Below are 144179 nucleotides of genomic sequence, written 5' to 3'. Positions count from 1 at the left end.
GACTGCTGCTGAGTGGTCCAAAGTTATGTTCTCTGATGAAAGTAAATTTTGTATTTCCTTTGGAAATCAAGGTCCCAGAGTCTGGAGGAAGAGAGGAGAGGCACAGAATCCACGTTGCTTGAAGTCCAGTGTAAAGTTTCCACAGTCAGTGATGGTTTGGGGTGCCATGTCATCTGCTGGTGTTGGTCCACTGTATTTTCTGAGGTCCAGGGTCAACGCAGCCGTCTACGAGGAAGTTTTAGAGCACTTCATGCTTCCTGCTGCTGACCAACTTTATGGTGATGCAGATTTCATTTTCCAACAGGACTTGGCACCTGCACACAGTGCCAAAGCTACCAGTACCTGGTTTAAGGATCATGGTATTAATTGGCTGTTCTTAATTGGCCAGCAATCTCGCCTGACCTTAACCCTATAGAAAATCTATGGGGTATTGTGAAGAGGAAGATGCGATATGCCAGACTCAACAATGCATAAGAGCTGAAGGCCACTATCAGAGCAACCTGGGCTCTCCTAACACCCGAGCAGTGCCACAGACTGATCGACTCCATGCCACGCCGCATTGCTGCAGTAATTCAGGCAAAAGGAGCCCCAACTAGTATTGAGGGCTGTACATGCTCATACTTTTCATGTTCATACTTTTCAGTTTCAGTTGGATTCTAAAAATCCTTTTTTGTATTGGTCTTAAGAAATATTCTAATTTTCGGAGATACTGAATTTGGGATTTTCATTGTCAATTATAATCATCACAATTAAAAGAAATGAACATTTGAAACATATCAGTCTGTGTGTGATGAATGAATATAATATACAAATTTCACTTTTTGAATGGAATTACTGAAATCAACTTTTTCATGATATTCTAATTATATGGTGTGTGTGTGTGTGTGTATATATATATATATATATATATATAGTGTGTGTGTATATATATGTGTGTATATATATATATATATGTGTGTATATATGTATAATTTGTTTGTTTTTTACAAAGTTTTAATTGCTTTTAATATGCTTGTTTTGTGTTGGTTTTATTGCTGTATCTGTTTTTATGTGCTAAATGTGCTGGTTGTACTGTAAAGTGTCTTTGAGTAGCCTGTAAAGCACTATATAAATAAAATGTTTTATTATTTAGCCTACTTTGCCTTAAAAGTGAGCAGAGGGAATTCATGTTCCTCGGGTAATTTACCCTAAGGACTAGGCTTATTTTCAAACCCTTATTCATAATGAGAGAATATGTTTTACAACCATATCCACAAATCTCTATAAGCTATAATTCTAAATATCTTTCTACAATTAATGTTCACACAGAACAAACATGACTGGACAAAAACTAGAAAAAGAAGTAAGTGACTTCAATACACACTGTAAGCATATCTGTAAAACAATATAGCCTATTATTCATGTTTTCTTCTCACTCCCAAGCTCCAAGATGCGTGACGGCACCAAAATAAAAAGATTAAGAAGCTTTGTGGCATTCCAACAGATTCTCACTCCCATCTCGAAAAATACGGACGTTTGGTCAGGTGCCATTGTCGTCTTTATTGACACTAAAAGTCTCCTTTAGAGTCCGCTGCACGGTGTGGGAGGATCCCCCTGCCTTCCTCCGCCTCTCCATGTTGCAAGGGGCATATTCACAGGGAGAGCAGTGGAGGAAAAGCCCATTTCCTCCGCATTGTCCCACTTTATCTCCGGTGCATGTGCAACAATTTCTTACCATCCAAACAACTGCAATAGTAGGATTTAAATCAATAATAATAATAATATTACTGTTAAACACATTTATTTCGGATCAGAGCAGCAGCTGATTTAACACATAGACTCCAGGATTAATCTTAGCCTGGCTGTTAGCCTGCTCTGGAGCAGGCTAGCTGCAAAGAATAAATCTCCATGGTTACTTGGCTGAGTTTAATTCAACCTGCTTTTGTGCAACCAAGTCAAAGCTAAATTCATCCAGGATAACTTGAATATCCCGGCTTAATCCCTTATCCTGGTTTTGTGCAACAGGCCCCGGTTCCTTATAATATAACCTTTAGAGTGTAACAAAATTTAATTTATGGAGTGCGAGAGCGAAAAACCTATCTGGCAGCTTTCTTTCCAAATAACCATCAATCAATCAAGATAGGAAAACTCTCTCACGGCCCCTCTGCCCTAGGCGACCACCTTCAGTACTCCAGATCAATTAGAAAATAAATCTTTATCAGTTCATGTAAAGATATGGTTTACGCAAATACATATGAAAACCTCAGAAAATGAAATAAAAATCAAAACAATGTCCAAATTCAGGCTAGTCAACCCATCGGAGCTGAAAAAGGTCTTCTCGCCCTGCCTAGATCCCATATCCCTAAGCGTATAGAAAAAAAGAAAAACATCTGAGGTCTCCATATATTCACTCCATGACAGAAAACATAATTCTTCAAACAATTAATGCAAAAAGTATATGATACAAAGTATGTGTTACTCATGCAAACATGTATATATATCAGACAAACAGAGGAATGTAGTCCACTACACTGCAGTTTCTCAGCAGTGTTGATTATCAATGCAGTATTGGTGTGATGAAATCTGAACGTTTCCACACTGTCCTGGTTCAGAGTTCTCAGTCCATTCATATTGTCCATATTTGCATCAGTATCCCCTCTGCACATTCTCCCATATGCTCTGGAAGAAAAGAAAACACTGACCAGTATCGATTGCAAAACAACACATGAAAATTAAAACATCAAATAAAAATAAAAATGAATGTCAAATAAGAATAAAAATGAATAATAAATGAATAATATCAAAAATAATATGAATCACATTCCATTTCCCTCCGTTTGATTAAGAAGAAGACATTTAACAACACAACAACACTCGAGAATGTGAAAATCATAGCACAATCAGATATTCAAAAAGGATATGCTTCTATCAATACTCCATCTAGTATCGCTTCATCTCCATCCAAATCAGTCACATTTAACAAAGGCATCTGAGTGCTATCTCCGGGCAGTACCACTCCAACCCATCTCAATATCATAGCCTTCGCTAAAGTCAGCAACAAAGTACAAAAGAAAAACATCACACATAGCGCTAAGAGAGCCGCTACTAAAATCTGAACCACTACTGCTCCCACTGGTCCTAATTGATCTTGCAGCCAAACATTTGCAGACCATCCAGCCCCTTCTGATCTACCAAATGCATCCCTTATACTTTTCAATGCTATCAGGAATGAAAGTATAGCAATCATCTCCCGTCAAGTTCAAAGCCACACATAAGCCACCCTGTTTGACTAAAATATAATAAAGATGTCATGTTTCAACAGTCTGTGACTTCTTTGAGTATTTGACACAAAGTTAAAACCTCGTATAGTCTCATTCGCAAAGCCTTGCAAAGTGCAAGTAGTATTATCCACAAAACCCATTCAAAAATGTGAGGGAGATTCACAAAGAGTGGACTGCAGTTGGAGTTGCTTCAAGAACCACCACGCGCTTCAGGCAAAAGGTACATGCTCATACTTTTCATGTTCATAATTTTCAGTTGGCCAACATTTCTAAAAATCCTTTTTTTGTATATTCTAATTTTCTGAGATACTGAATTTGGGGTTTTCATTAGTTGTCAGTGATAATCATCAAAATTAAAAGAAATAAACACTTGAAATATATCATTCTGTGTGGAATGAATGAAAGTTTCACTTTTTGAATGGAATTACTGAAATAAATCAACTTTTTCATGATATTCTAATTATATGACCAGCATGTGTGTGTGTGTGTGTGTGTGTGTGTGTGTGTGTGTGTGTGTGTGTGTGTGCGTGTGTATATACATACACAATCTAATATAGGATATCCTCATGACATAAATCACGCATGTACAGCCTATCGCCCCCTAATCAAACACATCAAAAATACCGCTGTTCACACAAACTCTCTCATACACACAAAAAGTCGACATCATTCATTCTACAATTCATAAAAAGAGCATGCTTTCCGCTGTATTCTTTGTTCCTTATTCCTTTTTCCCTTTATCTTTCCTAAATGTTTGCTACCTTTGAGATGTAGATTCCAATAAGAGGCCACTGACATGATTCGTCAATCATGTGAGTGCATACACTGAATATAATCCTACAAACTCCCAGCGTCTTGGAAGCTACAAATTCCAAGCGCGGACCCCGAAATCGCACCTAGTGAATTTCCCAGGATTTACGGCACATCTAAAATGGCCTTAAGGGCTTTTATTCCTAATTTACGGCGTCCTAAGTAGGCCTAATCCTTATTTCTTTATTCCTTTTATTTTCTCTTATTTCCTCTTATTTCTTTAACTTCCTTAATCCTTTGCTTTATTTTCCTTTTCCTCTATTTCTCATATGTTAACTCAGTCCCCCCTTTTTATTTTTTATCACATTGCAAAGAAATTTGAAACAAAGTCCCAGTCCCCACAGCAACACACACAGCAGCTGCGCACACACAAGTTCTTTTACAGAGCGATCAGACAGCACACACAGCAGCAACAAACAAACCAGCCCCAAAGTAGTGAGAAAATGCTCACCCGTAATATCTGGCCAGATGCGCTGAAGCAGCCGGGATGCAGTCAAATCACAGCCCGTCCGCAATTCGTGACGCCAGGTTTGTTGTATATTTAGTTGCAGCACTTCCTTGCCGATGTGTGGAGAAGGAACTTCGTTGGCACTGTTCTTGATTATAAAAAGGTTTATTACATCAGAGATTCCAGCATCAATTTACAGACTCCATGGACATCTGGAGAGACGACCGACCCAATCTTCAAAATTTGTCGCTCTGCCTTTTCTTTGTGTGAATCCAGTATATATCCTGTACATTGTATTAACATAAGGCGTGATATGTGTAAGTATATGATTGGAGCAGGGAACTGACCAATCGATGCCCTTTATCTGGCATAACTCCAAAAAAGGACTCTTCTGTCTTGGGGGGGCCCTCTGTTCATGTTAACAGTTTCCAGATGTTTTCAATAAAAGTGGGGTAAAGTTCATGCATCTCCTTATACCAATTCTTAAGTCAAAGTGTAAATCATCAGATACTACATCTTCTTACCTCTCATTTCTGTTTCCTGTGTGATGAGTTCTGCTGTTTACATCAACAAAAAAGTTAAGTTACTCTCAAGTTCCTTGTCATGAAATTGAATTGAATTGGAAATGGAAAAAAATCAAAGCCACTGTACCTTCAACCGGGTCCCAAGATGAAGTGGCAAGCCGAGCTTGCGTTATAATAGACCCATCTAGCTTGGGCGACCGGCTGGTTTCCTGTGTGGTGTTGACTCATCTAAAAAGAAATTAGATATGAATATTGGTCAGTTCATTTATGGTAGGTTTCTTGCACATGCCATTGCAAAAGATGAACCTATGCTGTTACATTAGACAATTGCAAAAAAAATTTAAAAATTGTACATGCAGGTGGTGGAGGCAGTGATGTCTACTGACCTGAAATACAGGCAGGAAGAGAGAAACACATCAGAACAGTCATATGATATGCACCAGGTTGAGTGTCAGTAGTTCCATGGTAGGAAATATGAATCTGGTTTCTTAAATGCATGCATAAATGTTAACTTACGGACAGGGCTTCCAGACACACGCTCCGTCCTGGAATGCTTTCTTGCTTGTGGAACGGCGTCATCTGAAATAAAAGACCATACAATTTGTACTGATTGCAAAAAAAAATCCTGAGAAATCCTGTCACATACAATGTTTACATACATATGTAAACATTGTATGTGACGGGATTTCTCAGGATTTTTTCATTGTAGCCCAGAGACTTTCTAATGGGGAGACACAGCATCCATAGAAATGCATGGGGTTAGTTTGTAAAGCCAGTAGGCAGCTGTGTAGCCTACACATATTCCGTCCATTCCTGTATGCTTCCCCATTCACTTAAATAGGAAAATAGCTTGCCGATAACTGCCCAAAGTGCATTGCAAGATGGCCGCCGAGCACACGTGGTGCACAGCAGCACAGCAAACAAAGACTTAAACAAAGCAAAGCGCTATATATATATATGCAGTCCATTTAAAGCGTAACTCTCGCCAAAATGCAACCTATGGTCTTTTTGTGAATGTACCCGAGTCAAACTTTCGTTTAAAAGCATAAGACGGAAGCGCCACTTTTAAGATTTAACGTATTCTCGTTTTTGGGTCAAATGGCCTTTTGAATGGGAGAGCTAGGGGCTACTACGATCGCATCAAAATCACTATTTTTAAAACACTAAGAAGGCTCGGCACAACATGAAACTTTGCTCGAAGTCTCACCAGGGTCTCTACACATGAACTCATTGGCAAGATGGCGACGAGGGGGAAAACAAAGCTAAAGGGAGTTGTTCAAAACCTTTCTTTTTGGTCAACCTGATCAAAAAGGGGAATATAACAAACCCCTACGAGGGAAAGGACTTAAGGTTAAACCCCAAACCCTTGCATTACAACCACAACATGATGAAACTGTAACGTATTTCACTTACTTTTCCGTGAGGTCGTGAAGCTCCGCATAGGTCCGAAAGACAGTTAAAGAAAGTAGGTCATCCAACACAGAAGTCAGGACAGGACTTGAATCGGTCACCTGAGAGCAGAGGCACTGTCTTCCCCCTACTGGCGTGGGGGTGTAACGGTTGGATTTGTACACTGAACGGAGTCACTTGAAGTGAAATGAAAGAAGTGAATTTTCTTAATTGTGAAAATCGTTCTATTGATAGATTCTTGTTTGAAGTATTTTCACCTAATACAGTTAAAAAACGAAATCAAGCACAAAAGTATTGTTTTTAGCAAAATTGATATTAGCCTAAAAATAAATATATTCTCTTGCTATGCTGTTTATCTTACTTCACCAATAAGACCAATCATTTTTGAGTGAATCTAAATCAAGTGACCTTTTATATGCTACTTCAAAAACGGAGCTAGTTTAAATAAACATTTCAAAACCGCACTCAGAACAACCAAAAACAAATGGTAACGTTGTGTGGAGGTACAGTGCAACCACAGGAGAATGTTTGAGTTGGTTGGTGTACCTTAATGTTTAGGGAACGTTATAACCCTGAGGGAACGTTCCCTAAACGTTAGTTTTTGGTTTGGTTCGAACTAACCTTTAGGGAACCAGAAACTAATGTTCCCCAACGTTCCCTAAACGTTCCCTAAACGTTCTGTGTTAGTGGGCTTACCACCTTAAGAATGTATCAAGGGTTAAAGGACTTATGTCTCAGCAGGATTTGGAAAACTTGTCCATGCTTTTATCTTCAGTAGACTTGACTACTGTAACGGTGTCTTTACAGGTCTCCCTAAAAAATCACTCAGACAGCTGCAGCTGATTCAGAACGCTGTCCTCACTAAGACCAAGAAAGTGAATCACATCACTCCAGTTCTGAAGTCTTTACACTGGCTTCCAGTGCCTCAAAGAATGGATTTCAAAATACATTTGCTGGTTTATAAATCACTAAACGGTTTAGGGCCAAAATACATTTCTGATCTGCTAATACATTACGAACCACCCAGACCTCTCAGATCGTCTGGGACAGGTCTGCTTTCCCCAGAGTCAGAACTAAACAGGGGCAAGCAGCGGTCAGTTTTTATGCTCCACATATCTGGAACAAACTCCCAGAAAACTGCATAAGTCCTCTGGGAGGCCCGAGTTGGACTCGGTTTACTTGTTCTTATAATGCACTGAAATTTTTATTTTCGTCTTTTATCTGTTTTTAATTTTCTTCATAGTTTTTAACTGCTCTATAATGTTTTAATTTTTTTAAATCGTTTTTATCTGCTCTTTAATGTTTTACATAAAGCACTTTGAATTGCCCTGTTGCTGAAATGTGCTATACAAATAAAGCTGCCTTGCCTGCCTACAGGGAAATAACAGTGATGAGGGCCTCATCAAGCGTGGCTGAAGTATTGTGGGTTTTTTTCAGCCTCATCAGCCACTGCTCCTTCCCTCCATCCAGCTGCTGCAATCTTTTTGCCAGCCTCTGTTTTTGGGGCTGGACTGCCCCACAAGCCATGCAGACTTTTTTGGCACAAGGCATGACCTGGGGGCAGCTGTGGCACTTTTTTTCATTAGAACTCATCTGATGAAAAAAAATAGAACATAATAGAAGTTATGTAGCTTTACTGTTTTACTGTTGTCAGCCAGAAAGATTAGAAGCTGAAGAAAAGAAATCCAACAATATCAGTAATAACTGGAGATGTAATATCATTATTGGCAGTATCGGTATTGGCTCCAATATTGGCCAAAATCCTGGTATCGGTATCAGATTGGAAGAAAATGTTCTCATCTGATACAATTCAGCCCAAGACAGAAAACATTAGCAATGGGTTTCTCATACATAATGGTTGCAAGACTAAGACTAAATTTATATTGTTAGACTAATGTAATAACTCTATACTATGATATGTTATCCCATACTGTAATGGACCAACTTTGCAGGACTCCCTTATGTGATCACTGAATGTTCAGCTCATTTGGAATGTTCATAAATTCAGTTATAAAACTGACTATAAATATTGTTTCATTGTATTTAAAGAAGCTATTTCAAGAAAAAAATTCCCCATCATTTATCAAAAGTAGTTAACCTGAGCTATGCACTTTAACGCCTTTTGAGAAAGTTGAACTCAACCAACATTTCCTTTCAAACATGAAGTCACTAAGAATTTGGGGGTTAAGGTGGTATTGGATTAATATCGGTATTGGTAGATTCTCAAAAATGTAATATCGGTATCGTATCAGCCATGAAAAAGTGATATTGGGCCAACCAAAACTTAAAGAAAATTGCATTAATGCTAAATGGATTAGATGTAAATTGGGCCATTGTCATTCTGAATGGTTAAACGGCAACACTGGCACTTACTTTGGTGGCAGGTGTCTTGATGTCATCCCAGGGTTAAATAAAAATCTCAACACAACCATCGTTATCCATGATGTTATGCACCTGAACAATGTACTTGATGCCTCAGGCAACAATACAGCCCCTCAGCATCATGGCCTGACTACAATGGTCAACTTTATAGATAGTGTTTTAGGGGTTGAACACTTCTCAATCATTTCAATAATCACCTATTATGATTGAAATGAAGATGTAGGCACCTACATTTAAAGTTTGTGCTACCTATGAAAGTATGTCCATTGGTCTGAAGACACAAAACTGAGCCTATTTTGGGCTCATAAACATTACACTGAACATTACGCTACATGTTCTTGGTGAAGAGTCCAAAGTTAACCATGATTAGAATAGCATGATGCAGAGAGGCTATATTTCTACTTAATTAATTAGGTGCTTAGTTTCATGGAGAAAGACAATTAGGTTGACTGTCAAGGATGGTGTAAAGACACCTGCTACCTTGATTGATTAAGAATGCATTTTCCCCTCCAATTAGTCATCACACATTTTAAGCATTCTAAAGTATGCTTAGAGGGCAGCTTGGCGCTCGGTGCCACCAGAAAGGGTCACCTGGGTAAAAGCTGTGACTGTTTAATGATTTTTGACCAGCTTCTGACTGTGTGCAACAATAAGGGAAACAGGTACGCAGACACACAGCTAGAGGCATAGGAAAGAAATAGTGTAATTTTGTGCTGTGGTGGGATGCCGAACCCGGGATGTGGTTGGCCAGCTTTTCTGCCAACACCAAGGCATTCACAATAGTGGGGTTCTGTGTATAGGCAATTTTTAATTTTTATTTCAAATGAATGCAAAAGTTTCGTTTTCACTTCTAAATTGTAGATAAAGGTGGGGAACAGTCGTCAGAGTATGGCTACTTTCAACCACTGAAAAGGTATGTCTAATGGAGTGAAAATTAAATCTAATCAAATGAACACACCTGTAGCCTACTTAACGTGTTCAATGAACAAGGTGAAAAGGTGTAGTATTTGTGGATCCAATCTGTGATTCCCTGATCACAATGATGGCAATTATATCTGAATTAGCTTATCTTATTCATCACGGAGTCCAATTTTGTTGTGCAACGTTAGACAAAATTACTAACTGTAGGCAAATGTAGCTTAGGAGTAGCCTACAACGAGTTTTTAAAGTGTGTTATTAATAGCCTGCCGTAATGGCTTGAGCACCGCTAAAAATAGCCTAGCACTGTCGCTGCCGCTGCAGTTACCTCCCTACCAGACACTTTCTTATTTTTTAGTCATAAATATATATATACTCTAAATAAGTCAATGCCAATGAAAAATAAATAATTTGACCTGACGGATCATCAGACTCATTCATATCAGAACTGAAACACTGGAACAACAAACCCTGACTCATAGTCTGTTTCCCCATAGATGGATATACGTTTCTTTTTTTGAAAGAAAATAGCCAGGTTCAGGTGAGAAAGTATAAGATAAGCCTTTAACATTATCCCACTGCACTGAACAGCAACCCCATATTCACATATGTTATAAATAGGTGAATTTATAACCTTTGGTAGCCTACACATACATTCTCTGTTGATTAGTTGATTACATTTGCCTTCTGGTTGACAGCACAAAGGAGTGAGGAGAATAGAGAGGGAGAAGGGCAGAGAGAGCAAGATGAACAAGGTGAGAAAATGGCTATATATATATATATATATATATATATATATATATATATATATATATATATATATATATATATGACTACTGTGTTTTGTTTTCCCTTTTATTTGAAGATTATTTTCTAGTTGATTACAAAATGTTTTGTATGTGATTGTCAGTGATACGACAGAGGGAGGGGGATAGAGGGAGAGAGCAGGATGGAGAGAGAGAGAGCAGGATGGAGAGAGAGTGGACAAAGAGAGGGACCTGGAAGAACCAGATGAGAAAGTGGACATATATTGTACGGGCAAAAACACTTAAAACACTTAAAATATTTCATTCACATTATATTTACATATGCATTTCATGGAGGACTAGGCTCTTAAGAAAAAGAGATGTTGTATTTTCCCCATCTGGTTCAGAGGCATTATTAGATTAGATTATTCATAATTTAGCTCTATAACCATATCAGTTTATATCAATGATGTAAATGAAAAAGTTGAAAATTAACAGCAGAAAAAAACATGAATAATCCTGTCTAAGAATATGTTAAGGTTTATTTTACCAGTTCAAGGTATGTGCAGGGGCGTATCTCAAAATTCTGGGCCCTGTAGAAAGGCATTGTCTATGGGCCCCTCCCTGCATCCACAGCTATTCATTGTAGAGTATACTGTGGGAGGTGCTGCGGGAGTACGGGGTGAGGGGGTCCCTTCTCAGGGCCATCCAATCTCTGTACGACCAAAGCGAGAGCTGTGTCCGGGTTCTCGGCAGTAAGTCGGACTCGTTTCAGGTGAGAGTTGGCCTCCGCCAGGGCTGCGCTTTGTCACCAATCCTGTTTGTAGTATTTATGGACAGGATATCGAGGCGTAGTCGGGGTGGAGAGGGGTTGCAGTTCGGTGGGCTGGGGATCTCATCGCTGCTTTTTGCAGATGATGTGGTCCTGATGGCATCATCGGCCTGTGACCTTCAGCACTCACTGGATCGGTTCGCAGCCGAGTGTGAAGCGGCTGGGATGAGGATCAGCACCTCTAAATCGGAGGCCATGGTTCTCAGCAGGAAACCGATGGAGTGCCTTCTCCAGGTAGGGAATGAGTCCTTACCCCAAGTGAAGGAGTTCAAGTACCTTGGGGTCTTGTTCGCGAGTGAGGGGACAATGGAGCGGGAGATTGGTCGGAGAATCGGCACAGCAGGTGCGGTATTACATTCAATTTATCGCACCGTTGTGACGAAAAAAGAGCTGAGCCAGAAGGCAAAGCTCTCAATCTACCGGTCAGTTTTTGTTCCTACTCTCACCTATGGTCATGAAGGCTGGGTCATGACCGAAAGAACAAGATACAGGGTACAAGCGGCCGAAATGGGTTTCCTCAGGAGGGTAGCTGGCGTCTCCCTTAGAGATAGGGTGAGAAGCTCAGTTATCCGTGAGGAGCATATTTTTGGGCCCTCCTCACATGAGGAACTCAGTCCCCTTTTCCCCCCCAGTCCAACACCCCTGGGTATGTGTGCTGCAATAATCATGCTTTGTAGTTGCCATCTTTTTTTTTTACAGCAGATGCCTTGAATCTGTTGATAGTTTGTCGTAATTGCACATCTCAATCTGTCTATTTCTTTCCCCAAAACTCACCAGAAGTCATGATTTAAGGGTTTAAAAAAAGTCTTAGGGGGGCATGCCCCCGGACCCCTCTCCTAGCTTAACTGCTATCAACTTTTCATTAGGGGCTGAGCACCCCCAAAGGTCAGATCCTAGAATCGCCCCTGCCCGGCAGGTCGGAGACCGTGTAGGCATGGATGTTAAATTATGGGAAAAACTAAGCAAATAGTACGGTTGATGGTGACAACATCACTCGTTAAATATATAAATTGAAGCTATATTGACGTAGAGGCAGAGCTGGAGGATGAGGGGGGATTGGCATCAATTTCCCTGGTGGAGGTTGCTGAGGTAGTTAAACAACTCCACAGTGGCAAAGCCCCAGGAATTGATGAGATCCGTCCAGAAATGCTTAAAGCTCTGGGTGTGGAGGGGTTGTCTTGGTTGACACGCCTCTTCAACATTGCGTGGAAGTCTGGGACGGTGCCTAAGGAGTGGCAGACCGGGGTGGTGGTTCCCCTTTTTAAAAAGGGGGACCAGAGGGTGTGTGCCAATTACAGGGGTATCACACTTCTCAGCCTCCCCGGTAAAGTCTACTCCAAGGTGCTGGAAAGGAGGGTTCGGTCGATAGTCGAATCTCAGGTTGAAGAGGAACAATGCGGATTCCGTCCCTGGTCGTGGAACAACGGACCAGATCTTTACTCTCGCAAGGATCCTGGAGGGAGCCTGGGAGTATGCCCAACCAGTCTACATGTGTTTTGTGGATCTGGAGAAGGCGTGATGACCGGGTGCCCCGGGAGATACTGTGGGAGGTGCTGCGGGAGTACGGGGTGAGGGGGTCCCTTCTCAGGGCCATCCAATCTCTGTACGACCAAAGCGAGAGCTGTGTCCGGGCTCTCGGCAGTAAGTCGGACTCGTTTCAGGTGAGAGTTGGCCTCCGCCAGGGCTGCGCTTTGTCACCAATCCTGTTTGTAGTATTTATGGACAGGATATCGAGGCATAGTCGGGGTGGAGAGGGGTTGCAGTTCGGTGGGCTGGGGATCTCATCGCTGCTTTTTGCAGATGATGTGGTCCTGATGGCATCATCGGCCTGTGACCTTCAGCACTCACTGGATCGGTTCGCAGCCGAGTGTGAAGCGGCTGGGATGAGGATCAGCACCTCTAAATCGGAGGCCATGGTTCTCAGCAGGAAACCGATGGAGTGCCTTCTCCAGGTAGGGAATGAGTCCTTACCCCAAGTGAAGGAGTTCAAGTACCTTGGGGTCTTGTTCGCGAGTGAGGGGACAATGGAGCGGGAGATTGGTCGGAGAATCGGCACAGCAGGTGCGGTATCACATTCAATTTATCGCACCGTTGTGACGAAAAAAGAGCTGAGCCAGAAGGCAAAGCTCTCAATCTACCGGTCAGTTTTTGTTCCTACTCTCATCTATGGTCATGAAGGCTGGGTCATGACCGAAAGAACAAAATCCTGGGTACAAGCGGCCGAAATGGGTTTCCTCAGGAGGGTAGCTGGCGTCTCCCTTGGAGATAGGGTGAGAAGCTCAGTTATCCGTGAGGAGCTCGGAGTAGAGCCGCTGCTCCTTCGCGTTGAAAGGAGCCAGTTGAGGTGGTTCGGGCATCTGGTAAGGATGCCCCCTGGGCGCCTCCCTAGGGAGGTGTTCCAGGCACGTCCAGCTGGGAGGAGGCCTCGGGGGAGACCCAGGACTAGGTGGAGGGATTATATCTCTAACCTGGCCTGGGAACGCCTCGGGATCCCCCAGTCGGAGCTGGTTAATGTGGCCCGGGAAAGGGAAGTTTGGGGTCCCCTGCTGGAGCTGCTACCCCCGCGAACCGACCCCGGATGAAGATGGATGGATGGATGGATATATTGACGTTACAGAGCTGCCTGGTCGCTGTCTGATTATCTGATATGAATGACCGCATTGCATTGTGGGATATACACTGTGAATGCGCTCCGGTTATAGGGTCCTGTAATATAATATACTGTAATAATTCTATGGAAATTAGATGGCCATAATAACATTAAAATAAGTAAATAAAAACCATGATAGCATTTCGTGAATAAATGTTGATTAAAACGTTCCTAAAATAGCAATAAGAACAATAAAGCAATAGGCCTACAGCTTCCTTGGTATTAACACGGACACATGTAATAACAATAGAATAAATAGATAAACCCATGAAAACATCTCGTAAATAAATTCTGAATAAAGTAGCAGTTGTAGTTTGAAAAATATAAATCATAACAAAGCAATGTGGCTTCAGCCCTGACTGACAGACTGAGAAAAAACGTTGTGGAAACACGAAATATATAGTTAAAAAAAACATGCTCTTGTCACAAAGATGCTTCCAATTCTTCTCCCATTAGTTTGGAAAGGCTGACCAGCTTTGCAAACAAAAACTATAAGGAATCAACCCATTATTATTATACTTATAGAGGGAAATGTGTAGTAGGCATATATTTTCACAATATTGCATAAAAGTGCTCATTCTCTCCTACTTCTGTCCCTCAGTCACCAGTTAGCACCGATAGGGGCGGTGTTACGCACTATCCATTAAAATACATAGGGTAGAGAAGCGTTCTCCTAGCATGAAAAAAAGGCCTGAATTGTAATCACAGCACGTTGACAGGTCATGCCTTCGCGACGAAAACTTGAAGTTTATTTCCCCCTCAAAAATAGGTAATTGAGCACTGTAGTGGTTATGACCATATCAGTGACTATGTAACTACATGGAAACGGTCCAAATGATGTCTGTGGCTTGCACAGTGATCGAACGTTGAACGATTGAACGTTAGAGAAAGCTAGCTGTAGTCTCACGCTGAAGTCCCGTGGGAATTCAGTTGTAGCAGGAAAAGGTAAACAGTAGTGTGCAGATCGGAGCGTAGTGTGTGAAGAGTGAAGATCGGAGGTGTTCACAAGGTAAGAAGCTTGGAGTAAGAATAACGAGACTACAGCTAGCCTTCTCTAACACTATTACTGTACAAGGCACAGACGTAATTTGGCCCGTTTCAATGTAGTTACATAGTCACTGATATGGTCATAACCACTACAGTACTCAATGACCTATTTTTGAGGGGGAAATAAACTTAAATATTTTGCCGCGAAGGCATGACCTGTCCTCTGGAGGACATCCACCAGACCACCGGGCGCTTGGTGGATTGTTGTCGGCCACAACAGGCGACGAAGGCGTGGAGAAAGCAGAAGCAAGGATGCCGGTCGGGCCTGCTAGCCCGGCTAAGGGAACTACCACACAGATCGCCACTGCCAAGACTCACCAATGCCAGCACACAAAATGGATGAGCTACAAATATACACAGAACTGCTGCGTGATGATTATCACTGAAGCCTGGCTGAACACACTCATCCTAGACGGCAGCTATAGCAGCTAGCAGGGCGAGCTAGTTACCTGCAGGATGTCTGAGTTGAAAACACATCTTGTTGTCACGTTCATGTTGCACAGACATTTCAATTGCATTTTGTGTCTGTTAAGGCACAAAGGCACTCTTTAGAATATGCCCCCACAACTGCCGTTTTAGCTAACTAGGAGCTCTGGGCAATAGCTGCAGCAACTCCAGTTTGCTAAGACCGATGCTGGTCGTTTTTTTTTTTTCCTATCGACAGTACTCGCATATTTATAGTTCTCCTTTAACACTCAGTAAGGCCACTTCAAATCAAACTGTAATAGGAATAAAATTATAGGAATAAAAGTTATCAGCACATGCTTTATTTTAACAAGTTTGGAATTTTTTGGGATTTTTTGATATATATATATATATATATATATATATATATATATATATATATTCTGCTGGTGTATGTTTGATATGCATTATAATTAGGCTGTACATATAACAATATTTAATAAATCGTAGCAAAAAATGTACTCCAAGGAACTCTCTTAAAAAAGGGAGTGAGATAAGTGTCAAATGCTGACCGCCTGCAAAGTGGATGGCAAAGATAATATTTTTCCACCAAATGGAGGGCTTTCCAATTATCCCACTCAACATTTGGTCTGACCCAGGACTACTAGCACTGATTTGCTAAATTTTCTTAACAGATAGTAATCAAGAAGGATTACATTTCAATTAACTGGTTAAAATGTGGCCGTTCAGCGCAGCGTACTGTCTAATGTCTACAAAATACACAAAAAAGGTAATGTTCATTATTCACCATTTCCTGGTTTGACTGATGCATGTTGATGGCCTCAGTCAGTTTCCTGCAATAAGAAAGAAAAAAATGTCCTTATTTTAATGAATATCTATTGACAGAGGCTGTCCAGAGCGTATGACATGTATGTAACACTATGAGTCTATATAAACTTAATGATGGAAATAAAATGTATTTGTATGAAGCTATTTTGATAATATATTTTTACATTTTGTGTCAGTTTTGTAGTTGGGTTGCATGTTAGTTTAATTGATGACTCTAAATTGCCCATAGGTGCTTGTGTGGCTGTATATGTTAGCGCTGCTGGGTACAACGTTCCTGGCAACTTGAACTGGCAAATTTAAACAGTCTAGCCATGGAACCTATTCAATGATTCATTGTAATCAATTTTTGTTTTCATTTTCTTAACTCTTGTGTGTATTGTTCATAATTGATTTGATCATCATCATACCCAACAGAAAAACTACAGACTCAGAGCTGCAAGACAGTCTGAATTAGAGGTTCTTTCCCAACAAGAACCTAACCTCAGCCTAGTGGGGACTGCTTTAGAGGCACTTGAGGAGGAGATCAGGGCCCTCAGGGAAAAGAATGAAAGACTGCAGGACCAGTAGAGTGCAGCCAGTAAAGATCTTCAGACCCAAGTCAAGGCTTTACATAAGGAGAACACCATACTGCGCAAAATGGCAGTTGAAGGCAACTATCTCATATACTGTAGATTAAAATAGGGATTCTTTTAGATTGAATAAATCACTGTCTCCTTATTTTTGGTGTTATTCTTAAAGATATATCTGTGTCTACATTCTTAGGGGATATCTACAGATGTAGTATAGGGTTTCATGTAGGAAAAGAAGTTAGCCTAGGGCTAAACACTGGAGCTGGATTTGCCTAGTAGGACACTGAGACAAAATTGGTCTGGCAGAAACGCTGTAATGCCTTCAGAACCCCTCACCAACACATTTTGCTACACTTTGAGACACCAAAAAATGAGCAGAGGTGTATTTAGTTTTTTATGTTATGTATTTACAACTTGTTTGGAGTCCATTTGTGGTCAATTCAGTGGGCCATATTTTCCAGAAATTCCAACACTCTTAGCAGCAGTGAGAACCTTCATTTCGGATAAGATCACAGAGAGCTCAAGCTATGAAGGTGAAAGCAAATATGAGGCCAGTGTTGCTCTACCATCACCTCCTTAACCCATATCTCCCAAACCAACACCAGTAAGTATATTTTTGTAATGGTCAATTAAAAACCTAAAACATTCTGTCACTGGTGATTTTCTTTGTTTTTATTCCTGTTTGTCTTTCCTTCTTACAATTAATTAGGTGCAACTAGGGAATGATGACTCCACCAGAGTGTCTGCCCATTGTTGGGAGACTGCAAAAGCACAACCTACAGCGAAAGGAATGGCCTGCACCCTCCTGCTGGGCCTGTACTTCCTACTGAAGTCCAACCTGACGGGAGGGGTCAACAAGGTCGATCCATCTGCAGAGAGACGCCAGCCTCTGGACCCCAAGAAGCTTACGGCTTTACTCAGTAAGACAATAAGAATTTATTTTTAATGGATTAATATATTTTGCAAAGTTATTGTAAATGGTAAAGGGTAACAAACACTTTAGGACTAAAATGTACACAACTATTAGCGAAACAGATGGACGAATAAAAAGCTTTAACAGCTTTGATATTATTTTAAATATAAAGCAATTTCTCTATCTAGTCATAATACATCTAACATTTTATCCCCATTAAAATGGATCCCCTGTAGCTTAAAATCCCAGCACCAATTCAGCTCCCATAGGCAGACGCTACGGCAAAGTACAGTTGCTTTCACTGACCACAATACTTCCTGGATAACAAAGTGGATACAGTAGTATAACCTACTCTAAAAGCCCCTTGGAGAACCTTCCTAACTCCTTCCTTGGTTCCTTGAGAAGCCAATTCTGATTTCAGACTGAACTATTTACAGATAACCCACTGAAGAGTGAGGACTAGGCATACAAGAAAAATATTACCAGTAATCATCTTTTGCAACTATCAGAGGCTAACGTGGATGTCTTTCTTATTTTATTATCTTTTACAGATGCAGTTGTTCAGCAACACCCAGAGGCAAAGATTCCAGACATATGAATGGCCATAAACAAAAGGATCTGTGAAAGACACCAGGAGAAGAAAAAGTCCATGGAACTGTAGAACTGACCAAGGCTGGCCAATCAGAGTGGGTCTTGATAAGTTAGCATGCGGGATCCATAACACTGAACTAAAGGATTGTTGTCCTGTTTTTTCCATTGATGGATTGGTTTGTTTTTGTTGCACTGAAGACTTTTTTTATTTTATTACAATGAAGGACAGTTTTCCTTTTGGAAATGTTTTATTTATGTTTTGAAGTATTTTTGTTCATTAGGGCCCGAGCGCCGACAGCGGCGAAGGCCCTATTGGAACTGAAGGAATTATTATTATTCTTTTTCCTGGCAAATGAATTGCCTTTTCGAGGGGCTTAACATATTCAAAAACTCACCAAATTTGGCGGTCGCATCAAGTCTGGTGAAGATTTACGTATTTTAAGGGTTTTGGGAATAGGCGCGCAAAATTGCTAGCGCCCCCTAAAGAATTAAAAAAATTGAGCCCCTGCAGTGGATTTAACGTAGACTCACGAAACTTGGTACATATATGTATAATGTCAAGACGCACAGAAAACGTCATTTCAGCCATATGCTAAACCCAACAGGAAGTCCGCCATTTTGAATTGAAAGTTCGAAATTAGTGCGATTTTGGCTATTTCCACATGTCGTACTTTAACGAACTCCTCCTAGAGATTTCATCCGATCAACTTCAAATTTGGTCTGTGCCATCTTAAGACCTTAAAGATGAAGAGTTGTTAAAAGAAAACATTTTCGTCATAGGGCGTGGCTGTGGCGGGGCGGCCATTTTGTGCATTTCGCCATCGAAACAGGAAGTGGGTGTAACTTGAGTACATTGTCCAATTGGCTCAAAACTTTTCAGGATTCATAAGACTCCAACTCTGAGGACATTTACGGGACAAAATTGACTCAAAGTCATAGCGCCCCCTAGTGGCAACAGGAAGTAGGCCTAAAAGTCAATGTGCTTTACTTTAACGAACTCCTCCTAGAGATTTCATCCGATGGACTTCAAATTTGGTCTGTACCGTCTGAACACCTTAAAGATGAAAAGTTATTTAAAGAAAAACTTTTCGTCAAACGGTGTGGGCGTGGCGTGGCGGCCCTTTTGAGTGTTTAGCGATGAACAAGAAAGTGGCTGTAACTACAGTGTACATTGTCATATCTACTTGAAATTTCCCACAATCAACAAGAGTCCAGGCCTGAGGACATATACAGGCCAATATTGACTTTTGGTCATAGCGCCCCCCCCCCCCCCGCTGGCAACAGGAAATCAGCCTTATATGACAAACATCAACCGATTTACATGAAACTTAGAATGCGTAGTCTACATTTGATACTGAGCCGCCCCCTATACTTTAACCACGCCCACATACGCAGGCCACGCCCCTTTCATAACATTTGAACCATTTAAGGTAGTCTTGTGTGAGGTGTCATTGAACTCAGCAGAGAGTTCCTTCTTCATTGGTGATGGTTTGACCCGCCCCTTATGCTTTAGCCACGCCCCATTTCACAGCTAATGAACTGTATGGCGTACAGTCTAGTTTGAGTTATCGTTGAACTCAGCAGAGTTTCTTTTTGATTGTGATGGTTTGACCCGCCCCCTATGCGTTAACCACGCCGCTTTTCATAACTATTGACCCGTTTGACGTAGAGTCTTGTGTGAGGTATCATTTAACTCACCATAGAGTTCCCTTTTCATTGGTGACGATTTGCCCCTCCCCATATGCTTAAGCCACACCCCCTTTCATAATAAATGACCCGTTTCTTGTACATTATTGTGTGAGGTATCATTGAACTCGAACAGAGAGTTCCGTTTTCATTGGTCATGGTTTGGCCCACCATGATTTAGCCGATTACAGACATTGTACATTATATTATTTCATATTTAACATGTATACAATATATAAAATGATATATATTATTTAATATAAATCAATATATTTAAGACATATATGTTCCCATATCAATCTGATTATATTATCTTGAACATTGAAGTATATTATCTCATATAATCTTACATATATATTTACATATATACAATGCCTCTTCCAATATATAATCTCATATAATGTGGGACATATTTCATATACATAACAATATATTAAATAATATAACAATATGTATTTATTCAATATATGAAAACAGCAATAATTGCAGTATTTTCCCATATATTGCAATATATAACTTACATATATATATTATTATATAATATATCATATATTATGTAAATGTAAAAAATATGAAGACACATGAAATATATTGTCACGTCATATATTGAGAAATATATTTTTTGCGTAAGAGGTATGCAATAAATAGGCCCAACACCACAGTATGAGAAACATCCCCATAACATGATTTTTGCACCACCATGCTTTACTGTCTTCACAGTGTACTGTGGCTTGAATTCAGTGCATGGGGGTCGTCGGTCAAACTGTCTGCGGCCCCTAGACCCAAAAAGAACAGAATGTTGCCCCATTTCTCCTTTGGCCAGTCAATGTGTCCTTTGGCAAATTTCAACCTATTCAGTACGTCTTTTTTTCAGCAATGGGTCTTTGCGGGGTCTTCTAGCTGATAGCTTTGTTTCACATAGCCTTCGTTTGATCGTAACAGTACTCACAGGCAACTTTAAGTCTTCTTTGATTTTCCTGGAGCTGATCATTGGTTGAGCCTTTGCCATTTTGGCTATTCTAATATGGGCCATAATTGACACCTGTTTCTTCACAGAATCAATCACATCACTAATTGAACACAACACTGTTATTATTTTGAACATGCCCCTTTCAATTACAGATTCAATTACACAGAATGAGCAGCATACATGTCATGACTGTTGGGTCTGTTGGTTTTCTATGACTCTACAACACTTAATAGTAAATTATTTGCCATGTAGAAATATCACTTCTACCAAAAAATTTGATTTATGAGGTTAGTGATGTTGGACTGCTATTATTTTGAACACAACTGTACATATATTTCCATGGGAGCCAAGCATGTTTGATGGTGGGAGTAATCCATCTGCATGCATGAGCTGGTGAACGCTGGCACTGCCGGCTCACACCGGACATCTCCCTGAAACAAAAGCAGAGACAAATAAAGTTGGAGAAAGCTGACACCAATGTTTAAGAAGCAAGCATGATTGTCTGCGTAGTTGCTGCTCTGCAGTTTGTCACACTGAGTCACGCCAATACTGGTAAAGCGTCGCAGTGTGGTTGCAATTTTCAAAACTTAGCACAGACAGCATTTGCTGCAATATAATATACTGTAATGGCGGGATCGCTGTGCAGTTCATTTGTTACACTTCCGAGACAGACAGGCAGCACAGTGTTCTCTATGCCCTCGTGACAGACTGACAGGCTGGAGGTTGTAGCCAGGGAAAGGCAAGGCAACTTTATTTTCTATAGCACATATTAGCAACAAGGCAATTTAAAGTGCTTTACATAAAACATTAAAAAGCAATTAAAAATGGTCATGAAAATAAAACAGGCTCAAAATAAAATAAGAAACAAATACAAGAATAAATGTTACAATGCAGTGTAAGAAATGAATAATTGATTGAAAAGGTTGTAGGGACTGGTTTGTATGGTGGCCCTGTAGTGCAAACCATGTCAGCAAATGCCACAACACGACAGCAAATGCCACAACGTGACAGCAAATCCCACAACGCGACAGCAAATCCCACAACGCGACAGCAAATGCCACAACGCGACAGCAAATGCCACAACGCGACAGCAAATCCCACAACGTGACAGCAAATCCCACAACGCGACAGCATTCGCTACAACACGACAGCATTTCACCTAGGGATGCAGCAATTAACCAATTTCACTATTAACCGTGCTTTAATACGTCACAGTTAAAATCGTAAGGCTCTGCTACAACAAGTGTTAACTGACTGCAAGTTATGTGTAGTAGTGTGTGCAGTTCTTATTAAACCTCCTTGATAACATAACCATTCGTGTTTGCGCACACACGGTATCATCTGTTTATTTACTGTATCCACATTTGTAGTTGTAGAACACCTGACCTGGGATTTTCCATACTTATCTAATTATCAATTGTCATTCGTTGCTAAATAAGACATTGCAAAGTGTATTTTTTTTTAACAACTTCTGAATCAAGGGTGTATTTTTAAAGAAAACAATACAAATATAAATACAAAAATTACTTTTGCAGACAATACAGGCAAAGGCATCTCTAACAGCTAATGCTTGGGCCTCAGGGACAGTGTTGTTCTGCGGTTGGAATTTGCAAACTCCATCAGCTCCTTCATTGTAGTGGACACTTCTTGCAGTCCCTGGGCTGCCAGGACCACCTCTTCAATTCTATCAAAAACGCCATCGAGGCCTGTATCTTCTCGTTGACTGAAAAACAAGCACAATATACAAAAAGCTAATTATATCCAATAAATGCAACAATTTTAACCCTGTCAATAGTTACTATGGTCATTATAGACCTAGTATTTAATAGCCAAATTGTTTTATGCACAATGTTACCTGCTGTTACTTCCATTAATCTGGGATTCTAATTCTAATTCAGAATTATTTTTGATTAACGCATTAATCAAAATCAAAGTCCATAAATAATATCGACCCTAAATCTCATGCAGTCCTAGAAACTGGACAGAAAAAGAATTGCAACATCTACACCAAAATCAGTCAAGTAAATAGTTGAGATTGTATGAGTGTATGAGATTCTCTATAAAGTCTTTCCCTGGAACAATTTGTGACTATTTGTAATGGGGCCTATATTGGCAAGACATCTTACAGTTACTCCTCACCTATGAATTTACGAGAACATACAAATATGCGACCATAATAATGTGCATTTTCCAAATGAAGTACCTCACCACACAGCAAATACTTTCCTTGCATTTTGCTTCCAAAATGCTGATCCTGTATAGAAAATAGTCCATTAATTGTGCAAATGGCATGACATGTCTCAGGAGATGGGCAATAACTCCTACTACAAATAAGTTAATTTGAAGCATACATAAAAAGTATGCCGGATTTATATGTACTATTTCATATTTCCTTCATATAAACAATATGCTATACCTCCAGTTCCTTCCGAGTCCAAGATTTTGTTTCCCTGGCTGTCAGTGAGGATGCGTGAATCCTCTTGTTCAAGGGCATCATTGACTTTGTTTTGGATGCTCATAACAGAAGCCTCAAATTCCGAGAAACGCACAGTCAATGTTGTGCTAGTCTCCAACTTGCCATCCACAAGTTCAGCGATGAAGATGTTCCTGTATATTGATAATAGAACACATTTATTTTACTCATTGTTTAGGCCTTATTTGTATAATACAGCCATATTCATAATACAGCCTATCAAATGCATCCAGGTGAATTATGCAAATATAGTAGAGTGACTTGATATGAATGTAGCCATTTCATTGAAAGCGCATTCTTCTGCAGATATATTATCAGTGTCAAATATGCTAAAGTCACACTTGTGAATAAATGTTATAAGTCTGTATGTAGTTATGGCTAACATAAGCCTTGGACACAACTGTAATCGTATAACTTACTCTTAACATTGGTGTGATGGTGAAAATTTTATTTGGTTACCTTTGGAATGTTTTTGTCAGAGTAGCTCTTGGATTTGCTAAAACCCTTGCAGCAGAACCTGCAGCAGCGCTGGGTGGGCGGTGGAAAGAAAAGCGGGTAGGGTTGTGTGTTACTGGCACACTGCCGACACCGGTAGATGAGTCCTCCACGCTGCTCCCGCTGTGCACCTGAGGTCTAAAGTGCTACAATGGCCATCAGGCCCAGGAAATAGTGCTACATTACTGTCATCAGTAATGTAGAGATTGGGGCCATGTACCTTTTCAAATGTAAACAGTGAAGGAAGGCGTTCAGTACAACGTTAGTAACGTTAGTTATACTTAGCTAACAGTTAACGTTACGTCAATGGAATTTTACAGAATAAATAAGACTTATCAGATGAAACTACAATAAGTTACCTGGAAGATCCTGGCGATTTTTTCTGTAGTCATGTCGTTTTCCTTGACAGTCACCCGTTTACTTCCTCTGAACAAGATGAAACTGTCCATGATGGTTTTGAAGGCTAACGTTTGGTTAAACCCTAATATTTACAGTCTATGGGTTAAACGAGAAAAGAAATTAATCAAGCTAACGAGACATTAACTTCCGGTTCACACAAATCGAACAAATTAAATATCAAAATCAAAATTGGTCCGTGGCCCGTTATTTCATTTCCTTTTTTTGATCTGAGCATTAAATCGAAAGTACGAAAAATGACCCGTTATTCGTTTTATGGTATCAGATTCATGAACGAATAACAAAATAACGAACCATTTTTTCATTTTCCGATTTTGGAATCTCAATTGAATATGAAAAGAACGAATGATACACGGATCTACTAGGACGGTCCGTGTACGTTTTGATAGTTTGTTTTTTCGTTTGAACCACAAAACAAAATAACGAGAAACCACCTGTTTTTCGTTTGTTGTTTCAAACCAAAAACAAAAAAAAACGGTAAAAAAAAGAGCCGTTCTCCCGTTTTTGGTTTCTGAATCCAGAAACGAAAAACGACTAAACCAAATTCAAATAACGGTCCGATTTTGGTTTTTTGAAATTCCTTTTTTCATTTTTCCGTTTGAATATCTACATTAAAAGAAAGACAGGTTGGCAAAGTGACCCGGAAGTAATAGTAAATATAGCCTATAAAAATAAAAGCCAAGCTTTCATAACGGTCATAATATGCAGAACTAACGTTATACCAGAGTAACGTTAGAAGAAAAAAAATCAATCAATAAATAGGCTTATATAAACCTGGACCGAAAGAAATAGTTTATTACAGTGATTTAATATCGTGCCTATCCATGTACCAGTCACGTTTAATGAGCCTATTGTTTGGTTCAATACAGTTGGTAATAGTTAACCTAAGAACTTATTGTGTGTGCAGAGTTGTTACTGTTAGCACTATATTATATAATTAAATTAATATTTAATGTGGTTTCCACCGTAATGGACCAAACTGTTCCCCCTTTCTAACAGCAGGTGGCAGTATTTAAATGACTGTTATTGTGTGTTTGGTACTGTTTTAAATCAAGATTACTGATACAGATGTATTTATTGTTGTTCATTTCATTTGGTTTTTGATTTTGATTTTATTCACCACCTAGTTATCATCATCATCATTCACCCCCAGCCCAAAGTTAAACCTGCATGCCCTTCTGTTTTAACCTGATTCTAACACTGCTATCAGCTTCTTAGCAGCTCAGACAACAAACTCACATCAGAAATGTCCTAATGTAGGCCATCTGGCCAAAAGAATGATTTACCAGTATGCTATAGTGTGAATCTTTCTTCTCTATACACATTCCAGTGTGTATAACATACAACACTCCCATTGTGTCATGCAAGTGAAGAGAATCCATACAAGTCTTAAGCATTTATTCAACATATAATAGCACATACATGCTTTCAAAGGCATTGCATGTACAATCTATGGCTGCAGAACATTTACTGTGAAGCCCTAAGGTAAGGACATTTTACAAGATCCTCAAAAGAAAGTCCAAAAACATAATTACATTACTAAAAACAGGCTGTCAACGCTGAGTACATCAGCAATAACTGCAACAAAACTTTTCCAGCAACTTTTGAACAGTCCTGCTTATTGACTTGGACAAATCTTTGTCCATTCCTCTGTACAGAACAGCTTCAACTCTTGGATGTTGGTGGGTTTCCTCACATGAGCTGCTTGCTTCCTCATCCTTCCACAACATTTCAGTCATTTTAAGGTCAGAACTTTTGACTTGGCCTTTCCAAAACATTCACTTTATTCTTCTTTAAGGTAGGTGGGTAGATTTATTTTGTCACAATATAATAGGTTATATAGTATAAAGTATAAATTGAGTTTGTAACTCCCTTCTGCTACATAGCAGACAATATACATTAATATAGAAGCAATTATAAAAAAACAGAAACAAACAGAAATAAACTATAATCAGTGGAGCAGTGCTGAGGATGAACTAGAGTTTAAGAGTCTGATAGCTTGGGGAAAAAGCTGCTCTGCAGTCTGGTGGTGCAGCAGCAGAAACTTCTATATCTCTTCCCAGAAGGCAGCAGGGTGAACAGGCTGTGGCTGGGTGGGTACTGTCCTTTAGTATCCTTTGGGCTCTGCATAGGCACCTCACCTCACCGACATCACTGATGCTCGGGAGATAGGTACCAATGATCTTCTGAGCAGTTTTAATCTCCCTGGACCGTGCACATCCCATGCCAATTTTGTGTGTGTAGACCTACTACAACAGCTAAATCCTGACTGGGTTTCCCCAGTGAATGCGGAATGTTGTTAAAACCCAACTTTTTTTAAATGTTTAACACCAACACTTAAAAAAAGAGAAAAACCCTAAAATGTAAGTGGTTTGGGTCTCTAAGGGAGAGTCTTGTCCTCTGTGGTGCAACCATCAGATATTTTGTCATGGTCTCCATTACTCTCGGGACCACCTCAGTCGTGAGAAGTTGTGGGTCTCTCGCATCAGATATTGTGCTCCGTGTATGATGATAGTACCTGCAGAGCAGGAGTGAGAATATGGGGGGAAAATGGATAATGATGTGGAATTGAAAACAGGGGGAAAAATGTTGTCATATTTCAGACCTGTGAATGAAATGTATGAGTGTATTTTATCATTTGGCTGTCTTCTCTGGTCCAGTAGACTTTCCTCCTTCACATCGCCCAAACATGAATTAAAATTGTATAATGTAAGGAAGCTAATACAAAAGGGTGTTTTTGCTTGCACTAACTGCTCTCACAAATAGCACACGTTGTACCTTAATAGCCATGTCTGAGAGTCCTGATCTGTAAAGAAGGACTTGCTATTTATGTTCGGGGTAACGGGGATCAGCCAATCAGCGCCTTTGTTTTGGGGTCACAGAGAGGACACCTGTTTGCGCTGACTGATAAGTTTCGTTTTGAGTTAGTAGTGAGAGTTGCCGGAAAAGCACATCGTAGATATTTCTAGTTGGGAATAAGTGACCACTGCGGTGCATCGGTAAGAATGCAATTGAATGCTCTAATGCTCTTCAATGGATTTTATTGGCAGCCAGCAGATGATTGTCTGTCTTCTTGAGTGTACAGTATGTGTGATTATGTCTCTGGACGCACACATGCACTACTGAGTGGCTCTCATAGACGACAACTATGCACTTCAGAAATATCTACGATACACATTCACAGGTCTGAAATATGACAACATTTTTCCCCCTGTTTTCAGTTACACATCATTATCCATTTTCCCCCCATATTCTCACTCCTGCTCTGCAGGTACTATCATCATACATGGAGCACCAGACTATTCTCTTTCCAGTGTGTCACCTGAAACCAGTACAGACATCAAGAAGTTATTAATAAACATGTGATGCGAGAGACCCACAACTTCTCACGACTGAGGTGGTCCCGAGAGTAATGGAGACCATGACAAACTAACTGTTGTGTTTCCCTTTTTGCTGTTGTGTTTTCATTTTTGCTGTCGTATTTTTCTATTTGCCGTTGTGTTTTATGATTGGTTGAAGTGTTTTCATATTTTCTGTTTTGTTTTCCTATTTGCCGTTGTGTTTTATGATTTGTTGTTGTGTTTTTCTAATTGCTGTTGTGATTTGCACTTCAGGGCCACCATACTTTTCCCTTTATTTGATAGTGACAGTGAATAGACAGGAAAGGTGGGAGAGAGATGGGGGATGACATGCAGAAAAGTGCCGCAGGCCAGACTTGAACAAGCCATTACTCCTTAATTTTATTAATCTTTAATTTCAGACCGCTTGGAGTTCATGGAGCAAATTCACTTCACTGGACCTTGTAGTTAAGGTTCATTTTGCACTGTTTTTTGTGAATATTTTTGCAAGACATTTCTGTATTAATCTGGCCATTGTGGAATATTCCCTATTGATGCTGTTTTTTGGCATTTGGAAGGGGTTTTAAGGTCCAACACGGTTACCTGAGGTTGTAGCAATCATGAATGTTTACTACGCACTCTTGATAACTTGGGAAGCAAGTGTTCTTTGAAAGAAAAAGGTGCTTTACTATACTATAGGTGAGATTTGTTTATATGTATGCTTATGTTTGTGTATGCATTAAAATTGAACATACTGTATTATTACTCTATTCTATGACAATACAGTTTTAAAAGAAATGTTTGTTCATGCCTCATTTGTTTAGAAAATGTTAAGTATTATATTAAGTAGAAATCAGCTTACAGAAATAATGTTAGCATGTAGAATTTATACGCAAAGTACGGGTGGGCGATATGGACAAAAAATAATATCTCAATATTTTTGGCAATTTTGACGAAAACAATAATTAGACGATATATTTTAAAAATGTGTTTTTAAAAGTCTGAGTTACTTAATCACTGATGATAATAATGGGCACAATGTTGAATGAAAACAGTTCTTATTTTCTTTAAAATGTAAGTATTCAAGTAAAAACAATTCAAATACATACAAAATACTAATTGAAGTGTAGGAACATTGAACTCTGAGTAAATATTCAGTTGTACACCTCTGCTGTAATGTAAATTGTGCAGCATACAAGCAAGATGAAATCATAATAATAAACAAAGGGCTCTGTTCTGTAACATATTGCACACAACCATGTCCTTATTGGAAGCAGTCCTGGAGCTGGGATAGGGCAGTGTCAGGCCAGGTTTTGATAGTCCTTCTACTTGGCTGTATAGTCCTTCTGACCAGGATGTATGCTGGGATCAGGAATAGTTGGATGTGATCTGACTGGCCCAGGTGAGGGAGAGGCGCAGTTCTGTATGCTTTCTTGATGTTAGAGTATAAATGGTCTAGTGTGTTCTTCCCTCTAGTAGCACAATCTACATGCTGGAAAAAGCTGGGGAGTATAGACGTTAAGGACGCCTTGTTCTTAAAGTCCCCTGCTACAATATGTATCCCGGGTAATCGCGCTGCAGTTTGTTGACTATGGTTAGCAGGTGACCCAAACTTGTGCTAATGTTAGCATTTGGGGCTATGTAGACAGCAGTAACAGTCACTACAGTGTGCTCTCTTGGTAAATAAAATGGTCTGCATATTACCGACAGGGCTTCCAGGTCAGGTGAGCAGTGCTGGGCAACGATCCTGCTGTTGGTACTCCATTCATTATGCACAAAAATACACAGTCCTCCTCTTCTGGTCTTGCCGGAGTTCTTGTCTCGATCCTGCCAGTAGTTAGCTCGGCCTGCTAGCTGCACAGCGACTGGAAGTCATCGTAACAGCTGTGTTGTATCGTAATTCTATATTGATTAGTTTAGTGTGGCTGTACTTGTTAGTAAGACTTCGACAAGGGAACATTATGAAAAACACAAACAAAAAACATAAATATACACTGACAGGAGAGCTAGGAGCCGCTGCACAATCACGCGTTGCCATCTTTGTCGCCCCTTCTACCACTCTAGGTGAATGTGTAGAGTTGTATGCGTGTTTTGATAATTTAAATACTCGATCATGTAATTTAAATACTCGATAATGTCAATTTGCACATCGTTGACACAACAATCACGATATTATCGTAGACGATATATATCACCCACCCCTAACGCAAAGTATACAGAATCTTTATGACTTTATAGTGTGAGACTAACTAGAGTTGTCACGGAGCACAGTGGACCCAAAAGCACAACTCAAAGCAGTAACAGGTAATGGAGTTTATTGTACAAAGGTACAATGCAGGCGAAGGTACAAAAACAGCAGGCAAAAATATGGTCAAAAGCAGGCAAGAGGTCATACAAAAACACAGGGAAGAGACACTAGGAATAAGAGCTGGAGCGTGAGACACAAGGTGCAACAACAATCTAGCAACAGACAAAGGACACAAGGTAAGTATATATACACTGAGGTGGGTGGAGACAATTACACACAGGTGGCACACATTACGGAAGGGAGGGTAATCACACAAGTCAAGACAAATCAAGACAAGTGACCTGTAACAGAAACAGACGGTGAGTATTTCAAAATAAAACAGGAAGTCAACACAAACCAAACAAACATGAATTAAGATCGGGAGCTGGACCTGACAGAGCAGGTTAGGTTGATGCAACATAATTTTTATGTAAAGTATATACTTTACATAAAAATGATGTTGCTTTAATACGTGATACTTGAATACACTAAACATTAAAGGAAAACATTAAATTTACACAAATAAATTATGTTGGGTTATCACAGAATAATTGAATAAATTTAACATTAAAGAAAAACTTTGAATTAACATAATAAAATCCTATTGGTTTTACAAATAAGTATTCAGTATATTAAATATAAAATTAATAATTTTGACTAAACATAACTATAATATGTGCTACCGATGTACATGATTTTTTAAATGTAATTTCAACAGACTTTTGGGAGGCCGCACACAACACTGTGAGAGCGACCCAGCTCAAATACACTCAGTTAGAAGCGGGTGAACAAGGATGATAGCGATAGCAGCTTACATTTATAGGGACTCTAATAAAAAGTTGCTATTCCTCCTCCTTTATCGCACCGTTGTGACGAAAAGAGAGCTGAGCCAGAAGGCAAAGCTCTCAATCTACCGGTCAGTTTTTGTTCCTACCCTCACCTATGGTCATGAAGGCTGGGTCATGACCGAAAGAACAAGATCCAGGGTACAAGCGGCCGAAATGGGTTTCCTCAGGAGGGTAGCTGGCGTCTCCCTTAGAGATAGGGTGAGAAGCTCAGTTATCCGTGAGGAGCTCGGAGTAGAGCCGCTGCTCCTTTGCGTCAAAAGGAGCCAGTTGAGGTGGTTCGGGCATCTGGTAAGGCTGCCCCCTGGGCGCCTCCCTAGGGAGGTGTTCCAGGCACGTCCAGCTGGGAGGAGGCCTCGGGGGAGACCCAGGACTAGGTGGAGGGATTATATCTCTAACCTGGCCTGGGAACGCCTCGGGATCCCCCAGTCGGAGCTGGTTAATGTGGCCCGGGAAAGGGAAGTTTGGGGTCCCCTGCTGGAGCTGCTACCCCCGCGACCCGACCCCGGATAAGCGGATGAAGATGGATGGATGGATGGATATTCCTCCTCCTCAGAATAGCAGCAATCATGCGGTAAGAGTTCAGAGAAAGCACTGGACTCGCCAACATTAAGCCAACATTGAGCAACATTCAGCCTCGGGACGTGAAGGATCCATTTAGGATAAAAGTTTTGTTCACTAACGATCTAGCGTTTACCAGGCAAATCCTGGCAGGATGCTGACTCCCCGAGGAACCCGACACATAAGCAGCAGGTTTCTCAGATTCACCTGAGAGAGCAGGAGCTGCGGGGCTGGAACACATCATCTGGGCCGACGACATACCAGCCAGGCGTCGACAGGGTTCAGTGAGAAATAAAATGTCGAGGCACCGCTCGGTACTCGGTTCAAGAAGCCGTAGAAAAGCGTGCCAAGTAGGCCTTCATTCTTTATGAAAAAATAGACAAGATCATACATATTAAAACATAGTACACAAACACTTTTTCAGTATTTCAAATTCTTCAAATGCAAACATACATCAGCGAGCATGTAAATTTGCCTTTTATTCTTACTGCATATTTTAGGAGAATACAAACACTATTTACTTCAACTGCTTTTAGTGCTTACACCTAAGCTGACACACTTGAGCTGACAGACACCTTTCAGTTTATTCACTTAAACTGGTATTTATTTCTTACAGGACCTCCACTTTCACTGACACTTGCAATGCAATGTATCACACTTTCATGACTTTAACTGCTTTCAGTGCTTGAACTTCATTTTAACTGACATTTAACTTCTTTCAGTTATTGTTTTTCGACTGCCAATTCAACTTTAACCTCAACTTCTTTTCAGTATTTTGGCAGTGAGCACACGTAAATTTAGACTTTTCTTGTTCTTGTTCTTTTAGGAGAATACTTACCTTCCTGTTTGTATATTTCTCTTACACACATGCACTTTTTAGGTATTCTGCTACTGAGGCTCATAATGCTCACAGGCTGTTGGGTAAACACTTGCTGCATTGTAGCTTTTTTCTCTTTACTCATAACAGCATTTCCCCTGTGGATGTAGATATAAGGCTTATAGACACAGGTAGACACAGGCTCTTTAGATGCTATACATGCCAAACAGCTCAGAACACCAGGGTGTGGTATAATCATTAGAGAGATGCATCGCAGAACAAGGAAAGCTGGCACAAAATGATAACCTTTATAAGGAGACGTAGGTTTGACTTGTAAGTGACATCTAAAATGTTAAAAATGTCTGACAAGAGTATCAATCTCATGAGGTGACTTCTTGTCCGAACACAGTGGTGTGGCGTGTAACGTGAGTCAGGTAAAAAGCGTTCTGGTAGTTTCTTGTTTTGGAGTGCAGAAATAATAGGCTTGTATTATCTAAAAGATTTTCAGTGCCGTAATATTTAGGCTAAATGATTTCGACAATGGGGATTAGGTTTTTATAATTTGAAGACCGCCAGCATTCATTTGAGCCAGAGTATATGGACAAAGAGAGAGACAGCAGGCGGAGAAGGGTAAAGCAGCGGCTGGAGGCTTTGATGCTCGGGATATTGGTGGTGCTCCCGTGGGTGCTGTGCCCCTATATGCCCAAAGAATGTTGTCAGGAGTGTGACCTGTTACTGCCAGATATACAGTATGTGGTCTTGATGTATCCAGTGTTAGCCTATCTCGGACACAACGCTGTGTCACCACGTCAGAGGATTTCCTCCCTCTAATCAAAAGGGCTGTGCTAGAGACATGAGCAAATACGAACAATTGTTTTATTGAAAATATTTTAGATGAAACGAAACCATGGATGTGTTATAGCCTATTGACCGCAGGAAACATTCTGCAGCTGCTAACTCTCTCTTTCGTTTCCACTCTCTCTCTTCGTCCATACATATACTCTGGCTTAAATGAATACGGGTGGCTATCGAATTATAATGACCTCATCCACATTGTCGAAATCATTTTCATATTGAGCCACGGCACTGAAAATCTTTTAAATAACACAAGCCTATAATTTCTGTACCCGAAAACAACAAACTACTGGAACGCCTTTTACCCGACTCATGTTCCATGCGCCACACCACTGTCTTTGGACAAGAAGTCACCTCGTGGGATCGATAATTTTGTCAGATACTTTTAATAACAATCTGAGCCTGTCAGTGGCAAAAACAGTTACTTTTAGTGGATTTCAATCGAGGATGCACAATTGCCCCCATTAAGTTACATTGCAGCTTGGTTCGCACCGGCCGGTCACTGCAATCGTAAAATCTTCCTGGCCCCAATACAATGGAGGAGAATAGAGCACAACCATTACTCTGGATAATCCACAGACCTCGCTGTAAAATCCCTGAAAACGGTCCAGTGAGTTCTGAGATGTATCCAAAGTTACCTGGACAGTGTTTCTAAAAAGGGATGCTGCTGTGTTCAATACAATGTGTTTTTTTCTTTTATTTATTACTAAATTCTTCTAATTTCTATAAATGTGCTTGTTTAGCATGTGGTTAAAAACAACCTAACCTGCATCAGTTCAAACATAATTCAAATGTTTAAATGATTCAAAGTCCTTGTCATATATGATTAAAAAATAAGACCACACTATGCAAATCACCACACATACCTTCTACATCTGGTCAACAACACCTGTATAAACTTTCAGCTTTTTTACCTCCAGGCCTAACCTTATGGGAGCTAGGCCTTTTTTTTATTTTTGGTGTCACTGGTGTCTCTGAAGTAGAGCTTAGATCGGGCCCAAAAAATCAAGCCCGACCCTACCTGAGCCTGTGCACGTTGCGTCCAAGCCCGGCCTGGCCCGACACATTAACTGTAATTATGAGCCCGAGTCAATTTAAACCCGACAATTTTTTTAATACCTGGGCCGTTATAACTGACGTTCTCAACTACAATTCCGAGTTGTTTGAATTACAGAAATCTGTTTAGAACAACCTGATCTCACAGAATTCCATGAAATGAACACGGCCCCTTAACTAAAAAATCTGTGACAGTTTCACGGAATCGCCGAAAATTCCGTGGCGGGCCCACGGATGCGATGCCTATGTAAGTCAATGACAGACATCATCCATGGTCTACGCACGGATTCCCTGATCACAGCACGTTTCTTTCTGCCAGTTGGGCTGCGGCGGAGAAGCTGTATAGCTTTGCTATTATTGGGATTTTTAGCCCAATAACCGCTGTTTAAATCAACATTTATTCACCAGATATTATCATGGTTTATTTGTATTTCTTTTAATGTTATTATTTTGGTCTATTTCGGCCAGGGAAGCTGGTTTGCTTTGTTGTTTATTTATATTTTTAAAACTATAACGCTACATCTAGCAACATATATTTAGATGTTATCATAGTATACATTTCTTTATTTTAATAATATTATTATTTTTATTACTATTATTTTACTACCGGTCTTATTACCGGTAGTAAACTACTTACAAAGAGAAGCATTTTTTATTTTATTTTCCATGCATCATTATTTAAAAACGCAATTTTCTAATTTTGTGGTTGATGAATGTTAATAACAAAGACTAAAGGGGGAAAAAAAACATGAGCATATGTATGTGTGGGACTTACTTCGATTTAACATCACACTGCATTATTAGTTGTTTTAAATAAATGACTTTTTTTTAGTTACATTTTTTTATTAGCACCATTTATCATTCAGACATACAGAACAGATTCCACAATATGAACCTGGTAATATTGGATGGTGCACAGAACAGAGAAACACAAAATGAGCAAATAACTTGAAATATCAATTTATGGTAGGCCTAACATATTAATTATTATATTCAGAAGAGTATCAATCACCGTCGTTACAGCTTGTAGCCATATAGCCTTCAAAATTAAGAAGGGACGAGTTTTAGGAAGCATTTCAGGAAATTAAAAGGATAAGCAGATTGTTGCTGAGGTTTTTGTTTACAGAGATGTAGCTTTGTTTGTGTACATATACAAAGTGTTTTGGCATTTTTTTCACAAACTGAGCAGTTGGTTGTGACGTTGTGACATGGGTCAGAGGGTATCAGAGGTATCATATACCATATACATATAACCAACCGATTATTGGTTCATCATATAAATGGTGAACCAATAATCGGCTCTAATCCTATAGGCACCTTGGTGTTCATGTGGACAACACCTGGCTGGAAGGCCCGTGTTCAAAGTGTGTGTTATCATTTAGAGGAGACACTCACGGTGAATCAGAGGGTTTATGTTATACAAGGCTGCATTACAGAGCATATTCATATGTCAGAAAGCATGACAATATCTAATTTAAATTTAAAGTTTGGTTGTCAGGTGACTGTCATGAAGGTTGTGGAGAGGAATAGAAACCAGTCTCTCCAGGCAAGCACAGAGAATATGGTCTGATCTTTATTCTCCATGCCAAGTAGCTCTTATCCTCTGCTGGCACCCCAATGTAAACTAAATATTTCTAAACTATAGGCCTTATTTGGACATACCTCAATTAAAACTTTAAATAATGTTGCTTAAGGCTGGTTGTGGAATAGCTTCATGATATAATGCATATGGTTGTGTGTAGGTCTTGTCACTGTTTGTGAAAGATGAGCAATAGATTATGGCTGATAATGTGCTTCAGTCTGGCTGCATATCACTTTGTTGTTTTATGTTTTTTATTGTAATTATATGTCAGCTGTATGATAAAACAATATGTCAAGTGTTATGTGTGAAGCATTTGAACTCAAGGCAGATATCCCTCTGGGGACAATAAAGTATCACCTGCAAAGTGGTCTCCATGATATGTAAAAATTAAAATGTTGCCGTAGGACTATAGCAAAGACATCGTTGGAAACTTCTCAACCTGGACAGTAACATATGTCAGTCTGAAGAGGATACATTACTCCTGCTTTGAAATATTGACCTCTGAACCTTGAACCCAGTCCATCTTTGAAGGCTTGTCATTTAGCAACAGAAGGTGCTACACATATAGGACCAGCTGTTATAGGAAGCTCTGGACCTCAGCTCTCATGTAGATATGGTCACCAAAGTTTACCCACTGTAAGCACTGTCAAATATGGTTATTTTCACCTATTCAACGATTATATTTTTAAAATCTGATGACACCAGTGTGTTCCCCATCCCAAAACACCCCAGGGTGTATCCAAAATTCTACACTACCAACTTCTAATTATGAGAAATATACCAATATATTTAAAAACTACAACTTCCACTATAGAGGGGCCCCAGAACCTGTTACAAAGCTTGTGCACTTGTAGTGCACAAGCTGCAAATGTATTCCATTTCAGATTGCCGCCGCCCGCCGGCCGGCTGTGCAAACAGAACATGAGACAAATACATGAAACTGTATTTTATTATTATTAATATCTTCATTGTTTACATCCTCAAATACAACGTTAGACAAAAACATCAATATTACGAATATTATGTATTTTTTATCTTCTTATCCGACGAGCGGCAAGTACCACGTCACTTCCAGAGTATTGCGTGGATTTTTTAAAACGTTATTACGGTGCATAACTTACTAGAACAAAGCTGAGCAACGTGTTGCTAGTGACTAAAGCACTGATTATATATATGTATATTGAAGCGGTACTGGCGTTAAAGACTCCTGTCTCATGCCATCCCGTCTCATGCCTCCCGTCTCATGCCTGTGCGTGTCCAACGGTAAATTCAGATGTTCAGAATACGAAATCACGAATTATTTTCTAAATTAAGTCACGGTTAAGTTAGTGAGCATGATGCAATTAAGTGAACGCCTTTTAAAAATTAACGATAGCCATACATAGCCTATAGTTGGCAGATTTGTGGATGTTAATGTTGTCTCCCTGATGTTTGTTGTTTATTTGATGATACCTGCGATGACTTTACATTTTTTTTAATTAATGCTTTATTTGCAAATTCATAACAGTAAAAAAAAAGGACAAGCGTAACATAAAAACGTATGCCAAGTGAAAAACTATAGCTCAACAATGAAGCCATCCACATAATACTAAAATGAATACACTTTTACAATTATAACATATGAGACCACAGAAGAGTAGGCTACAATAAAAAGGTTTTCATGCCTCCCATTAGAAGAGGCTCTGATATCTAAAATTTAGATAAGAGGAGGTTAACCAATATTTTATTATAGGCTAAATCTTTTTAATCTTCTATAATTTTGAAAGCTGCATTTATGGATATGAAATTTGACAACACAAATTAGGATTAATATAAAATATTGGTTAACCTCCTCCTTTCTGAAATCATAAAACATTTACAACTGCATCAGTGTTTAACGTTAATGTTTGTTTAAGCCATATTACATGAGAGGGTTTAATTTCGAAGTCCGAAAGGTGCATCACTGAAGTGTAGGCCTCTTCAAGTGTAATACTGTGATTATACAGCAACGGTTACCAACAAAATACGTGATAATCAATCTATATTCATATTGTGGAGCAATTTGCTCTTGAAATACAAAAAAAAACAGACAGGATTTCTAGTCGCTCCCTGTTTAGTCACTAGTCAGCCAGCCAATTTGAGCTATAGCTTTGTAGAGACCGTGGGATTTCCCAAACTGAATAAATCCCGCCCGCACATGTAAACACAAAACTGCTTTGCTAGCTCCATTGTGTTGTAACTAAGACATCTGCTGAAAAAAATAATTGTATTCATTAGCATGATTGCCGTACTGTTTAGTTAAAAAACATCCAAAACACCAAGTACGAAGACATAGCGGACCAGACACAAGCTTTTATTTTGAAAAGTCAAAGCCCAGGGACTGCACCAGCCAGGATTGCATGAGACGGGAGGTCTCCAGGCTGCAGCCATACCCGACTCTGATACACACGCATCTGCAGTGTGCAGTTCACTGTGGCGCTGTCTCAAGCAGACCACTCGCTTTCTCTGTCCTTTTTAAAATGAGTCGGGAGAAAGACAAATCTTCTCCCTTCGGTTGTGGCTCAGGTGGTAAGAGCTGTCGCCTACCAATTGGAAGGTTGGTGGTTTGATCCCTGGCCCTGCAGTTCCATGTCAAAGTTGCCATTGACATTACATACAATCCATTTACATTTAGATTTGATAAATGCTCTCAAATTGAAAGAATGCACTCTTGAATAAAGATAGGAATAAAACTCCATAAGGTGTTTTTTTGTAATTTGGGTGAACTAACCCTTTAGGACACCACCTGAGGAACATGCGGAGGTATGTGTTACTAAATAGTAATTTGTGCTGTATAGCTTTGCTCTGTACATCCATGTCTCTGTTTCATCATGTCATAATTAATGCAGGAGTTCATGCAAGAGCAATAAAAAAGCAGCAATTAAACACAACTATGCATGACGACTATGACAGGATAACATGAGCGGCTATATGCACTATATAAAAACAAACAAATTCACACATACTTTTTATTGTCAAGCATAGTGAAATGTTTGCATACCTAGAGGTAAACCTTCAACTACACATAAAAATGCTCTCAGACATGCCAGTCATGGCAAATAAAGCCACACTACAAGCCAAATAGGTTTCGCTCTTTATTTCAACACTACCCAGTCATGTGTAATAATGAAGCAGCCACAGTGCAAATTACTCTTGCTGTAGCCTCAGATTTGCTTATCTAGAGCCAGGCTGAATGTCATGGAGTAAAAGGCCCAAACAGTTCCTTATCAAGCAAATATTTAACATAAATTAGCTAAACACAGGTCATTTGGGTATTTGGCTACAGCCTACTCTACAGATTCAGCAGTCTCTTCTATGCGTTACAAGGTTATTTATTCTCACCATTTTACATTTAGACAAAGTCTAAGATTTTACCTCACAACAGCCAGACAAAAATACAGAGATTTAGTTGAAGGATGATCTTAAAATAAGGTATTCAGGTACCTTCGGTTTTATTTTGTGCTTGTACTTACATATTGACTCAAATGTACAGCACTGGCAACATTGTTAAGCCTTAGATAAAAGAATGTGTATTAAATAATATTTTTGTTACACTGGACATTGGTTTAACTGCATCATCAAGTGAGTTAAGTATGAAAAGTCAAGGAGGCCAAAACCTGTGGCTTCCGATGTAAATTTTGTGTGTTGTTAGACACCCTGGGTTGAATATTATTGAATACATTTGGTAAGTAGACAAGAAACATATAATCTGAACCATAATCTACTAAACTGTAGATATCTAATTTAAAGGCTCACATTTGGGAGTAAATTATAGTAAATGACCCAGTTCTAACATATTGTTAAATAAATATTACGTTTTGTGCTTTAAAGACTACTTATACTGAGGACAATATCAAGTGATCTACTCTGCTTAGCCAGCAGGAAAGGGATCCGTGTTTTAAATCCAATCCACAAAGTCTGCAGTTTTCATTTTTTTTAAAGTTAGTTTCTCGTGGAAGACTACAGATTATAAGTAGCTTATTATGATACTCCTCTAGACTCTCAAACGTCAGCCAAAGAGCCTATAAAACCTCTCTAAGCATGCCGTCCCTCCTAGCTTATTGTGCAACTACATATAGTAAGTATTGCTATAGAATACGTTAAGTGCATTTTGGGTAGAGAAGAACATTATTGCCAACACTGATTCTCTGTCTTTAGGTTTATGGCTTTGAATTGCATAAAAGTCCAACAGCTTCCTAACAAAGTGAGTCTATACCAATGACTCACACACAGGTGGGTTGTCAGAGTCCAGACTGTGCATGGAGCTCAGGCCTGTGTCCGAGTCCTCATCGTTTGTATTGCAGGTCTTGGACAGACCTCTGGCCTGCTCCACCCAGACACTACTCTTTTCTGCTGATGCAGGCTCAGCCTTAGTGCTCACTGCACCCAGCTCTGCCTTACCATCATCAGTCAGTTTGTTGTTTACCTGCTCTATCTCCATGGTCTCAACTTTGGCCAGAAGGTCCAAAAGTTCACTCTCCCTGATTTCCCAGAGCGCCAAACTCAGGTCCAAGTCCTCCCTGATGGCGTCTAGGTCTGTCTTCAGACGCATGCCAATGTACAGACTGGTGTCCAGCTGCGTTTTGATCCTCACCTCATCTAATACAAACTCGTTCTCAGACAAACGTTCCACATCTTGTTCCACAGCTGGAGCGGCAGACGCTGTCAGGCACATCTCGTTCACGACGCTGTCGGTATCCTTCGTCGCTTCCGCTACTCTATCCTCACGCCGCCGCTTAATCCACCGCCGGTTGAGCTCCTCCTGGATCTCCCCGGTGATGCTCTCCATGAGCGCCTCGCGCACCGTCAGCTCCTCCTGCAGCCGCACCACCTCCTCACACCGGCGCGCATATTCCTCGAACTGGACGACCGCCTCCGCTGTGCACCACGCGTCCTGTCGCTCCGCTTTGAGCTTGCAGTCAGTAGGAGCGGGAGCCTCCGAGGAGCAGTCCACCATGTATGTGTCCTGCACATAGTTCACCCCATGTCTCTTAATGCGGTCGAAGTGCACTTTGGCCTCGTACCGCTCGATTAACCGGTCCAGCTCCTTAATCCTCTGGATCTGCTGGCGGATTGTGTGATCCTGGGAGATCACTAGGTGAACCAGCGTCTCCATCTTCTCCACGGAGCCCTTATCTTTAGAAACAGCCTGTCCTTTCTTTTTGTTAATCTTATCCAACTTCCTGAAAGCCTTCCTGACTATTCGTCTCTGTTTCTCCTGGGACATGTTAGCGGCAGCGGCCGCGGCGGTCAAGCAAGTCCTGGCGGTGCCTATTAGCACCCCGCTCGGACCTCCGCTCTCCCGGCTCTGGACCACCCGGGCCTCGGCGCTGCGGGGCCCGTTGTTGAGCAGCAAAGCCTCGTTCTTCACCAGGACGAAGCGGACATTCTCTTGCTCGGCCCCCCAGGCGCTCCACAGCCGGAGGATTTTGGTCTTATTGGGTAAAATCCTCTCGAAGCCTCTCCATTTCTCCACAACGCAATAGGACTGCGGAGAACCGGACAGCATATCCGCCGAGGTGCCCTGCTGCAGGTTCTGGTCCTCCAGCAGGACTTTGACCACGTCGGCGCAGGTTGTTCGCTTCGTCAGCCTGGAGACCAGCTTCTCCTCCCGGCAGACCCACACAGAGATCTTTCCCTCTTCCGGCTCCATCTCAGATTCAACTCAACAAGATAAAAAGGTTTCCGCAACGTATAGCCAATACTCTTTTTTGTCTGTTTGTAAGTGAGACGAAAGTAGTCTTTAGATTTCTCAGTACATTTGAAGTTGACTTAAAACACAATTAGGCATAGGCCTATACGGAAGAAACTGAAGCAAAACATTAATCCAGAAACAAATCATCTGCGCGTTCGTCGCTGCGTATCCGTTCCCACTTTAAATACGCTTAGTCCGAACATATAACCTTGTCACACCTTGAGTCGTCTGTTCCTGGGCTGCCTGCCGGGACATCGTCTCTCTCTCCGCGGCAGATTGATCTGTGCCGTGCGCACTGCTCCGGAGAGGAGAGGAGCGTCCTTGTGTCAGGACAAGCTGCTCTGCTGTGTGCGGGACAAACCAGGAAAGTGCTGTAACGCCTGGGACACGCCTCCCTGCCCCACGACCCCGCCCCTTTAGAACTCTACACTACATTTCATGGGCATATATTGTACTTTTTAGTCTCCAACATTTTGTCTGTAGGCTATAGTAACTCTGGATATTGTAATTTTTAATGCAGGATTTAGGATCAACTTATACAATACGATGCATTTATATAGATATATTTATATATAGTATAGTTAAAATCAGCTCCATCTACTACATTATGCTTATACGGCATCAATAATAACTGGCTTATTCAATAATAAAACATGCTGTAAACTGTTGTAACAATTGCAGACACAACTGTGTGTTCATTTGGGACTCCATCACTCATAGTAAAAAGCTGATTAAGAAAGTAGGTTTTAGGGCCTTTAAGTGTAAGCTTTCCACCTTTGTATATAAACCATAATTTAGTTAGCACAAGAGGTAGGACACTGTGCCTTGATATAGAAAGAGTTAAACTCAAAATCCCAAGCTGGTGTCGTGTGGTATATTTGTGATTTTCACCCTGAATTTTTTAACTAAATCACAAATCTCACATCCTCAGTAGTCATCTTATTTTACAGAATTGAGCAAATTTGTTGTTGCTGCAGTTTTGTGGATGTATGTAATAGCATTATTCCATGATGTCCCACATAAAGTTGAACTAATGAGTCCAGGTTGCAAGCCAAGAAGAACCACATACTATAGCTAAAACTCAAATAAAGCTTTACTCAGCATTGCAGTATGCAACCTCTGGCCTGCTCCATACAGTTGTATCTTCATAATCCCCACACAGCTGAAGGTCTCAGTATGATAAAGCTCAGCTGGATTTATCATAAAGCAGAAAGAAAGCCACCTATTACACCCTGCCGGGTTCTAATATGGTGTCTGACCCCATAATGTGCTCTTTCAACTGTTTCAGGCTAGAGTATGGTTGCTAATACTCATAAAAGGATTTATCTGCATAAAGAGTGTTTTGGTGTATGTGAGTATTACATTAATGACAAGTGTTCATCCCCACCAGCCACCATTAGTATGTTTGTGTACTCTAACCTTAGCTCAGAGTAATGCATTAGGCCAGGTTTGTTGGTAAACTAACTGCTTAGAAATCCATCTGGGAATGTGAACACACACTAATGCATGTGTGTACACATATCGGACACAATCACACAGTATTACTTACAGCAGCATGTGCACTCATGTTCAGAGCATGCATTACAAATACACTAGATTTGGACAAAGAGGATTGTCAGTGCTGTGTTTGGGATGTGAGATAAAAGAACGTTTTTCTTATCTTTGATCTCAGTTTCTGTGAGGTCATAACGTCTGTCTGGCCTGCAGACTTATTATTTGTTGTCAAAGGTTTGGAACTTCCAGTGTTTCCACGTGACCACAAGGCAAGTCTGACTAAAGCAAACATCTACTGTAACAAAAAAAGTCGGTCGTAAATATAAGTGTTAGGTGAGCCTGGTTAGGTGTTTCTTTTGCCCCTTTCTGATTGAAAACAATATTAAGTGTTATGCAAAGGTCCATTAAATATACTGAGGTGTGGTAATACTTTCATTATAATAATAGCAAATGAATATAAATGATTGGGGCTGCTCATGCAAATGTGTGCATGAAAGTGATGCTTTAAGTTTATTGAGCTGTGGGTTAAATTCTTTGTATATGGCTCCCTCTGGTGTTCATAAAGAAAACTACACCATTGGAGTCACATTCACCTGCTTGAGGTCCCTTTTTTCATTTGATTTAGCAATTTCAAAATTATACATATAATTACGTTCAGTTGACTAAGTGATGCATTTAGGATAGTCTTAATGGTTAAAATGGGTTACATTGCTTCTTTAACAAACTGTTTAACAAAAATGTCACATATTTTCAGTAATATGGTGTCATAATGCCACAGATTCAATTAGCAACTCGTTCATCCTCAGTAGTGTATTTTGTAACACATGTTACTCACATGTCAAATTCTGCACACATTTAAATGCACAGAGGGGGGTAGATACAAAGTTGCTGAACATGAATTCAATGATTTCAATGAAATGGTGTGACCAGAAAAGCAAACATCTTTAGATAGTGAATTCTACTAAATTTCACCAGGATAATTCACTCAGTACCAACACTGCTTTCTTAGGTAAAAGCATAAACAAACTACAAGACAACAAAACTATAAGACACCGTGATTTTTGTGGCAAGTGTTGAAGCCCACATCAACAGTTCTGTTAGGTGTAGATGGGCAAAGTAACACACAGATTCAAAGACCACTGTCAATACCAGCCATCTGTAGGAGCTCTTTAATCTCTATGCAATACATGTCATGAGAGGTGCAGCTCTGTTAATCATTTGTTGAATCTGGTATAACCCTGTTCTAATACGCTGCAGTAGTGTTGGGAGCGAGGCTTTGCCACACTCAAAGTTACTTTAGCTTGAAATAAATCACCTTTTCCTCTGTATTTTCTGTCACATTATGACTGTCTCTGGTAAGCAGGTGATAGATAATGTCCAGGTCATATTGCAAAATCAGCCCCTCTGAGGCTGTGTGTTAGGTTATCATGTACACGTTAGATGTTAGTACTCTGCTGTGAAGGTCTAGTCTGCCTGCAAACAACAAACCACTCTGTGAGACAAAACTCTGAAAAGTTAAAGGCAGGGAAAGTTTGAAAGGGTTTTTTTTCTGACAGAATGATTCACCAAAGATTTGCATTTTGTTAGACATGGATCTGTAACCTGAGAGAGACCCACAGTGATTAGGTAAAGACATTATAAACAGACAAAAAAACTATAAGACACCATGATACTAGAGGTTGCTCTTGCTGCATTTTTGTGGAGCTCACCTCTCAGAATCCTTTACAGCTGTCCTTGTGTGACCATAAGACTTGGCATGTGTTGAAGCCCACATTCACACAGTTCTGTTAGGTGTAATGGGGCAATGTAACACACAGATTTATCGTTGATCACTAGTTGAATCTGGTCTAACCCTGTTCTGAACTGAGTGAACTGATCATTTATTTTACTTGTGAAGAGCGTTGGACGGTTTTTGTTTGAATTGGTTTGATTTAGAAACTTTTTGAAAATGGGTCAAATTTGACCCAAGGACAACAGGAGGGTTAAGCAACTGCCTTTCTTTCGAGTGCCATTAGTTGCATCTCACGGTATTAATCAACAGATTGGACTTTGCTCAGTTGTCATGAAGATGGCTCAGTTGTAATCATGTGACATGTAGAACTTTGGTCACATGGTAATTGTTTACACATTATCATCTCCCTCATTTAACTTCACTACAATATGAGAACAAAAATGCTTCCAGTTGACAGTGGATTCAGAGTTCAAACTCTGGACACTATTGTTAATCTGGACCCCAGATCACAGATCACAAAACCCCAGATCACAGTTTAGAACTGAACATTTATTTAAACTTAATAGCATATGCGTACAAAGTCTCTACAAAGCTAGAAAATATCTAACATACCTATAGCCATGAGGGGAAAAAAGTTACAAAGCAAAGATCAGACCCTGTGCAGTACCAATAGACATACATTACTAGCTCTTGGATTTTCCTAAATGTACTCTCTTCTTTGCAAAATAGGATAAACATTAGAATATCAAAGATATACACAACATTTGTAATAAACATTATTGTCACCTTTATATAAAGCACCTTATCAAAAACCCTCAGTGCACATACTGCACATGCACCGGAGCTAAAAGATTCAAGGCCATTTTGGAATTGATTACAGACAGTATTTCTGTGCCACATGTAGTTCGGAAAAGATAAATATCCAACTTGCACATTTGAGACAACACTAACAACACAGACGACGACTCAGAAACGGACAGTTTTGAACTTTGAAACCTTTTGAAAAGTCTGGCTCAACGGATGTACATTGCTAGGAGAAAGCCTATGGGCTGAAATATGTGCCACCAGAAACTGAATTTGAATCATTTATATTTGAATTTGAATTGCTAAACTTGAATAATTGCATTGAAAAACTGAATTTAAATCACGTAATTTGAAATTGTACTGTTTAATTTGAATCATTGCATTGAAAAACTGAATCTGATTAGTATAATTTGAAATTTAATTTATTTGTTTAGAACTGAAGTCCAATAAAATGTGATCCTCACTGAAAATTCAACTCTCTATATAGCTTCACATTCAGTTCTCACAATTCAAATTCAGTTCTCAAAATTCAATTTCAAGTTACTGTGACAGACAGGTCAAGGCATGGCATGCACTTCTTCCTCGTTTCATGGCGGGTGCTGATTGGCCAAAGATGAGTCCTGTATCTGAGCCACTGAACTCTATCGATCTGCGCTCGATTGCTCTTCCTTCATCCTTCAACTACCCGGATGTCTGTCACAGTAACTTGAAATTGAATTTTGAGAACTGAATTTGAATTGTGAAAACTGAATGTGAAGATATATAGAGAGTTGAATTTTCAGTGAGGATCAAATTTTATTGGACTTCAGTTCCAAACGAATAAATTCAATTTCAAATAATACTATTCAGATTTTCAATGCAATGATTCAAATTAAACAATACAATTTCAAATTATGTGATTCAAAGTTTTTCAATGCAATTATTCAAGTTTAGCAATTCAAATTCAAATATAAATGATTCAAATTCAGTTTCTGGTGGCACATATTTCAGCCCATAAAAGCCTGACATCCGGAACGTGATGTTCCTCCCCTTTCGCTATCTCCACTATCTTCGCTACCGTTGGCCCAGGATGGTTGTAATTGGTGAAAAGAAATACAAACAAGCCAGAGCGTTTTTTCCCCTATCCCAGAATAGACAGGTGGTGTAGCAAGACCATACTGCAGCACTGAGACAGCGGTTTGGCAATGTGACTACCTTTTGAATAACTTTTAGGCAACATGTCGTTATTGTGGAGCGGACATTTAACAGTACAGTCCTACAGATGAGCCCTTGTAAAGTTTAACAGAGACATTTTGGGCATTTTGATGAATCACAGTTTCCTGCATCCTTCTCATATAGGGCTTCTGAAGTGGTCTGCCAACCAATATGATAAGAGGTGTCCATATTTGATAAGGTCAAATTAAAGTCTTTAAAAGACAAAAACAAGGTAATGTACACCTTTCTAAACCCCATTGTTTTTAAACTTATTTCCATTACTTTTGTTTATTTTGTTGTACTTTGTTTTTACATACAGTACAGTTTTACAGTGTAGCCCATGAGCTACATATGTTTGGAGGTTGATAGACATTTTCCTAATATTTATTTTGGCAGATGTGCAAAGTTACTCTAGCTTGTAATGAATTTATTTTCCTCTGTATTTTGTGTCGCATGATGACTGTCTTTGGTAAGCTGTGGTTGATAATATCCAGACAGAGGGTCATTATTGCAAAATCAGCCCCTCTGAGGCTGTGTGTTAGGTTATCTTGTATATGTTACAAGTTAGTACTCTGCTGTGAAGGTCTAGTCTGCCTGCAAACAACAAACCACTACAAATAAAGTTGAAGGCAGGGGTATTTTGAAAGGGGTTTTCCTGACAGAATGATTCACCAAAGATGGCATTTTGTTGGACAGCTGTCTGTACCCTGAGAGACACCCACAGGAGTCTTTAGACAAATAGAGTCAAAATATAGTGGTTTTGGACAATGGCAAATCTTAACATTTTTCAGCACAATGGTACAAGACTGATAGTCGTATCATCAATCTTCTACCTGATCATACAATATGAGTCATTGTTAACGCCAAAGATTTAACAGCTGGCTAGTTCTAAAGAAAGATGGCTCATTTCAGGTCTGGTAAAATGGTAAAAGTTGCCCTAAACACATAATAAATTTGCAGTGTTTTCTCTGCAAATTACTGGGTATTCTGGACACCACGTCTTGACACTGTGTTAATCAGCATACCGTATTCTTCATTGTTGAATACAGCATGCTGGTTCATTGTACTTGTTATTCAGTTTTTTTTTTTCAATTATTTTACAGAAAGCATGTGAAGATACCCAAATCAGAATTGGTCTTCTTTAGTAGTAACAAGTCCAAGTTGTATATTATAAATGAGGCACCATATAATACCTAGTGTGCAAGCGGTTTCAACATGAATCTGTCACACATACATGTAACAAATACATGTAAATGCTGTCATAAAATTAAGTAAACAAGAATGGGTCTCATAAATATCCTGTGGGAACAAAGTTAAGATTATTTAGTATGGTTCACTGCATACTGTCTACAAATTACAACAAGAAACAGTCATTAAAGGAGCTGTACTAGGAATACTAGATAAAAATAGCGGGCTGGGAATGCCTCCACACGGCTCTCACATACCATTCCCCAATTTGTGAAATACCTACGTTTTTTCACATGGACTAACATGCACGCGCAACCGTACCAGCTCACAAAACAAAGAACATAGAAACTTGGCTAACACACACACACACACACAGAGTGTGACTTCATTCTTTTGCTAAGGACACCATTACTCCACATTACGAGCAAATGTTTGTTTCGTTGCTATATTAATGTTCTGAATGTTGAGTACTGTTGTGTATTTTGGGCTCCATAGTGTGATACACCTGATGGATTGTGGGTAACTTTAGCTCCCGTTGTTGGTGTTAGCCATGCTGCTGTGAACACATGCTGTGGTTAAATGGTTAATAGTCCGTCATAGTCCGGGTTATTATTGTTATATCAAGTAACATGAAAGAGTGAAGAATATAACAAGTACAGCCCCTTTAAATATGGAATTTGGATAATTAACCGTAAGACAGTGAAAACTGGACCATGTGATACCTTATTATGTATTTATATTCACTAAAATGACTTTCTATAGACCATTAACAACACCAAAGTATCAGGACTTTCATGAAACAGATTAGAAATGTATACTGCTGTTACCAACCAAAGGCACTTCATGCTGCTGGGTATGACGCATACAAACCACCAATCATCACTTGCTATAGTACACCATCACAATTCTGAAATAATATCATCTGACTGGAGGAAACAAGTCCTGGACTAATTAAAGGGAACTGTGTGTCATTCCCTTTTTTCAAAATGAAAAGCATGTGCCATGGCTTCTGGTCAGGATAATCTTCCATTTAAATATGGATATAACAACATTTCAGGCTTGAACACATTTGTCAGTATGGACATGTTAAAGCTTAATTCAGCTGGTGCAAGCATATTGAACTAAGCTAAATTTAATTCGTAAGTAAAACCTGATCAGAATGACCTGACTTTTTTAACAGTTTGAAAAGTTTCCTTACCTTGTACACCATGAATTATGTTGTTTTAAAGATTCACAGTGCTTCCCAATAGATTGACCACAATATATTTGATATTTTAATTATAATCCTTAAGCTGTTCATGAAATCAAACCTGCCAGTACTAACCCAACATTTCCTACTGATGCCGCTTCATATTAAAAGCCCTCAACTGACAAAACACGTAGTGCCTTTTATTGTGAAGCACTGACAGGAAGCGTACTGCATTTGTCTTTAGGGCCAAAACAGCCAGAACTGAAATATTAAGGATTATAGCTTTAACATGCTTATTTATTTATTCAATCTTGATGAAGAGTCACTTGTTGCACAAAAGGTACCTGTATTGTTTAATTTCAATTATACTTTCTTATTAACATACATTTTAGATAGTGTTCCTGGAATTAAAATATAGTCTATATGCTACTATCAATAAACAATTTCCCAAAGTTTCGAAGCTATTCTTCTTCTTTTTTTAAAGAGTACATACAAAAAGGTAAAACTTTGATTTATTTTCTTTGGGAACAAACCTCTTTTTTGTGCAAGATTGTAGCTCACAATTTGCAGTGGCTATCTGTACAAAACCACCTCTATACTGTACTATATGATAATTCAGTAGTGTTATTTTCTTCTCTGGTTATTAATGATACACAGGGTCTGACCTTTATCTTGGCAGATAACACACACGTTTGTCACATGGGGGCGGAAATTGTTAGATTTGTTTTTCGGCCCTGGGTTGACTTTCCCAAAAGCACCTGACAGAAGTACTACTTTCATTTCCATCTACAGAACAGCAAAATACAAATGTACTGGGAGAAAGAGGGGAATAAACCAATTAACAGGAGACATGACATCTCCAGGTGATATCAGAGTCGGGATGTTTTTCGAAAAACCACCCAGGTCGATTCTGATGTGTTGGATCACTGTGGTTTTTACAGCTAAACAACAACAGATATTCAGGCTGGAGTTAAGATGTATATGTGGGGATGCTCCTACTGATGAGGATTCTGCAGCATACTGCATCATATCCGATGTTAAATAATAATGACCAAATTCTTGTTGTGGTGTGTTGTGAGCAGCAGTGCAAATGCAGCCATTTCCTTACTCACTAAGTCGAGTTGTTTGGCTGAAAGACACTTTTGTAGGATTCCGTTTGACATTTTACCTCCAATGTCACCATTAATCACCAATAAAAAGGCTATATGTGTGCGTGTGTATAAGTGTCTGTGTTATTCCTTGATGAGTCGATAGATGTGGTGCTGGGCTCCGTGCTCACTGTTGGACACCTCAAATACACACGCCATACACAGCAAGGTCTCCTGAGTGTCTCTGTTGCTCACAACCTGGAGACACACACACACACACAAAAACAAAGAGGAAAGAAAGGATAAAAAAGTTATGTGTTAAAAATGCATCTACACACACACACACACACACACACACACACACACACACACACAAAACAAAGGGTATTTTCTGTATTTTTTTTAACCTCCCTATGCATTTGTGTCTAAGTGACTAATGTGAGCCGAAATCTTTGAAAATGGTCCAGTATTGAGTAAGAACACTGTAATCAGCAGCCGCGAACCGGGCTGCAATAACACTCTATCGGACAAATGCACATCGTCAATGTAAATCCACTAAAAGTGCTTGATTTTGCCACTGACAGGCTCAGATTGTTATAATAAGTGTCTTTCCTGCGTAACTTACTGATGCCAGGTCAGTAACTCACAGTTACTTCCTTACCTCCGCCCCACCTGCAGCTCTCTACTTTTGGAACAGCATTTTTCTTCAGGAAAATGAGCTTTGGTTTAGAATTTCTTCTCCTCTTCGGCTGGCAGTAGTCATCCCAGCAAAAAATGGTTACTACAGACCCGGTGGTCTGCAAGGCCCAGTGTATGGACTGGAGTGTTAGGATCCATTTGTAGCTGTAGCATAACTAGCTACAACTTCAGCCTGTCTGTATCCAAAGGTAACGTCTATGAAAGCTGCGTGAAGTGTGGCTCGACATTTAGTTGGCATTTTGGAAATGCGCAATTCAATTCAATTCAAATCATAACAAGAGTTATCTCAAGACACTTTACAGATAGAGTAGGTCTAGACCACACTGTATAATTTACAAAGACCCAACAATTCCAGTAATTCCCCAAAGAGCAAGCATTAAGTGCGACAGTGGCGAGGAAAAACTTCCTATTAGGGAGAAACCTCGGGTGGTGAGGAAAACCTCCTTTTAGGCAAAACTCTCGGACAGACCCAGGCGGTGTCTGACGGTGCTGGTTGGGGGTGTGATGAACAGTAGCAATTATAGTCACAATAAAGATAATGTAACAATGACTAGAAATAGTAGTTGTAGTAGTTCATGGCATAGCAGGGCACTGCAGGGCATTACAGGGTGTAGCAGGGCACTGCAGGGCATAGCAGGACATAGCAGTGCACTGCAGGGCATAGCAGGGCATTGCAGGGCATTGCAGGGCATTGCAGGGCATAGCAGAGCATAGCTGGACGTAGCAGGGCGTAGCAGGGCACTGCAGAGCATAGCAGGACGTGGCAGGGAGTAGCAGGGTACTGCAGGACGTAGCAGGGCGTAGCAGGACATAGCAGGGCGTTGCAGGGCACTATAGAGCGTAGCAGGGTGTAGCAGGCATAGCAACAGCTGCAACCATGATTTAGGTGCCACCCTAATCCAAGGAAAACTTCTGGGTGAAAAAAAACATAAGGACTCCGGGGAAAAAGCTCCCCAGAATTGAAAACACAAAGCTTTGAAAACAAGAATTGAAAACACAAAGCTACGCTGTCTGTACTCCAAAACAACAAACTCCCCAGAACTCCTCTATCCCCACTCGCGTTTCAAACTGAAAACATACATGGTTTGACACTGCTTGCATTTGGCAAGATTTTAGAATGACACTTCATCATCTTCCCATAATTTCATAATCAGACACTTATAATATCGTCAGTGGCAAGCACTTTTAGTGGACGTACAATGACATCTCTATATGATTACATTGCAGCCTGGTTTGTGGCTGCCGATTACAGTGTTCTCACTCAATACTGGACCAAATTCACTTAGACACAAATGCATGGGAAAATAGGGTTAGGTCTAGGTTAAAAAAAAAAATCTAAATTACCCTTTAACCTCTTAACATTCCGACGGCCTGACCGACATTTTGTCTCTCAGAGACTGTACAGGGCTTAGTTTTAAAGAATGCTCCAAAGCTAGGCTACATTTTGAAGAGGAAGAAACTGAGATGGCCATTTTGAAAGGGGTCCCTTGACCTCTCACCCCAAGATATCTAAATAAAAAAGGGTTCTATGGGTACACAAAAGTCTCCCCTTTACATGCCGCTTCATGCTAATCCCATGCAGTTTGGGGAACAAACCATGCCATTTTTCTCATGCAGTACAAGTAATTTTGGAATAAATTGGGTATGACTGCAAAGCTGACACTCTTGTGGATTCAATGAGCACAATTGTATTCATGTTTGAGGATGTCGTCCCCATAGTAGCCATTTCTTTGTTTGAGACCAGTATTAAATTACCTGTTGTGACCTCTACAATAATCACAGCCTCATGACACTTTACAAACACTAGAGACCTAGGGCATTTAGAAGGTGTCTGGCTTTCCTCAGTATATTGACAATAAAGAGATTTCTCAGCAGCTTCCAGAACAAAAGTGTCATCCAATCGCTGAAAAATGCAATTCTTACAGAAATGTCCAAATGAGAAAGGTTTTTGATACAAAATCAAAGCATGTGTTTTTTAAGGTGTTCCTTAAGGTCTTGAGGTCTTGGTGGTCTTAATGTGGTATTTTAGAGGGATTTTTGACCATTTTTGATCAATTCATGAGTGGTAGAAAATGGTTAAATTTAGCACCAAATCTGTGTAACAAATGTTATCAACCTAAAAATTGCTGCAACATCCTATGAGACATAAGTGAGCATGAGAATGGCCATCATATACTTTTATCATAATGTTCCAAGCCCTTATACACTTTCACAATTTATTTTAATTATTTAATCAATAAATTAATCAATTTCTATTTCTGATTTACGACTAAATCAACTTGAAACACCGTGTTGAGGTGCATCTCAAATTAAACTTCAGGTTCCAAGTTTTCAGATGATATACAGTACACCACTTCTATGTTGCATCTACTGTTGACCTGCTGTCTCCCCCTAAAGATCCTCTGTACCCCACCCCTACCCATCTAAAAAAAGGGGGCGGAATGCTAACAGGTTCATTTTTTAATACCATAACACACACAGACAGCCACACGGACTGATGTCCTCACCAGCAGAATAGTGAAGTTCTCCAGCACACTGTTCATCATGTATTTCTCAGGCAGATGTTTGAGCTTGTGGATGAAGTTGATCATGTATTCACACATCGGAGAGCGACTGATTCTGTAGATGAAGCGCCCGTTTTCAAACCTTGCATACTCCGTCTGAGAGAGAGAAAAATCAGTTACCATTACTAAAAAAAAATTGATAATTGACCACTAAAGGGGAACGCCACCAATTTTCTTTTAGTACACAGATCACTTTAATAGTCATGAGCTGATCTTGTAAAAACAGTTGTATAATGTCTTCCAGGCAGGAAGGGTCAGGAAGCATCAAGTTGCATTATGAGATGTATAGGTTTATAGGTTTTGGAGCTTGGCTCACATGAGGGACTAAAAGTCAGTATATACTAAATTACTAATTATCTTATTGTTTAATTCTAGTGATTATGTACATCACATCAGACATTAATGTCCATGAAAAGATCCTGGATTACCAAGGTGCACCACAAAGATTTGAATCCATCCTCACCTCCACCTTCTCGACCACCTGCTTGCCAAAGGAGCAGACCTTGGTGGAGCAGGTGATGGTCATGTTCTCCGAGCTGTCATATTGGCTGGTGACGCCGTAGAAGGCCGCTGGGTCGTCCTGTACATTATAACTCAGATCCGCCTGATAACCAATGAAAAAAAACATTACCACCTACACCTTTAACGACAGTATACATTTCACTGATCAAAATCTAAATCCATCTACACTTCTAATAAAAAAATCGAACTTCTCGGGGGCGGGGCTGGGGGCGAGGGGACAAGCTCTGAAAAGAGCATCAGATTGGTGAGGTTTGTATTACTCAGAGAATTTACAGTATCATTTTAGTTTTAATCCCTTTTTGTGTGCTGAATCCATGTTCACGACATGACGTTATGAAACATTGGCTGGTAAAAGGTGCAGCGCTGTACATTTTACACATCAAGCAGCTCATTTCACCGTTAACTAAGTTAAGTTAGCCTTACACACACGCACATCATTTCACTGTTGTTAATGTAGTTAAGTTAGCCTTACAAACACTGATTCAAATGACATGATTCCGCACCTGTGCAAACGTTGGCTGAACATTAGAAGTACTAGATTTGCTAGAATCTATGAAATTATGTGCAATACCCGCAATGAAATTCAGGCCTTGTGTCTGAAACCTGGCATGCACAGTCACCATCACTTACTATTGAGTTCACGGTCATATTTGAGTTTGTCATTGTCATTCAAAATCGCACACAATATGCATTAATAACTTGTAATGTTTGTAATTTATTTTTTGTTGGTTCACCCAAATTACAAATAAATATTTCATTTACACCTACAAGTGGTGAGATTAGAAATATATAGTCTTTTATTTTATGTGTCCAGGTTTTGAGGCATCATCCTTTGATATTTCTAACTCCACCCCATACAATGGTGGACAGTTTTCATTGGAATTACTTTCCACTGGAGAACTTCTCAAAGACAGGTCTGTGGATTATCAAAAAAGGGATACTGATTTTGGAAAATAGTCATTTTTTCTCCACATTATAATTTTACTAACGTTATTTCTGTCTGCTTTAAACACACAACATCTATTCAATGTCCGTCAATCCTGGAGGAGGAACTCTCTTCTGTTGCTCTGCCTTTACTGTAAAGAATTGTTTTGGGGAAGTTTTTTCCTTATCCAAACTGAATGCAAAATTTACAATAAACAGCTTGAGTTGGTACTGACTGACTTCCTGGTGGACAGCTACTTGTGAAAGGGTTAAACTTACTTTTCAGTTGCTGTAAGCACCACCAATAAAATTCTGTTTCCCTTCATTGTATTGACGAGGAGGCAGAAATCTTAAAGACTGAGCGAATACGTTTTCTTTTAATTTGTGTGAACTGACCCTAAAATAGTTGTATTTTTATCCAAATCTTAAAGAGCTTTGTTTATGCTTAATGTAACCTTTGCAAAAATATACAAATAGTGGGATACTCATCTACTACTATTTGTACTAGTATTAGTTCTCTAAGGCAGTGTGGGCCAGATGTACTAACGCTTTTGCGCCCACTTCAGGCATACTTGTTTTGCAACGTGCACGTAAAAGCATGGCGAGGTATGTACAAACAGGCTGCATACTGCCTGTGGCGGGAACTGAAAATGGCAAATTGCGCTTTTCCGTGTCATGCATATGCATTCACTGGAGGGTCAAGGGGAAAGTGGGAGTTTCCCATAAAGAGATGGGAGGGGAAGCGTAAAGTGCACCTAATTATGTATTCCGTATGTACAAAAACCGCCCGTGACAGCCCGCCTCTATTTTGCAGTAAAAATTCTCTGCCTCTTAAAAGCAGGTGTAAACCAGCCGCAAACGGGTTTCCTCGCATATGCCTCCTGGTGAAATGGCAGCAGTAATCCGAGTAAGATGGAGACATAGGCCAAGGAGACGAGCTGAAAGGATTTTTGCCACAAGGATCACACTTTTTCAGTTGAGTGAACACGAAATCATTAAGCGTTACAGATTAAGCAGCCATGCAATATTACAGTTACTGGAAGAAATCAAAGATGACATTGAATCTCAGACTCAGCGTTCACATTCCATTCCAGCAGTTGTTAAACTCCTCGCTACATTACAAATATTGGCATCAGGACCATTTCAAACAGTCATAGCATCAGCAGTGGGAATATCGCAGTCTGCACTCAGCCGTATCATAGCACAAGTACTTAACGCTTTGCTACAGCGCAATTTACGGTATAGTGGGCGGAGAAAGGCGCTGATTACCCGATGAACTACAGGTTTAGTAAATACAACATAAGCTGAAGTATCACAGCATGGGCTTTCTGCGGGTTGGACATGGCGCTGATAACGCTACATTTGCAAATGTACGTACATCTGGCCCTGTGTGTCTTAAGGCTGAGAACAAACACACACACTCATATGCTAAATAACCCACTCATTCACAAACACAAACATCAAACAGCAGATTATCCGAAACATGCTCAATGCAGTGTTCCCACTTTTTTTTTTACAATGACTTACAAAGATACATAACAGCTACAAGTGTATGCACTATACAGGATTTACCCCTTTTATACTTTATCGACAGGAACAGCCACCCACAAATAGATAAACAAAGCATCAGGCTGAACAACTGTTAAATTTACTCAGGCTACCTGCCTGCGTGGCGTGAGCGTGGCATTTCTGTTGCGTATCAGTTGCGTGGCGGCTGCGTGGCATTTTCTATGTCTTTGCACAACAGAAACGTGTCTGACGCGGCAATGCTGCTGCTAGCCTGATCTGTTCACATGTATGTTTCCCATAAACATAAATATATACTTATTTGATTACAGCAAAGACAACGTCTGCAGTATTGACGGCAAAATAGGCTACAGAATATTTCGTTCTGTATTGACAGGTGCAATATTTGAAAATCGCTAATTATTTATTATTATTATTATTATTATTATTATTATTATTATAAATTACATTTATATCTACATTTATGTCAAAACCTAGAGACTTTCAAACATCAAAATGTCATTCATTAAATGTATTCGTGTCGGTCCCATTTCTAGCATGCACGCGTTTTCGGCGCCTGAGACGTGCGCGTCACGCAGGCAGTGTGCAAGCTACCTGCACCTGTTAACATGGGAGCCGAAATAAAAACACGGACACACCACGAAGCTGACACGTTCACGCCATGCAGGCAGTGTGCAGGAGGCCTAACAAACAGCCATGTTGTTAGTCCCTCTCGCTCTTCCAGTCTCTCCACTGCTGGCTGTTCCAATTTAACAGGAGAGAGGAGCGAGAGGGGTTAGGATCGTGACCGACCTCTGGTGAGCTGTTACCACCACCATCTTCAGCCAGAGAGGACATTATTTCTTCAGCTTCTTCTTGCGTTGTCACCCTGGCGGGAGGTGTGCTAACAGGGCTTGCAGCAGGTGAATCGGTTGTGCTATTAACGTCATCGCTACAAAATTTCTTAGTAAAACCAAAATGAATTAAACTGCTTTGTTTTCTTTTTGCCATGGCTATATGATGCTAACTTGCAGAACTGATTTCAAGAACTTTGCGCGCCGATTAATGGCCTCCGTTTTTTTTTTCTTTTTTTCCTACGTATCTTTGAGTTAACATGTACTAAACATGAGTTGAATTTGCACCGGAGCGCCGCCACGCCTTGATGCTCATGACAAGAATAGCATTTATAGTTATCTTTATTAAAGTGAATTAGGTTTAAATCCCCGTCATACATGAATGAATGATATTTTTGCAATTTTACACATAATAATCCACGATGATCACATTACACAAAACTGAAATTGCACATCAAAATGACACATTGTCAATGAGACCCCCCAAAATTTCACAAATCACGTTTTCAGGGGAGCTTATTCAGCTCCCCCTAGCTCCCCCGTAGTTTGCACCCTGGCTCAATAGTGGTATATCAGAGAGCTTTTAAATAGGGAGATGGCTCTCTACATGACTCTCTCTCTCTCTCTCTCGCTCTCTCTGTTTGTTGTCATGCTACAAGCATCTCTTCGACATTTATTGTATACTGACACTTCACTGGCCTACAGGCTTCTGTCCTCCCCTGCATGATTCTACTGTCAAACACGCTCATCCCAGTTACTTCCAAAGCTAATGAGCATCTAATACACTATTAAGTGGGGTTACAGGTTACACAAAAAGCCATTAGAAAAGGCATATCTACTGTGTAGTATTTTCCCTCTGCTCTTTATTAGATTTGGGGAAATTTACACTCCAGCAACCCCAGCCAATAAAGTCTTAGAGTTAACATTCAAAAAGCCTTCTCGCTTGTTACATTAAAAGCGAACGATACTGTTTAAAAATATGAACAATAAAGCATAACTTGCTAACCTTTGTCTTGTTTGTCCAGGTATGTCAGCTAAGCAGCCAAACAGTGTAGTATGAGATTGACTACTGATCTTTTTTTCTTATCATACTTATAATGCTCAGACTAACTACTTCTACACTGCAATACTAGAACTGTGTCTTTATTTCCATTTCTTATAAAAAGATAAATAAATGCTCGTTAAGCACCAAATCATGAATGTATCAACTTTCTTTTTAAGATGGTTTTACAGGGATCTTGTTTTAAAACAAGGAAACATTAACAAGACTAGGTTGAAACCTAGTATATGGTAGAGGTGTTGAAATTAATCAAATAATCGATGCATCGGGATGCGGACATGGACGATGCTGCATCGATGCAGTGGCCCACCATAATCTATTATAATGCAATGACGTTGCTCGTTAATTTTCCGGCCGCGGCATAAACATTCAAATGAAAAATAACATTCTCTAACCCATTTCACACACACACACACACACACACACACACACACACACACACACACACACACACACACACACACACACACACACACACACAGACGAGACCGGCAGACACACAAACAAACAAACACAGACACACACGCAAAACGGCTGAGCAGATACACGGGAGAGTGGAGAAGATCGCAAATTTGAAGAAATATTGCAGTTAGCATATTTGAAGGGTGTGATTTGTGTTTTTTTTTGTTATTCAATCTGGCGGCTACAAACGGCTAAATATTATTTGTACATTTAAGTTATTGTTCAGTAAACAGTACCTTTTTTGTTAAAGAGTTGTCTAGGGTCAGTTATTCCAATACAGCACAATAGATTTGCTGGCTAAAAGTAGGGTGGTATATGACTAATCCAAAATAGGTAAACTTTCGTGGTAGCTACCTTAAAGAAATGAACCCAAACACTTCATCATTCCAGTCTGAAGTTACGTATTGCAGCTTGGGCATTGCACTTGACAATGCAAGGTTGTCAAGTCAAATATCCTATATGGCTTTAATAGAAAAATGTATTTTGAAGCATCGTGATGCATTGTGATGCATCAAGATATCGAATCGAATTGCTGACCTGATAATCGTAATCAAATCGAAAGATCCAGAAGTAAAGAAAAGCAGGTTGCCTGGCAACAGTAGTAAACACATCCATGTTAAACACCCACGTACCACGAAACATTACAAGTATCTACTCTAATCATTAACAGGACTGTTGTTTATCTCCAAATCGAAACGACTGCCTGTAACACTGGTAAGAATACTTTCCATGAAGCCGTTAGCTTTGACAAAACGATCTCTCATGCATTTCCACACTCTCCAGAAAAATGTTTCTTCTTTTCCCAGTGTGGTGTCTCTCTCTGACCACATATTTAAGGCTGTTTGACTCCCTGTGGTCTGTACATGAAGAATCATACAGATGTTTGTAGAGGCGAACCTGCTCTTTCCCAGCCGACCGTGTTTAATTGAAAGTGCAGCACACGCAGTGGGCACATAGTTACAAAAATTCAGAGGTGCACGACCACGCGCTGCAACAGCTTGCGGAACTTTTGCGCTGGAAACGACAGCCGTGGTGACGTAATTTTATGGCATGCATACCTCGCGCTGGGAACACTGCGGCTACCATAAACTAAGCTTTAAACCTGCATTCTATCTAATTTCCAGCAGGGGTGACTCCACTGGTTGCAAAAAGAAGTCTGTTTCTTTAGAAGTCTATGGGAAAATGACCGTTCTTCTCTCTTGATTTATTATTACCTCAGTAAACATTTATTTTTATAATTATGGCCTCAATCGCTACTTTCAAGTCTTCTTCAATAAAACATGTTTATTTTGTAAATGATGGTATGATTTATTTTATAATAAATGTTTATTTTATTATTATTTTTTTTTAAATTACATACATTGTATGCTAATGCACTTTTAAACTTTAACTCTTAATGGATGGGTTGGCTGTAAAACTGAATTGCCCCTTGGACTAATAAAGTTATCTGAATCTGAATCATGGCACTGTGTACATTAAACCCCTGTGAACTTCTTGTTGGGCTTTGTCCATGTTTTTATCTTAAACCTTGACCCTCTCACTGTGTGTTTTCACTTCATCAAAGTTAATTTGAACATTTTGGTTGCCTGAAAATGTCTTGTTTAGCATTCTGTCAACCAACCAAGCTAGCTAGCTACCGCTAGCTGGCAACTTAAGAAGAAGTTGTTAAATTTGTTGTACTGCCATACATGAGGATGAATTGCGGCAGTACCCATAGGTTCGCGTTTACCCACTACAGAAGGGTTGAAAATTGGCAACTTTCTCGGTTTAGTTTTTAGCTTAGCTTAACGCATTGCAACCCTAAACACCACTGCCTTGGTTGCGTCATCCTCCCCAGCACAAAAATTGGCTTCTGCAGTGATATGACTTGGGCGTGGCCAGCGGGCTCTATAGCACCCCCAAACACACGACATGGTTCAGATAAAGTTCCTTTGATGCTTTCATCACATTGTTCATTGTTCTCATCTTTAGGGACATATATAACTGCGAGCATTGCGAGACTATACAGCGATTTGGACATAGTTGCTCCGATATTCACAAAAGTTGGTACCCTCATCATTTCGGACATATTTCCAATTTGCTTTAATTAGTCAGCCATTTTGAATTGTATGTGTTTTTCATGTATTTTATGCACATTCCATCGCAGTCCTTCTAGGGGGTTTATCAAATTTGTCTCATTTTTGGTTGGTATAATCATCCAACCAGTGATGTGTCGCTGTTTTTTTTTCCCTTTGCTACCAAACTTAAATCCCCGACTGTCTGGAGCTCTATGTGGTTGCCTGGAAAAGGCAGCCGCTGGTATACAACCTTTTTTGTTTGTTTCATTAAACATGCCCAAATTCACGAGTATGTTGAAAATTACTACAGACATCCCTGCTCTTACGTCGTCTCCATTTAATATTAGTAGTCTTGCATTGCCAGACCTATCAACACAGCGATGTGGTAGCGCTGGAGTGAGTGAGTGGTGGAGTAAGTGAGTGGTCAAAGTAGAGGCTGTAGAGCGGTTTAATTTCCTATGAATTCTTCACAATAAAAGTCCCCTGTTATTTTATTATAAAGCAGCAAAATCAAGAAATGTTGGGTCTTCATCAGCAGTAACCTAACATGACTCCTATAAGGGAACATGAATCGGACATAGAAATTTCAAACCACAGAGATTCAGTGAGAAGCTACAAACGTACTGAGAGCTGAACACACTAAGACTTTTAAAAGGTCTTTCTCTCCTGCACAGGTCCCGGCACCCATCACTAGATATCCTTATGTGGGCAGTGCTTTTTCATTAACATTAGTCATCGCATGTTTCTAATGTATGATTTATGTCAGAGTAACAACTGATATTTACACACACACACACACACACACACACACACACACACACACACACACACACACAAGCAGCCTATATGCAAACGGAAATGATGTACGTGTTTATTTGCATATAGAGCGGGGAAGTGAGATTTAATCACAAGTATTCACTCAGGATGCATTTGAGGACACAAATGTACTTATACAGTCAATGGTTGGGCAGCAACAACAACCAACAACAACCGCGTATGTATTTAAGAAGTAGATCAGATAATTGATCGCGGAGGCAAAGACGTCACTAGGAATTTGGGAGGAACAACTTTAGTTACTAGCAATTGTCAAAGATATTTTATCGATATGAATAAAGTTATAAATATTGATACAATTATTTATATTAATACATAATAATGGGGAACCACCCTGGACTCAGGGACCAATAACTGGGGTGTTTACCTAAAAATGCAGATATTTACTGGATCTCACATTTATTAGGTGAACAGCGAAGGAGTGAATCCGAGTACTGACTGTGATGTTCTCATTTGGTGTTTGAAATGACCAGACGTTGGTTAGTAATTAATATGCTTTACTGTGATAACATGTTCAGGCAGGTCACATACATACAGCCGTCGACTACTGATAACTGACCAGCTCCCCCCCGCAGGCTTAGTGCCAACATTCTATATCCAACGTATAACGGCAGTCGTACCACAAAACGTCACTGTCGTAAACATCATACTAATGTTGTTATGGAATGTGCATCTTTGGTCGCTGTGATCATGGAGCCTTTGACTTCTGAAACAGCGTATGGCTTGCTGTTGAATGGGGTAGTGAGTTTGTTGTGCTTGGGTTGTTGGTGAAGTACTTTGTCACCAGGGGTGAATGTGCTTGGCTTAGCCCGCCGGCGCGCATCTGAGTTGGACTTCATCTTTGCTTTTGCAGTCGTGTCCCGCTCTCTGATGGTGTGATCCGTGTTGTCTTCGCAGGTTGTGGTGATTAACGGGATCTTTGTTTGGATCTTGCGCTGGAACAACAATTCTGCAGGTGACGCTTCTGTGGTGCTGTGTGGTGTGGCGTGGTACTCACGGAGAAACGTGTTGAGTCTCTGTTTCCATGGGGTACTCTGTGTTTCTGCCACACGGGTTGCTTTTCCAAGTGTACGCATGAAGCGTTCTGCTGTTGCATTTGCTTGAGGCAAGAGAGGTGTTCCGTGTTTTCGATGGTGAAAACCTAGATGGTCTTCAAACTTGGAAAACTGAAACTCACAATTTCAACAACTGGGTAGTGGGAGTATTCATCTATGATGAATAACAGATACACTCCAGTTGGAAGTGGGCCATAAAAATCTGCACTGATGTTGTGCCAGGGGGCTTCTGGCAACTCTGACATTTTCAGAGGTTCTGACTGTGTAATAGGTGTGTTGGCTTGACGTGCTAAACAGTTCTTAACAGTCAGTTCTGCTTTCTGGTCTATATTGGGAAACCAGACCTTTGACCTGAGCAATGTCTTAGTCTTTACAATTCACTGGTGTCCTTCGTGGGCTAGCTGTAGTACTCTGTGCTCAAGGGATGCAGGAATGACGATTCTTGTACCTCGCAGGATGATGTCATCGGTGTGGGACACAGTGAGCTCCTCACTGATCTGTCAGTACTTTTTCAGTGTTGCAGCATGTTGGGTGTCGCCTGTGGTTCTGTGCCATGTGTTGTCTCTGATGTGGGTACTAACCTTTTGCAGGATTGGGTCTCTTAGTGTTTCATCTTTTATCTCAGTGAGAGTCATAGCTTTGGGTGTGGCATACTCAGTCACAAAGTTTACATACTCCTCTGCTACTTTCATCGCTCTTGTGCTATGCTTTTCTGCATCAGGATGGGATGACGGGAGATGTAGTCAGCAGGGTTGTCTGCGCCTTTCCTGAATTCTACCTTGAAGTTGTAGAGCTGTAGTCTCAGTCCCCACCTCTCGATCCTTGCATGTTGTTTTGAACGCAGGTTGTTCCATATGACCTCTAGGGCTTTGTGGTCAGTGACAAAGATGAAAGGGTTGCCATACAGGTACAGGTGGAAGTGTTCACAACTCCACACAATGGCCAATGCTTCTCTTTCAGTTTGTGAGTAGCGTCTTTCTACGTCGCTGAGAGCACGGCTGGCATATGCTTTGGTGTGCCTCTCTCCTTTTTCATTCTTTTGGTAGAGAATGGCACCTAGGCCGACTGGACTAGCATCTACCACAAGCTCTGTCTTTGGCTGGATCAAAGTATGACATTACTGTGTTGCTGGTCAGGCTGTCTTTGATCGTGCTCAGGGTTCCAGTGCCACGGTGTGTCTTTCTGGTCAGCTCACGTAGTGGTGCAGAGATGGAGGCAAAGTCTTTGATAAAGCGAGCACAGTAGTTCGCCATGCCAAGCAGACTCCTGACTTCGGTCGGGTCTTGTGGATCACTAGCCTGCTGAATGGCAGCAACTTTTTTGGGGTCAGCTGACCCAGCTGAGAAAATTAACCCAAAGAATTTGAGTTTAGCTTTGTTGAACTCACATTTCTTTCTGTTGAGTGTGAGCCCCCTGTCCTTCAGTCTCTGGAACACCGCTCTGAGGCTGTCGTCATGGTCTTTCTGTGTTCTACCATACACGATGATGTCATCACTCAGATTTTTTACTCCTTTGATGCCTTGCAGAGTCTGGTGGATTGCATTCTGGAACACCTCCGCCGCTGAAGATATCCCAAAATTCAGGTGCTTGTAGCGTCTCAAGCCAAGGTGTGTGGTGAATGTTGTGATGAACCTGCTGTCTGGGTGGAGTTCTAGCTGATGGTAACCGGCAGTCAGGTCAAGCTTGGAGAAGACTGTAGCTCCATTCAACTCGTGGATTACGTCGTCCATGGTGGGAGTGATGTGGCGTTCACGTTGAATGGCAGTGTTGGCCTGTCTCATGTCGACACAGACTCTAACCTTGTCCGGATCCTTTGGCTTGGGTGGTGTCACAATGGGGGAGACCCATGGCGTAGGGCCTGTGACTGTCTCGATGACGTCATCATCCTCAAGCCGTTTCAGCTCCTCTTCGACTTTCTGTCGGATGTGAAAAGGCACCCGCCTATGTGGCTGACAGGTTGGCTGGATGTCAGTGTTAATGTGAAGCTTTACTTGAAAGTCTTTCAGCAAGCCAATGCCTTCAAACAGCTCTGGGTATTTCTGTACTAGCTCATCTGCTACTGTTTGGCTGGTTGGAGCAGATACAGTGTTGATAATCTTGATGAGGCCTAGCTCTTTAGCTGTGTCGTAGCCTAGCAGAGAGCAGCTATCACCCTTCATTACATAGAATTCGGCCATGGTTTTTCTATTGTCTGTCTCTGTGCTACATGTGAATGCACCGGTTATGGGCAGTGGTTTGGTGTTGCCATATGGAAATATCTTAATATCAGCTGGGCTAAGCTGTGGGCATGGTCTCAGTGTACTGAGGACCGATTCACTAAAATCAATCATTGCTGCAATTTTCACACCATTGAGCCTAATGTGTGTGCGTGGTTGAGTAGTATTCCTGTTGCTACTGGCAGCAAATACATAAGCCTCATCACTACTAGACGAGTCCTGTGTGGTACTATGTGTTGTGTTGGTGATGTTATACCCTTTCTTGTGCATTCTGTGTTGCTTACTGTTGTCTCTGTGTTTTGTATCATAGTCCTTTCCAGGTGTTCTTTGCTTTGATCTGCACTGCTTGGCGAAATGGTTTAGCTTCCCACATGCTTTACAGTCTTTTCCTTTTGCTGGGCAGTCTCCGTCGTGCGGATACCTTCCTCCGCAATTCCTGCATTGGACGTTGGGCTTGGCTCTCCCGGCGCGTCGGCTGGTAGCTGTTCGCCCGTTCTGATGCACCGCATTCACTGATGCAGCTACACCCTGTTCCATGCCGGCTGCTTGTTGCTCTGACAGTTCCAACGTTCTCCCGTATTCGAGAAAGTCATCCAGGCTGTCGTCGGGCTCTCTGAGTGCTCTTCTGCGCAGCCTGGTTGAACTGCAGCTTTGGATCAACTGTGCTTTAATTTCGTGGCTGACGTCTGTAAATTCACAGTTCTTTGCTAGCATGCGTAGTCTGGTACAGTATGTGTCTAGATTTTCGCCCGGCTGTTGCACTGCTTTTCGGAACATATATACTTGATACTGGATGTTCTTTTTAGGCGCGAAATACGTGCCTAGCTTCTGCTTAACATCTGCAAATTTATCTTGCTCTGCTGCTAACGTGTCATAGATATCATGCACACGCTCTCCTGCCAAATGCAGTAGCAATGCTTTTTGCCTAGCATCTCCGGTAATGTTCACTGCCGTAATATAGTTCTCAAACCTTTGTATCCATTTTGTCCAGCGCGGTCCTACTGAGCTCGGATCCGTTTCGGTATCAAAAGTTGGCAGAGCAACAGTATTCCCAAGTGACTTTTTTTTTTTTTTCTTCTCTGTCTGTTTTAGCAACTCGATGTCCTCCTCAGGTTAATGTTCAAACTAGCCACTTGTGGTCCTCCTGCTTCAGTGAGCAAAGTCCCTTTCTTCGTCTTCTTTTTTTTATTTTTTATCCTCGTCGCCAATGTGATGTTCTCGTTTGGTGTTTGAAATGACCAGACGTTGGTTGAGTAATTAATATGCTTTACTGTGATAACATGTTCAGGCAGGTCACATACATACAGCCGTCGACTACTGATAACTGACCAGCTCCCCCCCACGGGCTTAGTGCGAACATTCTATATCCAACGTATGACGGCAGTCGTACCACAAAACGTCACCGTTGTAAACATCATACTAATGTTGTAAACCTTAAACGTTACACTGACCTACCGTAACTAGCTGTTATTACAACACATATACACAAATAATAATCACAGACAACTTTTTTTTAATTTTAAATTTTTTTTAAATTTTATTTAACTTTAGCGATAACGATTAGTAATCAATGCTAACATGCTATCTGTGAATTTAAAGAGTGCCGTTAATTGCCAGTAAGGGCGTGTAGATATGTGTGCGAGTGTATGTGTGTGCATGTGGTTATGAAAAGGGAAAGAGAGAAGCAAACAAAGCAGGCAAAGCAAAGAAGATAAAATTTAATTTGCCGGTTGGGAGACAATTAACAATCCTTTCATCAACTCAGAACTTCGTTTTGTATCGCCGGAGCTCTGATTGACAAAAGAACTTATTTACTGTATCCACAATAGCATGTAACTTAACGCGAATAGGTCCCAGCAGTGTAAGACACAAATAACACAGTGATTAAGGCACTTTAACGCAGCACTAAATAGGGACTCAGTGGTCCAAATGTCACAATAATACAGTAAGACTTATAGGCTTTCAAACCAAATGCGGTTTGCACTCTTCTTGCCACTCGGTTCAGCGCATCTACAGCTCGCTGCACCCAAAGTTTAACCAGTTTGAACATTGAACATCAATCTTTCGCTGCCCACCCTTGCCCACCTTATTAGCATTACCACGCTTGATGGGTTTGAACTAGAAAATGTGGCGGTGTACAAATACCTAGGTGTCTGGTTAGACAGTTCCCTCTCCTTCCAGCAACACATAAACCACCTTAAATCTAAAGTTAAGTCTAGGATTGGTTTCCTATTCCGCAACAGGGCCTCTTTCACTCATGCTGCCAAACTCGCCTTGGTGAAAATGACCAATTCTCGATTTTAGTGATGTCATTTACAGAACTGCCTCAAACTTTCTCCTGAAAAAACTGGATGTTGTCTACCATAGTGTCATTTGTTTTGTGACCGGAGCCCCCTATAACACCCACCACTGCAACCTCTATGCATTAGTTGGCTGGCCCATGGTCATCGCTTAACTCACTGGTACCAACTCATTTACAAATCCTTGCTAGGCAAAGCCCCGCTGTACCTACGCTCACTGGTCACTATAGCCTTACCCACCCGTAACCTGAACTCAAACAGTTACATCTCCTTGGTCACGCAAAAAGTCCACACCTCCTTTGGCCGCCACTCCTTCCAGTTCTCAGCTGCAAATGACTGGAATGCACTCAAAAAACCCTGAAACTCAAAACCCTTATCTCACTAACTGCCTTCAAAGTACGTCTGTCTGAGCTCCTGTCCGATCACTGTACGTGCTAACTGTTTTCCATCATTCATGCTCTGTTTTCGCACCCCCTTATTGCATTATTGCATTCCATTATCCGTTGCCACTGTCTGAAAGGCCTTTTACACAGCAATAGAGCTTACAGAGAGAACACATTAATTAATTGTTCTTTGCCCAGAACTACGTCTCTTGGAAAACCGCTTTCTGTAGCAATTTAGGTGTGTTTTAATCTGTCCGATTCTTCCAGACGGTTCCCCAAGTTGGACAATGACAGGCCATTGGGTTGCTTGTCAGCCAGTTTAACAGCAAGCTGGTCCTTCACTGGCAGCAAAGGAAACAGCTGAGTTGACTTGACTGAAGAATGAGCAAGGGGCTTAGGAGATATCCAATTCTTTTGTGAAGAAGACAGCGGTCCGTCTCTCATTTCTGCAGGCGAGATGAAATGGCTGATTGCACAGCCAAAAATGAGTTGCAGTGAATACAAAGACTGAAAGTCTGTTACTCGTCCAGCGAGGTGAAGTAGGTCGAGCAGCTTCTGCAACTGCAATAGAAATAGTCGGCTTTTATCCCCTGGGTGACGTCACAGTGACTCCCCTGAGGTTAGATGAAATGGCTGATTGCACAGTGATTCCCTGCGATGTACAGCCAAAAAGTAAGCCAGTGATGCTGTTTTCAACCAACTCATGGAGCCAATGTTTGATGAGCTAGTTAGCTACTGCTAATAAAAACGGCTAGTGACAGTTGTCATTCCATTTGGGAAATGAGAAATCAGCATTACTCAGACGGAAAAAAAAAGTGGAAAAGTGTTCTGTTGCCGGGAATTTTTGAAAGTCACTCCGAGAAGGAACAGTCAAGTAACACACACACACACACACACACACACACACACACACACACACACACACACACACACAGTGCGTGGCACTATCTTTGGGGGGACCCATCATTGACATAATGCATTCCCTAGCCCCTTACCCTAACCATCACAACTAAATGCCTAACCTTAACCCTTACCCTAACCCCAACCATAACCTAATTCTAACCCTAATCCTAAAACCAAGTCTTAACCCTCAAAAAGCCCTTTAAAGTTGTGGGGTCCAGCATTTTGGCCCCACAAAGCTGTCCGGACCCCACAAGTATACTGTATTCCTGGTTTTTGGACTCCACAAATATAGTTAAACAAGAACACACACAAACACACAGGGGGAGGGAGAGCAACTTGTGAGTCAGGAGGTGAACAGATGTTCAAATACAGTGACTGTGCTTTCATCAACCCACTACCTCCATATCCCAGGTGGAAAGACAGAACACACACACACCCCAAGACATTGCACAGGGTGGAAAAATACAGAAAGAATAGCAGGGGGTACGTGCTAAAATGAAAAACTTATGTAAACAGGAAGTAAGTAAGTAAGTGTTCGTCTGCTCACCCAGAATTTGATCAGGTAGAAAGCGTTTTGCGGGCCCTTGCCAAACAGCTCCTTGAGGCCGCCCTTCTTCTCGGGGAACTTGTCGTATATTTGCCTGATGTCCACACACTCCAGCAGGGGGTCGCTGTAGCTCGGGCTGCTCTGGCTGATGTTCACAAACAGGTGCTTGTTATACTGAGGGGAGGGAAAACTTTGAATGAGGCAAGAATGGAGAAAGAAAAAGTGTACAAACGTGAGCTGATCTCACCCTGGGTAAAACAACAGCAAAAGAAAAACTGACAGAAGCAACACAGCATAGATGGATAAACAGATCAGAGGGGAATTCCTTAATTCATTCAGTATGTTCCGTTTGGTATTTTGCCCACTACTACAAATCAAATCTTCCCTCGAGAGACAATAAAGTGCTGTACTGAACTGGTTTCTTGCTCTTATTGACAGAATCAAACAGGACAAGAAACATGAGTAGTCAAGAGACCACACAGGTTGTAGCAACATCACGGTGTCCCCACATCTCAGAAATGAAAGGTATCCCATAAAGGTTTTGACCACTACTGGCACTATGGAGCACTGTGACTGTGATTATGCTGCTCTTGGAACATCAGCAGCAGGAACCAAAGTTTTACTCCTGGCTGAGAGAAGCAGCTTCCAGCCAGGTGAAGAGCTCCACTGCGCTCTGCCTTACACTGTGACAGTCATGGATGTCTCTGGTGACAGCAGGCTCTCTGATTTATGATTTGCCATACAGGCTAATGCTAGACTAGGCGAATTGTGTGAAATGGTGGGTTTAAAGAAGTCACATTTCAGCATGATTCCAGAAATAATCTAGATGTTGCAATGTTAGTTTACCTTGAGTTGGGTCGAGGCTACACGGTAACGTGAAATTTGACAGCAAACAAACCTATACTTCATTATTTATATTATTAGCCTATTCCCATAGAGGCAGCAGATTAGACTATTAGGCCTATTACTTACTAGCTGAAGTAATTTGATTATGACCTGTTGAACATTGAAGTCATTTAAGTTGTATTGTTTGCATGTACTTTTTGTGTGTGTTTTTTTAAATAGATGAAAAAAAAAATTAATTTGCTCTTGCTGATGCTCTTGCTGCAGGGGGTAAAAATGATTATAAGGTTGATCCATGCCACAGAGACAGAGAGAGAGAGAGAGAGAGAGAGAGAGAGAGAGAGAGAGAGAGAGGCCTATAGCAGAATTTTAGAATATTATGTTAAAATTACACAGACCGATCACTAAATTAGTAAAATAAAAAAAAACTGTGTCACAGCGTAGGACAGCACAGTGTTCCCGCCAAATGACTGACAACTTGTTTGGCTCATTATAACGTTATCTGTAACCAGTGTCGGGTGGAAAGTAAGCTAACTTCGTTAGCTAACTAACAATAACGTTAGCCAGGGGCCACAGTGGGGGCTGCTTGGTCCCTCCACTTTTGTGCCGAGACACAGCGTTGACAGCCCTGGAGATGGACGGTTTAGCCATTTTCCAAACGCTGTTTTGTTGTATGGTGTCATAGCAATGACTACGACTCACGGCCATTGATGTATTAAGAGAACACCGCGCGCTGACGGAGTATGTCCAGTTCAAAAACCACAGACGCTTAAACCGATATTAGCCCGGTTAAGGTATACATGGAGTAATACACCAGTTACTGGAAGAGTTCTCTACCTGCCTCGGTTAACCGAGTTATGAGAACTCCAATTTTAACCGGGGTAAGGTGTTTGAGAATAGAATCGCTTTTCTAAACTGCATGTAAACGACGGCATCTCAGATGCTTTGCATAATAGAAATGTGGCATGGGAGAAAGCTAGGACATCTAGGTCAATCTCTAACTGGGAAACCTTTAGACTAACTAACTAAGAAACCATTGCATTAAGCTTATACATAAGGCTAAATCAGATTTTGGAAGGTGGAGAAAACCCTGAAGAGCAGTACTGTCTTTGCATTACTAAAACAAATATCATTGGACACAGGGCCCATTACTGATAAAAACACAATTGTTGATGCTTTTAATCTCTACTTTATTGAGGCTGGCTCTCTTTTTGAAAGAACCACTACTACTGCTAACCATTGTGCAAATACTGTATAGATGGAGCGAGTGACAACCAAGCATTTATGCAAGACAACTTCGATGTTAATGTGCAGGGTTTTTCAATGACTTCTTTCACTGTGAATGAGGTCCTTGATGCTTTGTTGATCCTTGATACTAAGCAGGCAACAGGGGCTGATGGGCTGGACCCAGGTCTGTTGGTTATTGCTGCTCCATTGATCTCTGAAGCGTTAACATATTTTTTATTTAACAATAACAACGGGGATTATCCCAAAGGTATGGAAAACTGCCTGTGTGCCGCTTTTACATAAGGGCGGAGACACTAGTTATCTTGATAACTATTGGCAACCTACCACTATCACTGGTATATAGACAGTATATATGAAAATTGCATTCTGAATATCAATCTGGATTCAGACCTTGTCACAATACTATTACAGCTACTACATTACTTGTTAACAATATTGTCAAAGCACTGGATGAAAAATCATGTTGTGTGGCTTTGTTTATTGACCTATCGAAAGCTTTTGATAGGGTTAATCATGCTATTTTGTTGAGGAAATTGTTATCATTGGGTCTGGCTAGGGACACTTGCTTGTGGTTTAAAAATAATCTGAGTGACAGAACCCAGGCAATTGTGACGGATGGTATAAAGTCAAATTTCCTAGCAGTTCAAAAGGGAGCTACTTAAGGTTCGATTTTGGGTCCGTTGTTGTTCACTCTCTATATTAATGACATTTGTAACACTGGAAAAACGTAAATATAATTTTTATGCTGATGACACAGTTATTTAAGAGAGGGCTGTTGTTCACCAAGGTGGCGCCAGTGTATGTGGCCGTCTGGTGCAGGGCAAACTGTTTGTGATTTTACTGTTTGTGTCACTGTTTATGCAATGTATTGACTCTCTGCTGGTTTATGATCGCCAAACGCTGCTTGACTACCGTCTCGCATTGTAGAAATTGCCCAAGTGTGATTGGGGTGGTCAGAAAACTTCTTCTCCCTCTATTCCTGCTGAACATACCTGCTCACCTCATATGCAATCTGGCTTCCCTTGTCCGGAGAAGTCGCTCTAGACACTGTGTGAAACGCAGCGGCCAGCTGGTGAAGCTAAAAGCCTAACTAGCGGATTATCCTGCCCCTGGAACTCGTCGTCACTTTTGTTCGCTTAAAGATCGCTATGTTTACTGGCGTGCCTTGGATCCTGCCAGGCCTTGGCCTTGGATCCTGCCAGCATCTGGATGGTGCCGACGTTCACCTCGTCCTCGTACAGGCGGCATTAACCATTGACATCTTCGGTTGTTGAGTCATGTAACCCGCACGGCCAGTTCCCCTGCTCCTGTCAGAGCTGCCCTGGTCAATGCTAGATCGCTGGCGAATAAGACCTTTATTTTAAAGGACCTCTTTTCCCGGGATAACTTGGATTTCCTATTCGTGACTGAAACTTGGTTGAATGTTGGTGAGTCAAGCTCTTTTTCTGAAATGTTATCACTTGACTGCACATATTTTAACTCCCTGAGGACTACTGGTCGAGGAGGAGGACTTGCCGTTATTTTTAAGGATAAGTACAACTGCAGGCAGTTGTCAATGTCTACCTTTTCGAGTTTTGAATTAACAATGTTTGAATTGGGCAAATCTCAGCCCGTTCTGTGTGCACTTATCAATAGACCTCCTAAATACAACAAGAACTTCATCGGAGATTTTTCTGAATTATTGTCTGAAATTATGCCGAAATATGACCGGATCTTAATTGTAGGAGATATGAACATTCATGTATGCTGTCCTACGAATCTGCTGGCTAAAGATTTTTTAAATCTTATCGAGGCTTTTAACCTTACAGTTTGTAAGTGGTCTGACACAGATCCATGGCCACACATTAGACCTTGTTTTGTCATACAGTTTGCCTATTTTAAATATCGAAATACACGAAGCTGTCTTTTCTGACCATGCACCTGTTTTATTTGACGTTTCCCTTCCCAGCAATACTGTTAAGCAATGTGCTCCGCCTCGTCTCTGCAGGATGATTAAACCTGCCACTGCTGCCCAATTCTTCAAAACGTTTGTTATTATGGAGACTATAGGTTCCACCGCTTGTCCTTGAACCTTGGATGAATGACTTAACTCGAGCTGTTAGGCAGAAGTATAGGAAAGCTGAGCACCAATGGAAAAACATAAATTGCAGGTATTTTACAATATCCTAAAGGATAGCTGGCGTAATTATCAGAGAACTGTTAAAGCTGAAAAGGCTAAATACCTCTCTGATGTTATTGAAAAAAATTGCCATAAACCTCATGTTCTTTTTAGCACAATCAACTCTGCTCTTCATACAGCCAATCCACAAAGAAGGAAGACCCTTCCGTTTCCACAGTGTGTGCAGCAGTCTTCATTAAGTTTGAGCCTGTATCCCTCTCGGCCCTTAATGATATTGTTACACATTTAAAACCTTCAATTTGTCCTACTGATATTGTCCCACTTCGTCTTTTTAAAGAGGTGTGGCACACTATTGGACCAAACATCCAAGCAATCATTAATAGCAGTCTTACTTCTGGTTATGTGCCACCTTGTTTTAAAGAGGCAGTGGTGCAGCCCCTTATCAAAAGCCAAATCTGGACACCTTAGTTCTTGTAAATTATCATCCGATCTCTAAACTTCCTTTTATGTCTAAGATTTTAGAGAAGGCAGTTCTCGTGCAGTTACAATCTTTTTTAGATCTGCATGGTATCCTTGAGGTGTTCCAGTCTGGCTTTAAAGCATTTCATAGCACAGAGTCTCCACTTATAAAAGTTTTTAATGATCTTTTAATCTCAACAGACTCTGGAGATTCTGCAATCCTTATGCTTTTAGATCTCACAGCAGTGAGCAATGGTTTAGATCAAATTTACAGAGATAGTGTTCAAAGTTAGTTTTGGTGGCTCTACTTCACCCACATGTGGAGTTCCTCAGAGTTCTATTTTGGGGCCGATTCTCTTCTCCCTTTATTTGCTTCCCTTTGGATCCATCTTAAAGAAGCTCACTATAAGCGTATATATATATAAGCGTTCACCATACCTAGAGATTGGCATGGGGTACTTTCCATAAAATCATCTCTCAATGCAATCAAACCAGCTATTAGGCTAACTGGAATAAAACCATGCCAATCTCTAGGTATGGTGAAGGGTATGTGATGATGTGGGGCTATTTTAATTCCAAAGGCCAAGGGAACTTTATCAGGATGCATAGTATCCTGGAACCATGAATAACTGGCCTTTAAAAATAAAAATCTGCCTGCCTCTATGGGAATTTAACATAGGGGTGTACTTACTTATGCCCCCTGTAGTTTAAGGAAGAACATTTATTTATTTACGATACATTATTCATTCACAAAGAAAATTGGTGTCCTTAAAGATTGATTTTTCCATTTTTTTTTTAATTAAGGCATTAAGATCAATTTCCTAAAGATGATTTTTATATTATTCTTTTTAGTCAACTTTAGCATGGGTGTCCTAATTTGTTCACATGACTGTAGATGATTTTAAGATAAGTACCATAGATGGTTCTGTAATTGAACGTGGTACCTCTTACAAATACCTTGGTATCTGGTTAAATGGATATCTTTCCTTCAAAACACATATTGCTGACGTGGTAAAGAGGCTAAGAATTAAAATTAGTTTCTTTTACCAGCATAGAATTGACATTGTTAAAAGTACTTTTATGTCAGTGCTGGACAACAGTGATTTACTGTATATGCATGCACCAGCCTCTGTGTTAAAACCTTTAGATGCAGTCTATCATGCAGCATTGTGTTTTATTACTGGTTCCAATTTTCGTGTTCTGTACACTACACTAGTGGGCTGAGACTCGTTGGTCTATAGGAGGACCAGGCTTTGGTCGATGTTTGTCTATAAGGCTATAATGCATAAGCTTCCTGACTACCTTAGCGGACAATTAAATAGGAAAATTGGCGGTTACCAAACTCGTTCCAAAGATTTGTTGGTACTGGAGGTTCCTTGGGCTCATTCAGAGTTGGGAAAAACTCCATTTGTAAACAATGCCTCTTTTACTTGGAATGAGTTTCAAAAGGAACTGAAGCTAGATTTCTTGGTTTCCACTTTGCAATTTAAAGCCATGCTTAACGAACAAATTGTTGTTGAATGTAATTGTTATTTCTGTATTTTTTTTTAAGATTATTTTTTGGGCTTTACCGCCTTTATTTGACAGGACAGCTAGGTGAGAAAGGGGAGAGAGAGAGAGAGAGGGGGGAAGACATGCAGGAAATCGTCACAGGTCGGACTCGAACCCTGGACCTCTGCATCGAGGCATAAACCTCCAAGTATATGTGCGCATGCTCTACCCACTGACTACCTGACCCAACCTGGCCACATGTTTCTGTATTTTTTTTAAATGATGCTGTACATAGGGCTCAGCTGTGAAAGAGACCTGTGTCTCAGTCTGATCTTTCTCTGTATAAATAAAGGCGGAAAAAAAAAATTTAGAAACATTTGGCTATTCATTCATAATGGTTAAATGGGAATAGGCTATACAGAACGTAGGCTACACAAACAGAGAGAGAGAGAGAGAGATCAACAACCCCTCCCACAGTCTTCCTCAGTTCTAATATGATATCCCCGTGAGATTCCGAAAGTTAACATTAACACATTATAAACTACTTCAAGGGTGTTTATTAAACTGTCTTGGTCCACAAATGCTCCCAAATAGCCAAGTTTAAGGTGCTTTTTGGTAGATATAAGGCTGGAATGTCAGTTCCCTCGGACATTTTTTACAGCTCTTCTTCTCAGTGCTTCAGTTGAGTGGCCCTTATGACAACAGAGTCTATTTTAAAATCAACATTGAACAGTTCGAGGTTTTTAACTGTCCAAACAGTTGCAACATGATGAATGCCAGCTGTCTGTGAGCCCAAGGAAGAAAAACGACAGTAAGTCCACATTGTGGCAGGATGACAGATAGACTGAGCAGAGAGAGAGATAGAGCTTTACAAAGGTTATTCATACTAGGATACACACAAAGGGCTTTAATGCTGTTCTCTGCTGTGGGGTTATCTGTCATCTCTGTTTATGACACAAAAGGGAGCGCTTATTGTAGACTGGTGCTGTGTGTGTGTGTGTGTGTGTGTGTGTGTGTGTGTTACTCACTGCCTCCTGGTCCCTCTGTGTCTCTAGGAAAGATGCAAACTCTACCAGTCGTAGTTTGGTGGTGCCAATGGAGCGACCCTGCCACGCTGGTTCTCTGTGTGTTTGGGCTGCATTGGGAGGCTCATAGCCTAGACAACACACACACATAAAATCATGCTATTTAACAGGGTTAGCAGTAATGCTAGCATTATTCTTTGCTACAAAAGTGTAAAATGTATGTCATTACTGGAATTGAATGGACAAAGCCTGACTGAGGTCAGGGTGCAGCACAAAAAGTTAACAAAACTAGACGTAAGGGGAACAATTAGGGATGCACAGATGTATTGGCAGAACATTTTATCGACCGATATTTGTCTCATTGACTGCCATTGGACTATTGGCAAATAAGATGGCATTCACCTATGGCAGTGGCCGATGTTTATGTGTTGTTTTTTTGGTCTGACTCGGATGACAGTCTACTAGCATATGCTGCTACTGCAGCTGCTGACTCAAAGAAGAAGCCAATGATTGGATACGATGCTGGCATGATGTATGATGTAAAAGGGTCAAAGGGTGCCCTGCGCACGTGTGGTTTGGCGAAAGAAAATGTCGGCCACATCGGAGAAAGATCAGCGATATAAACCGGCACCAGCAAGACTCAGTCCTTGATAACCACAGCATTTAAGAAAGGGAGAAAATACCCCACGGACAGTCCCAAAGTTAAAGGAATTACTAACAAGGTAATAGAGTTCCTGGCATTACATGACCAGCCGTCCTGAAGAATACACACAGCCCAGTAGTCGTGATTTAGCTGAGAGCAGTGTTGCACTCTAAGGATAATATATTGCTTTTGTAATGGCTTTTACATTTACATTTAATTTATGTTTACCACATTTTCTCTTTGTCTATGTAGCCTAAGTACTGAAAGATTATTGTCAGAGTAGATAACATTAAGTGCATATCATGCTAAAGGGGCTTTTGAAGCAGTTATTTTTCATGTGAAAGAATTATATATTAAAGTTGTTTCATAAATTTGTATGATTGAATTTGTGCACAAAGGTGGTGTAATGAAGGGATGAATGACTTTAAAACAGTTCAGTTATTTTTTATAATAAAGATTTATTTGTTTCCCTGTCACAAAAGGGAAAAACAACTTTGTTTTTTGTAATTGTTATTTTAAACATTTTTGGTTTATCCCTAGTAACAATGAAACAGTGATACAGTGAATTCTCTTGGGTGCTGACTCAAAACTTCATGCACATACTTGTGTCGTGATTTGTATCACTAGGTAATGAGTAAGGGGTCAGAAAGTAATACGTACAGAGTTCTATATCACAGATGGGACTAAGCAACATTTATCAAAGTCTATCCCAGTGCTGGTTAACTGCCTGACTGTGTGTCCAATGTAGGTAAAGTGAAATTCTAAACAATTTTTGGTGCCCACCCACCAATCAAATGACAGTACCGACTTTGTCACTCAAAATTCACACGTTAGGACGTTATCACACATGTACAAAATCTGTTTTGTTAATTACAATTTTGACCAAGTAAACAAAAGGATATAAATGCTAATTTATTAGCGAAAATAGTTAATTTTAAGTTAAACTTTAATGGGTTTAGAGTAGATACTGTAAGAAGTAAGGCAAAGTAATTCACTAGTGATGTAAGAAAAGTCAGAGTGACACCTTTTCTGTTTTGTCCTCTTCACAATCAACCCTCAGGGGCACTGGAGACCCGCCTGCCCAGAAAGAGTCAAATACCACCCAGTAGAGAGCCAGTGGCCTAAATGGCAGCAGAGAGGACCACCTGTTTGCTTTACGGAAAGGAGATAATAGTACAACAGTCTCTCTCACCTGAGATTGTGGGGGTCCCTGCTGTCTGCACATTGTAGGCTTGCTGAGAGAACGGCTTAATACTGAGAGAAACAGAGACACAGACAGACAGACAGAAATTTACTACCATTATCATCACCAACACATGGTCATGTAACAGCAGCTGGCAGAAACAGAAAGGGTTTGAATTTGTAACACAATGATCCCCACTAGCCACGTGAACAGTAACTAATGTAAGATAATAAAACTGCAGGCAGGGCTCAACACAAACTTTTATAAGTGGTTGAAGGCTGGCAAACAGGCATCAGCTTTAGTTGCCAAAACTGAATCTATGGTTGCCATTCTTAATCACCTTATCTTTTGAGTAATTAAGATATTATGCAGTTATACGTCAGCTTAACAACAAAAATGGGAAAATTCTTTAATAAAAGAATAAAAGCTTTATTGGAGTAACCAAACTAAATAATTTTTTATGTTGTTTCCAGGGTCAAACCAGTTAATTTGCTTCTCCATTGTCTCTAAAACAGCCTGTGCACACGCAAGTAAAAAGTACAGCATTGTCTGGTTCCGGTTCAGCAATATTTAAATATCACTAAAGCAACCCAAATACTAAAAATGTATTTATTGCTATCGCTATTTTTATATATTAAAAAGTAGCGTCATGACGATACTGGATTTTCTAACTTCAATGGAATACCTAAAAAAATATCAATATTCTATACCATAGGGAAAAAATGTAACACACGTTGAGGGCAAATGTTTTTAGATATTTATTTAAAGATCAATATATCAAGGCCATAATTTTGAGGGTTTTTTTTAACCTTTGAGGATGCTGTAGCTGGTCAGTTTGGAGTGTTGAAGCAGCAGAGTAGCAATGTGAATTCAGCAGCTATTAGTTTATTTCCACAAAGCATAGGTAATATATACTGTACCTGTAATTATAAGCACACGTGTCATTCTTTGTTAAGCATGCAAAGTCAAATGGATTTGTTTGTTAAGATAACGTTGTTGATATTATAGTGATGGTAATTTCCATTTTGTATTAGCATTGAGCTAACGGACTAAGGCCTAGTTATTTACCACATGGTTGTAGCAGTTATGCTGTTAGAAGTTATTTCAGCATTATGCTGCCAAACCACATACCAACGTTCAGGGCGGGCGGAATAGCCATAACAAAACACCCAAATTATTATATTCAACTGGAGCAAAGGAGAGAAGTGACAAGCAGAGAGTAGACGGCACCGTGAGGGAGAGGAGGTAGGGTGGGCACCGCACTGCAATCAATCAATTTTATTTGTCACATGAAATCTTACAAGGTACAATTCCAGTGAAATGTTATCCCATCAACTCCTTAAACTTGTGCATGATTTATCATAAAGCAGAATGTAGCTGTCAAATCGTCACCCGGTTAAATGGTGCCATTGGCACTCCAGAATCCAGCTAATGTTAAGTTAAGAAGTTAGCAGAGTCGGCAGGATACTGGCAAGTTTAATTCACGATCCTGATGAGTGACTCATAGCCACATGCCATCACCGTCCAACATCAACTACATAAAGCACAACTAATATTTGTAAAAGAGACAAATCAGCATAAATTCTGCAGAACTGATTCTGATTCTGCGCCTTCTATTAATTGCAGCGGTGTATGTGTCAACCATAGACTGTAGGGGTCAACCATAGACTGAAGGTGTCAGCCCCCAGGAAGTGCGCCAGGCTTTGAGGCAAGTGGCCAAACAGTGGAATTACAACACCCGTTACATGATGCCCACTGGCCCAAAAATACTTTTTCCCATAGACTTATATGGCGAAAGTACAGAGCCCCGGAAGGGGCACGGCGAGATTTTTTCAGGGGACTACTTTTGCATTCCCTCGCAATATGTGTTGCATTCCAGCAGCCCACAGTGAGAGATACACTCACGTTGGATACTGGACTAAGCGCTGTATGTGGGGGCCTGGTTGGATATATAGCCTACAGTCCATCAACAAATACTGTCGTAGTAGTGATACAAAGAAAGAACGTTAGTTCAGGGACGGAAACATGAAAATATAGCCTGCTTGTGGTTACAATCCATGACAAGTCTATGGCTTCAATCCTTTCAGTCGCTTATGTTCTTTTTTTTTACCTATAATAGTCTACATTCCTGTACTGTGTGGGACAAATCCGTTTCATCACATCAGATTTACCTCAACAATATATATCACGGTCTGGTATTAACTATTGTGTTATTATGTAAGGAACGTGTGATTTAGCGATCAGATGTGACCTGATTTTGTCTTAGTTTATGGTAGTTTTCTTCTAATGAGCAACACATGACACATTTAAACTTAGAAAAAGGCCAAATAAATGTATTGTCTTCGGAGCTCTCAGGGTTTTGTCTGACTAGAGGCTTTGCCCGATATGGCATTACATTCTTATAATAACAGCCTGCTGTCTAATGAAGCTATATGCCCAGGTTGGTAGCATGGCGTCTACTGTAACACATTTGGGATCTCACAGCATAGTATTTTGATTTCAACTTAGATACATTGGTGTCTAATAATAATGTACAAGTATAAGGATCTCCTATTGGCAAGTATAAGGATCTCCTATTGGCTTTCAAATATGGTATAACAGTGTCTAATAGCCCAAATGTTGGGTCTATTGTGGCCAGTGTTGGGTGTAACGCGTTACAAAGTTACAGTAACGTAACTACTTTTTCGGGTAAGAAGTAGTGTAAAGCTGACAACCTCACAGATGAATGCGGAGATGGCCTCATACATACACGCAGCGGACCGCTGTGGAAATGTGCCGGTTGCACGGACACGCAAGGATTTCCAGAAAAGAGGCTGCATGTGTCTACGACAATGCACAGACCATCGTGGCTGCGCGACCGGTACAAGTCGATACAGACATTACATAGTATACACTAACACCGTGTAACGCCGATGACCTGCCGATGTGCATTCAACCTGCGCTGGACTCATTCATAATGAATCAGCCGTCACTCTGTGAGTAGAGAATCCAGCCTGCAGTGTAGTTCAGACACTTCACTGATAAACCATAGATTGGCTTTATGGTCAAAGATAGTTTTTGTATAATTAACTTCAGTCTCTGCCAGAGATGCCTGCTTTTAAAAGTAACGTAAAAGTAACGAGTAAAGTAAAAAGTTACTTTCCATAGGGGGTAACTAAGTAAAGTAACAGATTACTTTTTTAAAAGTAACTTCCCCAACACTGATTGCGGCATATTATGCGGTTTCTAATTTAGGTGTATGTCTAAATAGGTTGTATCTGTTTGTTTACAGTCTAAAAAAGGACATATTACTTTTTGTCTAATTTGATACAACCATAGAAATCAAATGGACACAAGCTACGACTTGTTAGTAAAACGTGAGCAGAGCCTCTATAAAGCTCCGTAAAGCAGAGGGGAGCTGCAGATTCTCTGATAATTCAGTGTTGGTTCATCGCCACATGCAACACAAGCACTTTATCTTTTCATTCATTTAAGAAATAGGTATTGATTATATAACGGATATGAATGTGCTCATTGAGCAGTATATCAGCATTCTCGGCTCAAAGTAAAATTCAACAAGCTGATTGCCATGACCCTACTGTTGCGTTGCGCTGGGTATGCTGAGTAGACCCATATGTCTCGGGAATGGAAGAAGAAAAGTATTGCGAGGTAACGCAAAACACATTGCGAGGAAATGCAATGTATTGCGAGAGACCGCAAAAAATCTTGCCGTGACCCTTGCAGGGCTCGGTACGAAAGAGATGTCTGTAAATCAGTGGATACATTTTTTGAGCGTCACAACTCGTTGACTCGGTTTACTATCAGAATTTGATGCATTCAGTCCAATAACATTTGGAAAGTCTATAAGAGCTGCAGAGAGCTAAACCGGAAGTAGCCAGCTGGGCCAGCGGAGGTCTCTAGTGCACCTGCTTTATGGGCTGCACAGTGCAAAAGGGTTTTGGCTCTATCACGCCACTGAGCAATTCTCATAGCAGCGAACAGGGCCCCGCCTCACACGTTGTATTCAGTTCTTATTATACATACATGGTGTCAACTCGCTGTCGAAGAGAAGAGAGAGCAGAAAGTGCAGCTGGTACCCATGCATTAATACTGTAGAAAATGAGTATTAAAACTGTTTAGAAAAACACTAATAATATAGTTAAAAAACTATTTACAAAAGCCATGTATTAGTTGCCAATTTCTCAAACTGGTTGCCAATGGCAACCTAGCAACTGTTACTGTTTAAACTCTGCATATGGTATTAATATAGTCCACAAAATCAGGCAGTATTTGGCAGGATGAGGAAAGACAGATTCTGACATCAATTATGTGAATCAGCAAAAAATCCCATCAATGATTGAGGATCGTGTCTGGTGATGTAGGATAATTGTGGTATTTATATCTACTACAAACAAGACAATCCATATCAAAGTTTAAAAAACAAAGTTAGATATGTGTGCACGAGGTAAGTGCGACTTACTCTTCTGTGTTGGAGGTAGACTGTCCTCCAGGAATCATCCCCTGCCACAGCTGAAAAGAAACACACACCCATAATAACACTGTACTGAGAGAGCAAACTATGAATGAATGAATGTGTGTGTGTGTGTGTGTGTGTGTGTGTGTGTGTGTGTGTGTGTGTGTGTGTGTGTGTGTGTGTGTGTGTGTAGTTTGATGTCAAAATGTGAACAGGTTGGCAGGATTGCACAGAAAATAGCTTTATTATTATTTGTGTCCTTGTGTTTCCTATATCTATTTGAAGAGAATAAAATCCAGTGTGTGTGTGTTACCTGTGCGTTGCTGGGGAAGCTGGCCCGTACTATTCCAGGCAGGAGTTTGCTGTGTATGGCGGTGGCTGAGACAATCTGAGCCGAGGACATGGAGGAGATGCTTTGCATTGCCTTTTCCTTGGCATTCTGGTCCTGCACAGCAACAAAAACACACATTATCACCTTCATCATCATTGAATCAATGAACACACTTTACATTTTGGCCCTACACAATCCAAACCCAAAGTGAGAGCAAACATCAGGGCACCAACTAATAATAAGTATAGAAATTCTAAAAAATTAGGAAGAAGAATTGAAATTATCATAAGTAATGAAATTTAAAATCTGAACCTGAATTCTTTCTAATGCCCAGCAGAGGGCAACTCCACTAGCTCCCAAGAGTAAGTGCAATTAAGAAAATGACCATACTTCTCATTTGCTTTATTACATTGTCCTAATAGGTTTATGGACTCAATCGCTAATTTTAACATCTTGTTCAATACAATATTTAGTAAATTATGGTCCCATTCAGAGTAAAATACATGATAAAGCAAGGAAATGCTTTAGGGTGGGGCTACCCTGTTATTGACCTGTCGCCGTGGTAACAACAGGATAGAGGCCTAGAAATGCTAACTATGGGGTACATTAAGATAGCCCTATACGTGTTTTTGGGTGTTGTCTGTGTTTCCGTCTTAAACTTTGACCATTCCACTGTGTGTTTTCACTTCATTAAAGTTAGTTGTGACATTTTGGTCGCCTAAAAGGGTCCTGTCCTACAGTAAACATTCTCAGTTAACAACATGCAAAGTGCATGTAATAACATAAACCTTTGGTAACAATTGGGACCTGAGCCTCATTCACATCACAATATTACCCCTGCATGGAATGCTCCTCAACTTCACCAGTGACCCTAAGTTTGCCTGTTATTCTATGTCCATCTTCCAAATTGGTGAAAAAAAGGAGAAATTCCAGTGTGCCGCTTCATTTAGAGCATGTTTTGAAAATTATATATATGCATATATAAAATATATACTGCATGCCTAAGGTATATTTCTCATATGTAAAGTGTACGTTAAAGGACAATAGTTAATAGTTAGTAGTAAATTGTAAAAGTTATAAACATGGCCACAACTCTTATGGGGAAACAAACTAAAGCCAGTTTCAACCAATTTTCTGTTACTTAACTTCAGTCAATAATGCCAGTAACACTTAAGTAAAGGGTGTGCATAAGACATGACCAGTCATAACTTAGACATGACACCTGTCATGAAATGAAGGAGTGTTTTTGAATGTTCATTACTTTTGTCATTTAGTGTCCTTCGGTAAATTATAACACATTTAATGCAAAGTTAGCATCTGTGTGTTTTGTTGATTTGAAGAAATTCTGAGGGCCAAAATGTTGTCAGAATAAATAGAGATATGTATATGGAGCCAGAGTGTCCAACACTTATTGATATTAATAAATTGTCTTTGAATTTAAATGAAACTAAGTTCATGATATTTGGAAATTAAAAAAAACAATCAACCATGAAGTAAATATCATGATAGAAAATGTGGAAATAGAAAGAGTCTATGAAAGCAAATTCAGATTAGAGAGAGCAAGTATGAACTGAGGGGAATGTGCATGTTCACAAAGATAAAAATAAAACTGTGTTACACACTACAAAGATTTAAAAAAAAATATTTTTTTTAAATCTTTGTAGTGTGTAACAGTTTTATTTTTACAAGAAGTAGGATGATTAACAAATATAAAAGCGAGGCATGTATGGCAATGTGTATATGAATGGGAATGTTTTGTTTATTTTATTTTTTTTACCTCTGCACATATGTGTGATAATATGTATACAAAATACAGAAATTAATATACATTTTATAAAATGGATAATATCCTGAGTTACTTAAGAACAAAATAAGAATAAAATAGAATGCAAAAAGGGTAGGTGTAATAAGCAAATGCTTCAACCTACACCTTTTCGATCAGTATTGATTATAAACGAGTTAAGATGACACTGCATGAACTAAGGTGACACTTTGTTTTTTGGTTGTTTTTTGTTGTTGTTTTTATTACCATTTATGTTATGTAAGTGATGTTGTGTATTTATGTGATTGATTGACTGATTGAAATAAACTAAACTATTTCTTATTTTCAAGTCTACCTCCAATCAGCACCTCACTACAACCCTTAGTTATCTTTTCAATATTGTAATTGTGACGGTGTCATGACAGTCTTATGCACACCCCTTCAAATAAAGTGTTACCATAATGCCTACTGGCCTAAAATATTTGCATATTTTTGTCACTAAATAATTTATATGAGACTAATTATTCCCCTTTGATTACATTATTTTTTTAAACCAAAGAATCAACACTATAAAAATAAACATCCTCCCTCGGTTAAACTACTTATTTCAAAATCTTCCATGCTATTTGAACCCAGCATTTTTATAAGTCGCTTAACTCTTATATCTCTCAATATATTTGGAATAACAAACATCAGAGTTCGGTTCTCTAAACTTACTAAACCGAAGGTTAAGTAGTAACTAGAAGGCTTACCCTTTCCCAATCTACAACTCTACTATAGGTGGGCTCAACCTAAAATGATGACGACTTGGTTTCTAAATAGGAACGATTCTTTATGGATTGGTCTGGAGTCTCTGGCATGTTATCATAGAAGGCTTCAATCCCTCCCCTTTATTAACAATATAGACAAGCTGAAATCTCGCAACAATGATATAATTATTTACAACACAATACAGGTCTAGAGGGATGTGAGAAAACATTAAAATATTCTCTCTGCTATATCTGCTTGGTCTCCCCTGGCAATAAATCCTGACCTTCCGGCGTAGATCAGGAGTATTGCTCTATTGGAGTGGGCTTCCAAGGGTCTATCAGATGCCACAGGCCTATTGATATCCAACTCTGTAAAGTCGTTTGAGCAAATTAGAACCAATTTTGACATTCTCCATAAGCACTTTTCCAAATATCTCCAAATTTACTATTTCGTGGAATCTCTTTTAAGGAAGAACGGGATCTGCTCAAAACTGCCAGAGTTAAAAAAATGTCATGGTCTTGGCCAAATCTCGGGAATAATCTCAAAGATTCATGCTTTACTGCTATACTCCAACTCTTCAGCTTATGATTACCTGAAGCAATTGTTGGAACATAATCTGGAGGACACATTTAGTTCTGCAGATGGACCAAGATAGAATCTTAAGAAATGTACTGTGATTTCTATACATGAACAACATTTACATTTTTCCATAGGACCTATTCACCTCCAGAAAATGTGTGTGTGTGAATATATATATATATATATATATTCACACTTTTTTCTGTTGTTGATGTGTCTGTTGCATTCAAAAAACAATTTGAAAAAACAAAGCCTACTATACACTAGAACACTCTGTCCAACAGTCCCTCCAGGTATTCGCAATGTCGTGATCCCTAACAATTCACACAAATTCAACCAATCTCAGTGAATTCAACCTCACAAATTTGTCCAATCATGACAACTTTACCGCAAATTTGACCAATCACCAGAGCAACCCGCGACTTCCAACAATCACAGCAATGCCCTGTGCCAGACCTTTGCGTCAGTATCTAACACTAACTCCCAATTTCCACCAACTGTGGAACGTCTGCGGATCTGCTCCGGAATGGCGGTGGAGTCAATAGGTTTCCATTAAAATCAATGTGTGTATTTTCACTGACTGCGGAACGGCTGCGGAACGGCTGCGGAACGGCTGTTGGTTTTGTGGTTCTCTTCTACGTGAATTTGCGAGATCTCGTGGGTCCTCGTGACTACAGCTGTCAGTCATGGCCGCAGCCGTTCCGCAACAAATACGGACCTGGTGGGTATTGAAGGATGGGGGAGCACGGAGCCGACACACAGCGGAGCCGATCCACAGCCGTACCGCATTTGGTGGAAATGAGGGGTTAGAGCGACTGACCAAGCGGCAGTATTTGACGAGTTGGGAGTGAGAACTGGTTGACGTAACAAATGTACGTCTCCAAATTTATTTCCTTGTTTCTGGTATGAAGATGAGACATGTGTGACTCGAACATCTCACATTTACCAACAAAACGTACAGCAAAAGGCCGTGCAAAACATTTCAGACCATCCAGCCAACCTGTTCACATTTTGACAACCACACACACACACACACACACACACACACACACACACACACACACACACACACACAAGATGCAAGAGAAACAGGAGTTGAGACCCTAAAAAGACCATGACTTGAATTTAGGACAGCCACGCTCGTTATCGTTAGTTCAATAAAAAGTTAAAGGCCAATAAGTACTTATGTGAGCGCTAAGACAACCGCTCAATGGTGTTTTAAGCCCCCCAACGTCGACTTCTAGGCAGCGCTGCAACCGTCGACTTCAAGACACCTAACCCTAACCATTGCCTAATCCAAGTGCCTTCCAGGCAGCGCTGCCTGGATGGCGACGTTGGGGGCTTAAAACACCAAACACCAAGACAACCACTAATAACCAGTATTCTTTTTTTGACTGTTTATTAATCGCAGACTTCTTTAAACCAAAAGTGACATACATTTTCTGGTTTTTGCCTCTCAAATGTAAAGACTTCCTGCTTTTCTCTGTTTTATATCATTGGAAATGTCTTGGGCTTTTGGACTGTTGGTTGGACAAAATGAGCAATGTTAAAATTCAAGCTTGGGCTGTAAGAAATTGAAATAATGAAAATAATCCATAGGTTGATTGATAATAGGAATATTAATTAGCTGCAGGCATAACGATATATCTATAATAAAAAGCTGTGATAATCATTGTCTTTAGAGGAGTCAACACTAGGTGCCTTGAAGCATATCACTCATATTATGTTTCCTTTTTACATAAAAGTCCAATATTAACATGCCCAAATGTAAATGTCCTTAATTTGGGTTGTGGTCCCTATTTTTATCTAGTTCCGAATTTGTCAGTTATACAATAATATCTTTGAATACCATAAGAAGCTAGGTCTTAAATATGTTATATATGTATAATGCATATAATTTTCATTCAATTCATTTAGCTACATTGCACTAATTCTAGCCATTTCCTATTTTTATAGAAAGTGTTTTCCAATTTAATTTTAAAGTTAACGGCATACACTGTAACATCAATAACATGTTAGTATTTAAATCTACTTCCTAACTAACAAAAAGTTAGGAAATTTGTGTTTGGTAGATTATTTCTCTGTGGTAACAATGCTTTTTGGCAAATAGTGCCCCATTTGTAAGGAACATGCATTTGTGGGATGAGCAGCAGCGCTGAGTACGTGGGTTGCGCCCATGAAATATTTGCCAAATCTTCTCTGCCATTGACTCGTTTAGTGTTTGGTGGATTGGACGATTCTGCCTATGGCAGTTGGATCGTAGGGTCAAAGTGTGGAGAAGACGCGGAGAACAATATGCGGATTGCTGCACCGATAGAGTAACACCTTTTGGTGGAGGCAGTGTGATGGTGTGGGGCGGCATCTCCCTCACTGGAAAAACGAGGCTTGTCATCATTAGAGGCAATCTCAATGCAGAGAGATATAGAGATGAGATTCTGCAACCAGTGGCAATCCCATATCTCCACAGTCTGGGACCGAACTCTATCCTCCAAGATGACAACGCTCGCCCCCACAGGGCAGGGTGTATTAGAGACTACCTCCAGAATGTGGGAGTGGAGAGGATGGAATGGCCTGCCAGCAGTCCTGACCTCAACCCCATTGAACACTTGTGGGATCAGCTTGGGCGTGCTGTTCGTGCCAGAGTGACCAACACAACCACGTTGGCTGACTTGCAACAAATGCTGGTTGAAGAATGGGATGCCATCCCACAGCAGTGTGTGACCAGGCTGGTGACCAGCATGAGGAGGAGGTGCCAGGCTGTTGTGGCTATGTATGGTTCTTCCACACGCTACTGAGGCTCCTGTTTGTGAAATGAATAAATTGTTAAATTGGTAATATGTCTTGTTTCTTCAAACTTCAATCATCCAATCCACCAAACGAGTCAATGGCAGAATAAGCTGTTTGGCATTGGCACATTTTTCATGGGCGCAACTCACATACTCAGCGCTGCTGCTCATCCCACAAATGCATGGGCACCAATTGAAAGGGAACTAAACAGGCTTTCCAATGGTATAAGATTTATTGCCTAAAAGTACTGTTACCACAGAGAAATAATCTACCAAACACAAATTTCCTTACTTTTTGTGCTAAATTTATATTGATTCAAAAACCCTTACTATAAATTTTAATCAACCATTTACAATTTATTTTATTACAGCAAACAATCAATCAATTCAGGCCCTGTTTACACAAATACGCTCGCGGGTGAAAACAACAAAATATTTTATCAGATGTGCCTTTTGTTTAGACGGCGACGGCATTTTTGGGGCTTAAAAACGTAAAAAAGTGAAACCACCCTCCAGAGTGGAAATCTTAAAAACGCTCCACCGTCGCGTTCCCGTCTAAAGGGTAAAAACGCACTGTGCGAGGGTGTGGGTGTGTGCGTGTGTGTGCCGTGTGTGTGCACCACGTGTGTGTGTGTGTGTGTGTGTGCATGTGCGTGTGTGTGCGCCATGTGTGTGAGCCGCATGTGTGTGTTTGCGCCGTGTGTGTGTGTGTGCCACGTGTGTGTCTCTGTGTGCACTGTTTGAAGCAATAACTCCACCTCCTTGTCTGTCCAGACAAAATTGTCAGCTTTTGTTTTTCGCTTCGCGCTACTAGGGAGAGGAGAGGGCGATAGGAGGAGGAGAGGGAGACAAGTAGAAGGAAGGTTCTACGCAGGCGTGCGTACTTGGTGCATCGCATTTGACACACTTTTGTGTCACCCCCCCCCCCATAACGCTGGTCTAAACGCGGAATAAAAAGTGAGAACGCAACGCCACTTTCGCGTTTTCTCTTCAGATCGTTTCCGTCTAAACACAGCTTCAGTCCGGCTCGTTTCTATTCGAATCCTGTGTGTAAATATGTTAATATTACTTCACCCCTTACCTTCAGTTTTGATTGAAACTCCCTGGATTTTCTTCTGGCTAAAACCTGGATATGACTGGATACCTGGAGAGAGGAACAGAAAAGAGAGGGGTTGGAGGGTAGAAAAGAGAGGAGAAAGGACCAAATAGTGAGTTGCCATGGTTATGAAAGGACTATTGCCACACAGAAAGGGTACACACACACACACACACACACACACACACACACACACACACACACCTCTGCTGGCAACAGTGAAAAGACCCATCTTTGCACATCTTTTGAGAGAGCGAAAAGACACCTGGAACCACAGGCCAAGAACTGAGATACTAATACCGTATTTCCACTGCATGGTACGGGAAGGCTCAAATTAACTCGACACACTCGTTTTTGGTTTTCCATTAGCAAAAGTTGTGGATAGTACCTGGGGGTAGATAGTACAGCATGATTGGATTTAGTGCACAATCCCATTATTACCTGTTTCCTTGTCCGCGTCTTGCCTGTTCGAAGCTTGATGTATCTGGCTATCAGCTCATTTCGACCTGGAGAGAAAAGACACAGAACATACTGGTAAAACATTTGCCTCTTTTATAGATTCTGCAATACTGCCGTAAAAAGATCCGCCATTATGCCGGCTTTGCTTTTTTACACTGAACCAAACAACACCTGCATAATGCAGCCCCAGTGTGTAATTTTAGATAGTATGCCAGCATTCCGAAAGCAAAATAGGGGTGATGTGTAACACAACAGCGTAGGTATCTAGTGTGTGTAGTCCCACCATGCTGGCTGTCACTTTTACACAGACGTCGATTCAGCTCCGTTACTACCGCCGCTGTCGGCCTAACAGCAAAACAACTCTGTCCCCTGAATCCGCGCAACATTACCAACTTGAACAGGCTGTGTGAAAAGCGCTATTGACACACACACACACACACACACACACACACACACACACAACCCTATTTAAACTATCCTAATCACAATCAGAAATCATATGACCCTAACAACAACTTAGTGCCTGATTTAGCACTGTTGACCCAGCAACCCTGTGACATGCATTTTCACATAGTGGCCTTTTAATCACTGATACCCCTGTTGAGACACACACACACACACACACACACACACACACACAGAAGCCCTGAATACACATGCCCCAACAATACAGGTATTCATGCTGACCGGCCGTCCCTTGATTAAAGGAACCAGCAGGACAGCTGTACCCATGCACATACGCACACAGACACGCGCTTACAATGCTGAATAATTCAACCCATTCAATAGGCAGCATAGCAGGCTCAGCATGACCTGGCTAGTATAGATTAGTGGGGGAGAGGGAGACAGAGAGAGAAAAGGAGCAGAAAACCACAGCGTTACATCCAGAAAACCTGTGACAGAGAAGTGTTTGTGTTCATGTGTTAGGGCTGCACAATCCATTGAATATTAATTCCCAATCACGATTTTGGCTTCTTGCAATTAAATTAACGACTGTGATATTGTTGAACTCTGCTCTGCAATTTGCTCTGCATATCCTATCTAGCACTTCCTAAAGTAATATCACAACTCAGGAAGGACTAAGTCAGCCAGTGGCATTACACACTGCCATTTACCGTTTACATCAAACAACACCAGGCTGCTACAGTATAACCAATCATATATCCATACACATCAGACTCAGCCAGATATTTCACTGGTGGAGAAAAAGATAGATGGGATAGCCTGCAGTGTTTACACTGTATAAATTAATTTATTATTATTCATTATTATTTATAAATTATCGGCTAGAGGACTAGCTTAATCTTGACAGAACACCAGGATGAATTTCAGCTCGCATGCACATTTTTGTAGGCTTAACATTGTTGAAACACAGCAGCTAATATTGTTACAGTAGTGAGGGAAACAAGTTGCTGTAGAGTTGTCACTGCACTGCATCTCTGTCATAATCGTGTAGCCCTATTATATATAAACACATTAGTTGATAGTGTTTGCATTACAGTGGCCTCCAAAGTCTGACCAGGGGCCTGTTGCACAAAAGTAGAATGAAGAAATCCAGGATAACTGAAAAAGCGCAGCTTGACTTAGTGTGGTCCACTCATCGCAGCTTAATCGGTTGCACGTTTGCCGAGCCAGGATGAGAAGGTGAAGCTATGTCAAGCCAGGTGTAGATAGCTGGGATAAGTGCTCGTTCACAGCTTTCTTAAATAGACCACGGTATCGATCACAGATGTACTGATGCAGAAATGTGGAAGACGTGTGCGGCATATGTTTCACCTGCTGAGCAGCAGCTTCTAATGGAAAGTTACGAGGAGGTGAAGCATATAATATGCAAAAAGGGAAATACGGCCTGTTGTTATCAGACAAAGAGAAAAAGCCCGACAGACAATAGCGGACCGACTGAATGCGTAAGGATTTAAAAAGATCTACTTAGGGCCTACTAGTCACTCCACATTTTTACAAAGTTGTACACTCGGTTTTAATTGCTTTTAATATGCTTGTTTTAAGTGTTGGTTTTATTGCTGTATCTGTTTGTATGTGCTAGTTTTACTGTAAAGTGTCTTTGAGTAGCCTGTAAAGCACTATATAAATAAAATGTATTATTATTTAACCTACTATGCCTCAAAAGTGAGAAGAGGGAATTCATGTTCCTCGGGAAATTTACCCTAAGGACTAGGCTTACTTTCAAACCCTTATTCATAATGCGAGAATATGTTTTACAACCATATGCACCAATCTCTATAAGCTATGACTAATTCTAAATATCTTTCTACAAATAATGTTCATACAGAATAAACATGACTGGACAAAAACTAGAGAGTGACTTCAATACACACTGTAAGCATATCTGTAAAACAATGTAGCCTATTATTCATGTTTTTTTCTCACTCCCAAGCTTCAAGATGCGTGACAGCACCAAAATAAAAAGATTAAGAAGCTTTGTAGCATTATAAAACATTCCCACTCTCATCTCGTAAAATACGGACGTTTGGTCAGGTGCCATTGTCGTCGTTATTGACGCTAAAAGTCTCCTTTAGAGTCCGCTGCACGGTGTGGGAGGATCCCCCTGCCTCCCCCGTCTCTCCACGTTGCACGGGGAAAATTTCACGGGGAGAGCAGCGGAGGACAAGTCTCTTTCCTCCGCATTGTCCCTTTTGTCACTTTATCTCCGGTGCCAGTGCAACTATTTCTTACCATCTAAACAACTGCAATTCAATCAGGAGAGACTCCGTTGCAGATATGCAAACATTTATTAATAAGATATAACCAGTAAGTACAAACATAATTATTTGGAGATTATACTCCATTGTAAAGGGGTATCTATACAAATCTAATGTTTAGGAAAACCAAACACATCCCCCAATGGAATCTAGACACTGGTGGTGGTGAGAAAAATCCGAAGACGTAAAAACGAGTTGTCAGCCGGGAGAAGACCAAGAACACCGTCAAAAATGCCTGGTCGCACTCTCGTCTGAAAATACAACTGACAGAAGCAGGAGAGAGAACAGATTTAAAACATGGTAGTATGCTGTGATTGGTTAGAACATAAGTGCCCGATTCTAATTGGTATACAGAACCGTAACACCCACTGCCCAGCTGATCAGTTAAAGAGAAGAGAGACAACGTAATAGAAGTCTCCCAGACAGAATTTACGCTGAGCTACATTAGTAGGATTTAAATCAAACTTGTGACAGCAATAGTGACAAGTAATGCATGTTAATAAAAATAAAGCAGAACACATTCAGAAGACAACAGAATAACTGTTAAACACGTTTATTTCGGATCAGAGCGGCAGCTGATTTAACAAGACTCAGGATTAATCTTAGCCCAGCTGTTAGCCTGCTCTGGAGCAGGCTAGCTGCAAAGAATAAATCTCCATGGTTACTTGGCTGGGTTTAATTCAACCTGCTTTTGTGCAACCAAGTCAAAGCTAAATTCATCCAGGATAACTTGAATATCCCGGCTTAATCCCTTATCCTGGTTTTGTGCAACAGGCCCCAGGTTACAACTTCAGAGTCCTCAAAATTCAAAGACGACATTTATTTTTTATTTTATGAAATGATGTGTTATATTATATTTATATATATATATATATATTATATATATATATATATATATATATATATATATATGTATATATATATATATATATATATATATATATATATATATATATATATATATATATATATATATATATATATTATATATATATATATAAAATATGTTATTTAATTTGCTAACAAGCATGTCTGTTGCTCTGTGGCTTAGCTTGGCTTGTCTCCTGGTCAGTTTTCTTTTCCGACCAAGTGGAAAACCAATATCAGGCCAGCTGGCCAACTGATGGTCAAGATCAGCACAAAGCCAAACCTCTCTACACACTACCCTGGCTCACAACAATAGCCCTAACTAACTAGCAGATGGTGTGTGTGCATGTGTGTGTCTTCTGACCAATCCCATTCTCACTGGGTTAGGGAGCTTAGACTGATAACATCTACAGCTACCCATTCAGGTGTTTTCCTTCTAGCAGACAAAAAAGCTGCAGCTGACGACAGCACTCACACAAACACACGCACACCACTGCCAACACACTCACACTCCTGGCTGCTGAGGCTGACATCTGACTCCAGAGGGGCCAGCTGGTCTTTCTAGGAGGCTTAACGGTAAATTATCATCCTTCACTAACTCTGCGGCACACACCCTCGCCCTCCCTCTTTCTGAAAAACCCACACACCCCCCCCCCCACACACACACACACACACACACACACACACACACACACACACACACACACAGCTCTGGCTGCTGTCCTTCTCCCCTCCTCTGTCCCTCTTGTAGTGAATGAGCTTCCCTTCTGCTCCCTCCCACTTCTTCTCTCTGTCGCTCTCTCTCTTGCTTTCTCTCTACTTGGCCTGTGAAAGACTTCAAGGCCAAAGTCAGATGTTCATTAACTGTGACAAACAGAAGCAACCCCCGACTTAATCTACAGGCTGAAGCCACTCGGTGCAAGCAGATATTGAGGAAGACAATACAATTGAAAAAACACAGAATTCCCAAGTTCCATTATTTTGGACCATTCAGTTAAGATTTGAGAACAGAAAAAAAAACAAGCAACAAGAAGCAGAGCTGTTATAATTTGATAAAATCAAAAAAGTGACTGAATCTACCGTAGATGTGAATAAGTCCAAGTGAGGTGATGAGCAGGCCATTCCCAAATTCAGATAAAATGATTGAAATGCAATACTTTCCACAAGGTCACAACCATGTAAACACCACACTAGAAACAAAATATTGACTAATTTGTCATTGAGAGAGCACAGAAATACCTGTGAGAATGAGTAAGCGATCTATCAAACTCTGCAGCTTCCTTCTTTTCTGGTCTTCTTAAAAAATAATTACAGCAGTAGTTTACGTTACCACAGCTCCCCACGCTTAGTTAGCAGAGTGATTAAGAGCTTCAGCTGTTTTATAGAATAGCTTGAAAACCCTTTCAGAGTAAGTTCCAAGCCTCACTGACCGCGCTCACTAACAAGGCTGCAGTGGAGTAGTGTATATTGTTGTGCACCCTCGGAAGACCAGAAAGACCACAGGGGCTAACGCCGAGTGGAAGTTTGTGCTTGTTACGACATCCACGGGACAATGTGTTTTTAAGTGACAAGCCTAATTTGTTGGTATAGTGCTGCACCTCGCAAAGACCCCCTGACAATTATACAGCATTCAGCCATGAGACAGCTTTTGTGGATTCATTTGAGTTTTTTTTAGGTGTCACTCTTAATGTCTTTTTAGGCACAATGGCTCAACCCATCATTGCTCCTGCTAACCACAGTTAATTTTTCATTTATCACAAAGAAGCTGCTAGCTCCTTTAAACAGTAACTTGACCCTGGACATTTTTTGCTGCTGGGTGACATCACCTGCAGGGTTCAACAGGTGGTGACATCATACAAGACCAAAGATCAGCCAGCAGCAGTTTGCAGTTCTATTTCGTATAGGCTTCGCCCTCTGTTGTTATTGGGTTTATACCTTCGCGCATGCGCAGTTGTTAAGATTTCTTTCACGCCCTTGTGCCCTGCACAGGCCTCTCTTACGTCCACAGTTACTATATATTACAGTTGCGTGACCAGAGATCTGCTCCCTATTTTTCTTCAGCGATAAGCAGTTTGAAGACTTTAAAAAACACTGGTGTCTGCCGGCGTACCGACTCAAGGACCGCCAGCAGTTCTGCGCCCGCTTACCAAGCGTCCGTCCGTCCGTCTACCAAAATTCTCGGGAATCGTTCGTCTGACATCTACTTCACACTTGCCTGTTTGTCTCTGTCTCTTTCTCTAACTGGGAATGTTGGTATTAGCAGTGGTAGAGGAAGTAAACATATCTTAAGTAAAACTATTTATATTGCACTGTAAAAGTCCTGCATTCAAATGTTTACCTAAAGAGTGGTGTTTTCCATACATGTGCTGTCTTGGCTTGACTCGGTTTGAATCTGCTCTTCAGCCCAGCAGGGCAGGATTTGCATTTTTATTAGAACAGGGCTACCCGTTTGAAGCTGTGTCTTCAGTGGCATGGCATGACCTTTGGGTGCTATGGCTCTATGCCAGCTCTTTGTGTATTTTGACTGGTTTATTTTCAAACATAAGCATTTGAAAGTATTTTTAGTCACAAAAACCACTGAGGGCAAATCTTGTGTTTTGGATGTTATAATCATACTGTTGTGTGTCTGTGTTTTTGTTCTGGTGTTCTGCACAGATCTGACACCCGCCTGCTCTCATACACAGCTCTCTGAACAGTGAACAGTTAACTTCATTCTATATTATATGCAGGGCTCAACGCTAACATTTTGCCAGGCTTGGAAACCAGGCAACAGCGTTTTGTTGCCTAAATTGACAATATGGTTGCCGTGTTTTTAATTGCCTATATTTGGAGCAATCCATTTCATATGTAACTATACCATACAAAATGTAATAATGAAACAATGAGAGAATGGCTTGCAATATTATTTCCCATCCCTCTCAAATAGGGGTGCAACGGATCACAAAACTCATGGTTCGGATTACGTTTTTTAGTCACGGATTGGAATAAATTTTTGGATAGCACAAAAAAGGGTGAATGATTATTAAAAATGTAATAACAATAACCTTTAACAATAATTACTACTTTCACCAGTAAGACGCTGTTAAACGTCAAAAACAGATGAGAGAAGGGTATTTTCAAAAACTTTGAATGCACCACGAGGTTTACCAGTTTAAAGTAAATGCAACCTTTATTCACATTTGTGTTGTTTTTCCTACAACAGCAGTGACCAGTGCTAGTTTGTGTCTTTTAACGTGAACAGAAAATTTCGTTGCCTGTATCTTTTCACAGCAAACGCGTGTGTGGAAAGCGGTCGCACAACAGCTGAAATGTTGTGTTGCGTATGAATGTAGCTAGTGTTTAAACTTTACGGAGACAACCAAATAAAATATTTATTTCTTTTGAAATAAGATTTTCCAGTTTTGTAGGTTTTGATTTGTTTTTATATTTTTTTTAAACACAAATATTGACCAGGTGGTTGCCAAAGGGGGCAACCAGAGTCCATGAAATGGTTGCCAATTGACTCAAGCTGGTTGCCAAAGGCAATCGGGCAAATGTTACTGCAAAGCCCTGATTCCTGAAGTAGAAGTACGCAGTAACAGTTGAGTTGCATGTTTTCATTTGCTTTGGGGGCCTTGTTATTATTTTGGGGTGTACTGAGTTATAATAGTACCATCATTTAATATTTTTAATAACTAAACATCATAATAAACTCCTCTGGTCTCTATGCCAAACAGAGACTCAATTAGCTCAGTAATCAATATAATATATTATAATAATCAATAACTCAATTAGGCAACAGCGATAAACAAGTCAACAACTTGGACACAAAGTCAAAAGGGTAAACAAATAGAACTGAACATGCCACTCAGGCAGAGAACAGAGTGAGACTGATTGATTTTTGGCTGATCAATAATACAAAGGAGCTTTTGTGGCCAAAAGTAGGTGGACACCTGTTTCTATAAAATACTGTTATGTACTTTTGGTCTGGACTGTTTCTCCTGATTTCGATGCGAGACCTGTGAACAATCTTTATTTTTAGGAAACGTCTGATGAGCTGAATGTTATTCCCCTCCCTGCGTAACCTATAACCTCGTTCACTAGATGTTATGAAAAGATAAATGAGTTTGTTTGTTTGCCAAACTTGTGGTAGTCGATTTACGTATTCATTAACCCCGCTGGCTGCCACCATGTTATTTATTAACGTTGGCTGCAAACAGATTACAGATTTGTTGTTCAAGTAACGTTAGTTTTATTTAGCAGCAGGTGATACAACACTTATTATAAATTATGCGGCTTAAAACTGTGATAAAACGGGATAAAAGTCGATTTCAGACAGAGCAGGAGGGCACACATACACAAGCAGCGTGTGTTTAAATTCATCAAGGTCCAGAGGCAAGACTTCATCAAGTGTGCGTGGGAAAAAGTATCTAATATCTGGGATTTAATTTGATACTCACAAGCCTAGAACTCAAGTAGAATCAAGGAAATCACTAAAGTGCACTTTGAATAAGGAGAGAGAGAGAGAGAGAGAGAGAGAGAGAGAGAGCGAGAGCAAGAGCGAGAGAGAGGGTGGGAGGCACAGCTGGTGGCAGCCAGAGGACCATCTGTTCATCACTCTATTAGTTCGCACACACAATATACATATACTCTCTCAGTGGTAGCTCATTCTCAAACGCGCACACATACACATAATGCCCCCCTTTTTTTCTTTTTTTACAGTGTCTTTCTTTCCTGTCTCTGACACTCAAGGCCCTATGAGACAGCCCTCACACACAGCCATCTACCTAGTAATTCTTAATCTTACAACACCACAGCGAACAACTCGCCCAAACGTGTTTATAACACTGTGCAGAGTTATACAAAGTATCTACACTCAATATATACACGCACCACTGTATCAAACACAATTATGTGTCCTCCGATACTTATTCCAAATCTTGCTCCTTATTATTAGCAACCAGGGATATTTTAAACACATACTGTATAGTAGCCTACATCACACTTGGTCCTTTACTAATTTATTGATCTATAGAAAATGAATCATACTATTAATTCAGGACTTTCTGTGAGTCACTCACTCACTCTTGGACTCTGAGTCACTCACCAGGCTGTATTCTCAACCATCTACTACATACTACCGACGAACGTAGTATGCAGTGTTCATCAGTAGTATGCAGTATGAAACTTTTGCAGTATGCTAGGCCAGGCTTGGCCTATAAACAAGCTCTTAAAGCACAGGACAAAAAAACTCATATCACTATTGCAATTGAAAAATACAACTTATTGAGCTTTGAATTTTTTTGTTTATAGAACATGTTTGCTTACTTTATAATAAACTGCATGGTTGAGCTCCCCCACCCCTTAAAGGAACACGCCGACTTATTGGGATTCATTCACCGTATCCCCCAGAGTTAGATAAGTCCATACATACCCTTCTCATCTCCGTGCGTGTCTGTCTGAAGCCCCCACCACTAGCCTCGCTTAGCACATATCCTGGAGGTAACCAGCTCCAACTAGCCTACTGCTCCTAATAAGTGACAAAATAACGCCAACATTTTCCTATTTACATGTTGTGATTTGTATAGTCACAGCGTGTACAAATAAGCACTGCTACTCTCTGCTCCTCACCACGGCACTTCTCAGGTGCTGCAAGCAAATCACTCCGCCCAAGTAGCAGAAGTAGCAGTGCTTCACCTTTCTGAGAATATAGTTCCCAGTATATATACGGTTAGAAGATGGCTGTGTCTCATGTGACGTTTGTACACGCTGTGACTATACAAATCACAACATGTAAATGAATAAGCTAAAGTCCCAATAAGTCAGCGTGTTCCTTTAAACAAATTATTATAACAGCTATGTAATGTTTGTAATGTACTGAATGTTTTATGTGCACTGTATACACACCCAGGGACAACAGATCGCACAGCCTTTAATGGATAGGACAGCAACATATGAAAGGGCAGAGAGAGGGGGAAGACATGCAGGAAATCATCACAGGTCAGAACTGAACCCTGGACCTTCTGCGTCAAGGCATACACCTTTATATATGTGCGCCTGCTCTACCAACTGAGGTAACCCAGCCACTGTGTTGTGTTATTTAAACAAACGATCCATCAGCAGTGAAATAAAAGCCTCTTGTCTACCAGCTCACAGTGGGGTCTTTGAGCACTGACTGGCCAGCTAGCTAGCAAACCCAGGAGGCACTAGCTGGCGTCAGTTTGTGGAGCTTCTCAACTCTGAAAACGTCAAGCAAATTTGGGATTACACATCAATGTCTGTGGAACAGCCCATAATCTATATCTACACAGTTGATTTCTTGACCAAATATATTTTAGAAGTTAATTTAGTGATGAAAAAGATTTAGGCAAATTCTAAAAGGCTTCCAGTTGTTGGCAACAGTGGCAAAACCACAGTTGTGGTCAACGCAAAAGCGTCACAAGCAGCACGCTGTTGTATGAATGCATGCACATGTGCGAAAGACATCACACGCAGCACACTGTTGTACAGATTTAAACTTAAAAGGAAGGCTTTTGATAAAGTAAAGCCAAGTTAGCCCTCTGAGCTAATGCTTGCTAACTACTAGGGCTGGATCTCAAAATTTGAATATTGAAATATTCATTCGATGGGTAGGTATTCGATTTTCAATTTTGGGATTTGAATATTAGTCTTATGAAATTGATAGTGGTGTTTTTGTCAGGATAAAGCTGCTAGCTAAATGTCCACTATCCACTTACTAATTTATGCAGCGCTATGTCAGTCCATATCAGCCAAAAACAGAGAAATGTTGAGTTACAAGCAAGAAGTCTGATGTTTGTAGAGGTCTGCATGGTTATACCGTGGCAGCCTGGTGTTCAGGCGATTTGATAAAGGTAAAGATAGTATGGCCGTGCATAATGCCAATACAGTGAGGCACTGGCTGGCTGAGCATTCATTCACAAACACTGCATTGGTTGTCACTCGTCAGACATTGTGGCAAAAATGCAGATCTTTCCGTTTGTTTTGAATGGCTGCAGCAAAAAAGTTGAGTCAGATTCAACTTTTGGAGAAAAAGCAATCCGACATCAACCTGCGGTGGACAATCATGTAACGTTAACGTTAACCCTATGGCATCAGGATTATGTCATATCTCGCGGCGCGATAAAACATGCTCACACGCAAATTATATAATTTCATATGCAAAGATATTACTCTTCACTAGGGTTGGGTATCGTTTTTCTCGATACTGGTGCTAACACGATACTTTTAAAACGGTGTCAGTGCCTAAACGGTGCCTGAACCGACCTTTTGTAAGGATTTAATTTTTTTTTCTATATTAAAAAAAAATTAAAATAGGAGCACAAAACGACAGTCGGTGACATTTAAGAAGGGCTTGTTTATTGCTAAGGCCATGTGGTCAAAATTAAATGATTTATTAAAAATGTAATAACAATAACTTATAACAATAACTTATTTCACCAGTAAATCGCTGGTAAACAACAAAAACAACCACTAGATGGAAAAAGGGTATTTTTAGAATAACTATGAATGCACCACGAGGCTGGCGAGGCGAGTTTCAAGTGTGTTGTTTTTCCAACAACGGCAGCTGCAGACTACGTCTCTGTGTTGGAATCCTCTACAGTTAAACAGTCACACCACGTTAGCTGTCAGCATTTTAACCGTTCTCTTAATACATCCATGGTTTAATCCAGCTGCTAGCTAACGGTAGGCTAACGTTACCTGCTGCCAAGTGTATTATGCTAACTAGCGTCACATGCAGCTAATTTTTGGTTGCCTCTAACGTCCGTTTCGGAGCATCAGAGGGCAGCGCTGGCATTTCAGTGGCACCGAAATGAGGCACTGAAATCTGCATTACTATTCAGTCCGGTAGAGACAGGTTGTTAAAGTCCCGGTGCCGTATTAGCACCGGATGTCGGTATCCAACCCTACTCTTCGCGCACCAATTCAACAATCGAGAGTTGTACAGGCAGCTGCAAGCATGAAACAAAACATAGGGAGAGGGAAAGAATGGCACCTGCGTGTATAAAACTAAGCAGCACACACACAGAGCAGCCACAATACGCCCACGAGTGTCTGCTTTGCGAGCGCTGAGGGCATACGCACTCTCGCAGGTAAACTCTGCTCTGGAAGTAGATTTCTGCTTGCCCGAATGAAACTGACTTTTGACATTTTGAGGGCAGAAACCAAGGGAGGCAATGGCTCTCTTATGATTGGTCACTTTCAAGGGGATCTCACCAAAGATGGCAAAAGTACTCACTTCCCGTACTAAAGTAGAAGTACAGATACTTGTGTTAAAAAAATACTCTGGTAAAAGTAGAAGTACTGATTTAACTTCTTTACTCAAGTAAAAGTAACAAAGTACAGGCTTGAAAATTTACTTAAAAGTAAAAGTAGCCTTGCGAATGACCATTTTTTTATGCAAAGCTACCCGGACCACATATACGTTACTAGAGTGCAAGCTGAGAAACTTCAGTGGACATGGAAAAAAGGCTCTTAATATGCCATTGCCTACATTTTAAAATGGATGTCTGCCAATAGGCCTAAAACATCACATATATGATTATTGTGACAGAGACTGGGACTCCAGGTTAATAAGATTCTGACTGAGTAGCAAGATATGAATTCAATTGTGATTCTGTGAGAATTCACAGATCCAGTTTCTCTTTTTTTAATCTTCCCCTTAACATTTAAAGGAATCTACATGTCTGTGTGTGTGCTCAAATATGGCATCTGGAAAGAAAAGAAAGGATTAAATATGAATTACTAAACAGACATTAATTAAGAAGTTCCCCATACTTTTAAAGTTCATTCGCCAGGAGTAATTCTTGATGCCTACTATCTCAAACATCTCTCTCAGATAAGGCCAAGGATGATTGGGAATGTCTTGCTGCTAGTCTGCCCAATCTCTGGGATCTCCGTTTTCTTCATTTTCAATCATGTCGTCAGTCCATACTACTATGTGCTAACGTTACCGCCATCATGCCGCAATGATTTGCCACGAATGAATGCCGCCGAATCTGTCGCGTCGTCTTGTAATGGTGCATCAAGTGCAACATATATTCCCATAATTAGATTGAATTTGGTATTGATGACGCGAAAAATAACGGTAACTCCAATGAAATTATTTGAAACTAAAGTAACGAGCCAATTTTGTAAATAAAATGTAAGGAGTAGAAAGTACCGATATTCGTGTTAAAATGTAAGGAGTTAAAGTAAAAAAGTCGGCACAAAAATAAATAGGAAAGTAAAAATCTGAAAAATCTACTTGAGTACAGTAACTAAGTATTTGTACTTCATTACTTCCCATCTCTGGATCTCACCCACACAGAGCAGTGTACCTTGATTGACAGCTAACATTAGCCGCAAAACTGTCTTTATTAACGATGTTGCACAAGACAGCACCATAAATAAAGGAATGTATAAGTGTCTCTCATCCGTTCTGTTGTTATATGGGATATGTGCGATGCTTTTGAAATGTAGCCTACCCTTATCTCCAACATTACAGCTAGCCTAAGCTCAGATGGCTATTGTTTAGCCTGGCCAGCCAGTCTTATTAATTTATAAAAGAAATTTAGAGCCAACTAACCAAATACTTATTATTTTTGGCATGTTTAACTTATTAGTAGAATGTGTTACCTTTACATCATACACCACGCCATGAAACATTATTTCTGTTTCTGGATTAATCAGACTGGCTGGCCAGGCTAACAACAGCCATGTTAGCTAAGGCTAACGTTAGCTCTAGCGTTAATGTTAGAGTTTAGGGTACATATATTGGCAAAGATTTACAGACATTTCAAAAGCATTGCACATATCCCAACAACAGAATGGATAAGAGACACTTACATTATACATTCCTTTATTTATGGTGCTATCTTGCGTTACATCGTTAATCTTCGACCGGTACACCTTACAACTTTGGGCTTCCTGAATGATAATGTTTGCTGTCAATTAAGGTAGACTAGGAGGTCTGCGGGTGAGATCGCCTTGAAAGTGACCAATCAAAGGAGGGCCAGTGCCTCCCTTGGTTACCGCCCCCAAAGTGTCAAAAGTCAGTTTAATTCAGGCAAGCAGAAATCAACTTTGAGAGCAAAGTTTACCTATGAGAGCGTGTATGCCCTCAGGCGCTCGCAAAGTAGACACTTGTGGGCGCGTTGTTGCTGTCACCATGAGTTCTCACTGCACAAACAGACCGCTCACAGACAAAAGCACTTTTTTATCTCACATCTTTAGCTTCACCGTGCGCTTCTGGTTGCCCAGCTTCTCTATCTATGTCACGCTGCTCCAAAACTCCCACAGTTTAGCAAACAGTTTAGCAAACAGTTCAATAGTAAACGAAATCTAAAAGCCAGTATGGCTGCCTCTGGTGTGTGCCAGACATCCCTGGTTCCAGCACACTACTGCATTTGAAGGGAGTATAATTAGTCCATGAGCACCAGCTGTGTCAATCAACTCAGCTGGCAGTGCTCATGAGCTATCCCCACACCTCTCTCCTCTGCCGCTGAACGCAAACTATGCTAACATCCACAAATAGACTAGCCTGGCTCCGCGCTCCTACTTACTTCCGCTCAATTTTAATTTCCCTTCAGTACTCCGTCTGGGTTTGCGGTATATTCTTGGGTTTTCTCCGGTCAAATATTTGTAGGTCCAATCAGCGAACAGAGGGAGTGGCTGAGAACGATGACGTTGAGGACGTGCACTAGAAAGATGTGAGCGAAGCCATTCAGCCCGTTGTGGCAGCAATGCTGCCGAATATCCAGAAGTTAAAGCCCGAGCAAGAACAATCTTTGCTGAGTTTTGTTGGTGGCCATGATGTTGTGGCCCTCCTGGGCAAATCCAATAGTTTTAAACTTTAACAGAGTACCCGCCTTCAAGGAAGTTAACACTTGTCAATGGAGAAAGGCCAGACTCTCTGTACAAATGAAATGTACGAGAGTCTGGTAGGACCATGCTACAAATAGGCTACCTTCACTAATGACTCGGAGTAACTGTATTTCATGAACTGCATTCATAATCATTCCACCAGGGGTTAAAGTGGGTCGGAACGATCCAGAAGTGCTCCTGCACCTTTTATTAATAAGTGAATTAATCTAATCCTACATCAGTATTTCATTTGCGCACCACTGTTATTCCATGAACGTGGCAAATGTCTGTGATTAGTTCCCCTGTCTATCTGTTTAACAGCAGGGCAGTTCGGTGTCTGTTATCTAAACAGCTAAAGTCAGTATGAAATTGTGCTGCTTTCTCTATTTTATATAATTTAAATTGAATATTTTCAACAAAACAAAAAAGAATCTGAAAAAGCCATTTTGGCTTTGCTTATTTCTTAAAGTGGCCATATTATGCTCATTTTCAGGTTCATAATTGTAATTTGAGATTGTATCAGAATAGGTTTACATGGTTTAATTTTCTAAAACCACCATATTTTTGTTGTACTCTGTGTCAGGTCTCTGTTTTAGCTACAGAGTGATACCTCGCAACTTCTGTAACATCTTTGTTGACAGTCGCACATGCGCAGTAGCTAGGTAAGGATTACATGAGCTAGCTAGCTGTTTCTGCAACTTCGGCCTGTACAAGGCAGGATTAACTGGGAGACTTCTTCTAAATGAGGGCGCACTTCCAACTTTGTGTGGAATACCTGCAGAACATAGACATGCAAGTAGTTCTATACAATTTATTTTATAGATTAGGGTGGATTTGTGTGTGTTGTAGCAGTGTTTTGCCATTGAGAACAAGCTAGCATGCTAACGGTTAGCCCCCTAGGCCCCTCATCTCGGCTAGTTACGTAGAAAGCCGTGCAGATTTTGAACAACTCACCCGGAGACTGAAGGCAGGACACGTTCAGAAACCTGTATCTCACTCAAAACAGCATGGATGGGTTTTTTTCAAAGTTTGTATGCGTGTGGAAGCACCAGAGGCACAAAATAACACACCAAATCCCAGAAAAAGTGTTTTTTTCATAATATGGGCACTTACATATTTTCTGACAACACAAGTAAAGCTTTCCTTCTTCAGTGACTCAGAGCACTTTACACCTAACCTCCTTCCATCTCCCATTACTCACCGTACATCTTTCCTTCATCTGACAGTATAATCTTCCTCCTTCCACAAGGTGGGTAGATGGCCAGGGCCTCCTGGAAGCTCTGCTCAATGTCGGGGCTCCAGACTCCCTCAGGGTCCCCGTCCATGGTCTTATCTCCTCCTGAGTCACTTAATCGTTCCATGTCGTCGCCTGGGCTCTCACTGCCGCTCCAGTTACTGCGTTCCATACTGCTGCTTCGAGGGTAATCCCAAATGCTACCAATAATTAAACTACCAATAATAATACTAAACGTTGCTGGTAGACTAGACAACTCAGCAGGCTGGTCCAAATTCAACTTCAGACAGCAGGAACCCTGAAATGAAAAAAGGCAGACACAAAAAGTGCTGTATAAGCTACAAATTAAAGTTGTGCACAGCAGCGCATCCTACAGAAGAGTGGTTACAGGGCATACCACATTACTGCAATGTCCTGGGTTCGATTCCAGCATTGGGACCTTTGTTGCATGGCATACCCTCTCTCCCACAATTTCCATATAAAGGCGAAAATGGCTAAAAAAAATCTAAAGTTTTGCACAGCAACTTTTCATTGGTGGCTCCTATATAAACTCAACGTCACATGGTTCCTAACTAATGCTCCTACCTAGCACAATCGTCTTGGGCAAGGCTAAGCTCTGGACGCAGCGATGGTGGCTCTGCATTAGGGCTGCAGCTATCGATTATTTTAGTAATTGAGTATTCTACCAATTATTCCACCGATTAATCCAGTAATCAGATAAGAAATACTTTTGTTTTATTGAAGAGCAATAACATACAATAGTTTGGTTTAATTTTCGGAAAAAGCAACATTTGTATTGCCTACATTGCTTACAATATCATCGCTCAAAAAACTAAACCTATTAAGTGCATTTAAGTGCCATATTACATTGTTTTTAAAGAAAAAAAATCTGAAATGCAATAACAACCTCAAACTAAGGCATACATTAAACATACATAAACATTACCTTAAGTTGTGTAACTTAACTTTCAGAACTACAAGTTTCAACCTGAGACTGATCTGTATAAAGGCCTATATGTAAATATTAGTTATACTCAACCCATTTTTATTTATATATTTGATTACAATGCTACACAGCTCTGTTACACTTCTGCTAGTAGATCGTTGATCAGCTGTTTCTCCGTGAAGAGAGAGAGTGAGAAAAAACAATCAGCTGTTTTTCCGAAGGGATAGTCAACAAGTCGGCTCTTTAGATCAAATTGTGGTCACCACTACGTATTTTTCTTTCATTTTGGTAGTTGTTGTGTTTGGTGTAGTTTCATCGTCCATACAACTCTGATGTCGGGTCCGCTTCGTGGATTGGATGATTAAGTTAGACTTGATGTTTTCTGTTGAGATGCTGAAGCACTGACGTCGTGCTATTATTGTGGTAAGCTAGTTTGATTTTGCAGTAAACACACTGTACAGAGTTTTCATTTTAATTACGTTTGAACTGATTACAAACTTTGGACACTTTCTGTCGTTTCATGGCATGTCTTCATGGCATGTGTCGCCAGCAGCATCAGCCCGGTGTGCTGATGCGGAAACACCGTGAGCGATACAACGTTGGTAGCATTAATTAAACAAACCTTCAAGGCAAATCATTTTGCATCAAGGATTTTTAGTAATCGAATTATTCGAGTTACTCGAGGAATCGTTTTCAATCCTACTCTGCATAATGGTCTCGTGAAGGAACTTGTTTTGGTGGAACATTTGCACCCCGCAAAAGAAAACGGCAATACAGTAACGTGTGCTATTTAAATTAGCTGGATACATGGTGAAACGTAATTGCTCCTACCAGTGTATCACCGTGTGTACTTCGTCCATAATCCCCCCAATCGGTCCCAAAACATCCCAGTTAGAGAGTAAATGCCGTAAACATATTCTTTGTCAATCTTTACTATAATTTCAAAAAGTACCAAGTAGGCCTGCCTTGTAGCACAATCCAAATTGTCTTCAAAACTTGCCTTTAGTGTGTAGCTAGCTAGCTCAAAGTTTGTTGTTTCCTGAAACAAACAGAGTTTGAGAATCACACTGCGAGCGGAAGGTGAGGGACATCCGGCACGTGGATGTCAGGCAATTATCCTGGAAATGTACTTCCGTTGATCCAGACTAGCTGACGTCAGGCCTTGCCAAGACAGTGACACCCGCTCCGGCATGAGCCACCCACTTTGTGCTTCATTTTGGCTCTTCAGAAACCTATGGATTACATCACGGAAACAACGTCCATGTTTTATACAGTCTATGGCTAAATGACTCAAGTGCAAAGTTGTGGAAACGCTCTTCGTCCAATGCAAAACTAGCACCTAGCTGGAAAATGAACAAGGTTTGAGCGCTTTGAGAAATTTGGTAATGATATTTACATGTAAAATGTTGAGTGTATTTACTTACTCGAGTGTCTATACTAGTATACTAGAGCTTCATTTTGGCTACTAGCTTACCCTAGCCCTCTGTCCATGATGCTGATGATAACAGCTTTTATATGAACGTAAGCTGATGCAAATCTCTGAATGTATTTGTGGATAATTTGCACTTTGTGTATGGTTTGTTGCATTTTTTTTGTGTTTTACAGTATTAAAAATTTGCAGAATTATAAGGGCTTTTTGTTTGTTTTTCCACTCAGCTCTTGTTGTGTGTTCGTGAATATGATAGTGTATGTATTTTAAATAAAATCTTCATGGACCATCAGTGTGAGAGTTGGCCATTGCTTCTGCAGGGGATGCTACAGTAGGCCTTTATCCCAGCTGCCAGAGAAAAAGTATTGCTTCTTATCATGTAGAAAATAGCCTATTTTGTCAAACCGCTGTGGTAGCCCAACATCAAATCCACATGCACATACTGTAAGTGGAGTTGAGGGACAGACAGACAGACAGTGACCACTACTACACACAGCTACTAGCAAATTTAGGAAGGAAAAAACTGTAAAACTGAAAGGGGCTTGCCAGCTGCCTAAAATTCTTCTTAAATCCCCCACAGCAAACAGCAGGGTTGGCGTAGTACACACTACACACACACACACACACACACACACACACAATTACAGTGTCAGCTCCTTGGGCGAACACGTCATTTTGTGTGGTCTTCAACTGTTCACACTTCCCATGCATTGTCCCTTGCCACAGCCTGCAGTTTGAAGTGTATGTCAGTGTGTGTGTATGTGTGTCTAACTAATTTTAATACAATTACACTTGACAGTGTGCACGTATGCAGCAGGAAACATTTTGGAGACATTTTAACCCCGTACACTTGAGCCAAGCGCAATGCTTTTTAACACCTGGGACAAAGCACTGCAAGGCCGCAAAAAAAAACATCTACTGGCTTAGACTCCCAGCCATGTGTAATGAATGAGATCTGCTGGTTTTACTAGAGTTTATCCTCTGGTTCTCGCTTCATGTTTATTCTATTCATCCTCATTTCCGTTTCCTCTCCAACTTCCCACCCTTGCTTTCCTCCCCTCCTGCCCTCCCCCAGCAGTTTACCATTCAAACAAGGATTCATTCATCCAGCAGGCTTTATGGTTGAGCACCAGCAGCAAGATTAGTTTCCTCTACCCCAAGTGTGATTGTGTTTGTACAAATGTGTATGCTAAAGTGAAGTAACCCTCTTTACAAGTAACAGAGGCTGTGATCATCTTAGATTCATGTTACAATGACTCCACTGATGACAAGCTTTAATGGAGGAAATAAAGGATCGCAACATTCATAGAAACTTTTCAAACCACTCCTACAGTTTAGTGTGTTCAGTATGTTGTCAATAATCAACATTTAACATTTGGCTTTGTTGGTTAAAAGGAGGGTGATAGTATGGCATGGTCATAGAGCCGAAACAATTCAACTTTTCAACTGTCAACTTTTAAAAGACTACTGGGGTGAGTGTTTGATTGTGCTAACTCATCACATTGAGCTTTAAAAAGGTCCACTCATGAATATTTCATATAAACAATGGATCAAATATATGTGTAATGTGAAAGGGGTTGCCTTTTAGCTCATTGTTTTGTTAGTTCTCATGTTAGTTTTGTTAGCAGAGACAGTAAAAGAAAGTAAATATTGGAGTTCTGTTCACTTCAGCCAAATGGGGCCAAAAGCATAATAATGAATCAATGACACTGTCCTATGGTGCTATATAAATAAACTTATTATTATTATTATTATATTATTATTACTACTACTACTACTACTACTACTACATTTGTCACTGACAAAGCAGATTCAAGAGAGACTGTGTGAGTCTTGATGTACTCCCTGGTTGAGTCAGCTATTGTCTGTAAATCACTAAAACAATCACTTTGCGCACAAAAGCAGTACTGCACATTCAAATAATCTTTTAAGGATTCCCTCTAAAAAAAAAAAACTTGGAAGAAAAGATAATTACTTGATCTGAACATTTCTGCATTTTACTACAGAAGCATTCACAAAACGTGATCACTTTGAAGGCATATGCTGAGGCAATGGCAATGAACGCTCGGTTACGTTGTAACCTTAGTTCTCTGAGTGAAAAGAGGTACGGGGATACTTCTTTAAGACACACCGGCTTGCCCGGCCACGCCCTATGGTTATCTATAAAACACCTGTGCTGGCGTGGAACCGTCTCCGTCAACCTGCAGCTGGAAAGATAGTCTCTTCACTTAGAGAACCAAGGTTACAACGTAATTGAGCGTTCTATATCACATCAAGACTATCTCTCCATTGTTACATATTCCATATTCAAAAACAATTTCAAAACAGACCATAATGGCGGCTCGTTCGGAATACGATCTCATATTTTACGAAAATAGTTCACCCAAACGTCTTTCTGAAAACATTTTAAGTGAGAAATAGGCCATGCAGTTGCTGAATCTGTTTTCATTTCAGATTGACAAAGGTCAGTTTAAAAGATTTTCGGCAGATTTTGAGAGGCGTTCGTCACGCTCATCCTGCTCGTCATTTCCTGTAATTGGTCATTGAGTCCAACTGCCCACTGGCCGATTCAACGAGTCAAATCGGCCCAACTGAACGCCGACGGCTCCTCCGACTGACGACGGCATGGAACACACCAAACAGACTTGGGTCACCAACCTTGCCAGACAGTCCGACGGCCGATAATCGGGTTGGTGTGTCAGCACCTTAAATGAAATGGCCATGCTTCTGCGTCAACTCCACACCGTAGCTCCTACGGCGTGTCCGTTTCGGAGTTCTGCGTCGGGGTTGAGCGAGTTTCGTTGCATCGCGGTGCATTTCACCGCCAGAACGCTAGGGGGTGTGGGGTTTCCGGTGGGTCAATCGCGAAACTCTTTGTTTACTTGTGTATTGGTGTGAAGCCAAACCTCAGGAAAGCCAGTGATCCTGTCTCATGCCAGAACCTCCGGTGTCGGCTGAGGTTCAGAGATTTTCACCCTTCAGAGCCCCTGGCACCCCTGGAGGAGCCACCAGAAATCTATTGTGCACAACGAAGGTCCTCCCTCCAGAGATTCACAATATTATATAATAAAAACTGTCGTAGAACATTTAAATATGCAGCATGCCCATGGATCACAAAGGGCTTACAAAATGATTGTAAAAAGGCAAATAGACTGTACCAAGATGTCATATGGCTGAAAACTAAAGAGGCTGAGAATAGATATAAAAAATATAAAAATAAGTTAACTAATATTATAAGGACTAGCAAAAAGAATACTATAAGAATATGTTAGAAAATAACATATTAAAAATATTAAAAGGAATATGGAGCATATTGATCAGTGTTATAAAAAATGGGTCTGGATAATGAAAAGATGGATGTATAATATGGATGTTGTGGCCAACAGTTTTAATCAGTTTTTTTGTGAATGTTGGTCCTGACCTTGCAGGAAAGATTCCTAATCAAGGCACATCGGAGGACAGTCTTGGAAAGCTAATAAATAGAAATTCTTACTCAATGTTCCTCACAGCAGTGGATGAAAGGGAAATTGTTGATATTGTTATGAAATGTAAGAACAAAACGTCTTCTGATTATGATGACAATGATATGATTGTAGTAAAAAAGGTATTTGATGGAATAACAAATCCATTCACATACATCTGTAAATTTTCAAACCGGTACATTTCCAAACAAAATAAAAATAGCAAAAGGCATACCTCTGTATGAATTTGGTAATAAGCACCACTTCACAAATTACAGAGCTGTCTCATTACTAACACAATTCTCCAAAATTCTTGAAAAACTTTTCAATAATAGATTGGATAAATTCATAGATAAACACAAACCACTCACTGAAAATCACTATGTATTCAGAGTAAATTGATCAACAGCACTGGCTTTATTGGATTAAATCTAAGGAATCCCAAATTCCGTAGACCAAAAACAACATGCAGTCAGGATAGTGTTCGACACAATTAATCATGAGATATTAATTAAAAAAAACTGGAACGTTACGGCATCAGGGGTATAGTTGCTAACTAGATGAAGAGTTTTTTAAGTAACAGGGAACAGGTTATAAAAGCCTGTGCTCTCGCGGAACTCTGTACCCAGCCGACAGTCACCTTTTATCGACTAACCGTAAAGAAGACCGCAACCTTGCAGAGTTTTTGACAGCCACCTTTTCTCGGCTTAACGTCACTCAAACAGCCGCTAAAAAGACCGCGACCTCACAGTCATCTGTACCAAGGGCACAGTCACTGTCAGTTACGCCCGCTGAACAGAAGCGGGGTAACAATTTCGGCAGGGGGGAGATTGTCGGTACTATTACTTCCAGACCCGTTATACAGCTTGTCTAGTCAGTACATTACACATTATGGTTGCATGCCAGTTTGTAAGAAAGTGGGAACCATCTTTCTGTCCAACATATCATAACCTTGAAGCTGGCGATGGTAACGTTAGCCACAATAACATAACATAACATTACATACATTGCAAAGCGACCTGTAGAGAACACTGTGTCCCAATCCAACAATCTGTTAGTTTTCCGCTTCCATGGCTGTCCTACAGCTGTGGCATGCTGGGTTTGCGTTTTTCCGAAGCATTGAGAACATTGTAAGTGTACAGACAGTTTATTAAAAAGATAGATTATAATGAGCAGTCAAACGATGAATGCTGTGCAACCAGTAACCAGTAACATAGCTCAAACACAGCATTAGTGATTTGACTGCTCATGTAAACATGAACGCTACTGTCTTTATAATCTATCTTTTTAATAAAAGTCTGTACACTTACAAGTCTGTACATTTACAAAGTTCTCAATGCTTTGGTTTACATGTAGGGACCCTCATTATGCTACCGTTGAAGTGTGGTGCTATTTTGAGCCTTGTTAGTGGTATAAAATAGTGATTTACCCTCTGCCCCGAAAGGTAGCGTTAGCAGCTAACCATCAGTTTGCGGTAGCTTGTTAAAAGCTAGAGACATATTCGATTAGCATGAAAACATGTCCCAGAGAACGTTTGACTCGGTACACATATGCTATTAACCACTAGGTTCATTTTGCGCCGAAATTGTCCTTTAACCATAGTCCTCATAAATCGACCGGAGTTTAAAATTCCAACACAAAGAAAGCGTAAGGTAACGGACATTTGGCTGAAAAGGACATACGGCGAAATTTCCCGGAAGTGAAAGGTCGTGGATATAGACTACTCTAGTGGTAACTCAATTCACATCGACAATACATGCAAATATCTTTAGTCTTGTGGAAAGAACTATCTGGAATGGCTTTGAAACTTAATTTGCCATTCAAAAGACCCTTTTCTTTATCCGTGCCACCATCTCGTCTGTTGCACAAACTGTTCGTCACTTCACACTTTATAAGTTCAAAGCTTAGTTATAACTTAAGTACTTGACTATGTGGACATTTAAGCATCACTAAATTAAATGGGTTGCACAACACAAACTAGTTTTTACTTCAGAATCAGAAAAGCTTTATTGCCAAGTACGTTTTTTACACATACAAGGAATTTATTTTGGTGTTGTAGGTGCATGTCACACATTCTCTAAAATAAGTTAAACAAACAGGTTAAACAGAACAAACAAGTATATATACTATATACTTATATTGTTTGTTCTGTAACTACAGAATGTATTAAAAATTACAATTAAAAATTACTTAGAGGTTATGTGTATACTAAATATATATATATATATATATATATATATATATATATATATATATATATATATATATATATATATATATATACACACACACACACACACATATATATATATATATATATATATACACACACACACAGTATAATATTGTTTTGGTGTCTGCCAACTCCTGAGGGTTAGTTTGCTTCTAAATGCTCTACCATGTTTACCAGCTAGTTGCTAACTTAGTTTGCCGTTTGGTGCTAAGCAGTAACCTACTGTGGGTTTTTAGTAACGCGCCAGATGGTGTGTTACAAAGAACCATCGGAGAAGCCATCATTGGAAACTGTTTGAAAAAGGTACTTTCAAAAAAACCGTTGCGGCCATTACACACACACCTAAACCAGTAGCTTCTCACCTGATGCAGTAAGATGGTAGATTAGACACAAATGCATTACTTGAAGCATGAGAACTAAAGATAGATTTTTGTGTGATATGTGATCCCGCGATTCTTGCGTGATCTTGTAATTTCGCAAGAATCCAGCTGTTTTTTTAGAGTCAGGTGATAATTCTCGGGTAGGTTTATCAGTGTGAGTGACCCCTCTAACCTATTGTTATATATATTAGAAATATTGATTATAGCTGCAAAGTTTTAATGGTGTCACCTGACAAAATAAATCACTACTAGCTAGTAGTTACTTAGAACGTAGGAAGTACTTACACAAACTTTGCAATGGATTTATGTCGAAGAGCTAGTGAAACCAAATTCTAATTATTAATTAGACGAAAATGTCACTGCCATGAATGCCCTTGGGACTGTAATGACTTTGTAGCTGCTTATAATGGTGAAAATCAGGAATGAGTAGGTGGAAGGGCAGAGAAGAGGTGTGATGGTTGACAGGAGAATCACAGTGAGGCTCAGGAGATGTGAGCAAGACAGGGGCCCAGCAGCAGATGGACGCTGGAGAGAGACATTAGTCACACAACAATCGACTCTGACTGGGTGACTCCTCTGCACTCTGGGTGCCCCTCCCCTCTGTATGTCTCTGTCACCAGGCAGGCCTGGACCTACTTCAGCCAGGACAGCAGGCTTCATGTTGTCAGTGCCAGCCCTCAGGAGAACACACACAGGGCATCTAGCCACAGCCCTGCAGCTGCCTTGGACTCACATGCTCTCCCTCTGTGTTGCCTTTCTTCCTCTTACACTTCTTTCTTACAGCACTTACTGGCTTCCACCAAATGCCAACTACATGTATGTGTTTGTGAGCATGCAATGTGCATGGCTCTCTGCCTCCATATTCTTAAAACCAGGCCAGTGAGGTTGTAATGAAATGTAATGCACATGATGTGTGTGCCTGCATTAGCAGAGGGTCTTAAGCGGGCAGCCCACATTTTATGACCGCGACCAGACTGTACGCATAGCAAGCGCGCTGACTGTGCATGCTCCATCAATTGTTTCACATTCCAGTTTGTGGCGTATGCACCTCCAGCTGGTTTTCCAAGAAGAAGAAGACAACAAAATTGATTGCTTGTTTTGAAGAAAGAAGATCCGCCGTTACCCACATTTATATAATTTTTCTTTAAAAGGTATACAAAGACAGCCTTTAGGTGTTGACTTTGAATGGTTAAGGTTAGACATTGACCTCAATTGGTTAAGGTTAGGATAAGTCGTCGGCCAGCAAGTCTTGCTGTGGAGTGAATACATTTGAATATCTATTATTGAACATCTAGGACAAATAAAACGGAAGACATAACTACTCGTATGGGCATATTTAACAACATAAAACATATTTGAAAAGATCTAAATACCGACACATTATGGAACGTGCAGGAGACAGGACATGATGCGGATTACACCTCGGTCACGGAGCCGTTTGTAATTTGGTCATAAACAACTAAGTCTCTTGCCGTTTCCCGAATATGTCTGACGGTTTCGACGTTGGCTCTTACCAACAGAAATTCCTGTATCTCGTCATCTTTCCAGTTATACATTTACATTGATGTCTTTAGGTACATGTCAGTTCTCTCAAATTGCATCCCCAGCTCCTCCACTTGCCTTCCTTCCTCACGTCTTAGTCCGTCCCACCGAGGAAGCACGGGAGAGACGCGAGGAAATCATGGGAGGAGAGGAAACAAGGAAATGTGTTGTAGAGTGATGAGATGTCCTTTCCCCTGAAGCGTCACATTAATTCGTCAGCTGTATAGGCGGAGTTAGCAACACTTTCAGCTGCACGGCTTTTGGGAAGGCTGCTCTTTTGTATCCTCGCTTATAGCTCCTCGGTGTTCCCTCCTCAATGCTCGCTCCTCGGGGCAGAAAGAAGAGCTTTGAGACGGCCTTCACTAAGGAGGATCAGAACAACTTCTGGTTCAGCCGAGGAGTGAGGAGCTATCAAATAAGGGAACTGAGATGCATCAATATTAGGGTTATGCAATTAATCAAATTTTGTATCGTGATTACAATTTCACCTCCTAACGATCACAAAACCAGAGTAATCAAGAAAAACGATTATTTTGCACATTACGTTTAGCAAGTAAACTCTTATTTTGTCTTGAGTTCTGAATGAGAAAGGAAGAAAGTTCAAACGGGGAAAAGTATTAAGGGAAATTTCACAGTTCAAGGTGTTTTCACTGTTTGTTTTTGTTTTTATTAGGGCTGTCAAAATAACGCGTTAATTTCGATTAATTAATCTGAGAAAAAAATAACGCGTTAAAAAAAAAAAATAACACAGATTAATCCATTCCATATTGACGTTTGACCCAGAGCAGTTCTTACCACCATTCGACTGTAAAATGAAGGAGGGAGACGAGAATGTTCTGCCTGGATCATTAATTGGAACATTTACTTCTAAAATTTACTTTCATAACTACTTTACTAAAATCTTCTTCCTGCCAACCATGGCTACCGAAATCTGGTGCCACTGATATGTCTGCGCTTCTCTCTGATGCTCTGAAGACGATACAGACAACACAAACACCGCTGCACGTGACGCTAGTTAACACTATACTCGACAGCAGCTAACGTTAGCCTACCGCTAGCTAGTAGTTGGATAAAAACAGTTACAATGCTGACAGCTAACGCTAAACGGTGTAAAGTTTGACTGTGCTTTACTGTAGAGGATTCAACTCTACATGTAACAATCTGCAGCTACCGTTGGAGAAACAACACAGACGGTGCGTTCAATGAAACTGGTAAACTACAGCCTCGTGGTGCATTTGAAGTTATTGTAAATGTCCTTTACCATCTGGTGGTTGTTTTTGTCGTTCAACAGCAATTTACTAGTGAAATAAGTTATTGTTATACATTATTATTAAACATTTCATTTTGACCATATGGCCTTAGCAATAAACAAGCCGTTCTTTAATGTCACCAACTGTTGTTTAGTACCCTTTTTTTTTTCTTTTCTTTTTTTACTTTCTTAAAAAGTATCGGTTCAGGCACCGTTAATTATGTATGCGATTAATTTCGATTAATTAATCACAGAGTATGTAATTAATTAGATTACATTTTTTAATCGTTTGACAGCCCTAGTTTTTATTCAATAATGGCAACATATTTTCCAAAGTCAATGAGTAATCGTGTTAAATAACCGTGATTTCAATCTTGACCAAAATAATTGTAATTATGATTTTCACATATCCAAGCAGCCCTAACCTTTTTGAATGTCTGTTGCTTTTTACAGTTCAAATATACAGTATATTTGCATTTAGAATTTTCGTTGATTCGCCCTAGAGTGTGTGTGTGTGTGTGTGTGTGTGTGTGTGTGTGTGTGTGAGCAGGGGATCCTGTTGGTAGACAAGTTGAATGTGTTATCACAGGCTAGTCAGTTCTTTTCACTCATTCTTCTATTTGACCACGCAACAGCATATGTTTTAACTGCTTCCAACATTTGGATACACATTTACACACAGGTTTTATGCAATACAAGAGGATTTTCTCATAATCCTCAAAGCAAACATTGTTCCACTTTACAATGTTTTGCCATGTTGTAATGGCCCCTTACAGTTCATATAGAATTATTCAGCATCTGAGGTGATATTTCTTGTTTTCTGCTTATTTTAGTGTTTTTTTTCCCCAACACTCATTTTTTACTCGTGTGACTTTATGTGCGACTGAAGTGTTACGTATCTCAACAGATTCATGGGTGCTTCATTTATCTTGCCGCTTAAACAGCCTCCACAGCAGACGCATCATTTGCACCTCATGTTATTCAAAAGCGTAGCGGTGGAAAGGCAAACGTCAGGAAATATCGAGAGGTGAGAGCTGCAAGGTCTGTAGTACATTGCCATTGCAAATATTCCATTAACATTGATTGAGTAAAAGGGCCAAAACTGGTCTATGATGACTATAGCTCCCCCTAATGGCCGATCTTCGCCAAATTTGGTACAGAGCCTCAGAGCACCATGCCAAACAAGAATCACAAGTTTCATGTTGATAGTAATTACTACGGCAGAGAAATTGCAATCACAAATGTCCCATTTACATGCATTGAGTTATTGGACAAAACACAAATGTTGATTATAGCGCCCCCTAATGGCCGATCTTCACCAAATTTGGAACAGACCATTGTAGTGCCATGTTGAACAATAATCCCTTTGCTGATAGCATTTATTTTGGCCGAGATATGATAAAGTTTGTGTTTGGTAGCTAGCTAGGAAAATTTGTTTGGTCGTAAAATGCGCATACTTTAACGTAGCAAAATTCTTTTGATAACTTTTGGTCAGGTCCATCTGGAGATGCTACTTACCAGGTTTCGTGCAGATCGGTCCTACGGCCTAGAAGGAGTTCGAAAAAGTTGAAAATTTTTCCTTTTATTGCGGAAAAACTTCTTAGCGGAAATGGGCGTGGCCTATATCATCAGATTCAGCTCGATTCAAGGAACACGTGGATGTAAGGATTTCTAATGTGTAATGTGGGAGTTATAGGCAAACACTCGTTTGACATCATTATAGCGCCACCTATGTGTAATTTTTGGTATGTGAGGTCCATGAACCATTGTACATCTACAATGTAAATTTGAAGTTGCTCACATTAGTGTAAGTGGTGAATCCAAACCTGGGTCCCATAGACCACGCCCACTTTGACGAATCAGTACCCAACTGACCTCAGGCCAAATGGCCTCAGGAGTGGCCCTAGATGGTACCCTCACAATTTCGTAAAAATCAGATGAGTCATTTTTGTACTTTTAAAATAAAATTTGTTGGGGGAGCCCTAGAGTGGCAAAGTTTTGCGTCGATAGCATTTATTTTGGCCGAGATATGGCCAAAATAAAGTTTGTGTTGTCATAGGTAGCTACACAAATTCGTCTGTGCGTAATTTGCATAATTTTTATCGTATTGGCTCTCTGCTGGACGGTGATCACAGCGGAGCGCTACGTGACACATGCCACTATGCTTACATTCATGTATTTACCAAAAGGCATTGTGTGGATCTTCAAGGCCTGACAAACATGCTGAATGTATTTCCTTTCTCATAAAACATGCACACAGCATTTTTTTTAATTATATATTTTAAATCCTGCATTGTTTCTGACGATTTTTGCTAGCAGTCTTCTTCTTCCCTGCCTACCGTATTGCTACAATTCTTTGTGCATTACACCGGCTTAAAGGTCCCCTGCCACCTGGAAAGGGGTATCACAAGGCTACACAACCATCAACCATGTGACAATTTTCACCAACAGGACTCAAAACAGTGTTTTTTGTATCTTGAGTGAACTGTGTGGGGAGTGTTTTTATTATTAAGCGGCAAAATCAGGTGTTATTGGGTCTTCATTAGAGGTCGACCGATTAATCCCAGTATATCAAGCCGATTAATAGGCAGGTGCATCTGTGTGCAGCCTAGTGTTAAAAACATGAATAGGCGACATTTTTTACAACGCACCCAGACCAGCTGCCTCCAGCCCCTCCCCTCGTGAAGTCTTGCGCCATGTGTCTCGCACAGTCACTTCAAGCTCAGACGCTACCGTTAGTAGTAGCATATTGCTGGTGTTCTTGCCTTGGGATTAACTGTACTAATAAAACTGTACAAAACTCCGCGGCCACACCGCTGTGGAAGCTCCCCGACTGTCATTTATCAGAGTCTGGTTGTTACCCCTGTCCGTGGCAGTCTCATCCACTCCTATAACGGAGCTAACTGGAGCTAACCGCTAACGGAGCTAATCGTTGCTAACTTTAGTTCTCCGTGCCTGTATCCGTTAACTGCATCTATGGACTAGAGCACGAATAAAACCCTTAATTTTATTAAATTGGCTGGACGACTTTTAAATTACAACCAAGAGTTGTTTGAATGACAGAAATCTGCTCAGATAAGATCCTAATGAGTGCAACAGGACATGTAACAGTATGATCCCCAAAACACAGATAAAACACTTCAACAAATGAACAATGATCTAACAAACAAGGTGAACAAGAATTGACTTTAGATAGCCCTAGTCTTATGTGATTCAACAGGAGTTAAGAGGAAATAGTGTTGAGATTAATAATAACAACATGTCACTTTCTGTGAAGCTTGCAGATTTGTATTCTCAGAAGTTTAATAAATGCTGCTAGGTGCACTAAACTTTATTTTTTCATTGAAAAGTTTATTTGACAAAGTTTATTTTCTTCTTACCTGTTTCGTTTATTTAATATATTTTTCATACATTAAACAATACACAGTATGTTTTTACATTATACATTTTGTGTAGATTGGTGAAGTGTTCAATAAATGTTTTTGTTGAGAAATTCTGTGTATATTAGTGTTACATTTTATCTTTCAAATAGAGGTTTAAAAACAACCACATATCGGCCAAAATAAATCGGCCATCGGCTGACCCTGATTTCTAAAGATCGGCATCGACCAGAGAAAACCCATATCGGTCGACCTCTAGTCTTCATCAGCAGTTACATAGCACGACTCCTACGAACATAAAACGTAAATATAAAGCAGATATCTTATAGAAACTACACTTTAAACCACAAAGATTCAGTTAGAAGCTGCAGACTGAACTGTTCTTGTGCCTCCATTTCTACTAGAGACAATCAGTTTTTTACTCCATTATTTGTGATTTTTGTCTTGGCTCTGGTGCACATCTCTGCATTTACTTAAAGTTCAGATGGTCATGATTTCAATTAATCCATTACTGATAAATGTATCTTGCGTAATAATCACCTTTATGAAAAAGTCTTTCCAACTCGAGTTGGTTTGATTAGTTCTGACCTGATTTCATGTTTAAAAACAAAGGCAGATATTTTTGGGACAAATCAAAAAGCAGCATCAGTGAAACAAAACCAGCAAAGCTTCTTTTATTCTTTCTCTGCGCTAATACATACTTGAAAAAGAAATTGAGAGAGCAACTTGCTTTATGAAAGGTGAAGAGGCAGTGATTCACAGCATGCACTCCTCATTATTTCACCATCTCCTCGCACAGAAGCATTAACATTTATGCACACATAGTAATTGGTCACAGATTGTACACTGATACAGGGAAGTGCATATTTTCTAGAAATGTGATGGTGAAAGGTTTAGCTAGCAGCTCTTCTCTCCATCCTTCTCCGTTATTCCTTTCTTCCACCAATTTTTGCTGAGTCAGACCGAGCCATTATGTGGCCTCTTCCTGGGGGGGTTCACTGTCATATGTAGACACACACACACACACACACGACAATATTCTAAGACAATATTATCCACCAGTAGAAAGAGAGGCCTCGGGAGGTTGCAGCAATACCAACACAATTTAATAAGTGTGAAGTCAGGAGCATTGCACCAAGACAGAAACCACATGTGTGTTTATGTGCATGTGTTTGTGTTCGTGTTTAAGACTTATTCCACACCTATTAAAAGGTACATTGTACGGCTGCATGAATGTGAAGAGAGTACAGTAAACTCCATGTATCTGCCACAATTACATCCTCTACAGCTAACATATGCTCTGCTCTCGTCCCCACTGCTCAACACACACACACACACACACACACACACACACACACACACACACACACACACACACAAATTTGATTAACCAAGAGGTTTGTTGTCTGATTGACAGCCTGACAGAGAAACAGAACGCTATGATAGCAACAGATGTACTGGGAGATAGGCATCTGCATCTGCAGTCCTGGTAAAGCGAAATAAATGTGTTCCAAGTCTGTCACACCACAGGGAAATGTGTTTTTAACCACCCAGCCAAATCTGAATGTTTAAAAAAATTGCAGAGTACATCAAATTTGACTGAAGGCGCTGAGCTGAAGAAGAAGCCGCTGCCATGGGCCGTGGGGCATCTAAAGACTTTCGTTGCAGCTGTATTAGTTCACTATATAGTCTATAGCACAGTACACACACCACGAGCCGAAGAAGTGTTCCGCTTCACAACGACAGACAGCACAAAGTATACACCCACAGCAGTGACCAGTAAACTGCCGGCGGCCAGGTAGCCAATTTGGGCTAGTCGACTGAAAGGTATGTTAGCAACGGCTATTCTTGTGTTGAAATAAGTGTGGGATTTAACAGTTGTTTATTCATGTAGTTATTCAGTCCCTCCAGGATTTCGCGGCCTTTTTTTTGAGATTGTTGCAGCCCAAAATTCCTGATTTTGCGGGAGCTTTTGTAAAAAATTGCGATAAAAGTTGCGATGTCTTTTGTATGTTTGTTGCAATGAAGTTGTGGGAGACAGTGAAAGTTGCAAAAAAGTTGAGATTTAAAGACAAAAAATAATAATTTATTGACTCAATCAAATTTGAACATATCTGCCAGTGGCTTGTTGATCTTTACATTGTTAGTTATTTTCCTATGCTGGCCTGGGCTGGGACACACATTCATACGGTTTGATAAAGTACTGACTTTAACTTATCATTGCACTTACAATAACGACCGTAGCTGTCCTCAATTTAGGTCATTGTGTCGTTTCATCTCCTTTTTCTCCTGCATCCACCGTGTGTGTGTCTGTGTGTGTGTTTGTGTGTGTGCAAGCATCAGTCGCGGGGGGTACGGAGCAGTAGCCCCACCCACTGCAGAGAGCCGACAGCCAGGATGGAAACGGCAGCAACTTCAGCGACTTTTAAATTGTTAAAGTCTACATTGATGTTAAACACACACACGTCTCGTCTTCATATCAAAAACAAGGAAATGATCAACCCGTTCTCACTCCTGATTGGTCAATGGCTCTCAGAGTGCACGTGGGACTGCTGTGATTGGTTGAAGTCGCGGGAAACTTCAGGTTATTGGTCAAATGTGCGGAAAAGTTGCTGTGATTGGTCAAAATTGAGAGTCGCACCAAATTCGCGGTGATTGGTTGAATTTGCGTGAATTGGCGCCATCGCGACATCGCGAAATCCTGGAGGGACTGGTTATTAGACTGAAAGAGCTAAAGGCCCTGATACATCAAGCAGATGGCCAAGAACTAGTGGCGCAAAAGGCCAACTGTGGCGTCGCCTCACGTTGCCCCAAACTCAACTTGGACCATCGGCCGACGATCTTCTTGGTGGGTCAGGGCCTTAAGAGAGCATGTGGAACTTGCGCCACTCACAAGAGGGGGTGAACGAAACGGCACATACAATATCGACGCAGTGTTTCTTTCTTTGACTGCATAAATATTCTGTCTGAACTGTTCAGCTTTTAGCATTTGAACAATACAATGTGTATAAATGTTTCCGTGTGTGTGTGTGACTCTGAAAACTCATCTCAGCTTTTATAAAACTTTGTGCAACTGCAGAGAATAGAAGCAACATAAGGTAGCTCCTACTTTCTAAAAATGTATTTTGTCCTTTTAGTGTAAGGTTATTCTCTTCACTTACACACATCATGATATTGCACAAATGACTATCTTACAATAGCAGAACCACCTGTATGGTAATTGCATTCTTATTATCGGCTAAATATGCTGATAGTAAAACATTGTGGGTTATGTGATACCCAGCTCAGATAAAAACAAAGATGTACATTTTGAGAAGTACTTGTATTAGTATGGCCATAAGAGAGCGACAAGAGACTGATGGGGGCGAGGAGAGACGGGCAGTCAGACAAGCCAGCACAGGCTCCACAGCCTCCTGCAGCCAGAAACCAGCTCCCCCCTTCTCCCATGCACACCAACATCCCCCACCCAGGAGGATGCCTATTGTTTCCCCATCCCCTAAACAAAGCCTGAGCCCTCACCCCCCCAAAACCCACCCACCCTTTCTCCAACTACCCCCATCGCCCCCTGCCCCCGCACACCCTCGAACCCACTCACCTCCCACACTCTCAGCATTGTTGCTCTAATAAACCGGCACCGCTCCCTAAATTTCATTACATACTGGCACAGGCTTCTTTTACACTCTGAGTTTTTATCCTCCTCAAAAACACAACCAGGTAATGTATCCTTATTCATTCTGCTACATGCTAAAGGCCTTTCACTTTCTGGTGAGAACAACACGAAGAAAAATACTACATTTATAAGCCAAAACTAAATAATATGCACAAGCTGATAGTCAGAGATTTGTAAAAGTCAGGAAAACAAAAACAAGACTGCAGGGATACTTAAGGAGTTGATTTGAATTAGCATCACCGTTGTTTTAACAAAATGAGACAATTCAACAACACACCAATGTCTTCACAGCCAGAAGCATCACATAATTTCCAGGTTTCACTGTATCACCTGTGGATTCATCCACACATTAAACTGACAATTTACACTTCAAACTCTCAGCTCATTTGGCTTAAGAAAACGTAAATTATTTCAATAAAAAATTAACAGTGGATGTTCATTTGTCTGGCATGTCTGGATGTCACACGACAACATTACATGCCAGGAAGATTACTCCTTCTAATTCAGATTCCATAGAAATCAGTGTGCTGGATTTTGTCCTCATGTCTAGAAATTAGAGAACAGATGAAACAACAATGAGGAAGGCAGTGAGCAGCCTGCCGTTCACAACTCCACCATACTGTAACAGCATTGGTGTAGTACGTGAACACACACACAAACATGCACGTACACAGTGGTTGTGGCTAAAGCACACAGAGGCCATATGGTGCGTCCTCATCCAACAACGCATGTTGCTGCCGCAACAATAGGCCTGCCTGGCCTGGACAGCAAGAGGCAAACACAGACGCACAAATGTGCGCACATTGACACACACACACACACACACACACACACACACACACACACCCCAAATGGTCATTAGCCAGTCATACTGTGTTGCTTAGGCCCAGTAAACATGCCTGGATTTGCATTCTGCACCTCCCTTCGTCCGCCTCCTCCCCTTTCTCTAACACACACTCTTCCCCGGTCTCTACAGGTGCACAGAGCACTCAAAACAGATGTCAACGGACTGAAGAGGGAGAGGCACGGGCGAGGGGGGGGGGAGTGGAGGGACGATGGGAGGCTGTTTGCCCAGGGTGACTGACAAAAGCTTTGAACACTTGCACGCCTAGACACAGCAAAGATAATCACACACACACACACACACACACACACACACACACACACACACACACCTCTGAGGACTGCCTGATTCATCATTTTGAAACACTTTAAATGGGCAAAAAGAGAGAATAAAAAGTGCAATTTGCTGAAATTCATATTTTCAAGAGAAATGACAGATATTAATAGTGTAGAGCATCACATTTAGCAATATGTCTATGTCTAGCTCACACACTGATCGTTTTTTAACAGTGGTAAACCTAAAAATGTGTTAATTGGTTGACAGATAATTAGTCATATTACTCATTGATTAACTGCTAAGTCATTTTTAAGCAAAAATGCCCCAAATCCTTTGGTTACAGTTTCTTAAATGTGAGCATTTGCTGCTTTCCACTGTTTAAATAATTGTGATCTGAATTTCTAAGTGTCGGGGTGTTGTTACGTGAACAATATTTAAGGACATTGCTTTGGGTTCTGAGCAATTATATTAGGCAGAGTTCATGATTTTAAAATAATGTTTTGAAAAAAAATTGATCGATTAATTGGGGAAATAATCTTAAGATTACATAGATTATAACAATAATCAAGAGACAGATAGAAGATACTTTATTCAATAATACATTTTACCAGAGTCCTAAACTCACTATGACTGTGATTATGGCTGTGATTAGTTCACTGGATGTACATCTTCTCAACTATATTGACAAGGCAAAACATTTATCTCCATTTGACATTTTTTTGCAGCCAGATCAATTTTGTTAAAAAGAAGCCATAACTATTCTAAATTCAAATCCTTTCATCTAACATACCCCTCCCCTCATCTGAAATATGGATTAAAGCTACTATGTTTCATCCTACAGGCTGTACTTTTCTCCAATAATGACCTGCATCACAACAGACATCTTGCTATAAACGACAAGAGCAGTCCTTTAATCAGTTTTTAGGAAGGAAATACACAACACAACTAAGCCCATATGGGGATTTTATACAGACTTAAAACATATGAGCCGGTGTAAAATGAAATGGTGGTTGAACAAGTATGAAAAATGTATTAAAAAAATGTAAATCATATTTTTAGAAAAGCATGAATGACTCCTCAGCTTAAATCAGAAAATGTAGGAAAATTCAAAATAGGTTTTTATAAATGAGTTCTAATCCTCAATATTAGTTTATTTTTCTTTAAGATGAAGAGGAGTAAATGCGTTAACAAATCCACCAGCAGCCTGTATGATCGTGTTCTCATTGAGCATATAATGTGCTCTGTCCACTGGGTAAACACTGGCTGTGTGCACGTTATCAGCCTATGGCCTGTTCTGTGAGTGGGGCCTGCCTGTGTCGGAAAAGAGAAAACCCCGCCGATGCAACAAGTCGCCCATTCACTCCCAGCTTTGTGAAGCTGCCTCCCAATGCTGCAGCGAAAATGTTCTTATCTTTTTCGCGTTACATGTAGGTCAATTCATGAACCTAACTCTGATAGAGAAATAGCCTACAGCATGTATTTTAGTATACGGGGGAAATAAGTGATACAAAACCAGGTTTGTTTTTTGGTGTCGGCAGAAAGGGGAATACAACTGTAAGTGAAAAAGAGACATCCCTCGGTTTGAAGCTCACACGGCAAGAGAGCTTGTTAGACTTGTTTAACATCTATGAGGGGTTTGACTGTCAATTTCGCTCGCGATGTCGCCGTTATTGTTTGAATTTCAGCTTCAGTGACCACTTCGGGATTTAGAAACAAGCGAAACGTCCGATGGCTTTCAGACGCGCAGGCTGAGGGAGGGGGGGGGACTCCTCCTTGGGAACTTACCTCGATTCATACGCCTCTTAATGGATTAATTCCCACACTTTTCCACGGATCGGAGTCGCTACAGCATCGGGAAGCACTCCGCCAACTCCAGAGTCTCCTCACGGTTTTGGTTTGATGAAGGATCGAGCGCGCTGAATGCGTAAAATGCGCAGCGTCTCTCCAAGGATGCGAAATATGCGCGGAATGGGAGCAGGAATGAAATGAACGCAGTGGACTGAGTTGAACGGGGCGGGGTGAGTGGGACTGGCGTCACCCTGGATGGATGAAATAGAGTGAATGAGAGATGGGAGGATGGGTGGAGAAAAAAAGAAAGACAGCGAGGGGGAAGGGGCCGGACTGTATGAGCTGCTTTCAACAACAAAAGAAAAGAGTGGAGCGCCCAAACTCTATTCAGTGGAGGAGGAGAATGGGCCGAGAAAAAAAAAAAGACACGCAGCTGACAAGGAATCACACAAGGTCTATTAAAGAAATACAGTGACAACATCTTTGTGCGAGTTTAATTTTTAAACTTGTATGCCACGTCAAATACAATTTAGGACAAAGTTTGTCCTCAAAAATTCAAAAGTTAGATTTAAAATACTTAAAACGGCATTTCAAACGCTTTAGCGACGATATGTGACTTTAAGAGAACACATTTTTATTACAAATGAAATGTTTAATACATAAGCAATAAAGTGAACACTTATTACAGAAGCCACGATTTTAGGGGTACCAAATATATTAGGCACAACTGTTACATAGTGGCTGCTGTTCAGCAACATTTACATGTCTAAGTTTAAGCTAATATATGCATGCAAGAATAATTAGTACATAGTCTGTCATCTATCTAAATCCTCCTCTAGATGTTTGTTTAACCTCTGCGTTAATGTTGCATCTCAAGCTACACCCAGACTGTCCTAACTCGAAATGAACAAGCAGTGAAATGAAAATTAATTTAGCTGTGGCCTGCCAGACTGCCCTGAAGGACCCCCAGGGCTGCTGGGGAACTCACTTTGAGTAGCCACTGCCCTAACCAGAAAATCTTTGTCTCTCTCTCAGATCTTCGAATGCAGCAGGCAGCCACCTCTGCCTCATAAAGGAGTTGTTGTTTACTACTTAGCTCTGCCTATCTCAGGTTTCATCCCCTCAGGCACTGCTGGACTGTCATCTCCCCAGAGGGAGGGGCTATGACATAAAACAAACACAGATATGCCAGGGTCACAGCCTGAAACACCTACTGCAACCTGACACTACAGCCAGGCCAGCCAGCCAGCCAATAGTCTAGCATTCCACATGGCAGCATGTCAGTGTTTGTGTGTGCAAGTAAAATTCTCACAGATGCATACAAACACACCCACACACAGCTGACTCACATGTGAGTGTACAGATACATCTTTGTGGAGGCATGTGTGTCTCATTCTCAGACTCAGAGCCATGCAAACACAGAACCGACGTGTAAAACATTCAGCTCGGTGACCTTGAGGTCAATAGTCTGACCTTGAATCTGACCTCACCTGGTTTCCTGATGATTTATTAATGCTGTCTGTGCCTGGGATCCTATATCTTTTACATGGAGAGCCAAACACTTGAATCTAAGGGGCAAAAATACATATATTATTTAGAAATGTAGCATTAGCTTCCTGAGATTTATGTACTCATGGTGTTGGTTTGTGTATTATAAAACAGGGTTTCTACAGGTTTCACTTAGTCAAATTTAAGACTTTTTAAGACCTTTTTAAGACCATTATGAATGAAAATTTAAGACCTATATCACAACATAAAAAAGTCAAATGTCAGAGTCCGGAAACATTGTCTGAAACAATTCCTCCATTTCCTCACTGGCATTTATAGGACTGGCGTCTAGATTGGCTGAAATATAAGTTGCATGTTGGTCACAATTGTTGTCGTAATACAGCAAATTATATTTGGACTAGCAACAAAAAGAACTACAACACCACAGAATAAAAAAAGAAAAAAACATTCTAAAGCGCTGCAGGAACATTTCAATGAGCATTAGATGTAGTGTTTCGTTGATGTAGGAAAATTAGACCTGTTTAAAATTATTTAAGACCTAGAACACAATACTTCAGTGAATTAAAGACTTTTTAAGGCCTACAATTTTGAAATGTTTTACGTTTTAGACTTTTTAAGGCCCTGCGGAAACCCTGTAAAAAGATCCAAATCACTGCTCAGATCATGTCAAAATAGTACAGCCATAACAATAATAACATAATAAATAGATTTGACTGTCACTCCCGAGAAACTCTTTGAGGTGCCAAAAATAATTTTGTGAAGGGAAAAAAAATTGTCCAGTAACCTCTAATTGGGGCAATGCTGTTTGAACTAGAACCTTTTAATCTGTGCTTTCAAGAGTTGGACACAAAATGTCATTAAGAGCCCTTGTGTGGTCTGTGGGGAGCAATCTAAACAATAAGGTTTGACCAGATTCATCTGAGCTTAGTTTAGAATATCATTTATAAAATGTATGTATTATGAATTAAAAATATTCATGAAAATTGAATAACATGAAACCTTGAGCAAGACACCAAACCTCCCGGCCTACTAACTGAGAGGTTAAAGAGAGAGGGAGGATAAATGTGCATCTTGTTCTGTCTCTAAGGCCTTGATCATACCTTCAGTACAGACGCAGACAGCTGCGGACTTGCACACAGACATCGGATGAACACGCGCTTCTAACTCCAATGGGGGCTATACATACGCAGACATGTTCTACACACACACAATTGAAAACATGATGGCGACATATGTTCCCGATATGCGTTTCCTGACTTCCTGTGGAATGTACTGCTGGACGAGAGGGTACCAAGCCGTAGCTGTGTTCACCGTACACTCAGATCAAAAGCCGTATTTGCATTCTTTGCATTAAAACAGGCTGGTTAAAGCTTTAGTGTGTAACTTTTTTATATTAAGTAACGTCCGTTACATTCAAGCCATTGCCAAATCAGAATCAGAATCAGATTTATTGGCCAAGTTGAGCCATGTTGGCCATGAGACTGGGCTGGATGTTCATCAGTTTAAAGCCCATGTTGCAGGTTAACCACCACTGTTGATTAATGGGTACATAAAGCACTCAACATATGTATATCATTGTTAAAAATGTCTCCAAATAGTGTTAAAGGCCAGTTTTTGTCGTTTTTGGTATTATTGGGTTTTTTAACGCAATTCGGTGATGACGTCACGTTGGGGAGACGTGCCTCAGCCTAGTACTAGAACTATGGTGACTGACTGGGATGAGGAAGAGGTGTTTTTACTGTCAGTGAATAGCACCGAGTGAAAGTCAAGGTTTTCTTTATATCTAGTGACAGTGATCATGTCGTTAGTTCAGATAAGTACTGGTAATCTAGCTAGATCTAGAAATAGAAGGCCTCATGCTAGCTATGGGCTAACTTGCCAGTCAGTCCCACTCAATTGTATTGAATGAAATGTTAAGCTTCGCTCCTATGAGATGGGTGGAGTTTTGTTACGTTACACACAAATCTAACTGGCTATAGTTAGCCTGTGCGTATGCTAGAGGAATTAGCTAACGTTGCGTAGCCAGCCAGCAGCTTAGGAGGAGCGTAGGTGCGAAGCTTAACATTTCATTCAATAAAATGATGGTACAAAAGGAGCACTAACGCAACATGTCTTATGTTGACAACGTGGATGCAGATATAGGAAACTCCAAAGGCAGTCGTATATTTACCTAGCTAGCAGTCTAGGCTAACGCTGTTGCGCTAACGTTAGCAAACGTCGGCGTAGCTAACTGTCTAAACTTGTGAAAAGCCGAACAGCATCCCCGTCCAAGCTGTGTTTCACTTTCCCTCCAATATTATTATACACATAATAAAGACACATGGACTCGGTCGAGACCAAAAGCTATATTTTGCAACACCAGTGGCACAGACCGAGACCATAAACAGTGAACAGAGATGGGGCTTTCGTCTGTCGTCTCCCCAACGTGACGTAATGCAATGCATTGTGGGGGAAAAGAGAATCATTGCAAACCGCTGTAAAATAGTACTACTTTTTCGTATTTTATTCCATTTTGTGATATCCATTGTATTTGATGTTGTTGGGTAACAGTTTAAATGTTTATTACCAACAAGAAAATTGCGCAAATTCATTTGAAAATAAACCCTGCAACATGGGCTTTAACAGATAATTTCGCAAGTCAAGAAAGTCTCAGTTTATTGTTAAACTGTTGAAGTATGAATGTATGAAGTAAGACTGTGAAAATACGTAATTAGAAAGACTACACACTTCAAAGTCGCATGTTTGACGTCTTACTCAAATGAGCTGCAGATCTTACTTGTTCTTTTGCTTATCTGCTGAAAACACTTCACTGGATAAAACACATCAGGTAAGATAATGTTACATGTGTTGTGGAACAGAGCTAAGCTGGCTAGCTAGCAAGCAAGTTGAGCATCAAGCTAGGTGACGTAAATTGTGTGAGACGAGAGATGTAGTTGATAACAAACCTACGGCTAACTGAGACTTTCTTTGGTTGAAGACTTATCTTTTAAATTGACGATCATCATATTTGTAATCCATGGCTCAATTCAAACGGGATAAAAAAATAATTTGCCTCTCTCCGCTCTCTACTACGGTGGCCCTGAAGTGCAAATCACAACAGCAAATAGAAAAACGCAACAGCAAATCATAAAACACAACGGCAAATAGGAAAACACAACGGCAAATAGGAAAACACGACAGCAAATACGAAAACACGACAGCAAAATAGGAAAACATGACAGTAAATATGAAAACACTTCAACAAATCATAAAACACAACAGCAAATAGGAAAACACGACGGCAAATACGAAAACACGACAGCAAAATAGGAAAACATGACAGTAAATATGAAAACACTTCAACAAATCATAAAACACAACAGCAAATAGGAAAACACGACGGCAAATAGGAAAACACGACAGCAAATATGAAAACACAACAGCAAATATGAAAACACAACAGCAAACATGAAAACACGACAGCAAATATGAAAACACTTCAACAAATCATAAAACACAACAGAAAATCGGAAAACATGACAGCAAATAGGAAAACACGACAGCAAATATGAAAACACGACAGCATTAACTTCTACCGGAAAAGGTCGTGCCTACTAGCAGAGGACGGACCCTCCTGATTGGACAGACGGACTGTCTGTCTTTTAACAGGAAGGAGAGGTGAAAAACACGGAAACTTACCTTTTCCGGTAGAAGTTAATGCCATTTTGTTTTCCTATTTGCTGTCGTGTTTTCATATTTGCTGTCGTGTTTTCCTATTTGCTGTCGTGTTTTCATATTTGCTGTCGTGTTTTCCTATTTGCTGTTGTGTTTTTTTCTATTTGCTGTTGTGTTTTCATATTTGCTGTCGTGTTTTCCTATTTGCTGTCGTGTTTTCCTATTTGCTGTTGTGTTTTCATATTTGCTGTCGTGTTTTCCTATTTGCCGTTGTGTTTTATGATTTGTTGAAGTGTTTTCATATTTGCTGTCGTGTTTTCCTATTTGCTGTTGTGTTTTCATATTTGCTGTCGTGTTTTCATATTTGCTTTTGTGTTTTCCTATTTGCTGTTGTGTTTTTCCTATTTGCTGTCGTGTTTTCATATTTGCTGTCGTGTTTTCCTATTTGCCATTGTGTTTTCATATTTGCTGTCGTGTTTTCCTATTTGCTGTCGTGTTTTCCTATTTGCTGTCGTGTTTTCATATTTGCTGTCGTGTTTTCCTATTTGCTGTTGTGTTTTCATATTTGCTGTCGTGTTTTCCTATTTGCCGTTGTGTTTTATGATTTGTTGAAGTGTTTTCATATTTGCTGTCGTGTTTTCCTATTTGCTGTTGTGTTTTCATATTTGCTGTCGTGTTTTCATATTTGCTGTTCTGTTTTCCTATTTGCTGTTGTGATTTGCACTTCAGGGCCACCGTACTCTACCGTTCATATTTTTTTCCAAATTAAGGTCCCATGAGCTCCATCGGAAGGGGAGGGACTTCGCCTCTCTATACTCGCCATTCCCGACCTGTCGTGCGACAATGTGACGTCATCTGAGCGCCATAACTATTTATCACAGCTGTGTTCCTGTGTCGGGCGGTGGCACAGTGGGCTACTCCAGCCACCAGTGTTACAATATAAAGGTATGCCACCCGCTAAAGTGGCTAGTGGCTGCCGAAATCTACCTGCATTTGGCGGGTTGCTGGGTGCTAATGTCAAGCCCTGGGCCTAAAGCTTGATTTAGAAGTAATGGATTACATTACTGTTCTCTTTGATGGGCAACATACACAAAAAGTTATCAATGACATTTGTACTAAATATTTGCGCCAAAGAAATGGTCTTTCTATATTCTCTCTCAAGGAAATCACTGCCAGAGTAGTTTGCCACAGCTGATGATGCTGCCACATGCAGAGACAGACCTGTCTGCTAACACTGGAGCCCTGGACAAAGTTTTGATTACTATATGATTTTTATTATTGTTTATATAAAAAATAGTCTTGCTTTACCAGATCTTCCTCCACGGCGTTGCGGACAAGGGTCTGTCTAGTCCACACAGCATTCAGGGATGGGAGAAAAACGTGCTCTGGTTTATTGGCATGTCTTTAAACTAATCACAATTGTTTTGTGCGGCACTAAGCTCTGAACGGAGCCCCAGTGCCGCTGCAAAATAGCCCCGGGAAGGAACTTGTTTTGGTGAAACGTGTACATTCAAAGTTGTTTTAGTCGTGCAACAGAAAACTCAGATTCAACAGATAGTCTAGCTAGGTGTCTTGATTTACCCTGCAGAGATCTGAGGAGCAGTTAACCATAGTCCTCATAAATCAACTGGAGTTTAAAATTCCAACACAAAGAAAGCGTAAGGTAACTGACATCCGGAAAAGGACATACGGCGGAATTTCCAGCGGCAACAGAGCAATCCCGGGAGTGGAAGGTCGTGGATTTAGACTCGCCAGTAATCTAGTAGTAAAAAGGGAAACCGGATACAAACGTTGCTATGATACCCACAACAAACAGCAGCGAATGCAGCAGCAGCAGAACCAAACAGAGCCTCTGCTTCACTCCCTGCTGGGAAAACAGCAGACACCAGGAGATGGCTAACCAGACTGTCCATCCCGGGTTGTCATCCATTTATATTCTTGGGGTTTCAGATTCAGATTTGTTGGATATAGGTGCAGCAAAATCATGTTAGGGTTAAGTGGAATGTTCACAGACAAGATGAACATAGTTTTATTGAATCACCTCTATCCAGAATGTTTTAATTTGGTCACACTCCCAGACACAGTGCATAAATGTTTCTTTAGTCTCATTGCATTAAAAACAAAGGTCAGGTATATTACTGTTGTATTTATTCAATTTAACAGGAGTTGTGTATGTCTGCGTCAGCCAATTATATTGGAGTAGCTTTAAATTAGAGTTTGCTGTTTTTTTCTGAGATGCGTCACAAGTTTTCTTCCAATTGTATTCTGAAATGTCCTCCTTCAAGTCCGCCCTTCATGTCTCAAGTCCAACCATTGATGTCTCTCAAGAGCCAGATGCAAACTAGTTACACATTGATGAAATCAAACCTCTCTCACTGCAACTGCCCATTACAACTTCCTCTAAGGATGAAAGCGCAGGAATCCCGACTGATTGGTCCTGCACAGAAAAAACTAAGCGTGGCTTTTATGGACCTATGTATGTAGCCTACATGTGTCATTAGTATGAGAAAAAAATGAGATTTTAACTGTGTCGGGCTCGGGTCCAGTTCAGTTACTGCTCTGTTGGATGTGGGCCGTGCTCAGACAGAAAAATGTGCCCGATCCGCACTCTACTGATGGAGTAAGGATGTCTTGGAGGTGAGAGTCAGTGAGTTTCTCATCTTACACTTGTTTAGATTCATCAGACTGAAAGCCCGCTCACAAACGTAGGTACTTCCAAAGAGGAGTAGCATCATCAGAACATGTTTGCGGATCTTGGCATACCCGTCTGCTGGAACACATCTGTAAAAGTATAGTAAGGGAAGAGCTCTGAACTTGTTTTGGAGTTGTGAGCAAATAGGGGCGGCTGTAAGAGCGGTCATCTAGCGTTCTACCTGTGGTTTGATTCCTGGCCCTGCAGTCCCATGTCAAGTTGTTCTTGGGCAAGACACTAAACCCCAAATTGCCCCCGATGCTGCGCCGCTGATTAGCAGGTGGCACCTTGTATAGCAACCTCGGCCACCAGTGTATGAATGTGTGTGAGTGGTGAATCTTTCTGTACTATGTAAAAGCGCTTTGAGTAATCTAGAAAAGCGCTATATAAATACAGTCTATTTACAGTCCAAATAGCTCAAAGGCTGTTGCATTGTCTCTGAAATCTTCAAAGCGCCTGTCACTCCAGCACAAGATTGTTGAGAATGTCTATGTACTTGGGTAAATTCTCTATTAATCCTACCTCTCTAAGACTGGGGAAATACACCAAATTTCCTGAAAATGGAGACAAGAGAAAAAAAAGAATAGTAACTAATGTTATGGCAATTTAATATACATAATAATTAAAAGCTTGATTAACAAAAATACAAAAGGCCCCACGACTTGATGCATGCTAAACACAATTAATATTATCCTTAATAATTACTTCACATTATATTATTTTTTGTGATCATTTGAATGTTATAAGTATGAAGCAGGGTCATAAAACTCACAAGCACACACGCACAGGAAAAAAGGCTGGAAAGCTGACACAAATGGTACAAGACCAACTGGCACAGGACTGACAGGGGAGACAATTAGTGACCGGTGCAGCACCGTAGGGATAGGGCAGTAATCACACATGGCGGAAAGGCAGTAGGGGTGTGCATCTCTCCCTTATAAGGCGATCCGACAGATGATTTATTTTAATATTGAAAGAGTCAGTTTGATTCAATGTTGAATCAATATACAAATGATCTGTCTGTTCCTGTGAAGCAAGCTCTAAGGACCCAAGGACAGCGAGTTTCCCTTCAGGAGAATTTTCTCACCTACATGCGGCAGGAAATGTGAGGCATGGCGGATCAGCATGAGAACCTCCACTCCACGATGTGAGCAGGTAACTCACCCGGTTTCCTAGTTCCAAGCCGGTGCAGCCTGCTCCTCCATCTACTACTGATTTAGGCTATATTTAACTGTTCAAATACAAATTGTAATTCATTTAATAATAGTCGAAAGCATAGCATTATATCAGAGATGGGGACTCGAGTTTGAGACTCGGACTCAAGTCGCACTTAAGTCGCACAAACAGCTGACTTCAGACTTGACTCGGACTCGACCCAAAAGACTTCAGACTTGACTTGCGACGCGACCCAAAAGACTTCAGACTTGACTCGGATTCGAGCTTCGAGACTCGTCAACAACCTGTTTTCATGCAACTATTGCTTTTTAAATCAAAATGTATTCATGTATTTCTATTTTCTTTTATTGGCGCATATACGGGAAAATGTATGACGAGCTGTATGTCCCCTGCCCTTTGCCATAATGTGCAACGTAACGCATGCGCCTATGTGCGCGCACTCACATATCAAAAAATGCATTGCCGATGGCTACACCAAATCCTCCTGGAGTTGTGCCTTTTCTCATTAGTTTTGCTTTCAATAACTTCGTAAACAGTGGCAGTAATCTAACAGCTACATGCAAAGTGTGTGGCACCAAGAAAAATGATGCCAGATCAACAACGTCGGACTTCATCAGGCATCTCAAAACGCACCTAAATAGGTCAGTCACTCATACACTAATGTGAAAAGAGACGTTACATTTAGCATATATCGTCACAGGTAACAAGCTAACCATCGCAAAGTGTTGTGCTAATGCTGTGGACAGGCAAATTGTATCTTATAGTTAGTAGTTGCTGAGGCTAAGAAATCCATGGTGCACAGGAGGCGGGACGCACGGATCCATCTCCCCAGGAACAAACGCTGTGTTGGGTGGGCAAACTCATGTGATGCGTAATTGATCCTGTGGATGATTTGTAGGCTATTAAGTGAACAAGGTGTACCTGGTCCACCAAACACTGGGCCGTCTTGACTGTCTTAATTCTGCACATAATTCTGTCGCTGTAGTCCTATTTACTATTTCATTATTTCATCCATGCGTGGCGCAGCGGATCCGTGCGCACGGTCACCTGCCGTGGAGACACTGGCCTCACTAACCTCTCCTCCTCTGAGTCGGATCTTCCTCGCGCTGGACTCAGTTTCACTGAGCCTACTAATACTTAGAAAATAAATGGCATTACATCAGTGAGTTCATACTGCTTATTCCTGTGTGCGTAATTTGGACTGACACTGAGATGCATGTTGTTCTGTAACTGGTGTGGCGCTGCCACTATTCTCTTGATTTCCACTTCGATATTAGACATTTTTTTGAGTGAAAGAGACATTACATTTAGCATATATAATCACAGGTAACAAGCTAACCATCGCAAAGTGTTGTGCTAATGCTGGGAACATGCAAATTGTATCTTTATAGTTGTATCCATATGATGTGACAGACTTAGGTTAATATTTCACCAGGTTCGAGGTCTAGAGGGATATGTTAAGTAGACCCCATAAAGTTATCCTACAACTGATTTTGATACTGTACTGTCTGGATGGTAGCTAAAGGACATGTTTTGAATTCATAAGATTTAACAATACAGTGTTAGGGACAGATCCGATGGCCAGAGACTTGAGACTTGACTTGAACTTGCCCCTCAAAGACTTGAGACTTGACTTGGACTCGAGCTCAAAGACTTGAGACTTGACTTGGACTTGCAACAAATGACTTGTGAACATCTCTGCATTATATTCACAGTAGATTTGATTTTAATACTTGTTTTGATTTTCTGTTGCTGCATGAATTTGTCCTTTCTCCATTGATTTGGCTTTGATAAGGAAACCAAATTTCTCCTCCACATTTTTGAATGAAACCTTACGTCTTTGCAATTCCTGTGACAAACAGTCACATATGACATAATGCGTGTCAATAATGAAGGTGTTGCGTCCCGAACGTTGCACATCTGGACCTTCTGCAATCTCACCGAATGGTACTTTCTTTATTCGACTTCTTTGGCTATCTGCCTTGTATCCATCAGTTGCTGTGAGACTTTTGGCCTCAGCTTCATAGGCTTCAAAATCGTCCTTTGCCTTTCGTATAAACATTACAAGTGAATTGTCAGGATAGGGATGGTGCAGATATCATTTTGCACCTGCTGCAATGTTTTGTTGGTTAAATTGATCTCGCGAATCAACGAAATGGCAGAGTTTGAGGTTAGCATCGAAGGCGACGATGAGTAGGTCGCCCATACATATTCGAGCCTGAATACACAGACGAGGAGCTACAACTAATGGAGGAGAATAGGAGAGCTAGCTAGCTCTCCCTCCAATTCTAGCAGCGGTAGCAGCAGAGAGGAGAAGCCACCAGGCAAGTGCTATTTAAATAAACTCCTGGTGTACTTACAAACTTTCCAATGCCTCATTTTATGAGTACAGAACCTATTTGTACTACTGTAGAAGTTTGGAACCATTCTGGGCATTATTAGTGGGGTAATTTACGAGATACACCTTTGGTTCCATTAGCGCCTGCACTAAGCCATTCAGCTGATAGCGCTAACTCGCCCAATGTTCGACCTAGGGAAAAAAGCTTATGGGGGGGGGGGCTGTTTGGTGCATGTCATGATGTCATGGTGCAAAGGACCCTAGGGTGAAATTACTCCGAACCATCCCTTTAAGAAAGGTCATCGCACACTACGGTCATAACAGCAGTTTCAACATTGCCCATCACTGTTAATAATTGACAAGCCTCACATTGCGCAGCTCCAGGGGGTTCCATTGTCAGCTTTTATTTCCTTCAGCGCATTTTTAATAGCTTTGTAGCCAAATCTCAGAGCCTCCGTTTTGTCAGCCTTTGGCAGACCCGTGTGGCAGAAAGGCTCTTCAGCGACAGAGACCATGCCCATACTTTGTAAGGTTGCTTGTTCAAATCTCCCACCGCCATGTCGAAGCTGAGAAAAAGTTGTATAGACTTTCAATTAAGCCACAATATGACTTTGCTTTCAGGCAACATTCAGCTACACATGACCACTTAACCAACGTAGTCAAGAGAATGTGCAGTGCAAGGTACGAGGATTTTTATTTCTTATTCTAGCTTGAAATCCAGAATATTTCCCTGCCATATGCTAGCATTGTCATAGCCTTACCTGCAACAATCCATCAAACGTACATTACATTTGAGTGTTGTCTTCATGTGTTCTGCGCCATGACTATGTAGTGGTATGCATTTTAAAAGCCTCAACAGGCTCTCAACTCTTCTTCTGGACAGCAAATTATAAAAGTGAGCTGATCAATGGTGTTGAGTCCCCGATGACGGAGAAATATTTGCCATCTTTAACTTCTGTTACAATGGCACACAGGACCTTTTCAGTCATCTAATAAATGAACTAATTGCAAAAGGTGAAGGAAAGGTAATTGGGATTTCCCCTGCCCTTGTTTCCATATTTTGCTAAATGTTCTGATAAAAGTGGATCAAAGCGGCTAATTAACTTCAAACAGCCCAAAAAGTTCCCATTGTGGGGCGACTTCAGCAGGTCATCGTCGCCAAGGAAGGGTAATCCACGGGCAGAAAGAAATAGAGCCAGTAGACTGCGAGTATATTAACCCTTACCTTAACAGTATTTCTCCATTTAGCTTTTTCCAAAGGAAGTGTTCCTTAAGCTACGGTTATGTCTACATATTTCCTTTGTAAAGCAGAAAAAAACGTTTTGACAGGGCTGGTTTGATGCAAAGTACTCACACATTATATCATTGGCATTCCACTCTGCAGGGTTAGGTGAAAAGCTTACAAACCCTCTGTCTGGATCCAGAGGTTATGTAAAAAACATTTAGATCACGTTCTCCCATATGGTGTTGTTGTGTTGCTGACACCATACATGAATCCTTGGCATCATGTGTTAAAGTTGCGGCCAGCTACTACTGTTATAACATTAGGGCCAAAATCACCTGCGCTGGGTCTTCATTTGGTGAAACCCCAGCCTTCCTCCGTGACTTGCGGAGTCCGCAGCTGAGTGTCTGGCTGCGGCTGGTAATAGAGACTGGCTTGTGGCTTTTCAAGGGCCTGAGAGAAACATTTTCTTTTAGATTTTTCTTTTTTTTCCGCTTTGCTGCACCCAAAAGCATCGTAATTAACAATTTTTATTTTTATTTTACACACAAAACATTTGCAACATGAACATATGTCTTCATCATCACAACCCACCCAGAAAAAAATTAAAGATGACACAGTAACCACAATAATCAAAACCATACAACAGAATAGTAACAAAATAGACAAACTATAAACCAAATGAACATATGTATAAATAAAAACACCATAAGCCCATCATACGTCTCTCCCCAGTACAAAGCTTCCTAGGAGCCCTCCAGAAAGCTCAACTACCTTTCCCATTTTCTGGTGTAGATATCCAATCTGGAAAAGCATTTGTATGACATCTTTTCAAACACCGCCACCCTAGCCATCTCACAAGCCCACTCTTGAATTGACGGCATCCCCTTCATTCCTCCATCCTCTTAAAAGGATCTGTCCGGCTGCATCATTTAACTACTTTGGATCATTGTGGTTTCTACTACTTGGTCATGTGATTTCGGTGGCTGGCATAAAGTAGATGAGGAAAAGACTAAAGCTGTACAAGCATTTCCCTCACCAAGGAATATCAAAGAGCTACAGAGATTCCTGGGAATGGCTGGCTGGTACCATCGCTTTGTACCCAACTTTTCACAGATAGCAGACCCACTCAACGCTTTGAAAAAAAAAGGTTCCAAATACATCTGGAAATTTACTTGCCAAGCAGCTTTTGAAATGCTGAAACAGCATCTTGCCTCACCACCAATTCTTGGCCACCCTGATTTCACCTTACCCTTCGTTGTCTAGACAGATGCTAGCGATGTTGGCCCAGCAAATGGGATTGGGAAGTGAGAAAGTCATTGGTTTTGCCGGCCGCACCTTAAATCCAGGGGAGAGGAACTATTCCACGACGGGACAGGAATGTTTAGCAGTGACTTGGGCATTGGAGAAAATGTGCTACTACTTGGAAGGAAGAACATTTACGGTAGTCACAGATAATTTGTTTCTGGGATTGGGTTTTCTAAACTCCTAGGTCTGGTCTGATTCGGTGGGCACTACGGTGGCAGGAGTTCTTATTCACAATTGAGTATTGTAAAGGGAAATACAATACTGTTCCTGACACCCTGTCTAGAGCTGCTGTTGATAATGCAGACTGACAGTTTCACACTTGTGCCACAGTCCAACAAGCCAAAAAAGAAATGTCGGAGGATCTCCAGATCTCAGATGAAGTCATATGGAAGGCTCAGCAGGATGACGCAGAGCTTCTGAAATTGTATGAGACCATACTTGACTCCGGGGAACAGTATATCAATGCTGCCACCCGATTCACGATATTGGAGGACAAAGTGTACAGGGTTTTACACCTTCCTCATAAAAAAAACTCTGTATAAAGTCTACATTCCAGGCCCGGATTGGCTAATCGGGAGCACCGGGAAAATTCCCGGTGGGCCGGTCTGTTTTTTTCATAGACAGTATATAAGAAGGTTTTTTTGACCGCGAGGGCTGTTGTTGTCATGGCACTGGGTTGAAATATGGATGCTGTCCCTAGGGTGCCTGCACTCACAGCAGCCCCACTCTTTTTATTTATTATTTTACCGCAGTCCCACTCTTTTTTATTTAATATTTTCTCGCAGAGTGCAGCCTGCAGGTTAATGCTGATGTAATTATCTTTTGACTCCCTGGCCCCGCCCCCGACACGGCACCTTGCAAGTTGCTCAAAATAAAAAAAGTCAGATAAAAATGGATAACAGGAAGCGCAAAGGCAGCGCTGAAAAGGCCAGAATAAAAAAGAAGAAGGCTTTGGAAACTGACGCGGCCAAATGTTCTAAGCTGAGCACATTTTTCCTCAAAAAAACAAATGAAGACGACAATGCCGGTAAGTAAGCTAACGTTAAGGTAGTTAGGAGCAGTGCAAGATGCTAGCGACCATGCAAAACAACGTTGTCTGCAAACCACCGTTAATGTATCAAACTTTTTCTTGTAGCTCTTTTCAGCAGCAGCCGTCTCTAGTCCGGTTTGCTGCTAACAGTGAAGAGCAAGGCCCAGTAAAGTTACCAAGCTCCACTCATGAGCCCAACACACCAGAATGGGCAGGTAGGATTGTCATTCAGAAGAACTAATAGTAATGAAGAGCCCTGCTCAATGAAAAATGCCCTGAGATAATTAATGATACCTGATGATTCAGCAATACATACATTAATGAAACTGACTTCGCTTGATTTGAAAGCTTTGTAAAAAGGGGATATTTGTGGTGAGAAATAAATGTAAAAAATTTAATTTAGTGTCAGAGACAGAGCCAGGACCCAGTTGTGAAGAGACTAATGCTCTCACTGTAAAAGACACAGGTAAGCTGCTGTTGTACCATAGTGTGTGAAAACATTATCACTGAAAAAAATGCTTTTCTTACTTAGTATCTTACTTGTTTCCAGTTCAAATATCTAAATATTCTTAATTCAAGATACATTTACTAGACAAGTGAAATGGCATAAGAAATTATGTCTTAAAAAAAAAAAAATTAAGTGATTTTGTTTTTTTGTTGTTGCTTAAAACAAGCTAGATCTAAAACAATTATTTTTCTTACCCCATTGGCAGATAATGTAGCTTGTTTTAAGCAAAAAAAAGTTTTTTCATACTTGTTTAGTAAATGCATCTTGATGTAAGATTTTTTTATAGATACTTGGACTGGAAACGAGACAGAAATACTAAGAAAAGCATTTTTTTTTTGCAGTGATCACATTAGTTACAATATAACAACTTTCTATGCCCAAGTGTTACTAGTGACCCATTATGTTGTTAATCAAACGATAGTGAATATACAAAGCCCACGATTGAAAGGGAATAGGATAAAAGTAATATGAATTAAGCCTGCATATTTTGCCATTTGGAAATTTTCATTTTATTTTAATCTTTATTTTTTATTTTGTTTTATACATTTGTTTTTGTTAGATTTTTTTCTTCATTTCAATGTTTGGATATTTATGAATACTAATTCTTAAAGAAAATAGATTCTGATACTGTCTTGTTATTTACTGTTCTAATAAATCTTCACTGTGAAGCAAAACTTAGGCTACTGTTTTTGCACTGAATTGGAAATAATGATATTTTTCAAAAATACAATGAATTACAAGGCTGTAGAGAACCTATTGCAGACTTATATTCTGAGGTTCTAATTACATTATTTTAATATAGTCAGTCGTGAACTAAAGTGGGCTGGTCTAAGACATGAAACTACAGGGCTGAAAATGAGTCCCTATCCGGCCCTGCTACATTCCCACACCTCTTCGCAAGCAGCTGCTCCATCTCTTTCATGACCACCCATTTGCAGGCCACTTAGGGAAATACCAAACATATAAAAGACTAGAAGCCCTGGCATACTGGCCCAAAATGAGTTTGGACGTAAAAATGTCCAGTGCAGGAGTTCAGCTGGCAACATCTACTTACTCGTCTTTGTAGATTACTACTCACGCTGGATAGAGTTGTTTCCTCTACGTCGGGCCACGGCAGTATCAGTTTCCCAAGTACTAAACAAAGAGATACTCACTCGTTGGGGAGTGCCAGATTACATTCTTTTGGACCAGGGCTCCCAATTCATCTCATCTGTATTTGGAGAAACCTGCAAAAAAATTGACGCAAAAGAAAATCTACACCTTCCCCTCCTCAGACCAACCTCACAGAAAGAGTTAACAGAAACTTGAAGGCCATGACTGCATCATACGTGGAGGGTCAACACAAAACGTGGGATAATTACTTACTAGAGTTCCGCTTTGCCTTCAACACAGCTGTCTATAGCTGTCTAGTCCATAGGAGTGACCCCGGCAGAACTCAATGTTAGTCGGACACTTAAAAGGTACAATATGTAACTTTTCTGCATTAAAATGTCTAAAAACGACCATACCTATGTTATATATTTTTTTCAGTTGTGTAGTTACACTATCCCAAATGTTTCCTCCAAATGGTAAACCCAGAGAAATCTGTTATTTTATTTTCAGACAAGTCACGTTTCATTTAGTCACCCAT

The 144179-nt window shown here is 40.5% G+C and overlaps 2 protein-coding genes across 2 annotated transcripts; both read right to left on the bottom strand.

Moving 5' to 3' along the window:
- Nucleotides 1-36602: 36602 nt before the first annotated feature.
- LOC144522552 (ras association domain-containing protein 10-like) lies at nucleotides 36603-41789 on the bottom strand. The gene has a single exon (XM_078257723.1). It carries the CDS (start codon nucleotides 41405-41407, stop codon nucleotides 39965-39967), a length of 1443 nt encoding a protein of 480 aa, XP_078113849.1. The 5' UTR covers nucleotides 41408-41789; the 3' UTR covers nucleotides 36603-39964.
- Nucleotides 41790-46354: 4565 nt separating this feature from the next.
- Nucleotides 46355-127363, bottom strand: LOC144522551 (transcriptional enhancer factor TEF-1-like). The gene is made up of 12 exons (XM_078257721.1): nucleotides 127110-127363; nucleotides 105882-106212; nucleotides 90234-90298; nucleotides 89778-89840; nucleotides 82802-82933; nucleotides 82495-82544; nucleotides 78045-78106; nucleotides 76213-76340; nucleotides 69025-69198; nucleotides 53865-54005; nucleotides 53345-53497; nucleotides 46355-50396 (listed from the first exon to the last, which is right to left on the bottom strand). Exons 2-12 carry the CDS (start codon nucleotides 106084-106086, stop codon nucleotides 50283-50285), a joined length of 1287 nt encoding a protein of 428 aa, XP_078113847.1. The 5' UTR covers nucleotides 106087-106212; nucleotides 127110-127363; the 3' UTR covers nucleotides 46355-50282.
- Nucleotides 127364-144179: the final 16816 nt, after the last annotated feature.

Source organism: Sander vitreus, chromosome 8 (genome assembly GCF_031162955.1).
Source record: "Sander vitreus isolate 19-12246 chromosome 8, sanVit1, whole genome shotgun sequence".
In the NCBI taxonomy this organism is placed as follows: Eukaryota; Metazoa; Chordata; class Actinopteri; order Perciformes; family Percidae; genus Sander; species Sander vitreus.
This window is presented reverse-complemented; position numbering and strand designations above follow the sequence as displayed.

What these genes read in the sequence shown, in the direction of transcription:
- LOC144522552 (XM_078257723.1), bottom strand. Translation starts at nt 41,407, where the DNA reads ATGGAGCCGGAAGAGGGAAAGATCTCTGTGTGGGTCTGCCGGGAGGAG.
- LOC144522551 (XM_078257721.1), bottom strand. Translation starts at nt 106,086, where the DNA reads ATGGAACGCAGTAACTGGAGCGGCAGTGAGAGCCCAGGCGACGACATG. An exon ending in AGGGACCCCCACAATCTCAG is followed by an intron (nt 76,341 to 78,044) that starts GTGAGAGAGACT and finishes TGTGTTGTCTAG; the next exon opens with GCTATGAGCCTCCCAATGCA. An exon ending in TCTACCTGATCAAATTCTGG is followed by an intron (nt 54,006 to 69,024) that starts GTGAGCAGACGA and finishes ATTGGTTATCAG; the next exon opens with GCGGATCTGAGTTATAATGT.